The sequence below is a fragment of the Pteronotus mesoamericanus genome, unplaced genomic scaffold (assembly GCF_021234165.1).
Source record: "Pteronotus mesoamericanus isolate MK-2021 breed Mesoamerican mustached bat unplaced genomic scaffold, CSHL_Meso_final contig_121, whole genome shotgun sequence".
Taxonomy (NCBI): domain Eukaryota; kingdom Metazoa; phylum Chordata; class Mammalia; order Chiroptera; family Mormoopidae; genus Pteronotus; species Pteronotus mesoamericanus.
The window spans coordinates 2,626,742-2,766,996 of NW_026555046.1; the positions used below are offsets into that span (position 1 = coordinate 2,626,742).

Genomic DNA, 140,255 nt, shown 5'->3' on the forward strand with positions numbered 1-140,255 from the left:
GCCTTACCAACTTCTCCTCTGTAGCTTTGCTCCAGAAGAGAAACCCAGCAGGGACAGAGCTCCAAACACATCATCCCTGCCAAGAGGGAGGAGGGAGGATGCTGCATAGTGCTTGGCTTAGAGGATGGGATTTTGACAGACTATAGGAAAGTCATTCCTAGCAGATAACAGCATGAGTAGTGGCTGGCAGGCAAAGCAGGGCATGATGATGCAGAAGCCGAAAACATGGAAGGGACAGGTCCCAAAGGGCCTGAGTTAAATGCAACGAAGTGTAGTTCATGAAGGTGGTCTCGCCAGGCAGTGGAGAACTGCTTGACATTTTGGATGAGGAAGTGGCAGAATCAAAGTTACCTGGCTTTCAGATCCAAGAGCAAATGAATTGGGGAAAATGGAGCCAGGGACGTAGTGGCCACCATGGAAAAGAAATGGGTAGGAAAGGTATTACCTTTCCAAAAGAACTTGGTAACTGACAATGTAGAGGACGTAAGGAAGAGGAGGACTCAAAGTAATAGGTCTCTAACTTGTATGGTTGGGAGAAAAATGGTACATGAACAGAACCCCAAAGGGTTCTCTGTAAACTGTCTCCCTCTTGAGGGCAGGTATGAGCTTACCTGCATTTTGACCACAAACCCTCAAAAAAATGCCCTGTGAAGACAGGCTGGACAGAGTAATCTCTCCTCCTACATGATCTCAGTTCCGGGCTTTCCCTCAGCTCCACTCCCTCCAGTTGCCTTCAATACCCAGCTACGACAATCACCCTCCCATGGCAGGCTGCCCACCACCTAGTGCATTGCTAAAAACCCCCAGGGCCCTCCCTGTGCTCGTCCCACCTGACCTTTTTGGTGTATCCCGCATTCTAACCAGAGACTACTTTTTCTTCCCTGCCGACTTGGCATCACTCAGGTCTGTGCCTTCTGTCCAGTCCCACTGGTCCCAGGGGTCCTCTTGAGCGCTTACATCTGCCAGGAACACCACCCCACGCCTGGTTAACTCTTCTCGGGCCCATGCAAATTAGCCTGCTCCACCTGGTGGGTTAGATGCCCCTCCTTCTGGCCCCACAACTCTACTGAAATTGCCTGTCCTTCTTCCCCTGACCTGTATGTTTTTGGGGGCAAATACATGTTTACTGTTGTCCCCAAACACATGGCACCCTCCTGGACTTACTGTAGGTGTTCAAATACTTGATGACGGAAGGAAAGGGCAGACACTTCTCACTTCTCCTTCCATGGCCCTTGCAAGCCTCAGCTTCTACCTTCAGAGCCCAGTTCATTAACACAACCTTTGCCATTTCCCCTTCTCACTCTCCTTCCTCACTTGCATCATTGTTGGTCCGTCAGCCTTAGCCACATGTGAGCACGGCTGCAGAGGTGTTCAAACAGGTGAGGATGCAGAGGCACCAAGCCACAGCTCCACCTGTCCAAGAATAAGGCAAAGGAAGGCAGCCTTGCTCTCTGCTTCTCATGGAGGCCTGCAGCGCGTGGGTAACGGGCCTGGGGAATTCTGCCACCAGGCTGAGAGCCCGGCCTCCCAGGGCCTCCTGTGCCACTTTGCCCCGCCAACCACTAAAACCCTCAGCGCTCTGAGCTAGAGCTGGTGCCGTGCTGCATTCTTGCCCGTCCTTTCTCCAAAGTCTCCAGGGATGGGTGAGCAAACAACAGCATAAAAACCACAAGAAAAGAGAGCCACACACTGGGCCTTGTCCATAATTATTACTATAATGATTTAGAAAAAAGGTTTTTTCAGGCAACTGGGTTAAATTACTGTACATATCTGGGAGAGGGAGGTGAGGGGCCTGGCCCAGGGAAACGAGGACCTCTTTCTGGGAGAGGAACTGTGCCCCCTCACCCCTCTGGGTCTGCCTTCTGATTAAGTGGCTCCCCCCACAACAAGTGAAGACCATTAACTCTTCCCTATCCAGGGTACGGGGGCCAAGGAGAAGGAGCAGCAAATCAATGAAATGCCTCGAAGGGGAGAACACAAGAGACTGGCTGCCCCATCCCCTGCATACTCTGCCCTGGCTCCAACCCTGGGCCAGAACCCCTCACTGGGTAGGGCAGACTGCCCTCTAGTCAGCCTGCACCAAGGCATCCACTCAGGAATACAGGGACAGAGTATGGAAGGTCCGGGATGCCTCGGAGTGGCTGGCTCTTTGTGCTTCCCTGTCAGGTCAGGAAGGGGAGGTGGCATGAGAAACAACGATACACCAGTGGGGAGCTGCTGGCTGCTCCCTCCTCTAATCCACTCCCCAAGGCTAGTTACACAGGCATCCAGGCACCCAGCTCTGGGAGGGATCCTGGCGAAGGAAATGGGGGCAGTTGGGTGTCTGGCCTTAGAGCTCGGGGGAAGCAGCCCCAAGGGTTAGAGCCAGGAACCATAGGTCTAAATGGCTCTGCCAAGGGGGACAACCAGAACCATCCATGGCTGGGCTCCTCGGTTCCTATATTCCAGCTCAAGACTCTCACCCATGCAGCTAAACATTACCATGTCTGTGTGTGCATGCTTGCGTGTGTGTGGAAGGGAGTGCTGCAGGGAAGCGCTACTGCACCACCTGCCCGGGGTTCAGGGCATGCAGGGGACCCTACGCCTGGTACGTGAGCCCCGCCCACAAAGGGTCAAGGGCTCTGGCTCCCCTTTGCTCCCATTCTCCCAACACACTGCCCCTCCTCCTTGGGCACTAGAAGGTTTTACGATGAATAGCACGGGCGCCATCTTCTTCATACTCTTTCTTGGAGACCCACATCTTCTTAAAAGTGTCTAGTGAGGCCAGGATGGACCCGCTGTGAGGAGGAAGGGATGGTGTTCTTATGGTTAGCCACCGTCCCTGGGCACTCAGAGTTCTGTTTCCCTCACCTGGGAGGGAAATCCATCCACCTCCCCCTGGCCCGGGCCAACCCTCGGAGAAGTGTCCAGGGCAAAATGGTTTCCTCCCAGAGCCCTCCCTGTGAGCTCTGCCTTACCCAATCCACGTGGAGTACAGCCGTTCTTGAGGCGCAGAGATCTAGCGGGAGTAAGAGGCAACTAAGAGCCTGTCCCCACACAGCAGCCCCTGTCCCAGCCTTGGGGGTGATTTCCTGCAGGGCACGAGGCCAGATAGCTGGTGCATCAGCTGGGGGCAGGGGGAACTGGCGAATGGGAGATGTGGCTGGGCTGGAAATGGCAGGGCCTCTGGAGGTGGCATGTGCCCTCTCCCTGGTCAAGGCTGCCCAGGACCCCCACGCCCCATGGGCACTCTCCACAACCTCACCTTGATTTTGACATCCTTTGGGGCAAGCTTCTTCACTTCACTTAGTAATCGGTCACCAAAGCCTGTGAACACAAGGCTGACTAGCCCGGGGTCCCCATCCAGCCCCCTTACCACTAGCTCTCCCATATCCAACCTGGTGTCCCCCGGTGGCCACCCTCCTTTCAGCAGTTCTTCCCAGGATTAAGGGTAGTCACAAAAACACTCCAAGGGCAGAAAAGACCCAGCACCAGGCCTGCAGGGAGTCCAGCTTCCAAAGAGAGGTGACAGGAGATGCATCCCCAAGTCACATAGCTCTGCTGGCCCCCAGGTTTTCCCCCCAATGCTCCAGTAGCTAAAACCCACCAGAAGCAAAGTCAAAGGCTAATGACAAATCAGGAGAAAACATCTACCTATTTGGCAGGCGGGCGAAGATCACACACAGTGTCAGGCTGGCAGTGGGCACAAGCTCTCAGGAGGGACACCTCGGCAGTACCCACCAAATAACAAAGGCACACCTGCCCTCCGACTCAGGACTTCTACTCTAGGATTTACCCTGTAGTATATTCTCAGCATGTGCAATGACAGTGCGGGAGGGTACTAATGAGAGGTGGCTACAACTCCCTCAAGGGCCAGCAGCAGGACAGTGGCTACACGGGACATCCATTTAGTGAAATACTGTATGGCCGTATGAAAGAACTTACAGGGGTAGAAAAAGAGCTTCCAGATATGATGCTAAAGCCATACATGGTCAGGACTTGTGGAACACGCTACAGTGTGTGTGTACACGGGGTTGATGCACATTTGTTAATATGGGCAGGGAGGCAGTCGACCGCTGCCTGAGAAACCAGCAAGTCCTGTGTGGAGGAAAGGGGCGGCCAGGACAGCAGGGAAAGGGCACTTCACGTAACATGGTTTAGATCTCATATAAACTTAGTGCTTATTTACAAAGTGAGTAAAATGTAATTTTAAATATTCCTCTTCTTAAAAAAATTGCTCACTGAACATCAAAAGGCTAACAGAAAACAGGCCATGTGCCAGGCTGCTGGTGAAGCTGCAGTTGCCCTCAGCTCCTAGAATCCTGCCGCCACCTCCCAAACCAGGGTACCTTTGAACAGCGTGGAGCCGCCTGAAAGCACGATGTTGGCGAACAGCGTCCGGCGGAGGTCCAGGTCAGACTTGTGGATGGCAAACGCCAGCACCTCGTGGAGTCCCTCGCTCTCATCCCCTATCAGGTCTGGCTGGAACAGCAGCTCGGGAGCTCGGAATCGCGCTGGCCCCACCTTTGGAGCATAATATGGAGACAGTCTTTTTCCTCCTCCAGGTCCCAGCAGTACCACTGCCACCCAGGGCCAGGCCTGGCGACTTACGTCAAGCATGCTGCCATCTGGCAAGGTGTACTGCACCTTCTCTGTCTCCAGAGCCTCATCCTTCTGAGGGTTGATAGACAGGTAGCAGGCTCTCTGCAAGGGGGTGGCGGCAGGGACACATCCTCAGAAGGCTGCAGACTGGGACACCCACACCCAGGGTTCCACCTCAAGCCCTGGTCCTGCTTCCCTTCCCCACCCTTTGCCCTCCAGGTCATCTTGACACCCTCTTGCCCTTTGTCACCTCTTTGATGGTCCGAACAACCTCAAACTCAGCTGAGGTGTGAAAGTCGACGCCTTCCTTGCGCAGCAGCAGCCGGAGATAGCGGGAGACGTCGCGGCCAGCAATGTCCACCCTCATGATGGAATGTGGCATGGCAAAGCCCTCGTAGATAGGGACAGCATGGGTGACCCCATCCCCTGAGTCTAAAACCACTCCTGTTGTGCGTCCTGTCGCATACCTGTCAGCAGGTCAGCATCCCTTCACCTCAGCCAGCAAGGCATGGGGACCTCCCACCCCTGGAAGGGACCCTGGGACAACGGAATGATCTGATCTGAAAAAGGGACACGAGGAACTCCCTAAAGGAATAACCATCAGGGGGCTGTTTCTATAGGGAAGCCAGACACCTGGTCACCTTGAGCAGGATGGCCCCAGGGAGGATAGGGACACAGGGGACCACTCACAGGCTGAGTACGGCCTGCATGGAGATAAACAGGGCCGGCACATTGAAGGTCTCAAAGAACACCTCTGCTGCCTTTTCCCGGTTCTTACTCGGGTTGAGCGGGGCTTCCGTTAGAAGAACTGGATGCTATAAGAGATGGCAGAGTTGAGGGCGTGTGCACAGACAGTACGCTAGGCTCGAAAAGGATCTTTCCAGACAGCCAACCCCCTTTGCCCCCTGCTTTGAATACACGTGGTTACAGCCTGATGTCCTTCTCAAGGGCACTTTCCTGTCACCTGCTGGCAATTATTCCAAAGAGCCAGCCCTCTCTGGAAGTGAAGAGGTGGCAGGCCCTCCTATCGAAATGCAGGAAATGTGGGAACCTGACCACTGGGGAGCACAGCAAGGAGGGCAAAGCGAGCGGATTCGGAGCCTGTGGGAGGCCTGGCTGCCACACCTCCTCAGAGAAGGTCTGCAGCTGGTCCTTGGAGTAGACGTACTGCCAGATGCGCTCCATGTCATTCCAGTCCCGCACCACGCCGTGCTCCATGGGGTAGCGTAGGGCCAGCAGCCCCCGGTGCTCCTGCAGAGGAGGGGTGGAAAGGCCAGTATGGCCCATGCCCCTCACCCAGCCATTGCTTTCTGCCTTTCTGGAAGCCGCCCTGAGTAGAACCACTGCTGTTCACTGGGTGCCCCCACGCACTGCCAGGTCCTGAACTCAGTGTAGGCTCAGTTGTCCGGCAGCCTCTCAGGATCTCAGAGCCCAGCCAGCCTCAACTGGCCGGGGACAAGCGACGGTGGTGACATGATTCCTCCGTCATCCAGTCCCTCCTCTTCCTCCCCTGACCATGCTTCTCTACTCTCACTGCCAGCACATTCTCCCCTTCTCCCCACTTCCATCTCTATCACTCATAGTTACTGCTCCCATCAGCGGCTGTACAGTTCCCGCCAGTGGCCACCCGTCACGCCCACCCCCACTTCTTCCAGCTCCCCCGCCAGTGCTCACATCTCCTGCATGGATTTGCCTTTCGATGTCACACACAACATGCCCCTTCTTGCCAACCCCCACCTGGCCTCTCTCTCCCTACTCACTCATCTCCTGAGAGCTCTTATCTTACCCCAACTCAGGCCCCAGGCCCTGGCACCCCACATTATGTTTTGCAGGTGCCTAATCTGCACTTTCTTTTAATTCTCCCACTCCGCATTTGCTCCGCTTGAGGGCCTCTTCTGGTTTGTGTGGCCCCTGGCAAGTCACCCTCGCTCGGATGTAAAAAAAGTGGCTCCACAGCTCTCATTGTGATCAGTTATCAAGTCTGGGTAATTCAGACTCTTAAGTCACTTTTTAATCAGTTCTTTCCTCTGCAGCTTCCAAAAGACAGGGCATGAAATGGTCTAACTGTTCCCCTTCCCCCCGCCCACAGGAACCAGTGCCTTATTACAGGGCAGAGTTCTTCAGAGCTGAAGCCTGGGGTGTCTAGGGGGCACCTGGCACACGGCTCAGACAGCAGAGTCCCAGATGCCTCCGCAGTACAGCTCTGGCCCCCAGCGGATGCTCCCGGGACTATGAAGACCCCAAACCCAAGAAAATACAGGTTCCACAGGTGTTACCTCTGCTTTCGGTCCAATGAAGAGGTCTCCTTCCAGGGCTCCAGCCATCACCCGCATGTGCTTAGGGCGCCCGACACTGTGAGGGCAGGTAAAGTCAGTGAGGTTGGTGGGGGGCACAACTCAGCTCAGCCCAGGAAAACCAAGTCCAGCTCCAGTGGTCAACAGAGAGACTTACTCCAAAGCAACAGGATGTGGTCATGGGGTAAAGGTCAGAACCCAGGGATATGGGATAAGGGACTACAGAACAGGCCATGGCAGTACAGAAAGCTCAGGGTCAGAACAGGTGTCCCTCCAAGAGAGGGCTGAGCTTTGGGATGTTAGCCCTTCATGGCCCATTCCTGGCAGTGGGTCAGCTTCTGCAGCCATAGTGCTCAGCCCACGCTGTCAATGTTAGGAGGACAAGGCTGCGGCCACTACCTGTAGACCCAGGGAGGAAGGCCCTGGGAAGCTGGGTAGTGGCTCCTTTGTGCACCCCTCTCACATCAGTTGATCCTGCCCCTTCCCACTGCCAGGGCTTCCAGAATAGAGATTCCAAAATTTGACCCAAGTTTCTTGTGCATCAACAGGAACCTTAATTACACCCAAGTGGGGTTTAGAAAGGAAAGCTGGAGCCCTACTGGGTGTTCCACACTGGCTTGTTTCCAGACCAGGCCTCGAGTCTTGGCATAGCCAGCCACTTCAGGTGACCCTGGACCCCCTGCCCACCCCCAGACTTAGGCTAATCACTCTAAAGCCTCCAGGATTTGCGAGGTGACACTGCTGAGGGAAAAATTCCCAGTGGGCTGGAGTAGCCGAAGGTGTACCCCAGGTTCTCCAGATTTTACCTCCTCTGACCCCTGCTACCGCTGGAACTATTCAGGGAAATACCTTCTAGACTGAAAGAAAATTTTTTAAAGTCTGAAAATTAATAAGCCCTGAAGAAAACCTCTCCTCGGAAGAAGAGGTGGCCGTGCAATAATTTTCCATTCTTCCCTCCTCTTAGTTCAGGTCTTTCTCCTGGAAACTTCTCCCTTTTATTTTTGCTGCTGCTACCACACCCTGTCCCCAGGGAAATGCTGGCAGCTTCTCCTCCCCAGCTCAGTGAGGAACCAAATTCAGACTCCAAAGAGGAGGGGTAAGCCCAGCCTGCTCCTTCCAGAACCCTCAACAGTGTCAGCCTCACAAATCTGGTGTCTTCCCTACCGGTGGGGGCATGGTTGGCCTCAAAGACATGGGACCAGTGTTCTGGGAAGCACACTTACTAGTTTGGGAAACAGTATTTGGGAATCTGATCTCCTGCAAAGCCAGCCTTGATCACCCCGGAACCCTGCAAGGAAAAATAATGTTTAGCTGCCTGCATTTACTCCCAAATTAAGGCAGTGCCTTGCAGGGGAGAGTGCAGGCTGCCTATCCACAACACTGGATAGGCAAGCTCATTTACAAGTACACCAGTGGCTCAAAACTGTGCAGGGAGAGGGGGGCAGAATTTTGTATCCCCCTAAATTGACAGTGTCTATAGACTGGGGAGGGGAGGAAGGAAGCTATTGGCAATATAGTGGGTAGAGTTCAGGGACCTGCTAAACAGCCTACAGTGCACAAGCCAGACTCTCACAACCAAGAATTATACAGCCCAGAATGCCAACAGGAGATTGAGAGACCACCGCACACTCCAAGGTTAGCTCCTGGAAAGAGGAATCTGTGGCATAGCTACTCCTGAAGGCCAGCTAGAAGCGACCCCTGAGAGTAGCTTTTTTCAAGAGAGTAGCTCTTGGTCCCCCTGCTCCCAGCAGACTGTATCATGTACAGGGCCCATGGGAAGATGACAGACAAAGAACTTGTGCTGCCACTGTGCCAGCCTGGACCTGGCATCTAGAACCCCTCACCAAGCCCCATTCACACATATCTCCATCAAACACTTTGGGTCTGCAATGCAGGAATAAACGTCCCCAAGTTACAGAGCAGCCAGAAGCCCAGAGAAACCATGCAGGTGGCCCTCTGAACTCATAAGCTCGTTGATTAGCCTAAGTGAATTACGGGCCCACCAAGAAGGGAAGCAGACTGGTCGTTCCTGTAGCCTGCTGGAGACTACCCCCAAGCCCAGTCTAGCCTTCTTATTAAACATTCCTGCTGTGGCTCAGGGAGCCCACATAGGTACTCCCAAAAACAACTGCTTAGGGATGACATGTGGGGGTCATGTGGGAGAGAGGCAGATCCCAGAAAAAGAAGGGAGTCATTATCAAAAACTCCAAGTCTTGCCCTGGCCGCGTGGCTCAGCTATTTGGAGTATCGGTTCATACACCGAAAGGTTGTGAGTTGATTCCAGGTCAGATTGTAGGTTTGAGCCTTGGTCGGGGCATGTACAGGAAGCAACAGATTGATGTTTCTCACATCAATTTTTCTCTCTAAAATCATGAACATGTCCTCGGTGAGGATTAAAAGTAATAATAACAACAACAACAACAACAACAAAGAAACCCCAAGGCTCACACACCAGAGGCAGACACCCAGAGCCATTCATCCTTCTTCCAATGGACCAGAAATTTCTGAGGACAAATCCTCAGAGGGCAGCTGACAGCATGCCGAGCCCTACTGGTATAGAACAAGGCCACAAGGAGGCCAGGCATCTCTCCCCTGAGGCTTCCAAACAATTACCCTGAACTGTTTAAGGGTCCTGGGAAGAGAGGTCCTGAACTCTCTCTTCCCTGCCAGCTGCAGCACTTCTGCTCTGCACAAGGAGCACTTCAGGAGAGGGTCAAAGCAGCCAAGTGGCCAACCAGGTGGTGAATTTGTGGCTGGTAGCGCTGAACTTGCATTTTTTCCAGTTTTAGGAAAAGAGGGCAGTAGGCCCTGTCCACTCTGGAGGTCTAGGGGTGTAGCCCTTTGGGAAGGGCTGTTGGAAAGGTCCCCAGGCCAACTGTCTCCAAAAGATGAGGCCAAGCAGTGTGCAAAAGGGCAAATACCATCCTTCCTCTACCATGAAGGGCAGACAGGGCCACAGCCCGATGGAGACGGGTAATGGAGCTGGGGTCGAAATCTGCCCAGTGACCCCAACTCTCAACCAAGCAGGGTCCGGGGTGCATCCCCGGGGAGGGCAGCCTGCTGACACTCCTGCTCTCCCGAGACGTTCATCACGGGCTGGCTGGGGAAGGGCTCGAGTAGGGTCTCCACGGCGCCGGCGGGGGTCTGGGGCCCCAAGGCCCGGGCTGCAGGGCCAAGCAGGTGCGCAGGCCCCGGGCAGGCAACGCGCGAGGGACGAGCCCAGACGGGTGGGGTCCCCCCCGGTGCTGCCGCGTGCGACCCGGGGGCGGGGCGCCCGCCTTCCCCCCGGCTGCCGGGCCTCACGTTGTCGATGACCACGGGCTGGTTGGCGATGATGTCGTAGGACTCCATGGCGGGGCCGGGCCGGCCCTGCCCAGCAGGCAGGCTGCAGGAGAGACCGGCGGACCGGCGGGCGGGCGGGCGGGCAGACCGGACCACTGAGGCTCCAGAGCGCCACCGCGCCCCTCCCACCGGAGCGCGCAGCCTACAAGGGCCTCTCTGGAGGGCGCGCCCCGCGGCCAATCGCCGCTTCCACCCGGACCGATCGATTGCTCAAGCCCGGGGACGGTAGCGAGCAAAGGGGCTGGGTCGCGGAGCGCTGGCCAGCCAATTGGGTTAGCTAAGAAGACCTGCCGGGCGCTTCCAAGGTAGGCTGCGCCGTGCGGGGATGACGTCATGGCCTCGCTCTTAAAGGGAACACGGGTGCAGTCGGGCCGGCTCGAGGTCATCTGTCCTGGAGGATGTCTTCCTGACCCTCAGCACCTCGAACCACCCTCCTTCGTGATCGCACAGTCCCCAAGGAGGCCGCACTCGCTATTTCACCCAAAGTATTTATTGAACACTGAGGAGGATCCTTTTCCTTGTAACAATTACAATTTAGTGGTAACTTGGTAACTTGGTAGCTGGCGTTCATCCAGCACCTACTCTGGTGCTTGTGGAGCTCTTCCACCCACTTTATGTAGATTATATTAAATTGGGCAATAACTCTACCGGGTAATTTATTACTATTCCCGTTTTACAGATGTGGACACCGAGAAGCCTGTCCAACTTTATGGAGGAGCATTTGGGCAGCTTCCAGCTTTGCTGGCGTCAAAGGCTCTAACAGCCTGAACTCACCTTCCAGACTGAGCCATAGTAATTTGCCATCATGCAGAAAAGTGCAGAAATCATAAGTCTATTTATTACAGCGTGGACACACATGAACTACCACTGAGCTTAAAAACCAGCATGACCAGCACTTCAGCGGCCCACCACCGCTCTCAGTCACTGCACTGTTTTTCCTCCCAGGTGACCACCCCCGTGAATTTAACCCCACAGGCTAATTCTGCCTATTTCAGAACTTAATGCAAATGGAATCATAGGTATGTATTCATTTGTATTTCTATTTTATGCATTCATAAAAATGGGTCGATGTGCAGTCGTTTAAGTTAATAAGGGAGTTCTGTATGATCTGATACAAAACACATGAGGACATATCGTTAAATCAAAGCAAAGAAAGCCAGACACAGTGTTCAGAATGGCTTTTTTAAAAAATCAGGGACCTTCAAGACTCTAATAGGAGAAAGGGAACATCGGTAGGCGTGAGTGAATGAGGGGAGAATTCTTTTTACAATGTAAACTTTTGTATTGAATTGTTTTTAATTTATGTATATATAGTGTTTTTTCTCATTTTTTATTGTGCTAAAATACACATAACATATAATTTACCATCTTAACCACTTTAAGTGTACAGTTCAGTGGTATTAAAAAGCATTCATAATGCTGTGCTATCATTACCACCATCCATCTCCAGAATTCTCTCATCTTGTAAAACTGAAACTCTGTACCCATTAAACACTAAGTCCCCAATTCCCCCTCTCCCAGCCCCCGGCAGCCACCATTCTACTTTCTGTTTCTATGAATTGACTAAATATTTTGAAACCTCTGTACTGTTTTCCATAGCAGCACCACTAACAATGCACAAGGGTTCCAGTTTCTCCAAATCCTCACCAACACTTGTTGTTGTTATTATGTGTATTTCTTACAGCAGCCATCCTATTGGGTATGAGGTGGTAGCTGGTATCTCACCATAGTTTTGATTTGCATTTCTCTAATGATTCATGATGCTGAGTTTCTTTTCCTGTGCTTATTGTTCATTGGTATGCGTTCTTTGGAGATATGTCTATTCAAGTCCTTTGCCCATTTTTGAATTGCTTTCTTTTTGTTGTTGTTGTTGATTTTTAGGAATTCTCTATATATTCTGGATGTTAATCCCTTATCAGATATACAATTTGCAAATATTTTTTCCCTTTCTGTGGGTTGCCTTTTTACTCTATTAATAGTGTCTTCTGATGCACAAATTTTCAAAGTTTTCATTGTCTAACTTGTCTATTTTTTCTTTTGTTGCTTCTGCCTTTGATGTTGTATCTGAGACACCAAATCCAATGTCCAGGAGCTTTTGCCCAAGTTTTCTTCTAAGAACTTTATTGTTCTAGTTCTTATATTTAGGTCTTTAACCCATTTGAGTTCATTTGTATAGATGGTGTTAGGTAAGGGTCCAACTTATTTCTTTTGCACATAAATATTCAGTTTTCCCAGCACTGTTTGTTGAAAAGACTGTCTTTTCTTCTTTAAATGGTTTTGTCACCCCCATCAAAGATCCTTTATTTGTATATGTGACGGCTCTCTATTTTATTCCATTGGTCTATATGTCTGTCTTTATATTACTTTAGAAATGAAATAAACTGCTGAAGTGAAAAGGTGTCTGCCTAGCAAACATTTAGAAAAGAAGGCTAGGCCCTGGCTGTGAAGAAATTCCATGAACACTAGGCAGCAGGGACAACAGTGTTTGGGGGATGAGGAGTAGCTGAAAAAGGGCCCCAAAAGTACGTGTTGTTGAAGGCTCTGGAGCAAACCCAGCTACAGAGGCAGGAGGGCAGGCTTGTCAACTATCCTATGAGATAACTAGAAAGAGAAAGAGCTCAGAAACCTTATTTTGGAGCGAGAAAGAAACAGAGAGAGAGGAAGAGAGGAAGGCGGGTAAGAGAATGCTAGCGTGAGAGAGAATCCCTCAAACCCAAAGGGCCAGCCACTTCCTCCCGCCCCTTTGAGCCACCCTCTCACCCTCCCCCAGACAGCATCTTTTCTCACCTGAACAGCACCCTAGCACTTAGATTCCTTTGATTTTTTCAGTCTCAGTAACTTACTTACACCCACTTTACTAAAGAAGATTGTTGGCCCCCTTCGGGAAGGATTATAGCTGTCGAAAAGACTCCTCTGGTTGACGGGGCCCAAATTCATGATCCGAGTTTAGCAGCCCGTGTTTACCAGGGGCTTCTCACTCATGCTGCATTTCAGGGAAAAGCCACCGAGCGGGCTGCTAAGCCTCCTGCATTGTGTTCCTCCTGGTTAAGACAGCCCTGATATTTTGGAATTCCTGGTATATTTTGACAAATGCATTGAGACCAGCCCTGTCCAGTTGGAGCTGTGCAGACCAAACGCATCAATGTAGGTAAGTTCTTATCACATACAGAGAAACCCAGAGGGTGGGATCTTTGGGGACGTTCCTGAGAGACCCCAAAAGAAAGACAGATGACGGAATGCTGTGCCTGATGCCACTTCCTCTTGGTTATGCTAATGGTGTGAGTTTTGTGTTGTTTTATATGTTCTTTTCTGTTCTATTCTTACTTTTTTGAAGATATTTTAGAGAAATAAGACTTATGCTATTGTCATTATCTAATGTTATATGAATTGTGTTCCACCTCCCACCCCTTAATTTATACGTTGAAGTCCTAATCCTCAGTATCTCATATTGTGGATTTATTTGGCATGTCTTTACAGAGGTAACTAAGATTAAATGGGGCCATTAGGATGGGCCTTAATCCAATATGACCAATGTCCTTATAAGGAAAGGAACTTTGCGTGTGGAGGGAAGACACTCTGAAGACGCAGGGAGAAGATGGCCACCTACAAGCCAAGGAGAGAGATCTCAGAAAGAACCAACCCACCTGACACCTTGATCTTGGACTTCTGGCCTCCAGAAATGTGAGACAATAGATTTTTGCTGTTTCAGCACCCCCCATCCCCCGGTATTTTGTTACAGCAGCCCCAGCAAAGGAATACACCTGAGCTACTCAGAACTCAGCTATATAACTTTTTGTGCAACTTTTTGCCCCCAAAGATTTATTCTGTTCCCCTACTGCATACAGTGTGCGAACAGGAGGCCTAAAGGGCAGTGACAGCTATATAATTTGTGGGACCCAAGCAAAATCAAAATGCAGTAAAAAATGCTAAAATATAAAGATTTTTCCTTTGAAAGTAGTTTAATACTTATAAAACATAATAGGGAAGCCCTCTCTGGGAAGCTTAGTTGGTCAGAACATTGTCTTGATATGCTAGGGTTTCGGTTTGATCCCTGGTCAGGGTGCATACAAGAATCAAACAATGTGAATACATAAATGAGGGGAAGAACAAATTGATGTTTCTCTCTCTCTCTCTCTCTCTCAAATCAATAATTAAAAATTTGAAAAATATATAGGGGAAATAGCGATACATGAGAGACATTAACTTACGCTTTTGTTTATAATATTTTTGGTATTATAATTTTATGTAATACAATAATTAACAGTGCCTAATGTGATATCTTGATTTATCCTAAGCTTTTACTGGCTAATCTGGCCACTTTCAATTCACTTAAGCTGATTTAGTAGTTTTCGTCCCTCGCAACCTACCACCTTCAGGCTATAGAGCGTACAGGAGAAGGGAAAGCACTGGACAGCCATCCCTCTGGTCCCTGTCTAAGGAATCAGACCCTCCCTCCTTTGTGCTGTAGAACTGCCCCACCTATCCCTGGTGTGACTTCACAGACCGTAAAGTTCCACAGTATCCTAGAGTTCAAGGCTGTTCCAGCTGAGGATTTTTAGATATTTGCTTCTAGTGGTTTATAGACCATGGCAAAGATGAGAGGAATAGAGATCCTCTTCTTTATTCTCTTTTTGGACTGTTGGCATGCTGCGGAGCTCCACCACCCTTCCCACCTGATCAAAGGTACTGAAACAAGTGTATTGTTGTGGCAGATAGAGAAGTGGGAGACTCACCTTGAGCCTAAATCAGGCAGGAGATGGTGGTCATCTCTTGCAAGTTCGGAAGTGGTGAACACAGGGCTTCTCCCACCCTCTACCTTCTTCACGTCCCTGAATTTACCATAGTGATTTCTTGCTTAGGAGAAGGGAGTAACTTTACATTTTTCCTACTTTGAACCTTTCCCAAAATTCAGGGATCCACAAGAGGGTAGCATACGTGCACATTTTAACTTTTCATTATAAAAATTTTCAAGTATACATAAAAGTGGAAAGATAAGTATAATATGCTAATCACATGTGCTAATCAGGCCAATCTTGCTTTATCTGTCCCTTCATATACACACATTATATTAAATAACAGCTTGAGATGTTTGCAGGTAACATAAAGTTCACCCTCATAAAGTTTATGATCTAGCAGTTTTTAGTATAAAGAGTTGTGAATCACCATTATCTAATTTTAGAACATTTTCATCATCTCAAAAAGTACTGTCATATTCACTAACTGTCAGTCCCTGAGTCCCCTTTCCCAAGGCCTCTGGCAACCACTGTCTCCTCTATAGACTTGTGTACTCTGAATATTTCACATATAGAATCATGTAATACATGGTCTTTTGTGATTGGTTTCTTTAACAGGTTTTCAAAATTTTTATGATTCAATAATATTCAATTGTATGGATATTTTGTTAATCCATTGATCAGTTGATGGGTGTTTGCATTGTTTCTGCTTTTGACAATTTGACTGATGCTATTATGAACATAGCTATTCCAAGTGAACATCATATTTCCCTGCTCTTTTGTTATTTACTGAATTTATTGGCTGACTACATTCTGGGAAATTCTCTTGATGTAAAACCCATCAGATCTGGGGAGAAAGCAGAAGTAGACACAGTCCTGGTGATGGAGGAATCACAGTATTGTCCTCCAAAAATTAAGTAGACCGAGGTCATAAACCAGCGTCATATGTCATGGAGGGCAGTGAGTACATTATGTGAGCTGTCAGGTCAGGGGTGACAGCAGGAAAAGGGGAGGTGACTACTCTAGTCAGGGCACTTAAAAAAAAAAAACGGTTTTAGTGAACATATATTTTACTGCATGGTTTTACTTATACTGTCATTGTAATAATTGTTAATGATTCACTAATACTGCAGTGAAAGAAAACATTTTTTCCTTCATTTACCAAAAACACAATATACCTGAAAGAAATGTCCATGTCCCTTGAACAAATCTGATTCAATTATCCTGAAGAGCTGAAAGCTGCCACGTGCACAAATTGCTCAATGGCTATGCATATTGTCTGCCAGGGTACCAGACGACAGTCCACACCATCACTGGTTTTGAGTTAAAGGTCACATCCACAGACACTCATGACAGCTCCGTGGCACTCAGGGTGGGTGGGTGGTGTGGCCTTAACAACCCTCCCTTAGGGGATCAGTTTCCTCTTGGTGGTTTGCCCACTAACCTGGGGCCAGAAAAAAGGGCTGACCATGACCTTGAATCACAGAGATGTGTCTGGACGCTGCGATATCACGACCTCCATGAAGAAAAGCCTGAAAGTACAGTTCAAAATCTCCACGGGGTGCTATAGTTCTTTAGCCCAGTTGATTCGTGTCCTTGATGTAGCTACAAGAGTGTGCGTAGAAGCCTTGAAATAGGCCCCTGAAGTCCTAGAGGAGATTGTCCACCAGTCCTTCATTTTTTTTAATTTGTTAATGACAATGTCAGGGGTTTCCTGTGCTCATCACATGGGTCGGGGGTGGGGGCAGCCGAATATAGACGCACAGTGTGGATCAGGGCAGAGCACGCAGTAGTACTGTTCCCTCTCCTCCAAAACAAGAAAGCATCATATCTCCAAAGTGGTCGAAATCTCCCCTATTGGCATCATTCCTTGGACAGGGGAGTTTCTCTTCAAAAAACCTGAGGCGTAGCTGTCTGCTTGTTGCCCCCACACTGAGCACTGAGCTCTGAGCACAGCCGTGAGTCCAAACAGATAACGACACAGAGACGTGAGAAGGGGAGGGCACGTCAGCAAGTGTTATCTCCCTCCTCCTCCTCCTGTGGTTGGTGCCTTTCCCACCAGCCTCAAGGAGAAAAGTAGAACTTTGCTGCCCGAGCTCACAAGGCACTCACAGGGTGGACTGGTAGCCATTTCCAGCACTCTTTCCCCTAGAGCAGCCAATTGTATGATGCTACTCTCAAGACACTGTGCCTGGAAGTATCAATTTGAAAGATTACATGCAGATGTGATGAAAGATTTACTCACAGCTAAGGTTTATTTTCCCATAGGTTCTTCTCAACAAAAGGGCTTGAAAAATTCTAAGTTTGCATCAAGTTCACATAAGCAAGAAGAACAATTGGCTAAACTCTTTGGTAAGTTCCTTGTTCATGTGACACTGTCAGGTCATATTTGAGCCTCTTGTGCTTGTCCCTGGTCATCCCCCAGAAACCTGTATCTGCTGCTCTGATGGAAGGAAGGTGCTTTGCATGGAGCCTAGAACCCATTCTCTTTGGGTTTGTCATGTCCCGGGCAATCTACTTATGACACGGACCTGTCTTGATTCAGATTCTTCTCTAAGGCACAGGGGGTATCCTGTGGGGTCCTGGCGGGGCCATCATTGGTCTGCAGCTTGAAAATAGTCTCAAGGACTTCACAGGGTGCATGTAGTTCATTGGGTTATGGTCCACCAATGGCGATTCTCAAGTTTCTTCCATGTCACATACAGACACACCAGGCCCGCTGTGACACTATGAGCACCAGAGTTGTGGTGAATGCAGTCCACTGTCACCCAACATTTGTAGACAGGACTGACCTTCGGGGCCTCAGTAGATATCATGGTCAACATGATCCAGACTCAGCCTCAGCCAGCAGGGCCTACTTCCTGCCCCTGAAGTCTGCTCAGTCCAGCGCCTGTCTCCTGGGTGCCTGGGGCTGAGATGGTTTTCCTTTTCCTCTCTTTCCGGCCTTTGCTTGTGGCTCTGTGTGGCTGTGTCTGAGGGGTGTGTCTGGTCGTGTCTCTGTGTGTGGGCCTCTCTGGCTTGTGTCCGGATGGCTCAGGGAGGTGGTCTCTATCCCCTTGACCCTCCAGCTCCTCGTACAGTTCCGAGCAGAGCTAGGGCTCCATACAAGCTTTGTGTCAGAATGACCCACAGTCTTCTATTCTGCCCCAACCTACACGGGTGCTGTGATTTTTGGGAACTTATGCTTGGGTCCTCCCCACAATAATGGGCCATCATAAACAAGGGGCCACGATTGACCTCAGTGAGGGACATCTGGGTGTTGCCATATGCATTGTGCCAGTTAAGAATGCACTAGGCCCTGGTCAGGTAGCTCAGTTGGTTAAAGCCTGGTACTGTACACCAAAAGGTTGTAGGTTTGAGTCTTTGTTTGGACACATGCAAGTATCAACCAATGAGTGCATAAATAAGTGGAACAACAAATTGATGTTCCTCTCTCTTCTTCTCTAAAAATACTTTAAAATAATTACAAAAAAATAATAATAATGTACCTGGCTTCAATTCCTGGAAGACCCGAGGTTGGTGGCTTAAACAGAAAGTCGTTAATTTTCCATCTGTCACAGGTAGCAGAGGGAGGCAACCAATGTTTTGGCGCAGTGCTCAGTGACCTCAGGCCAGGGTGTGTTTCTCTGAGATCATCAGGGCCTTCCCTGGTGCTTATGTCTCTTGGTCATAAGATGGCTTCTGCGGCTCCAGACATCACATCCACTTTCAAGGCAGGAGGTAAAAGGGTTGGGGAAGTGCAGCACCAGCACTACTTTCTCTTCCCTCTTGGAGGAGCAAGATTCTCCAAGGGCCCGCAGAGTCTTCAGGGTACCTTTGCAGTCCCAGACCCTCCCCTGGCTGCCTGGGGTGTGGGGTGGGTAGAAAGGACGAGTCTCTCCATGGGCTGGCCCCTGAGGCTCCGAGCACAGGCAGGCATGGAAGGAGGCAAGCAAGCATGGCTGGCTGGAAGGCCACAGAGTCTATGGCAGATATTTCCCTGTTTCCATATGATAATTACATCTTGGTTTCCTTTGTGTTTTGTTTTTTTTTCTTCCTCACCCACGTATTATTCCACTTGCGCTGGGTCCAAAGAGCAGAAAACAAGTGATATTACAAGCTGATCTGGGGTTATTGTAATAAATGAGGTGATGAGCAGCAGTTTCCAAATGCTTAGCTTTTAGCATGATCTGCACACAGGCTCTGAGCTAAGTGCTTTCCTATACATCGTTTTATTCAATTTTCACGTAAGTTCTGAGTGAAATAATCGTGTTCTCCTTCTACCCATGAGCACTCCCGAGATCAAGAGGTGGAGTTAGTGACCCAAGATCTCATTTTGGTACATGGTAAAGTCAGGATTTGGTCTGCCACAAAGGCAGGGCTCTCCCTGCGAGCAGCTTCATAGGAGAGGCAGTCGGTCTCTCCATGGAAGAAAGTGATGTGCTGCTTGTGGAAACAGGACAGAGGTTTGTTCCTAGAGAGGGACAGCTTGGGGACGGCCTCAGAGGTGAGGAGGAATGACAACAGGAGGGAGAAGAAAATTTATGACATTAAGTATCATGAGGTTTGAAGCAAAATTTCTATAGTGGGTCTATAATGTTTCCTGTCTGGGATAGCTAGTGAAATCACAACTTTCAGAAGTGATTTTGATGGATGGAGTTTCTCTGCTCAAGACAAAGCATTTTAGAATATGATGGTAAGTATTTAATAAATGATACCTTTGTATCTCTGACTCACTGTATTCCTAGACTGCTTTAGTACTTGCAGAGCAAAAAGTGTCAATCCTGCATTGCTTATATTAATGTGCCTTTCTTTGCTTTCCTTGAGATGACATTCTCCTGCAAGTGTATCCCAGTGTTCCGTCTGATGAGGCAAGAAAAGCAGAAAAATCATTTACAAAGAGTGCCATGAAAGAAAGCAAGTATATGTTTTTAAACCTATAAGTGCACATATTCCTTTTTTAAGGTATATTTTATTGATTATGCTATTACAGTTGTCCCATTTTTTTCTTCCTTTTATCCCCTTCCGCCCTGCACTCTGCCCCCCCTCGCCATCAGTATTCCTTCCCCTTAGTCATGTCTGCGGGTCATGCATATAAGTTCTTTGGCTTCTCCATTTCCTATACTACTCTTAACTTCCCCCTGTCTATTTTGTACCTACCAATTATGCTTCTTATTCCCTGTACCTTTTCCCCTATTCTCCCCCTTCCCCTCCCCACTGTTAACTCTCTATGTGATCTCCATTTCTGTGATTCTGTTCCTGTTCTAGTTGTTTGTTTACTTTGTTTTTGTTTTTTAGGTTCAGTTGTTGATAATTGTGAGTATGTTGTCTTTTTAATGTTCATAGTTTTGATCTTCTTTTTCTCAGATAAGTCCCTTTAACATTTCATGTAATAAGGGCTTGGTGATGATGAACTCCTTTGACTTTACCTTATCTGGGAAGCACTTTATCTGCCCTTCCATTCTGAATGATAGCTTTGCTGGGGACAGTAATCTTGGATGTAGGTCCTTGCCTTTCATGACTTTGAATACTTCTTTCCAGGCCCTTCTTGCTTGCAAGCTTTCTTTTGAGAAATCAGCAGATAGTCTTATGGGAACTCCTTTGGAGGTAACTCTCTCCTTTGCTCTTGCTGCTTTTAAGATTCCCTCCTTATTTTTGATCTTGAGTAATGTAATTATGATATGTCTTGGTGTGTTCTTCCTTCAGTCCACCTTCTTTGGGACTCTCCAAGCTACGTGGATCTCCTGGTAGCCTATTTCCTTTGCCAGACTGGAGAAGTTTTCCCTCACTATTTTTTCAAATAAGTCTTCAATTTCTTGCTCTTCCTCTTCTCCTTCTTGTACCCCTATGATTCAGATGTTGGTATGTTTAAAGCTGTCCTAGAGGTTCCTAAGCCTCTCCTCATTTTTTCAAATTCTTGTTTCCTCATTCTGTTCTGGATGAATGTTTGTTTCTCCCTTTTGTTCCAAATCATTGATCTGAGTCCTGGTTTCCTTCCCTTCACTGTTGGTTCCCTGTCTATTTTGCTTTATATCACTTCTTCCTTTGTTTTGTGACCATACGCAGTCATTTCTTTGAGCATCCTGACTACCAGTGTTTTGAACTTTGCATCTGATAGGTTGGCTATGTCCTTGTTGCTTAGTTATTTTCTGGAGTTTTGATCTGTTCTTTCATTTGGGCCGTATTTCTTTTTCTCGGTGCACCTGTTGCAGTGGAAGGGGCAGAGCCTTAGGTTTTCACCAGGGCAGGGCAAACCCCTCCGCTGCATTGTGGCGCTGTATGTAGGGGAGGGGTCAGAGCAGGAACAATGCTCCTTACTTTGCTCTTATGCCACTTTCAGTCACTTCCTCTACTCCCCACAAGCGGATTGTGCCCTTTCTGGTGCTGATTTTGAGTGGGTCAGCTTTCGTATGTTCTAGGATCCCATGGTCCCCTCCAATGGACTCTCCTGTGAGACTGGCAGTTTCTCCCACTGCTGCAACCCCCATAGGTGTTTACAGCCAGAGGTTTTGAGGCTTCCTTTTCCCCTGCTGGAACCCTGGGTTGTGCAGTCTGTGTCTTTTTCCAGCTGTTCCTCCTGGTTTATCCACATGCGAATGTGGGACCGCCTGGTCCTCCAGCTGCCACCTTGCCACACATCCTCTCCACACTCACTGCCTGTCACTGTCACTCCTACCAGTCTGGGTGAATGTTTCTTTTTCAACTCCTGGCTTGTTAGACTGCCATATAGTTCAATTTTCTGGTAGTTATGGTGGTTCTTTTTGTTTTTATTTATTTTTAAAAGATTTTTTAAAATTTATTTTTAGAGAGCGGGAAGGGAGGGAGAGAAACATCAGTGTGTGGTTGCCTCTTGTGCACCACCGCCTGGGGGCCTGGTCTGTAACCCAGGCACGTGCCCTGACTTGGAATCAAATCCGCGGCCCTTTGGTTCGCAGGCCCACACTCAATCCACTGAGCCACACTGGCCAGGGCTGTTTTATTGTTTTTAAATTGGTCGCTATCCTTCTTTTGGTTGTGTGAGAAAGTGAAGTGTATCTACTTACTCCTCCATCTTGACCAGAAGCTCATCAGTGCACATATTTCTACGAGCCTGTGTATTGTCTTATTTGCACTACCCTATCATTTTAGCATCCTTTAAACCAAGTAGTGTGGGGCAAACACAAACTGAGATGTAGAAGTGAGAATTGTTTGAAATACTCTATGGAACTCTAGGATCTACCCTGTGTTTTTGGTGATCTCTGAAATTCATGTGTCAGGTAGATTCTCTTATTCTGGAGGCTTTTCAGAGCACAGGAGCCGATTTCCAAACAGCATTCACAGTGCCTAGTATGGCTGGTAATGGATAGTTTAATGCCGTTCTATTCAAAGGTGCCTTATAGTTCAGCGTGCATGAGTGCTTGGCCACTGGCTTGGAGAGTGAAGCCTTCCTATGTCCCTCTCCATCACCTCCCTACACCCCACACTCTGGAAAAGAGTTGCACTGAGGAGCAGAGCCAATTTCTCTCTTTGCACTGAAGGGAAGCAGCCGTCATGTATGCAAACAAACAAGCCAACAAAAGTACATTAGCCCAAAAAGCAGAAGTGACAGAGACACTATGAACACTATATGCATTAGGAAAAAATTAAAATTGGGGAATTAGTTCTCAGGATAAGCAGGCATGTGTGTCATATCGAAATTATAAAACTATTAGCAAACCAATTTTATAACTAATGCCCCTGCCAATGCATTTTATAAACTACATGACTAAAACAGTGAAGATCTTGTTGTAATCAGGATGGTGTGTCTGCACAGGGTTTTATAATGCTCCCTAGGCTGACACCATATAAGCACATTTTTAGCAAGTGCTACCTTGATTAAATATATTTATTCCTTATGATTCATCAAAGACTTAAACAAGTACTGTATATTTATAATTTCTTGGATCAAACTAGTCACACTTGAAATCATTTGGCATATACCATGTAGCAGTTCTACCAATTATCATGAAGAGCTGAAAGCTGCCACGTGCACAAATTGCTCAATGGCTATGCATATTGTCTGCCAGGGTACCAGACGACAGTCCGCACCGTCACTGGTTTTGAGTTAAAGGTCACATCCACAGACACTCATGACAGCTCCGTGGCACTCAGGGTGGGTGGGTGGTGTGGCCTTAACAACCCTCCCTTAGGGGATCAGTTTCCTCTTGGTGGTTTGCCCACTAACCTGGGGCCAGAAAAAAAGGGCTGACCATGACCTTGAATCACAGAGATGTGTCTGGACGCTGCGATATCACGACCTCCATGAAGAAAAGCCTGAAAGTACAGTTCAAAATCTCCACGGGGTGCTATAGTTCTTTAGCCCAGTTGATTCGTGTCCTTGATGTAGCTACAAGAGTGTGCGTAGAAGCCTTGAAATAGGCCCCTGAAGTCCTAGAGGAGATTGTCCACCAGTCCTTCATTTTTTTAATTTGTTAATGACAATGTCAGGGGTTTCCTGTGCTCATCACATGGGTCGGGGGTGGGGGCAGCCGAATATAGACGCACAGTGTGGATCAGGGCAGAGCACGCAGTAGTACTGTTCCCTCTCCTCCAAAACAAGAAAGCATCATATCTCCAAAGTGGTCGAAATCTCCCCTATTGGCATCATTCCTTGGACAGGGGAGTTTCTCTTCAAAAAACCTGAGGCGTAGCTGTCTGCTTGTTGCCCCCACACTGAGCACTGAGCTCTGAGCACAGCCATGAGTCCAAACAGATAACGACGCAGAGACGTGAGAAGGGGAGGGCACATCAGCAAGTGTTATCTCCCTCCTCCTCCTCCTGTGGTTGGTGCCTTTCCCACCAGCCTCAAGGAGAAAAGTAGAACTTTGCTGCCCGAGCTCACAAGGCACTCACAGGGTGGACTGGTAGCCATTTCCAGCACTCTTTCCCCTAGAGCAGCCAATTGTATGATGCTACTCTCAAGACACTGTGCCTGGAAGTATCAATTTGAAAGATTACATGCAGATGTGATGAAAGATTTACTCACAGCTAAGGTTTATTTTCCCATAGGTTCTTCTCAACAAAAGGGCTTGAAAAATTCTAAGTTTGCATCAAGTTCACATAAGCAAGAAGAACAATTGGCTAAACTCTTTGGTAAGTTCCTTGTTCATGTGACACTGTCAGGTCATATTTGAGCCTCTTGTGCTTGTCCCTGGTCATCCCCCAGAAACCTGTATCTGCTGCTCTGATGGAAGGAAGGTGCTTTGCATGGAGCCTAGAATCTATCCTCTAGGTTTTAGAGTCCCAAGAACTTATCCAAAGCATAGAAGATTAACACGCAGAAAATATTCTTCTCCTCACAGGGGGGTCCATGTGGCAGCAGCAGGGCCACTCACTGGGAGGTGTTGGAGGTACAGCGCCAGACCCCCTGGAAACCAGCTGTATCACTTCTGCCTGGACAGATGCCCAGGTGATTCTGCATGTGATACAAATGGTGAAGCCCTGAGGCTGAGATAGACCTTCAGCCCAGGTCCTCAGCCCTAACTGAGCACACGCATCCCCTGGGAGATTGTTAAAAAGAGAAATCCAGACCCACCTCAGCCATCAGGTACCTTGGGGTGCGGTGAAATCTTCACATGAGTCGTTTTGAAAAGTGAGTCTTGGTTGGGACTCATCAATCTACTCCAAACCTCCCATTAATACTTGAGAGTAACTAAGGCCAGGGAGTCTTTCCCTCCCTCCCTCCCTCCCTCCCTCTCTCCCTTCCTCCTTTCCTTCCTTCCTTCCTTCCCTAGGTAAATCTACACTAACTACCCAGCAGATTGACGGGTAGGTGACCATGCCTGAGTGAATGAATGGCTGCCGCCAGCTCTTGCAGTCCCACTGCCTGTGCTTTCAGGGGCTCCCGTCTAGGGGTGAGAAGACACTCTCACTTTCACAGGTGCCCCTAGTCCACACGTCAGGAAGGGGAGTTTGTGCATCCGAAGAGGGGAGTCTGATTCTGGATTTGGGAGGATCCCTTCACGCCCAGGGCCTACTGAGCCATGCCAGCATCAGCTTTGGCGTTGGTGGGCTGCCAGTGACCTTGCCCGGTTCTCTCTGAGCAGCAATTCAGGAACTTGTAGGTCAACTGAGACCTCATCATTTTGAATGAGTGAATGCAGTGGTCAACTTTTTGTGTCCTTATTGTAAGCACCTACCCACCAGGTAAGTAGATCATTCACCAATGTACCAACAGCCCTTGAAAAAGGACTCAGAATAAATATCCAATCAATGTGGCTTAGCAAAGTAAACCTAAGAGGAGAACTTGAAATGGTTGTTTCTAGTGACAGGCAGAAACTGGAATGCTTTAAAATGGCGATACCCAACCTTTTTGACACCTGGGACCAGTTTCGTGGAAGACAGTTTTTCCATGGACCAGGGTCGGGGAGAAGGTTTTGGGATGATTCAAGCACGTTACATTCAAGCTCACCTCCTACTGTATGGCCCGGTTCCTGACAGGCCTCGACTGGTACTGGTCTGTGGCCTGGATGTTGGGGACCCCTGCTTTAAAAGAGGAGAAATTAATATATTTCAAAAAATGTAACTATGAAACAGTAGTAATATTATAAATGAACAGTTTTCTGAGCTTATTCAATCTGTTACTCTTTACCCCCAACCCCCACTTCCACCCGATTTTTCTTGGTACAATTTTTATAAACATATTTATAAATAAATTTGAAACCTCTGAGGACAGCCTTGCCCTTTGGGTTTGTCATGACCTGTTGTGACACGGACCTGTCTTGATTCAGATTCTTCTCTAAGGCACAGGGGGTATCCTGTGGGGTCCTGGCGGGGCCATCATTGGTCTGCAGCTTGAAAATAGTCTCAAGGACTTCACAGGGTGCATGTAGTTCATTGGGTTATGGTCCACCAATGGCGATTCTCAAGTTTCTTCCATGTCACATACAGACACACCAGGCCCGCTGTGACACTATGAGCACCAGAGTTGTGGTGAATGCAGTCCACTGTCACCCAACATTTGTAGACAGGACTGACCTTCGGGGCCTCAGTAGATATCATGGTCAACATGATCCAGACTCAGCCTCAGCCAGCAGGGCCTACTTCCTGCCCCTGAAGTCTGCTCAGTCCAGCGCCTGTCTCCTGGGTGCCTGGGGCTGAGATGGTTTTCCTTTTCCTCTCTGCTCCGGTCCTTGCTTGTGGCTCTGTGTGGCTGTGTCTGAGGGGTGTGTCTGGTCGTGTCTCTGTGTGTGGGCCTCTCTGGCTTGTGTCCGGATGGCTCAGGGAGGTGGTCTCCATCCCCTTGACCCTCCAGCTCCTCGTACAGTTCCGAGCAGAGCTAGGGCTCCATACAAGCTTTGTGTCAGAATGACCCACAGTCTTCTATTCTGCCCCAACCTACACGGGTGCTGTGATTTTTGGGAACTTATGCTTGGGTCCTCCCCACAATAATGGGCCATCATAAACAAGGGGCCACGATTGACCTCAGTGAGGGACATCTGGGTGTTGCCATATGCATTGTGCCAGTTAAGAATGCACTAGGCCCTGGTCAGGTAGCTCAGTTGGTTAAAGCCTGGTACTGTACACCAAAAGGTTGTAGGTTTGAGTCTTTGTTTGGACACATGCAAGTATCAACCAATGAGTGCATAAATAAGTGGAACAACAAATTGATGTTCCTCTCTCTTCTTCTCTAAAAATACTTTAAAATAATTACAAAAAAATAATAATAATGTACCTGGCTTCAATTCCTGGAAGACCCGAGGTTGGTGGCTTAAACAGAAAGTCGTTAATTTTCCATCTGTCACAGGTAGCAGAGGGAGGCAACCAATGTTTTGGCGCAGTGCTCAGTGACCTCAGGCCAGGGTGTGTTTCTCTGAGATCATCAGGGCCTTCCCTGGTGCTTATGTCTCTTGGTCATAAGATGGCTTCTGCGGCTCCAGACATCACATCCACTTTCAAGGCAGGAGGTAAAAGGGTTGGGGAAGTGCAGCACCAGCACTACTTTCTCTTCCCTCTTGGAGGAGCAAGATTCTCCAAGGGCCCGCAGAGTCTTCAGGGTACCTTTGCAGTCCCAGACCCCTCCCCTGGCTGCCTGGGGTGTGGGGTGGGTAGAAAGGACGAGTCTCTCCACGGGCTGGCCCCTGAGGCTCCAAGCACAGGCAGGCATGGAAGGAGGCAAGCAAGCATGGCTGGCTGGAAGGCCACAGAGTCTATGGCAGATATTTCCCTGTTTCCATATGATAATTACATCTTGGTTTCCTTTGTGTTTTGTTTTTTTTCTTCCTCACCCACGTATTATTCCACTTGCGCTGGGTCCAAAGAGCAGAAAACAAGTGATATTACAAGCTGATCTGGGGTTATTGTAATAAATGAGGTGATGAGCAGCAGTTTCCAAATGCTTAGCTTTTAGCATGATCTGCACACAGGCTCTGAGCTAAGTGCTTTCCTATACATCGTTTTATTCAATTTTCACGTAAGTTCTGAGTGAAATAATCGTGTTCTCCTTCTACCCATGAGCACTCCCGAGATCAAGAGGTGGAGTTAGTGACCCAAGATCTCATTTTGGTACATGGTAAAGTCAGGATTTGGTCTGCCACAAAGGCAGGGCTCTCCCTGCGAGCAGCTTCATAGGAGAGGCAGTCGGTCTCTCCATGGAAGAAAGTGATGTGCTGCTTGTGGAAACAGGACAGAGGTTTGTTCCTAGAGAGGGACAGCTTGGGGACGGCCTCAGAGGTGAGGAGGAATGACAACAGGAGGGAGAAGAAAATTTATGACATTAAGTATCATGAGGTTTGAAGCAAAATTTCTATAGTGGGTCTATAATGTTTCCTGTCTGGGATAGCTAGTGAAATCACAACTTTCAGAAGTGATTTTGATGGATGGAGTTTCTCTGCTCAAGACAAGGCATTTTAGGGTATGACAATTAGTATTCAATATATGATACCCAGCAAGAACCAGTAAAGTAGAGTCCAGGGTTCTGCACATTTTTACCTATTCCCTGAGTAACTTGTCTACAGTCAGCCAGATAACACCCCTTGGATTTTAACTTATATGGTTTCCTGCAGGAAGAACCAAGACAAAAGATGTTTGTTTGTTTTTTTTAAATCACAATTAGTTTAGAACCTTCATCTTTTCTTTGCAAGCATTATTTTCAAATCAATTCATTGTTGTGTTTAGGGCTGTTCCACCTTTAATTGGTACTCATTCTTCTAGTTCATATGCTGAAACAACCATAAGACGAATCCTAAAAATATCTGTGTGTTCAGTAGACTGTGTGTCCCAGGACTGAGGAGGTAGGGTCTAATATGTAATAGGTGTGCTTTTTTTTTTTTACTCATTCAGTAGTACTATTTGCTGAATGAGTAAACATGTGATGAATGGGTGGTACATCCTGTGTAACAATAATGACTATTATAAGGATAAAATTAAAATACACTGAGCACTTCCCATGTACCAGACACAGGAGTTTCTCAACTACATTATTTTCTTTCCACAACAGTCCTGTGTGTGTGGCATTATGGTTACACCCCCATTTTACATATAGAGGCACTGAGGTTAAGTGACTTGTGTCAGGTCAAGCTGCTGGTATTTGACCTCGCGATGCCTGTAGGAGACACCAGTTATGTTTGCGTGACATGTCCATTTTAAGGACTCATTGTACCCCTTCCTTAGTAACAGCGAGCATTAAAAAAAGATTGAAAGGGCTGGATATGAAGACAGTGAGGACATTATCCTTCTGAGAAGTAAAGTGTCCTGTCAAAGGTGTGCCCAGGTCTGTGAAGGGAAGCTCCTCCTCAGTTAACAGGGAGTAATAAGGCGCTGTTCACATATAATGAGAGGCTTGTTTCAATGTTAGAATCTCCTACACGTATTTTAAAAAATACACAGAGAAATTATGAAGACGTAAGACTTCAACTTTTCCTTGAGCACAAAGCCAGAATTTCTTGGTTCTGGGCTCATTTAGGATAAAAGCACCAGGCCCAGGACGTGACCGGTGATTTAGACCAAGTCTGCGTCATGAAAACCCCAGGGACTTGACTGCGCTTGCTCTCGACAGGGGCTGCTGCTGTCCCAGTCAGTGGTTTTTCTAAAGTTGAGATGAAGTTTGGAAATTGACTGCATTTGGCAAAACTTGATAAACATGCTTATTTTTTTCACAAAAAATAATTCAACAGATGATCAAAATCATAACCCATCACACATGGAAAACATCCTTCAAACTTTCCACAGAACCTTAGGTAAATGAAAACTTATGACCATATTGATGATATGTATGGATAGTCTCAGCAAAGTGGTAAGGGGGTCTTATGTTTTGGTGGTGCAGAGACCAGGAAAATAAACATTTGTGTTCAAGTTATAAGTCCACCTTTTTTACAGCTCCATGAAAAAATAAGGCAAACCCAGCCCTCTCGTGGGCCAATTCCATGTTATCCAGAGTTTTCTTCCGGTGATGGTTAACCGCTCAACTCTGATTTGACAAGCTGGCATTTTGGTCAAGTAATTATGAGTCATTATGATGGGACTTTTCTCTCTTTTCCAGGCCAAACTGAATAAGGAACAAGTTTCTCTATTTCTGGAGAAATAACTAAGATCTCACAAGGCTGTTATCACCACCCCTTCCCCTACAACAATCTTAACCAAGTTGTCTCATTCCTACCCCTTTGTGAACTAGGTCAAAGTAGGCAGACTTACAGAGCTCATTCCAAAGCTGCCCCCAGGCATGAGGCTGACAGAGATCTCCCATCTGGGATTGGGGTGAGGGTGGGGGCACTGCAGCCTGGCTTGGAGTCTCCTCAGGGCATGGCTTCAATACTTTTCACCCTTCCCCATTGTCCTTATGACAGCCCTACTTTCTAACTGTAAATGGTCTAAACAGGTGAGTTGCTGGAGCTCATACCCAGTGGTTCTAGTTTGCTCCTGGAACTTACCAGAAACTCTCTTAGCCCTCTTCTAGGACCATTTCTGTGTTAGCAAAGACAGTTTTCTGGCGGCGAAGTTTTCTCCATGCTAAACTCACTCAGGCTCTCTGACTGGTCCTGTATGCAAATGAGCCAAAGACAACAATTGTGGAGTTAGAATGCAAATATATATTTTAAAAGATTTTATTTATTTAATTTTATTTTTTAGAGCAGGAAAGGGAAGGAGGAAGAGAGGGAGAGAAACATCAATGTGTGGCTGTCTCTTGAGTGCCCTCTACTGGGGACCTGGCCCTCAACCCAGGCATGTGCCCTGACTGGGAATTGAACTGGCGACCCTTTGGTTTGCAGGCCGGCACTCAATCCACTGAGCCACACCAGCCAGGGCAGGATGCAAATATTTTTGATCTTCAGGCCTGTCTCCTTCTCCTAAACCATTCTGTAGTCCCTCTACCAGTAAATGAATATTTCAGTCTAGTTCATTTTCCTCTCCTGCCCTTGCAACTCAAGAAACATTTTTTATACTACTTTGTGGTTGATAAATTGTTTTCATGAACACCTTGCCGTCTGTGAGGCAGGCTTTAGCATCTCTGTTTTACACTGGTGGGCTCAGAGAGGCTCAGCGACTGGCGGGAAGGTTCTCGTTAGGCTCCTCTACGTGTGGTCCTCGACCGGCAGCATCCGTGTCACATTCTCAGACCTTCCCAGACCTGCTGACTCAGAAACTCTGGGATGGGGCCCAGCCATCTGTGTGGCTTTTTAAAAAAATTTAAAACATTTTTTAAATTACTGTTGACATTTAATAGCAATCTGTGTTTTAACAGGGCCTCCTGGTGACTGACACACACTCAAGTGTGAAAATCACCACCTCAGTCTACTTGCAGGTCACCAAGGAATTTGCTAAATTAAAAAATAAACAAAAACAAAACTTTGATGTACTTTTGGATGAACACATTTAAATGAACACATTTTGCTTTTTGTCTCTGTAGGTCACATTTTGGAGGAGGAGGGAAATAAGGAACCCTCTCTGTTCAACAGGGCTGTAAGCGAGCAGTTAAGTTCTGTAAATAAAGAAACACTTAAAGAAGTTAAGTCAGGTAATTATCTACGCAGTATGAACCTGTCTGTTTGCTTTCACGGTATTTAAAGAACTAGATGTCAACACACCTTTACTTCACCCAGAAAAGAATACAGTCTGCATGTAAAATGATGAATAAAAGTAATTTCAGGAATATGGGCACCCTTTAAAAAAGACACTACCTTTATGTTATTTCTGCACAGCCAGGGCCATTCATAACATGGGCACCATCTTGCGAGCCCTGCCAGGACTGGGCACTGAGACTTTCTAAAAACAGGAAGGGTTAGGTACCAAACATGAACCTAATCCCTGATCACCAGTTTTGGGTTGCCCGAGCCTGAGCCCATTCAGTGTGAGGGGGACTAGCCCGGCGAGACAACATGCTGGTACGAAGAACCGTATACTCCCTCCATGTAGCCACCCGCTATCACAATCATACCTGGCTGTCCCTTCCTAACTTTGAGGGGTTCAGTGCTAAATTATTCCAACAGAGGCCTTACGGTTCCCCGGTGCTGCTGCCTCCTGTGTGGTAGGGGTGCAACAGGCCCAATTTCCTCTCCGTAACCCACGAAGGCCCTGGGACAGTGCCTTTTGTCAGCATCACTAGACTCCCAACTTTCGCACTAAACCCTCTGAGTTCTGTCAGTGTACGTCTGTGTCCTATTTTCCCTGGATCCTGTTCCTTTTTTTTGTCATACTACAAATGGTGTTCCTGAGGTCAGCGGGGGTCTTCTTCTTTGAGGCCTAACTAAGATTGCCTTGTATTCCCAAGGCCACACTTGCCATTCTCAAGATTTCTGCAGGTCCCCAGAAGGCCAGAAGAGCTCAGGATCACATTTGCCTTATGTCACAACATTCCCCTACACCTGCACACACAAGGCAGACTGTGCACACGTTAGAATTTCCTGAAGCTGGGGGAATAGGAGAGGGAGGGCGACAGAGAGAGGTTCTATCACTGTCCTGGGAAAACCTTCAAAGAGTATCTGACTCCATTGTTCTTAAAAGCATGGCAGTAGGATTTTTGTCACCTCCTCTGGTGCTGCTGTCTCTTCCCTCCAGCTGAGCTCTCCTTGCTTCTCTTCACTCCCTAAAAACTGTGTTCTGTGGAACCTTCTCTTTGGTTGCTTTGCTGCTTCCCAGCTCACACCATGAGCATCTCCCCTCCACCACCAAAGAACTTACAAAAGTGTTTTCCTAAACAAAGCCAGTCCCTCTTTCCTCATAAGGTTTGGAGGTTTTTGGAGCCAACAGGTCGTCCCTGCAGATCCGTATGGGGTCAACTCTCTGCTTACTCTGCGCCTGTCTTCTCATGTAGATACTCAAAGCGGGACGGTACCCTGCAGGCAGCTGCTGCACTTCCTCCAGAGGAACATCGTCATTGCTGTTGTTGCGGTGGCAGGAATCCTCGTGATCCTAGTGGTGTTGCTGCTCATGTTGACCATGTATACCAGGAAGAAACAGGCATTGTGAGTGACTCTCAGTTCCCACCTTCCTTCCAAGAACTCATGAGTGTTTGTGCTAGTGTTGCCCAGAGCTCCCTGCTGATCCTGGATTTAGGAGGAGGCAGGGACTCAGCCTGGTAGCGCATCGGCCTACAGATAACCCTGCTGTAGGTTCTTAGGCATTGCCTTGGAGGTTCTGGTGCACAGCCAGGTTTTGGGATCTCTGGCTTGGGCCATGCTGGCCTCTAAAGGCCACGTAGATTAGGCCACACTTATTCCTGTACGAGGGCTACCGAAAGAGGAGATGGTAAAGCTCTGGTTGAAAGATCAGAAAATAGGAATGTGGATGTAGAACAGAAAGGAACGATACAGTAAGAAGGTGGGAGGGATAAGGCCAGGGAGGAGATGACAGCATTCCTACTGGAACCGCAGCACTGGTTTCAGGATATTGGTACCTTCCCCTTCCCAGAACCTTCCATAGACTTCCCAGTCTTCTCCATGATCCTGCAAATGAGGGCTAACGCCTGGTGCAGCAGTGGCCATTTGGACTGCTCAGTGCCTGTCTGTATAAGTTATGAAATACTTCGATTATTCCCCAGGATGAGAGGGCTCAGGCACAGTGGGTCTAACCATGCACAGGCACTAGAAAGCAAATCATTTACAAGATTGTGCATATACAATAAATGTACCTTGAAATGAGCTGCTTTATTCTGAATCTTTTGGGACACACATTCCTGATCAGGAAGAGCAACTCCCTGCAGCCCCCTCAGGGACTGTCAGACGCTGTACTCAGTGCTCAGCTGGCCCTGGAGTGAGGGGCTGTGGTGCAGAATGAGGGGTGAAGTGTCCATCCCCTGTCCTGCCCGCTGTCTGACTCTGAGGCTGCAGTGTTTAAATTCCCCACCAGCATGGCAGGGCTTTCCCTAAATATGTCCTTCAAAATGCCAGGGCTCCACCAGCAACCACCACCTCACAGCTAACTCCCTTCTCTGAGACAGCAATGCGAGCCCTGAAGGGGCGGGATTTAGAGACAGAAGACTGAAAGCACTGGAAATGAGTGTAACCCATTTCACTGTTCCGATGGGGGCTCGCCCATCAGATTCGCCATTCCTTCCCATGACTATTGCAGGTCTCTGAAGAGTCCAAGAGTATGGCTACCTCCCACAGAGACCCACCAAAGCTGTGGGGAGCCTGTGCTGGGAGAGAGCTGGAGGAAGGAGCTTCCCAGAGGCAGAGGGAAAGGGAATCCTCGCCTCTCACTCAGCATACAGTAGGAATTCCAGTAGGTACACTTGTGCAATATGGTTTTCATGTTTTGTTTCAGATATCCCCCGGCAAACATGACATATAACATTTTTATAATGAACGGAAAGGCTTGGTGGCAGAAGTCTCAAGAAAAGAACTCCAAGAAATACTCGGGAAAGCAGAAACAGCTGAACTGTGATTCCTGTGTCTAGGTACGGGTGGGCCAGCCCCCGTGGACTCCAAGCTGTGATGATGCGCCTCCACGCGCACACCTGGAGAGGCTCCTGGATCTGGCTGTGAGGTGTACTGTATGAATATTTACATTCTCGGAACCTTGGGTGGACCAAGACAAAATGTTTCACTCCAGGATGCTTGTGGTAGTGTGGCACTATGAATCGTGCAGGGAGTTAGGACATTTACCCAAAGACAAACCTGATAAACAATGGATTTCTTTATTAAAGCATTAATTCATTGATTCAGTCATTCATCAAATAGACATTAACTGAATACCTAATACCTAGATGATATAAAAATACACGAGGCAACCAAAGACGTTGGAGTCCGGTATGGCCCTGGCAGGTTCCTGAGATGGCAGTGGGCTGGCTGAAGCTCTTGGGTGGCCAGTTAGGTCTGTGTTCCAGGGTTGGGGCCCTCCTGTCGGTGTTGGGTGTTGCGGGAGCTAGGAGCACTGCCATGCTCAGGCAGCGCCTGCCCCCTGCAACACGGGAGGGCAGCAGGGTCGGGAGGGGACCTGAGGGCTGTCACAGCGGCAGCTGGGGAGGACCCTCCCTACCATCCGTGTGGTGCACTTGCCCCAGCCACATGCTCTGCCTTGACCCCAGCGGAGGCATACACTCCTGTAGCACCAGGCAGGGGTCCAGAGGGGCAAGGACTGGGGAGATCGGAGGGCAGAGGAGGGAGGTAGTGTAGAAAGAATGGGTGTGGCCTAAGCAAATCATCCTGATCAAGGGGATGGGAACTGGCCCAAGACAAACTCGAGGGGTGAGGGGGTGGAAGGTGGAGAGAGGGAGAGTTGGGTGGGAATGGGGCAAGAGAATGGGTGGGGAGGCACAGGGGTGTAGTAAGGTGGAGGGTGAAGATGAGAAAGGAAGGGCTCTGGGATAATGGTGTTGGAGAGGGGCAGGGCTGGGGAAGAATGAAGTAGGGGGTAGGGAGGAGGAAGGAAGATTTGAGTGCGAGGGAGGGAGAGCAGAAAGAACAATGGGGTGAGAGGAAAATGGAGGAAGAAGGGAACGGAGTGGTGGGGGCAGATTTGGGAGGAGATGGGGTAGGAGCAATGGCGGGGGAGGAAAAAAGTAAGAAGGGGTGGGAGAGACTCTGCTGGGTGGGGACTGGGCAAATCCCAGAGGGGCAGGGGGAGGAGAGCCCTCTCTCCATTTAGCATCGGAGCAGCTGTTATTTACTGAGCACCGGTCCCCACTCAGGCAAGCATTTATTGGGCACCTCCCCATGTCAGACCCATGCCCTGGCAGCAAATACACCCCAACTCACCCGGCCTCCCAAAGCGCTCTGCTGGAAGTTGACCTGTAAGGGCCTGCCCTTGGCCTCTGTGATCTAACCCCTTCATTGATGAGGAATCTGGGGCCAGAGAGGGAAAGAGCGAATGCTCCATGAGAGCAGCTGCCCACAGGTCTCTGTTTTCCTACCCAGGGCAGGTGCTCCAAGAGGGAGAGGTGGTGACTAGAGTGTGGCCATCTCCACCTGACACCTGACTGACCCAGACCTCACAACGTCAGGCATTTCCCAGTCATGGCCCCTGGGAAGCTGGGCCCAGCTGGACTCCTGACCTTCTCTGGGCCTCAGTTTCCTTGTCTTGGCAATGGGGGTAGGAATTCACCTCCTTTACAGGGCTGTCAGGTGGTTCATTCAGCAGCAAACATTTATCGAGCACTTGCTGTGTGGCTGGCACTGTCCCGGGCTGGGTGCTGGGGTCACCATGGAGAGAGAATGGGTAGTGCCGCCTTCCTCACAGCATCTTGCTAGCATCCTCCTGAGCTTGGGATGAAATGCGTCTGCCAGGGCTTGGGTGTACCGCAGGCACACCATAAATACCAGAGTTTTCCGTGAGCTCCTGACTGGTTGTACTTCCACTCTTATCCCCTCCTCATCCCAATCTCTTGGGACCCCAGACCTGAGAGCCAGTTCTCCCTCCTGTTGGCCCCACAGCTCTACCTCAGGCTTGCATTTGAGGAACAAGTTGGGGTCCACCGCCTCCAGCCTCTGCCAGTGGTCTTCCATTACCTGCAGGCCCACGGGCAGCCTGCCCTGGGCTGTCTTCCATTTCCCCCTTTCCCTATCAAAGAAGTGGCCTCTTTGCTTCCTCATTTGCTCTCAACTAAGGGCTTCTACCTTCAGTTCAGAGGTTGGTCCAGCGGCCTGTCCTGGCTTGATGCAGGAGATTGCAGGGTCTAGCCCTGCGGCGGCTCTGGGCTCCTTTTGAGCCAAGAGATCCCAGGCTCTGCCATTTCCTAGCTGTGAAACCTCAAGCCTCAATTTCTAGATCTGTAAAATGGGGCTAGCCTACTTTCTGGGGCTATTGTGAGCATTAAGTGCACCTTAGCTCAGGCCACACATAGTAGTGCTTACTGTCAATGAATCAATGAATCTTAGCTCTTATGATTATTCTGTACAACTTTGGTTCTTTGCCTGCCCAGCATCCTTTCCTCCTCCTTCCAGCCATAGTCCCTGGCTTCCCTGGGGTTCTTAGCGTGGCGTGGTGGCACATGTGACCTGGCCCTAAACCCCTCTCATACCCCATCCACTGGCTTCAGGGACTGGCTGGGGAAGGGAAGTGTGTCCATTCGGCTAAGGAGCTGTTTGGAGCTCTTGCTGGGAATACTTAGAGAGCAGTTCTTGCTCCCTGAGTGGGATTTAAAGCTGAGTCACACTATCATGGACGACAGGGAGAAAAGCTGTTTGAGAATAGAGCCCGCACCTGGGCTTTTCCTCCATCATGCCATATTTATTGGACACCATTGTATACCAAGTGGCGCTCCAGTTGCTGGAAATGCAGCTGGAAACAAGATACTCCCCACCCCACAGAGGTCACAGTCCTGCCCCAGGGCCTTTGCACTTGCTGTTCCCTCTGGTTGGAATGCTTTCCCCCGATCTCTCCATTGCTCCTTCCTGTGCCTCCTTCACGTCTTTACTCGCAGGTTGTCCCCTCAGTGAGGCCTCACTCTGACCCCTCAGCTCCATATCACACGCCCACACAGCTCTTCTCCCCCTCCCTGGTTCACTTTGCTCCTCAGCACTTGAAACTATTAGGCTCTACAGAGTGCTTATTTATTTTGTTACATCTCTGTCTCCTTCACTAGAAAGTCAGCTCCACAAAGGAAAGGATTTTCATCTATATCATTCACAGCAGATCTACTCAGATCTGCTCAGAACAGGGGCTGGCATAGAGGAGGGGCTCCGTATTTAATAAATAGGGGACCTCCAAGGACTATCTGAAGAGGTGGTATAGCCGTTACGGTTTGAATGTTTAAGGAGCCAGCATTTGCTGGCCCCCAGGGGAGGGCACGTGGCTTCTGTGCACAATTGATTCTCTTCTGACTTAAACCAAGTTGGATTTAAAAATTAGGGGTGGAGGTTGGGGAGGTGTCGCTCTCAACCTTTAAACTCCTGTGTTAAGCTTGGAAGGGTGCAGAACTTAAGAGCTGTCCCTAGAGAGCGCAAGGGAGACCCGTCACTGCCCTTAGCCTGCAGTCACTAGCACACTGTAAGAGACGGGAAAATCCGGAGATGATGATGATGATGATGATGTTCGTGGTGTCGAGAGTGGGCTATTTGTTTTAAGGTCTGTTTTCAGGTTTACAATGTCCCTATGAGGTAGGTACCATTTCCTAAATGAGGGAGCCAAGACAGAGGGAGGTCAAGTAACTTTCTAAAGTGGCAGAACCGGAGAAAAACAAGAGAAAGGTTACAACTGTACGACCACCCAGGGGAAAGGCAGGTGAGCTGTGTGGCTGAAGACACCCCGGTGGGAAGGAATGGAGGAGGGGCCCTTGGGGAAAGGCTGTCCTCCTTTGAGGAATCACTGGGCTGAGGTGTGAGCCCTCTTCCCGAAGCCCACCTTTGGCAGGTTTCCACAGCAGTGGCCTGGTGTCCTTTCAAATCTGGAACCAAATACGGCCTGCAAAAGTGGGGGGGAAACTGACACAAACCCCAACCCTGCCCAGCCTGAGGCGTGGAAGGCTTCCTGGGGGAAGCCACATTTCATCAAAGACCTGGAGGGGGAGGAGTCAGGTGGTAGAAAACGGGGTGGGGAGTGGGGGAGGTGGGGGGAGTTCAGGCTGGGACATAGCGTGGGCAGAGGCCTGGGGGTGTAAACGTGAGCAACCAATTTCTTCCAAGGCTTTCTGCCTGTCTGGAGTGAATATTTACTCAAACCGGCCCTTGGCAAATGCCCCACAACTTTCCCAGCCCATGTTTCCATCCATTTGCTCTTTACCCTGAACATTCAAAAGACGTATTTCCTCGATGATGGCAAAGCAAACGGCCTTATCTGCAGGCCCATCTCAGAGCTGTCTGGGACCACGCAGTTTCACGAGGCGTCCTCTGGGACTGGAAGGGGCTAGAGGGCTCCTGGGCCAGTGCCTCCCAGAGGCTGGGAGCCCTTCTCAGGCCTGAGGACCTCAGACTGGAAGCCGTAAACCTGCTGCCCTTCGGGTGTGCCACCCACACGTGGCCTGCTCCCCTTCCAGGTCTCTGGGAATCCCGCTCACAGCTATTTTGCAACGAAGGTTTCCTCCTCCTCTGACCACTCAAGGTGGGTTGTGGGGCCAGACCCCAGATTCAGTGCTGCCTGGCCACTTGACATCCGTTAATTAACCTCTCTGGGCTTCACTTACCTTATTTGGAAAATGGATTAAATTGCAAGCTTCTTACAGTATTCCCTGGCATGTCTTAAGTGCTCAGTAAGCACTACTGTTACTACCTTTGCAGATTAGGTGGTTCTGATGCTGTGATTTCCCCCCTGGCAGCCTGCGGGGCGTTCTCTCACTTCCCTGGAAAGGAAGGTCCAGTATGGAAACAAAGAGAGTTTTTTTCTGCATCCTGAGTTTCACGGTTCCTGTGGGGAAAGGGAAAACTTTCAATAAAACAGTTTTTTTTTTTTGAAATCTACATAGGAGAAAAGTATCCCAGCCTGGAGCCCAGAAGAAAAATTTCCTGAATGAGGACAGGGAGGTTCAGCGAGCTAGGGGAGAGCAGAGATGAGGAAGAGGATCCACAGGAAAGGAGAGCTGGGGCGCAGCATGGAGGAGATGCCGGGTAGGCTGGCGTCGGATGGCAGGCCGGCTGGAGCTAGGCCCATCTACTCAGCACGGGAGGACCCAGAGACGATTCTTGAGGTCTTAGCAGCGGACCTCGCACAGGCTCCGCAGGTCTGAGAGGGCAAGGAAGTGGGGATGAGAGAGCCCCCGGAGGCCTCAGGGCTCTGCAGGGAGAGGCCGGGTGAAGTGGAAGCCAAGCCCAGGAGCCGGCTGTGCAGCAGAGAGAGGCTCTGCAGGCCGCTGAGGGAGCAGATGTGAGGTGTGGCCACCCGGTCAGAGCGTGGGCAGGTACCCTAATGGGGTGCGCAGGTGTGAGGGAAGGTAGAAAGTGGTGGTGGCCAGAATCAGCCCGAGTGAGGGGAAGGTCTGAGATGGGGCTGGGCCGGGACCAGGTAGGCACTGGGGACACCCTCCCTCTGTGTCTTGGTATGACCGACATGGCCTATCCCTTTTAGAGCCCTTCCCCGACACTCCCTAGGCTGCGGGAGGCTCCTCCAGAAACACACAGTGCGCAGGCTTCTGCCATCCCAGCTCTGTCTCTCTGGCGACTCAGCCGTCTCCCCTTCCAGACTGTGAGCCGTTTGAGAGCAGAGACAGAGCTGCCGTTGCGGCCCTGAAGCCTGTGTGATACCTGCCACACAGGACGTGCTTGGAACCTTTGAGGAATGGGCCTATTTCATAGGTTTCTCCTCTCTATCTTTAACATGCCCGTGGAATAAACAAATCACTCTTATGGGCAGTTCAGCCTCGGGCAGGCCTGGGTCCATGCCCCCTTGGGAGGGGAAAGTGGGGCATTCTAGTTTCCTGTGAGTCCTGGGGATCCCCCACCCACTGCCACTGTCCCACTCCCTATTCCGGCACGTACAGTTCCCCTCCTCCCCCTCCGCAGGTTTTGGGTGCTGCTGGAACCATTATTCTTGCATACCCTGCCGGCAGCTAGCCTCAGTTCCCCCCCTTGCTGGGGTAGGCACTGGTGGCCCCGGAAATGCCCTCTGCCCTCCCAGGAGCACGTGGCCTACAATTTTCCTTGAACACAGCACTTTGTGACTTACACGTAAGCTTCAAACGCAGCCCCCTTTCCTGTCTTTGCATCAAGGAAATAGGTTGAGTTTCAGAGAAACCCGCAGCTAAGAGAGCACCAGGCCTTCCGGCCCAGATCCCTGCCCTGCTTGGGTCTGTGCTGCTGCTACTCTGTCCAGGTGAGTGGCCATCCTTCAGCTTTCTGCCTCTGCCGAGCCAGCACAGCCACCCCAGGGGACTCAGTAGCTGGCAGGGGGGGAATAAAATTCCCCTTCATTGAGAGACCCTGGTGAGGTGGGACCTCTTTACACTGCCTGGGCATCTTGGGGTGATTAGCCAGCGGCAGCCTCAAGCTCGGAGCTTGGGCTGTGGAGAAACCCAAGTGGGTTTCTTGGGGCTCAATTCTTCATCTGGAACCAGCTATCCAACAGCACTGGGGACCAGAGACCTTGCAGGTAAGTCGTCCCAGATAGAGCAGCAACTGGCTGCTATCTCCAGGGTGGCCTGGGTCTGGTGGAGAGGACAGAGCCAGGAGGGCCACTGAGAAGAACCAGGAAGGCTGTCAGACTGGGTTAGGTGGTGTTGAGCTGGAGAAGGAAGCCCACATGACTTGTGGCTGCCCTGAGGAAGGCAGCTCCCCTTCCAGAGGCTCAGCCAAGTGGTAGTGTCCTGGGGTCGCGGGGATGCCTGTTCAGTCCCTGGCCTCCTGCTAGGTCTGTCTGGGTGGCATCCTTGGCTTTAGGAAGCAGAGAAACCTCCAGAGAAAACTCTGGCCCCAGGCTCCATGAATATGAGGGTGGCTTGACAGAGCCGTAAACTTGAACAACAGAATGCGGATCAGTCCCATCCTTCTGGCCACGGTAGGGCAGCTTAGGTTAAAGTGGGACCCAGGAGGAGCAAACAACTTGAATCCTGCTCAGTCACTGTCTGTCTTGGCAAGTTGCTTGGCCATTCTGAGTCTCAGCTCGCATATCTGTTACATGCAAATGTAACTGTGAGTATAGGTGTTTGGCTGCTGACTCTGGGGTGAGTTTGGGAAAGGAAGGGTCTTGGCAGGAAGCAACAGGGGTGCGCGTAGTGAGCAACTCAAGATGATCTTCATCATTCTTGTTTCAGCCAGGCGAGCAGGCACACAGTAGGTGCTCAATAAAGCTTTGCTGGGAGATTAGTCAGGGACTCCTGGGGCGCCTTCCAAAGTTCTTCTGCCAACGCAGAGCTTCTTTTCCCTTTTCTAGCCTGTCCTCCAGACTAATGCCTGCAGCAGGGACACTGGGCAGACAGGCAGCCTGACTGGTGTTTAAGTGGGCACTTTGGGGCTAGGAGGCCTAGATTTCAAGTTCTGGCTCTGTCACCTACCGTGTGTGCTGCGTGACCTTGGGCAAGTCACTCCACCTCTGTATGCTTCAGGTCCCAAATTCACAAGTCCTTCACTCACAGGGTGGATTAGGCGAGTGAAGATGTCTAGGGCGTCTGGCACATAGTAGGTGCTATATAGACATATTGCTACAGTTGATCCTTGAACAGTGTGGGGGTTAAGAGTGTTGCCCCTCTGCACAGTCAGAAATCCATGTATAACTTGACTCCCCATTCATCCCCCGGCATCCTCCTGGGATTGTTTCCAGGACCTCTGGGAAGGCTCGGGTCCCTTATAGAAAATGGCATAGAACAGTGCATACAGTCAGCCCTACGCATCTGCAGATTCCCAACCATGTCTCAAAATTACTGTTTTCCATTGCAGTTGCTAGAATCCATGGATGCAAAACCGGGAGATACGGAGGGCCTACTGTATAGTTATTGAAAAAAATCCGTGGATGAGCAGACCCACACAGAGTTCAAACCGGTGTTGTTCCAGTGTCAACTGTAATTTCAGTGATCACTGCTAGGTTTGGGTGGTCTCAGGTGCTGGACTTCATAGCTCCTGAACTTGGGGCTACAACATGCTGGCCCCTCTCTGCCCCGCCCCACAGCATAGGATTAAGGCAGTAGTTCTCAACAGGAACCGATGTTGCTTCCTCCCTTCCCCGCCCAGGGCTCCCCAGGGACATTCTATAATATCTGGAGACATTTTTTCATCCGGCCCCAGGTGCGGGGGTCAGGGGTTGCCGGCATGTAGCACGCACAGGCCGGGGATGCTGCCGAATACCCTCCGGCGCCCAGGATATCACCATGCTGTTCCCACAGCTCTACCAGGCTCCGTTCTCCTGACTCACTCTACTTTTCCCATCCACAGAGCCTTTTCCCATCTCCCTTTTACATAGCTTGACACCCAGAGAGGGAAAGCTCCTTGCTAAGGTCTCACAGCCCTTAAAATCCAGGCAGCAGAGGATGGGGCGAGAGGAACTGCTCTCATGGTATTGTTCAGTCACTTAACAGAAGCTTAGAGAGTCCGCTGGGCGTGAGGACATGTCCCTGACCCCCCAGCAGCCTGGGCCCTGACAGTCAAATGCAGCTGAAGTGCAGCCATCTCTGGGTCAGCCCAGGGTCTGTGGGCATGTGGGAATCCCTGGGCACTCAGCTTGGAGCCGAGGATTCTGCCATCCTAATGAACCACTCATCCTAGAGTGGTTAATGCTGGCTGCTGGGTGAGAAAAACCCGGGTTCAAGTCCTGACTGCCATTGTAGTTATGATTCTGAACATGTTATTGACCCCTCTGAGTCTCAGTTTCTTTAGCTGAGGAATGGGTATAGCAGTTCCCAGCCAAAGGATTTAAGGTGAGGGTTGGATTAAACAGATAATTCTCATAAGGGGTACATTAAAGTCCCTTGTACAGGTTGTTGTTCCCTGTGTGACAAACATTTATTGGGAGGAAGCAGGGGCTACAGTAGAAAACAAGGCAGCTGTAGGTTCTGCCTTGGGAGCTCAGCCTGGTCAGGGACAGTGGAGCAGACAAGCAGGGCTCTTATCAGCCATCAGGACCGCGATGTGGCAGGATGGTCCCTGGGGGAGCAGAGGAGGTGCCTGACTTAGCACTGGGATGAACACTTCTAGGAAGAGGGGACAACTGAGGGGAACCTGCAGCATCGGGCAGGAGGAGGCTGTGGGCGCTGTTCCTGGCAGAGAAAGCAGCCTGTGCAAAGACTCCTTTGGGTCAGCTCTCTCCTCTCCCTCTGCTGGTGGTGGAGGAAGCCTCTGGATTCACTCTTCCTCCTCTCTTCTAAGGAAGTCCCCATGGCCCCTCATCCTCTCCAGGCTGCCAGGTTCCACGGACCCGCAGAGGTATCTCCACCCATACCACGGGCTGCATACCTTTTCAGGTACCTGGTATTGGTGACCTCCGCACACCACAAATATTTATTGGGCACATACTTATCTACCTTGCTGGTATAGGGCGGGAACAAGAAAGAGTCTCCACTTTCACAGTGCTTACTTTCTATCATATCATTAGATATGTTATAACATATGCTGACACGTGTCAAAGGTCATATGTCAAGTTGATATATATGTCCCATTTCAGTGGTGAAGAACAATAAAGCTGGGTCAGGGAGAGAGAGAAAAGGAGGAGATTTTAGAGAGAGAATTCAGGGAAGGTCTCTTGGAGGAGGGGGTGATATTTCAGCAGAGACCCAAAGGAAGCGAAGCAGAGGAACAGACAGTGCAAAGGCCCTGAGGCTGAACCATGACTGATTTGTTCGAGTGACCTGAACAAGTACCATAAGGAGGCCTGTGTGGCTAGTGGGGAACAGTGATACAAGGAGGTATGGGGCTGATTGTGCCAAACCTTGGGGACCACCGTGAGGTTTTGGGCTTTAACCCTGAGTGAGGTGAAAGTCCTGGTAGGCAGTAAGTATTGATAGAAAAGGACATGATAGCACAAAGGCAGGTCAGGACCCATGCTTGGTGCTCAGTGAGCCTTCTCTCAGGGAATCCCTCAGGCCCTTGGTGTTGGGCACCATTGCTGGCCCCATTTTCCAGGTGGGGTCTGGTAAGCTTAACTCATGGCTCAGGACCACACCTGCTCCTATACAGTAGATTAATAATTTCTTGATTAAAATCTGATGTCCTTGTGTCAGAAAAAGATATGAAGGAGCCTCTTGCCATCTGTGGCACCATGCTAACTGCTGTCCTTGTGACTTAGAATGTAACCAAGGTGACATTTTGTTGCCTGACAAATGCCTGTGCTGCCTCTATTGGTGGGCACAGGGGGCCCCACCATGGCCTGTGGACAAAGGAGCAGGAAAAGTGGCTTCGGCGGGGACGTCTGGCCTTGGGCAAAGGACTGGAGAGTCAGTGAGAGGAGGCATGGGTCGTGAGCGGCTGGGCCCTCATTTCATCTGTGCCTTGGGTGTGGATGCTTCCCGTGTCTGGCTCAGGGTGGCCTGTGGGGCCTACGGGCCTGGCTGGGACCACTTCCACCCAGTTCTGGCAGGCCCAGTTGGATTGATTCCCTCCGCAGCCTGTCTCCCCTCTGGGTCCACATCATGGGCATTTAATTGGGGCTTTTGAGGCTCAGGATATGCTGTGTGGAAAAGGAGACCTTGAAGGCCCTGCTGCATAGCTGTGGGGTTAAACAAAGCTGAAGAGGGTCCTTCCCTTCGGGTCTCCTCAGAGCCTTTATTATTTGTTTGTTTGGTTTTTTTTTTAGATTTCACATATAAGTGATATCATACAGTATTTGTCTCTCTGTGTCTCTCTGCCTTATTTCACTTAGCATAATGCTCTCAAAGACCATCAGTGTTGTTGCAAATGGCAAGATTTCATTCCTTTTTATGACTAATATTCCATTGTATATGTGTACCACATTTTCTTTACCCATCTCCCAATGGGCACCCAGGTTGCTTCCATATCTTGGCTGTTGTAAATAATGCTGCAATGAATTAAGGGTCCGTGTATCTTCTCAAATTAGTGTTTTTGTTTTCTTCAAATAAATACCCAGAAGTGGAATTGCTGGGTCATATGGTAGTTCTATTTTTAATTTTTTGAGAAATCTCCATACCGTTTTCCATAGTGGCTGCATGAAAGCCTTTACTGTGCTAATATGCTTTTCAAAATGTATTTGGTCACTTGATCCCCCACTTTTCCTTTGCAGTATATTTAGGGTGTCAGGTCTCTCTGGAACAGATACAGTTTGACCTGGCCTTTACCCCCTGGGGATGCTTGAATGGTGAAATCTGAGGCAGATATGCCTGGCCAGGGATCAAAGGTTTTCTCCTCGTCCCATGACCTGGGCTGTGAGAACAAGGCAGGTGTCCCAGGGTCTCTTGGTGGAGCTGTACACTCTGGGAAGGCAAAGTTAGGATCTCCGAACTCACAAGGAGCTCATATGCTCAAAGAGAGGCTGGGTGGGGCCAGCCCAGGCAGGACAAGGGTAGAGGAGTCTCATGGTGGGTGCACCTCCTGTGAAAGCCATGGAGTGTGCAGGGATATAGCTCAGGACGGAAACATCTGGTCCTCCTGCCTCGTGGGTGCACGGATGGCTGCAGGCTGGACCAGGCCCTTTGAAAGCTATTGTTGTTATTGGCAGTGAGACTGGGAAGTTGGGCTAAAACTGAGAATGCACAGGGAACGCTCCTGTCTCTGAGATACCTCAGCTCCAGGTCCAAGGTGACCAGTCGTGTATGGCTCATGGCCCTGGACTGAGTCCCAGGGGTCAGCCTCTCCCTACCCCCCGCTTCTGCACGAACCCGCCTTTGGCCACTCAAGCTGCACCTGCGGCTACTGTGCTTAGGGGAGGAGCTTCTCAAACTGTGTTGCCAACAGTTTCCTACCACAGCTTCCTGCCCAGAGACAAAATTCACTACTCCCACCCCTCCCCGCGGTTCCTGGACGGGCCTCCATCTTGCTGCCTTGTCCTATGCCCTTATGCTCTATGCGGAGCAGCATTATGAATCTACGGAGCAGGGCTGCCTGGATTTGGGAAGTGGAGAGAAGTGGGGAGGGTGTACTCAATGGAGGGCACTACCTGGATAAAAGTATGCACGTGAATTCGAAGGCAGGCTAATAGCACAGCCCAAGTGGAGCAGAAGGTGTGCTGAGGAGTTTAGTTAGAGTCAATGAAGTAGGCAGAAGGGAGCCATAGTAGGCTCTTGAGCAAGGGAGGCCTTGGGGAGGAACTGTCTAGAAGCTCAGCTCATGTGGGAAACAGACTGCAGGGTTTAACCAACCACAAGCACCATGTGAGTTACATGAGGATCTCAGGTTTTATTAATAGAAACAGAGAGTAGAGATCAAAGGAGGTGATGGCAGCACAAACCAACCTCAGGAAGAGAGATCTGGACTAGGCAGGTGGGTGTGGCTGCATGTTTAGCCACAGACAGGATGACCCAAGTAAGGGGACCAGGGTGGGGGGAGGGAAAAGAGCAGAAACTCTAAGAAAGGGAGGAGGCAAGCCAGGGAACCATGACATTCAAGCAGGAGGGGAGCCACTAGTGTCCATCACTCAGGGGACCCAGTATCCAGGAGGGCACTAAGTGCTTGCTTAGTGCCTTGCCCTCCAGGTGGTGATATCAGAGCTCCCCCTGAGCCTGGAGACCAGCTCGCAGGCGGACAGACTCTGAGTCTAGGTGACAGGGTAGAAGTCTAGGAGGGGAGCAGGAATGGAGACAGCCCTCTGTTTCCTATTTCAGTTACTGTTTTTAGTGCCCGGCCTGTCTATACTTTCCAGGTCCTTTAACCCCCTTCAATTAAAGAAATTAAGTTATAATTTACATACTGTAAAATTCACTTATTCTAATAAAAAGTTCTGTGAGATCTAACAAATGCATAGAGCTGAGAAACTACCATCTCAATCAAGAAATTCCCTTGTGCCCGTTTGTAGGCAATCCCTCCCCTGGATCCAGCCTCTGGCAGCCACTGATGTGTTCTCCAATGATACAGTCTTTTTTTCTTTCCCGAAAGTTTATTTTTTTCCATTACCATTTAGTCCCCTTATACGCCCCTCCCCCAGCAATCACCACACTGTTGTCCATGTCCATGAGTCTTTTTTCCTTTTTGCCCAATCCCTCCATCCCCTATCCAGTAGCTCTTATCCTGCTCTCTATGAGTCCGTCCCTATTTTGCTTGTTAGTTCAGTTTGTTCATTAGATTCCACATATGAGTGAAATCATATGTTATTTGTCTTTCTCTGACTGGCTTGTTTAGCATACTGTCCTCTAAGCCCATCTATACTGTTGCAGACGGTAAAATTTTCTCTTTTTCAGCTGAGTAGTATTCCATCGTGTAGCTGTCCCATAGCTATTTTATCTACTCCTCTTCTGATGGATCCGTGGGCTGCTTCCAAATCTTGGTGATTGTAAATAATGCTGCAATGAACATAGGGGTGCTTATGTTCTTTCAAGATAGTCTTGAGTGGAATCAGATAGTTATAGTTTTTGAGCCTGGCTTCTTCACTCAACATGATGCTTTTAAGGTTCATCCATGTTGTTGGGTGTATGAGCATTTCATTCCATTTGATTGATTGCTGCGTAAATATCTCAGTGTAAGGATGTCCCACAATTAATCTATTCATTTGCTGAGAAACAACTGAGTTGTTTCTGACTTTGGCAATGATGAATAGAGCTACTCTAACATTCCTGTGTGGGCTTTTATGTGAATACATGTTTCCATTTCTCTAGGTGAATGCTAGCTCTCCTGACTCCACTTAAACCCTGTTACAGAATGGTGACCTATGTCTACAGGTGGGGACACAAATGCAGTCCCTGATTAATCACCTGCCAGTAATCAGTAACCATTAGGATGTCCAGGAAGCCCCTCCAGCCTGGCTCTCCCAACCCTGGGGGTCAGAGCCAGTCTCGTTAGAATGCAGATTCTGGCCCCTCTTCCGGTTGTCCTGACCCAGACCTCTCCCTGAAATGATTCCCTTTTCAGTACAGCAGGCCCTCAAATAATGCTGCTTTGCATTCGTATTGTTTCATTATAATGTTGATGGGGAAAAAACTCAGTTCTTACTGGGCTGCTGTCTGTGTGGAGGTCGCACCTTCTCCCCATGTCTGCGTGGGTTTTCTCCAGGGACTCTGGTTTCCTTCCACATCCCAAAGATGAGCACATGAAAGGAATCAGTGTGTCTACATTGTCCCAGTCTGAGTGAGTGGGTGTGTTTGGATGAACCTCAGACAGGCCCCAAGCCTCAGGAGCCTGAACTAGAAGCAGCAAGTTGGAAAAGAACTCTCTTACACTTGTTTTTATTCATCTCTCTTAAATGTATGTCTAGCTCACATTTATTTCAATGTTTACTATTAGAGGAGTTTTGGGCCATTATTTAGAAATTTGGCGGCATTTTTGTGACCAGAAAGATGCCATATGAACTTAATTATTGTTTATATCAATTTGGCTACAGTAAAATTGGGTCCTTATACATTGTTTCACTTAAAGTCACAATTTCCAAGAACCTATGGATGACATTAAATGAGGACTTACTGTATCTTCATCTCAGATCCATTATCGATCCTTACATATCCCTGGAAACCCAGGGGAACGGCAGCCTTTCTCAATCCACAAAAGCTTTCTTTGTGCCTCTTGCATACATTTGCTTAACTAAGAAAGGCACCCAAAGACCCTTTCTTGAACACAACCTATGCCTGTGTGGCCTTGCTGGGTCCTCCTTAGTAGAAAAATGACTGGAAACTGCAATGCAAAGATAATTTTTCAGCATTATATATAAAAACTCATAAATATACAGAAAAATGAGAAGGATTAGTTGTATATCCATTAGCCACCCCCTCGATCCTGTGTTAACATGTTGCTATATTTCCTTTATCACACACAGCTGATACCCATTATTACTGGATTCCATATTTGTGAATTAGCCTACCACCAAATTTTGTTTATAACCCTAAAACTAGTACTTGAGTCCCTTTCACGGTTATTTAAGAACACAGGCAGAATAGGAAGAAATTTGAATCACCTGACGTGCACATTCCTGCTGAGGTGGAACAAGGTGACACTTAGCCTTCTTGTTTTAACTTGATACTGGAAGCAAGTGTCCTTTTTACAGTCTACTTGGTGCCACATTTTTGTGCTGTTTGTTGGTGATTTCACTGTTTAACTGTCTTCCAAATGCAGTGCTGAAGTGCTGCCTAGTGTTCCTAAGGGCAAGAAGGCTGTGAGGTGCCTTATGGGAAAAGTACGTGTTAGATAAGCTTATAGATAACAGTGCTGTTGGCTGAGAGTTCAATATGAATGAATCAACAGTATAAGGTATCTTTGAACAGAAGTACACATACAAGGTTATGTACTCATCAGTTAATGAAAATGTGACTAGAAGCTGAAAGGAACCTAACCTTATCTCCTCTAGGAGCCATGGTTCAGTATTTGCTACTTTTGTGTTTGCACCGACTCTACAGAGCTACTGTGAATAACAAGACTTGACTGTACTTTTCTACCTATCTATTCATCCATCAGTCAATATTATTTTTTGTGTGCCTTTCAAAGTAAATTACAGTCATCAGTACCCACCCAAAAATTTCTGCACACAGATCATTAACTAGGGTTTAATATTTCTCTTTTTTTTTTTTTTTTTTTTTTTTTACCGAGGAGTCCAAATACAATAAAATGAACAAATCTTAAGTGTACATGCTGAGTTTTAAGGAATTCAGACACTGGTGTAATCCAGTGTCTAGCACCATCACTCCAAAGTTGAAGGAAGATAATTTTAGGTTATTTGCCTCACCAGATGTCTATTTACCTAAATATTAATATCTCCCCATATATGATCATACTTCTCAGTCACACTCCTCATTTTGTTTAATGGCTCTATTAAAGTTCATAGAGGCGTTAAACCCTAATATATTTAATGTAATGAGTACCTATTGATGGGTATTCAGATTAGTTTATGCTTTCTAGAAACTTGCCCATGAAGGCAGAGAGGACAGAGCAGAGGGGAATTTCTAATGCTGGGGGGAGTGAGTAGAAAAGCACAGGAAAGGCTAACAGAGTAAGGTTCCTTTGATAAGCAAAGCTTGCTCCAGCTTCAGGACCTTTGCGCTTACTGTTCCCCCGCTGCCTGCTGTTCTGCTCTCCTCCGTGCTTGGTGAAAAGTTAGCTCCCCCTCATCCTTCTGCTCTCAGCTCAAGTGCTACCTTCTCAGAGAAGATGGCCATCCCAGCAACGGCATCTTCTTTCCTTCTCAGTATCGTTCTTTGTTTCCTTTTTAACACTGATCTCATCTGTAATTACTATTTTGTACCTTTCCTTGTTTATTGCATCCCCTTCCCCTCAGACTGTTATCTTCATGAGGGCAGGGACCGTGTCCAGCACCGGCGTGAAACAATAATAATTCAATGGGAGTGAATGAATGGTTCCAGGTGCTGATGTGTGCTGGCCAGCGGGGGTGTCTGGGTACTCGGCACAAGGTCTCTAAAAAGTCAGAGGAAGGTTTCGGACTACGTGCTCTGTGAGCTCATCACGCTGGGTCTCCTCTCCAAGTTGATTCTGGCACAAAGCAGACTCCACACGATGGGTGCGGATGCCCCTTAACGTGGCCTCTCTCCCACTATCTCCGGGCCCATGGACGGAGCTCAGGAAGCGATGCCAAGGCCCTGACGTACCCCCAATCCTCCTTGAACTTGCAGGGTCTGGCGAGGTGCAAGGGCGCAAAATCTGCACTGGGCAGCGGCAGCGATGCCGGACCCCGCGGCGCACCTGCCCTTCTTCTACGGCAGCATCTCGCGCGCCGAGGCCGAGGATCACCTGAAGCTGGCTGGGATGGCCGACGGCCTCTTCCTTCTGCGCCAGTGCCTGCGCTCGCTGGGAGGCTACGTGCTCTCCCTGGTGCACGACTTGCGCTTCCACCACTTCCCCATCGAGCGCCAGCTCAACGGCACCTACGCCATCGCTGGCGGGAAGGCGCACTGCGGGCCTGCTGAGCTCTGCGAGTTCTACTCGCGCGACCCAGATGGCCTGCCCTGCAACCTGCGCAAGCCGTGCAACCGGCCGTCGGGGCTCGAGCCGCAGCCCGGGGTCTTCGACTGCCTGCGCGACGCCATGGTGCGAGACTACGTGCGCCAGACGTGGAAGCTGGAGGTGAGAGCGCGGGTACTCGGGAGGGGGCGGGCCTTGCACTTTGGGTCCTTGGTGCCGAGGAAGCAATGGTCTTCTTCGCCAGCCTGCGCTTTGCTGCGCTGCGTCTGATTTGGAAGCGGGAGGGAAGGCTAACAGCAACAATAGAGGACGTTGTTCTTGGATTCCTTTGACATGTACTGTTTCCGTGAGACGGAGGGGGCGCTGGCCGGTGGCGGGACTTGGGAATAGGCCTCCGACACAGGGGCCCAAACTCCCAGAGAGAGAGGTGGCGGTTGCAGTTGGCCGGGGATGGGGCGAGGCTTAGTCTAGGCTAGGGATGGGGTTTGAGAGGATGGTGGGGGCTGCGCCCTGAGGTAGGGTGGTTAGTAGGGCGCTTGGCAGTGGCCTTCAGTCCCCTGCATTACAGCAAGGCGCTTGACTATCAGGGTCAGAACTTCAAGCTAGAGATGAGCTTGGGCCTGGCTGGAAGGCAGGTTCGGGGCTCGGCCCTGGCCAGGCGGGGCCTGGATGGATCGGGGAGAGAGCGCTGGATGCGCAGTGGTGGCTGTCCTCAACAGCCCGAAGGATTTACCCCAGGTGCGCCTGGGTGGATTAGGGAGGGGTCTCATGGGTGGAGGCCGTGGGGAGGGTCGAGGAGTTGGAATAGGGTTCCTGTGGCTGCACACTTGATGTCACTTATAAGTGTCCTTGACCCTTGCTTCCCTAGGGTGAGGCCTTGGAGCTGGCCATCATCAGCCAGGCTCCCCAAGTGGAGAAGCTCATCGCCACCACAGCTCACGAGCGGATGCCCTGGTACCACAGCAACCTGACACGCGAAGAGGCCGAGCGCAAACTCTATTCAGGCTCTCAGACCGACGGCAAGTTCCTGTATGTGGGGATTGTGGCCTGGGGCTTTGGGGCAGGTCTCAGTGTGCGGGTGGGCCACCAGGGGTGTGCCTGTGCTTCATGTGAAAGTGGGGTAGTGCGTTTCTGAGTGTGCAAAGTGCCTTCCTGTGGGAAAGGAGCAGCAGTGTTGAGGACCCACAGCTCACTGCCTGGGATGGAGTCTTAAGTCCACTACTTACCAGCTGGGACATGTGGCAAATAGGTTGATTTCCCCCGCCTTCATTCCACAAATATTTACTGAATAGCTGCTCTGTGCCAGACACTGTTTCAGGCACGAGGGCATGGCAGTGGACAGAACAGACACAAATCCCTCCCTGTCCTTCTGGAGCAGGTAGACAAAAAAGATGAATCAATAAAACACAAAGTGTGTCAGGTGGTGGTAAGTGCTGTCTGTGCAGGTGAGGAAGGGGTTGAAATTAGGTGGCCCAAAGTGGCCTTTCCTATCTGGTGTCTTTTGAGTGAAGAACCTAAGGAGGTGAGAAGTGAGCTGTGCAGCTCTCTGGGAGAAGGTGTCCTTGGCAAATGGGAATGGCAAGTACCAAGAGCAGGCAAGTTCTTGGCATATTCAAGAACAGCGAGAAGCCCACTGTGCTTGGAGCTACGTGAGGGCTGAAGCAGGAGGAGGGAAGGGAAGGAAGAGGCGCCTGCCCCTGTGGATGAGGGCAGTACCTCCCCGAGGGTCTGTTGTAAGAATTGCATGAATTAACACATGTAAAGTAAAAGTACAGTATCTGGCATATTGTAGAAGTACCCTAAATGTTAGTTTTTATTACATATGGGTGAATGTATGTCTCTGCCCATGTCTGAGTTACAGCTGAGCCACGTGGCTATTTGTGAGTTTGTTATTATGGAAGAATCTCTAAAGCTATTTATATAACCCTACTGCGTGTCTGAAAGCCCTGCTGGCACTATTGCTTTCTGGTCCAGACACAGGTCCCTTGTAGAACAGATGTTATCCAGATGTCAGCTGAGGTCACTCTGGCCTTAAGATCTAGAGAAACTTGGTGCTTGCCTCTTTCCTATGACCTCAGGAAACCCTTTTCCCCCTCGAGGTGTCTGTGAATTTTCAAGGGCCTCCATTCTTATGGCCTGAGTTCCTGCACGGCTGATTCCTGGCTCTCCCACCTCTCCTAGGGCTGCTCCCTTTCCTGGGGCCAACCCACGGACCCTCTCAATTTCCCTGTCCATGTGCGGTCTTTGCATGTGTGCCAGATTGCCTGCCGGTCTCCCACAGGATACAGGTTCCAACACAAGACTCTGTTGTCAGCTAATGAAATATATTTTTTTTTAACCCTGCCTAAAGACTTAGGATAAAATTGGAGTAAAGTTCTAAAGATTCTGAGGGAACTCTTGAATTCACATTAGAAATAATGCTCAGAAACAAGGAAGGCTTTTAAATAACCTAAGATAGGACTGTTCTCTCTAAGAGGGTAAACTTAGCCTTGTATTTGTATCAGTTAGCTTTTGATACATAATAAACTGCCCCAAGGGTTACTGGCTCCAAACAGCATTTTTCTTGCTTCAATTCTGTGAGTCAGCTGAGCTGTTCTTCTTTGGGTCAGCCGGGCTGGGACCGAACAGGTTGGGATGGCCATTCTCAGGTGTCCGGCCATGGGCTTTGTGTCCCCTGGGTGAAGGGGATGCACTGGCTGCAGTGCTCTCATTGTCCAGCAGGCCAGCCTGGGCTTACTCAATGGTGGCGGTCGCAGAGTTCCCAAAAATAGTGGCAGAGGGAAAGGGACAATACACAAGCACTTTTTAAGCCTCTGCTTGTATAATGTTACTGATGTCCTATTAGCCAAAGCAAGTCATGTGGCCAAAACCAGAGTCACTGTGGGAAAAGGGACTACCCACAGGAGAGGAATTAAGGCAGCCAGTTTTGCAAAGTCCATCACCGGATTGGAACAAGGAGATCATGATGGAGGTGATGGGTCTCTCGAATGTGGGTGTTTGGGGCTCCTTCTTTCCTTTTGGGCTGTACACTTGACGGCAGACTCTGCATCTGGTGCTTCTAGAGGGCTCCATCTTCTAGTACATAGTGAGGCCTGGTACTAGTCCAGATGTTACTTGTCTTCGTCCAGATGCTGCATACTTTCCACCTCAGGTGTGCTGCTCGCTAAGACTTTACCAACATTTGGTCACACGTCTCGCATACATTCATATCTCACCTGCTCATGCACATGTTCACTTAGGTGCCAGAGTGTCTGGGGCTCTCTCCAAGCTAGACACAACAAAGGGAGGTTGGTGTGACTCTCCTGTTGGTGTAGCTGATTCTTTCTCCTTGTCTCTGTTTTCTCCTTTATGACATATAATTTCTTCTTTCTTAATTTTTACAGTCTAGGTTTCCTCCTCTGGTTTCATCTCAAGTTCCTAACTCAGCTTTTTATCACCTCAGTTTTTGCCTCCCTTCAGTCTTGGTTTTTCTTTCTTCCTCTCTCCTCCTCTCTCTTCCCCTTCTATGTCCCACATACAGACAATGATTCCACGATTCCAACAGTGTTAAAAGTACCCCTCACCAGCCCTGGTGGGTGTGACTCAGCGGATTGGGTGCCATCCTGTGAACCAAAGGGTTGCCAGTTCGATTCCCAGTTAGGGCACAGGCCTGGGTTGCTGGCCAGGTTCCCAACAGGGGGCGTGTGTGAGGGAACCACACATAGATGTTTCTCTCCCTCTCTTTGTCCCTCCCTTCCCCTCTCTCTAAAAATAAAGTAAAATAAAATAAAATCTTCTTTTTAAAAAAATGCCCCCCTCCAAATTGCCTAAGCCCCCCTGAAAGTATCAGATGACTCTAGGGGAGGGAAGAGGTGGAAGAATTGAATGGAAGGTGGAGCAGGTGGGCTACTAAGCTCCCATGCTGGCTCAGCTTTGACCTGTTTCATATTTTAAGCTTCCACGGAAGATGTTTGACAAAGAATTCCATTGCCCAAAGGAACAGTTTGGAAAGTTTTTGCATTAACACAGCAGAGTTTATGACAGGCTTAGAGTAAAACTGTCTACTGAGGTAAGAGGAATCTCAGGAGAACAAGAACCAATGGCTTCAAGGAGCTGGTGCGCTGGATATCAAGCTGGCTTGAAGGCTCAAAGGCAAGTATTGGCCATGGAGGCTGAGGTTGAAGGAGGTAGGATCTAGGTACAGTATAGAGACTAAGGCTGGTGCTGAGGTTCAGAAGCAATTGGAGCAGTGACATTATGAGGGACAGCTGGAAAAACATCCAGAGACAGAAGCCGCTACAATGAGCCACACTGCTGGAAAGTTAGGCAAGGTGTGATTTGCACAGAAAATGTTATAGATTTCTTGTGGTTCCTGTAGTCAATAGCTGCTTTCTCAGTGTGTAGATAGTTCGGGACCAGAAGTCAAAGCTGTAAGTAGACACAGAACCTTACATAGGGCAGGGGTGAGAGGAACATCTCTGGTAGGTCACGAGGCCTGGGACATGCCCGGAACTGGTCTAGTTCTGAGATCAGCGTGCAGGGTATGCTAGAAAGACCCATACCACTCAGGTCTGCAATTAAGACTGGGGCCATGCATATCACTGACCACAGTTCAGAGTTGTTGAAGAATGGATGAAGGCCCTGGCCAGGTAGCTCATGTGGTTAGAGCATTGTCTCAATATGCTGAGGTTTGGGTTCGATCCCCAGTCAGGGCACATACAAGAATCAACCAATATCCCTCACCGATGTGGCTCAGTTGGTCAGACATTATCCTGCAAAGTGAAAGGTCACTGGTTCAATTCCAGTCAGGGCACATGCCTGGGTTGTGGGTTTGGTCCCTGGTCAGGGCACTTTCTAGAGGCAACTGATTGATGTTTCTCTCTCACATCGATGTTTCTCTCCCTCTCCCTTCCCCTCCCTCTAAAAATAAAATAAATAAAATCTTAAAAGAATTAACCAATGAGCCTGGCTGGTGTGGCTCAGTGGACTCAGTGCTGGCCTGTGAATTGAAGGGTCGCTGGTTCAATTCCCAATCAGGGCACGTGCCTGGGTTGTGGGCTAGGTCCCCAATTGGGGGTGGGTGAGAGGCAGCCTATCAATGTTTCTTGCACATTGATGTTTCTCTTCCTCTCTTTCTTTCTCCCTTCCCCCTCTCTCTAAAAAATAAATAAAACCTTTAAAAAAAATGGATGGTCATTTGCTGCCAAAACTTGCTGCCTTTCTGCAGAATTCCAGCATTTGTGGTACTGGTTGATTCAATGTGTAGACAAACCTGACCACTGGGAAGGGCCTTCAAGTTTATATTGTTAAGTAGTTCTTAACCTCTTCTGGATCATGGTCCCCTTTGGGAATCTTACTGAAGCTGAACCCTTCCCACACGTACCCCCACAGTGTGGTCAGGTTGGTCTGTGTATGTGCACATGTGTGTGTGGATAGATAAGTTCTTACTGCACAAAGCCACCATCTTTGAGGAGCTCCATTCCCATTCATAGTCATGAAAGATATATTTATTTTGGCAAATTTATAGCAGAGGACAATCAAAGGTCTCTTTCTGTCAAGGGTCAGTCTGTTACAATAACTGGCAGGTCTATTGTAATGACAGCGACTCATTCTGATTTGTACAAAGGTGTCCCATGGTCTAGCCACAGAGTTGTACTGCCTTTGTTGTTTCATGTAGGAATGACTTTTTCTCCCCAAGAGAATGGTCCTAAGTCTACCATGGGTGGCCCAGTGTTCCCTGCAGATGGCTGGGTGTCCCCTGTGGATGGCTGAGTGTCACTGTGGATAGCTGTGTCCCCTGTGGATGGCTCAGAGTCCCCTGTAATTGACCGAGTATCCCCTTGTGGATGGATGAGTATCCCCTGTGAATGGCCTACTGTCCCCTTTTGGAAGGGTGAGTGTCCCCAGTGGATAGCTGAGTGTCCCCTGTAATTGAGTGTCCACTTGTGGATGTCCCCTTTTGGAAGGATGAGTGTCCCCTTGTGGAAGACCAAGTATCCAGCCAAGTATTCCACCACGGAGGACCAGGTATCCATCTGTGGATGGCTGAGTATCAGGTCATGCAAGGTTGAGTGTCTGCTATTGGAGGCCCAGTATTTTCTTGTGAATGGTCACATGTCTGTCCTTGGATGACTGCATCTTTTCTCTGCTCCCTGACCCCTGTGCCCCCCTGGCCTGGAGATTACCAGTAGGTCTGGAAGTTGAGTGGGGCCTGACCCACCTTGGCTCTCTCAGTCCTGGCTGCTTCTCCAGGAAGCTCTGGGGTATAGATCCCATAGGATGTGTATGTGTGGGAACTGGGGCCCAGCCGGCGGAGGCGGGGGGTGTACCACAACAGGGGCCCAGGTGGTTGTATGGGTGACCTTCCCTCTTTGTCCTCTCCAGTCTGAGGCCCCGGAAAGAGCAAGGCACATATGCACTGTCTCTGATCTATGGGAAAACCGCGTACCACTACCTCATTAGCCAGGACAAGGCTGGCAAATACTGCATACCAGAGGGGACCAAATTTGACACGCTCTGGCAGGTGAGCCTCTGCCCGCTCTGTTGTCAGGGAGATGCAGGACGAGGTGCTCAGGCTCCTGGGAAGGAGAGGAGCTGGTCCCTGACGGTCCCCTCCCCCTGCAGCTGGTAGAGTACCTAAAGCTGAAGGCCGATGGGCTCATCTACTGCCTGAAGGAGGCCTGCCCCAACACCAGCGCCAGTGCAGGTGAGCAGGGCAGTGCGGGTGAGAGGAGCAGGAGACGCTGTCTTTCGCCCTCTCACCATCCTTTCTGTCTCCTCAGGGGCCGCTGCTCCCACACTCCCAGCCCACCCATCCACATTCACCAGTGTGAGTCAGCTGGCATCTCAGAGTTGGGGCCTCAGGGACAGAGCTGGTGGGTGGGCCGTGGGTCCTGTTCCCAGGGTGAGGCTGGGGTGGAGAATGGGACTGCCGTGGAACAGGAGGATGTACCCCCATCATTCTCCCTGGGAGCCCTCAGAGGATATGGGTTTCATGAGAGGTGCTGGTACCCTCAGCTTGGGCCCTAATGACTCTTGCTGACCTCATGACTTTCACACTCAGAGACGGATTGACACCTCCAACTCAGATGGATACACCCCTGAACCAGGTGAGCTGGCAGAAGTGGAGGTGTATGGTGGGTTTCATGATAGGCTGATGGCAGGGTCCCTGGCTGGCTCTGGGTATGTTCAAGGAGCTTTAGGGGCCTGGCCCGGCCTGTGGCAATTGGTTTGGTTGGCCCGTGCATACGCTGTGCCTACAGACATCTGCACAAAGGCACACTCATCATGCCTGTCTGTGTGCATGTACATGGTATGCAGACACGCAGGGGGTAACACGTGGCTGTGTCCGGGATGCCCAGCACACAGACATACATCTGTTAAGCACCTACTATGTGCCAGTTATGCTCCAAGCTCACTGAGCATATGAGCTTGTTAGATCCTCCTGACACACCATAGGAGTTAGCCATAGTAATTATTCTCGTTTTACAGGTGAGAAAGGAGGACAGTAACTGTCTAAGGTCAGGCAGCTAGACAGTAATAGAGCAGGATTGGAACCCAGGCAGGTAGGCTCCAGAGGCTGTGTTCCTAAAATACCTTGTTGCCGATGCTCATGTGTTTGATGTGTGGATGCAAGCCTGTCCACATGTGTGCTCAGAGAACTTACATGGTTGTGGGTGCACACCTTTGGAGCCCTTGTAAACATGGCTTTGTGGTACCTGTGGAGACATGGGCAGGCACAGATGTAGGTGCGTACATGTTAATGCACACATAGGTACAGATGTGCACATTCCAGCTGGCACACAGTTACTTGTACAGACATGCTTGGGCCCTCACCACACGTGAGAAACATCAGTGGAAATGTACATGGGTGCATATGCATGAACACATGGGCACACATTATTACATATGCAAGGGAATGCACATGCCTTTAGAGTCCACTTGGACGTGGCTTCCCAGTGCACCCACAGATGGGACCAGGAGTGTATGTGTGTGCACATGCACACACATGCACCCATGTGCCCATACATGCTCTAGGTGATACAGCCCTGTCTGAGACATGTGCCTGGTGGGTACTGAGGCTCCTGCCCTTCCATCCCTCTGCCCGTCTCCTTTCTCTTGACCTGGGAGTGCATTTCTGTGTGTGTGCCCAGCATGCCTAGCATCCCCAGGGAAACCACGGCCAATGCCCATGGACACAAGTGTGTATGAGAGCCCCTACAGTGACCCCGAGGAGCTCAAGGACAAGAAGCTCTTCCTGAAGCGTGAGAACCTCATCATGGCTGACATTGAACTTGGTTGTGGCAACTTCGGCTCAGTGCGCCAGGGTGTCTACCGCATGCGCAAGTACGGCTATCGCTGGTGCAGTGGCAGGGACCATTGGGTGAAGAGCCAGGGTGGAGCCAGGATGTGACATTAGTTGCTTGGGAAACAGACCTGGGACAAGAAATTGCTAGAGGATTTCCTAACAGCACTTGAGAGGGAGTAAGACAAACAGCCTGGGGCAGGGGAGGCAGGCTGGGTTGCAGCTGCTAATCCCAGAGGCTTTGGCTATTCCCAGGGGAGTTGTAGAGGGTGGGAGCCCCCTGAACCCCTGCATCCACCCATCATTGAATACAAGCTGCCCAGGGGTGAGTGTAACTTTGAATGCAACTACTCTTTTTCAGTGAGGGGTTGTTCCACGGGAGGGACTTGGCTGTGCTCTGCCCCAGCCGACACTCCGGGCAGCTGAGGGACTGAGTGCCTGGTTCCTGAAGGGAGATCTGGGTGGCAAACCACAGTATCCATTAAACAAGTCCTGGGAGAAGGAGGCAGCTCGGGGCAGGAGGGGCTGAGCAGGACTGTGCTGGCTCACATGTGTACCTCCCACCTGGGTATCCACTGTGGCAGGAAGCAGATTGATGTGGCCATCAAGGTGTTGAAACACAGCACAGAGAAGGCGGACAAGGATGAGATGATGCGCGAGGCACAGATCATGCACCAGCTGGACAACCCCTACATCGTGAGGCTCATCGGCGTCTGCCAGGCTGAGGCCCTCATGCTCGTCATGGAGATGGCAGGCGGTGGGCCCCTGCACAAGTTCCTGATCGGGAAGAAGTGAGTCCTGGGCTGCTGGGCGGTTGGGATTGGGGGGCTCCACCCATGAGTGCACACACATTCTACATGTTCGTAGACACACTCACGCCTACCCCCTGTATGCCCTGACATGCACACTCAACTACAGGGCAGAACCTGACCTCCCTGTTTGAGTCCCAGCTCTGCTGCTAAATATGGGGACCCCAGGCAGGTCTCTTAATTTGTCTGGGCCCCAGTTTCCTCATTCATACCACAGTGGTGATCATAGTATTTGCCTCAAGGGGTCATTGTGAGGATCAGATGAGCTGCTATTTGTATTATAAAGTGCTTGGAACCGTGGTTGGCATGGCTTGTGAGAGCTTTCTCAGTGTTAGGTCTGAGTATTGTGACGACTGCTGCTCCGACTCTCTTGGACAAATTGATGACCCACGTGAAGTTAAGCTGATTGTCTCTGACCTAAAGCAGGGTTGGCAAAATGCAGCCCAGGGTTTACTTTTGACCTGTGTGGTTTTGCATTTTTAAAGTGTTATAAAAGAAAAAGAAAACACAAGGATACGTGGCAGAGACCACATGAAGCCACAAAGGCTAAAATATTACTATCTATCTGGCCCTTTACAGAAGAATTTGCCAACCTCTGACCTAAAGCAATTGCTGTTTCATTGGTTTCCTCACACCTCAGACTCTTCCTCTCACAGTCTTTTTCACTCTCTGAGGCATGTGCCTGGCAGCCGGTGTGCACGCCTTCACGGGGGCCCCAGCTCCTGTATTCAGTCATTGCCCAGGTGTTCGGGCAATTTCTCTGTGGGACTCCCAGGGGCCTTTGCAGTGCTTGGAATTCTTCAGTGAACAAAACAGACAAACATCTCTGACTGTATTCTGGTTGTAGAAGAGAGACTTCAAATAATTATAATACAATAAAGTATGGAGTATGTCAGGATATAAGTACGGAAAAGGGGGTTGGGACTGTCAGGGTGGGAGATGAGAAGTGAGAAGGGGAGGTTTGTGCAAACTTAGGGAGGCAGCAAAGCACAGCTCTGGGGAAGGAGCATTTTAGGCAGAGGGTACAGGTACAAAGGCCCTGAGTTGCACCTGCGCCTGGCGTGGTGGAGGAACAGTGCCGGGACACCTGATGTGGGTGGGAAGGTGACAGGGCAGATTTTGCAGCGCCCTGTGGGCACAGGGAGGACTTGGATTTTGACCCTGAGTGAGGTGGAAACCCTGCGAGGCTGTGAGCAGATGAGGAAGACTGACTCCTTCTGGGGAGGCCAGACCCTGGGAGGTGAAGGCGGAGGTGACTGTTCTGGTCTAGCGAGCGATGATGGGGGCTGGACCAGGGTGGCAGAAGCCAAGGTGGGAGAAGCAGGAGGGCTCTGGAGGAATCCTGACGGCAGAGCTGTCAGGGTGTGCTGACGGATTGGATGGTGGGTTGTGAGAAAGAAGGGCTGGGGACAAGGCTTCTGGCCTGAACAGATGAGAGGGTGGAGCTGCTGGGGGGGAAGGGAGAGGGAGGAGCTGCCATGTGTTTGTGTGTGAGTACACACAATCTGGAGCTTAGCTTCAGCCTTACAACCTTTCAGATGCCCATGAGATGCCCCCTGAGGAAACATAGGGGATGCAGGCAAATGATAAGTTTGGGAATCACAGTATGTGGGTGGAACGTAAAGCCAGGGCGCTGCCTGAGGGCAGAGGCTTTGTGTGCTCACCGCTATGTTCCCAGCCCCATGTCTGGCAGACAACAGATGCTTAATAAGCATGAACACATGTCCAACTGGGTCAGAGACATGGGCTTGGGCCCCTTGGGAACTTGGGCTGTCCCCTCCTTGCTGATCCTGCCTTCCCCTGCACCCTAGGGAGGAGATCCCTGTTAGCAACGTGGCGGAGCTGCTGCACCAGGTGTCCGTGGGGATGAAGTACCTGGAAGAGAAGAACTTTGTGCACCGTGACCTGGCAGCCCGCAACGTCCTGCTGGTCAACCGGCACTATGCCAAGATCAGTGACTTTGGCCTCTCCAAGGCACTGGGCGCCGATGATAGTTACTACACAGTGAGACCCTGCCCCTTTGGTGCCCAGGTGGGTGGGGTGGATGGAGATGGGTTCCCAAGCCCTGACCCAGCACTATCTCCCCTTCCCCAGGCCCGCTCGGCAGGGAAGTGGCCACTCAAATGGTACGCACCTGAATGCATCAACTTTCGAAAGTTCTCCAGCCGCAGTGATGTCTGGAGCTACGGAGTCACTATGTGGGAGGCCTTCTCCTATGGCCAGAAGCCCTACAAGGCAGGTGTGGGTAGAGGTGGGTGGTCGGTTGGGTGTGAAGGTAGGGAGGGTGGGGGCCCTGGTTACTCACGTGTGCACTTGGCTCTGGCTTGAGCAGAAGATGAAGGGCCCCGAAGTCATGGCCTTCATCGAGCAAGGCAAGCGGATGGAGTGCCCGCCAGAGTGTCCGCCTGAAATGTATGCACTTATGAATGACTGCTGGATCTACAAGTGAGTGCCAATGGGTGGGAGGGGACACAGCTGAACTGACGCCTGGGGCTGGGGCAGAAGTTCTTGGTGCCCAATACTCAGTCCAACAAAACCCTACCTGGCATCATCCCACCCAGAGGCTCACCAGTTCACTGCCTTGCCAACACTCAGCATCTTTGGTTCTGCATCTATGCTGAACTCTCTAACACACTCACCCTGCAATGCTCCAGTGGACCAATACCTCAACACCCTACCTGTGGAGTCCCACTGTGCGAGCATCTAAAATCTCGGTCCCCCACCAGCCAACATTCAACACATTGATCATGCAATACTCAAACAAATTAGCACTCTGTTACCCTAAATATGATACCAATTCTCAGGCATTGGATAACACTCTGGCATCTAATTCCTCAGTTCCCCACTAGCCAACATTCAATACCTAATCACCCAGACAGGCCAACACTGAAGTACACAATACTCAATATACTCAAACCCCACCTCCGTCTGGCTGAAGCTTAACACACAAACACCCCAACCCCTAACACCGTCGATATCTTAACTACCTATTAGACAACAGGCAAAGACCCAAAGAAGCTATTACCCTACACTGATCATGCAACACATGTACATTACAGGATTTGATACCTTTCCTAGCCCACCCAGCACCATTCCTCCACTGGTAACACCCATGACATTGATTCCCAGACACCCAAGCAATCCAATAAATAGACATCCAATAATAGACAATACCCCCAAACCCAAAGAGGCTAGCACCTAACACCCCAACACGATACATGGATATTCCACACACAGTACCATTACTACCTCAGCTCTCCACTAGCCAGCCCAGCCTCAGTACCCTGTCCTTCTGTTCCATCACGGGTAGCATATTTATACCCACATAAGCCCTCACCTAGCACTCATATACCCTGACCCTGGGTACATTACATACTCAGTGTTTCAGCATCCAATAGCCCAGCTCCCTGTGGCCAATCGTTGTCAGCCCAACACTCAGTGATTTCAATTCTCTAAGTCTTTACTAGTTAACACCCAACATCCTGTCTGCCTGCAGCCCTCCTTCTATTAAGCAACACTAAATTCTGATCTCTCATACCAGAAAGACCTTTCCATTACCCAATACTCCATCACCCCGGCAATCCCATGATGTTCTGAGCCCTGCACATGTCCACCTTCGGCTGAACTTGGGTTCTGGCTGTGTGGTCAGTAGCTTAGATGTGCCCCACCACCGACAGGTGGGAAGATCGTCCAGATTTCCTGGCCGTGGAGCAGCGCATGCGGACCTACTACTACAGCTTGGCAAGCAAGGTTGAGGACCCCCTCGAGTGTGGGAAGGGGGCCGAGGCCGCCTCTGCCTGAGCACCAGCCTGCCCAGGGCCTGCAAACCCCTGTGCCCCAGCTTTCCCTCTGTGTCTTCAGTTCCATCCCAGGACCTCCAGTCTGGCTGGGCCTGGCCAGTTCCTCTCCTGACCAGCTGTGCTGTGAAGGGATGGCTGAGGCCTCAGGCCCACATTGGTCTAGCATTCCCTACCTGGTCACCTGTTCTTTCTGGTTGGGGGAGGAGGAAAGCCCCAGGGTGGGGGGACATTGTGTAGGCTGGTCCTGGGCTGGTACGTAGTGGGGTGCCCTGAGCTGAGGGGTAACGCTTACAACAAAGATCCTCCTTCCTCTGGACCCTGAAGGAGAAGACTCTGAGAGTCTTCAGGTGGCAAGACCTCAGCCATTGGAATAAATTCAGCTTCTCCCTTGTTTGAGATCTCTCATCTTTTTTTGGGTGAGGGTGGGACCAGAAAGGGGTTGATACGAAGTGTCTGAAAACAACTTTTCCTATGTGGGGCTGGCCTTCCCGCCTCTCTTACTCGGGAACATCTTCATTAGAGTGAGGGGCTATGGCAGATTGGGGAAACCAAGGCGGCTGAATGGTCGGGGGCAGGAGCTGTGGGGCTGTGTGCACGGCTGAGCCTCAGCTTCCCTGCCGTTGTGATTGCATGGACCGATTCTAACATGCTGACCCCTCCACCTCCCAGCATTGGTGCATTTTAAAGTGTCTTCAGGTGATTCTGCCACCCAGCGTCCTGCTCAGCTGTCCCACCTTTCTTCCTGGGCCAGAGAGTCATAGCTGGAGTTTTCATCACCTGGTGCCCCAAGGGCCAGCTCAGTCCCCCTCAGAAGACCTGTCTCTAAGCTTTTGTTGCTTCAGTTTCCCCGCAGAACCCACCAGGTGGGGTGAAATGGAGCCAGGGGCCTGCATTTCTTTCCCCAGCTAGCTCCCCTTCCTCAGCTGTCATTGGCCCCGTCCCCAGTCTCCAGCCAATGCCTCATTCTCTTGGCTTGTCCCCCAGAGTGATTGGCTCAAGGGCGGCACCGAACCCACTCAGAGCCCAGGAAAGGCAAGGAGATTCTCTGTGGCTTCTGGGAAGACAGTTTTTCTTCTTGTATGGGGAGCTCTGGACAGCCTGTGGCTGTTTGTGGAGTTATAGGGGAGGGCTGGAGGGCTTCACCATTGTGAGGAGTGGGCGTGTGAGGCCCAGCTGGGTGACACTGGAGACTACTGAGCCTTTGTGACCTGTGGGTACATGATAACCAGGTAATTGACGCTGAGATTAACTTAAGTACAGATCTTGTTGTAATTTCACCATTTGCTGTTGAGTTTGATACGTACCATTTGTACCTGCATATTCTTTAATAAACTTTGAACTCTACATGGAAGTGAATCTAGAAAACCCCTAGTTATACAGTCAACTCGAGACACATGAAGACTCTGAGCTATGGGCGTGTATTTGGAGTGTACGTTTGTAAAGGTGTGGAATTTTTTGAGGGCCTCTGAGCTGTATCAGGCAATATCTTCCTGCATTTAGATTTAAAACAGATAAGGAGAGCACAGAGATTCTAAAGCTAAAGACATGAATTCAAATTACTCCCATTTTTGTCATTCTCTGTGGTGTGGAATGTGAGCACCTGGATCCTTTCCCAAGCTCCAACTTCCCCTCACACCCCTTGGGAATATAATGAAGCACTCACTCCCTGTTTGCTTTGTCTTCTGTACTCTGTGCACAGTAACCCTGTCCTGGGAAAGCCTGTGCTGTGGAGCCGTCACCAGCAGGCCGCCCTTGGTGTGCACTCAAGTCCTAACGAACTCATGTCTCTCACAGCCAGTCCCCAAGGTTATTTCTTTGGAATCAGCAGGTAATATAAGTGATACGTTGAGGCCTTCTTGAATCTTGGCTCTTTGCATAACACTATGGCCACTTAGAGATTTTATTTGTGTTTAAAGTCTAAACCAGTAAAGCCTTGCAAACCACAAGATATAATAGCTTTAGCTGGACAATGCGTATTAGTTCATATGTGAACCATAATATTAAATTTGAATAATACCATTAAAATGCAAACACTGTTTTTAAATTGTGTTTTTAAACTAATGAACAGATCAAAAAAAAAGTACCAATGGTATGGTTTTGTGGCTTCCAAAATTCTGTTTGCAGATATGTCAGTTTCATTAAATTCACTTGTTAGTTATGGACAATTCACACTATTACAATAAAGTATTATATCATAAGGGAAATAAATTTTCACTGTCTCCATTCCTTTTATAGCCACCATCAATTGTTTTATTTTAGTGTTATTGATGAAAAATATTTTATAGGAAGGAGGTGTTCAAAGTGCTCCACTCTGGGTGTCATATACACTGGGAATGCTAAGCGTACTCACAGTACTGGTCTGTTGAATAAAATAGAGTGCGGTTTCACAGAGCTACCACCAGGTGCCGCTGTTCCTCAAGCCAAGGTCACTCAGTTCCTCCATTTGGCCCTTGCCTCCTGTCCTGCTTCTGGGAGTCTCTTCTGCCTGTAGCACGGCTCCAGGCTCCTCCTGGGCTCCAGGCTCCCCAGTCCTGTCCTCTGCAATCTATTCACCCCAGAACCACTTGCAGGATCTTTCCTACCAGCAGTTCCAAACCCCATCTAGGATTCCCCCGTTCCCCACTTATATCACCCCTGCCCCCCACGCTGCAGTGGCTTTCATCCTTTCCTCTTCTTAACAGAACTTGAATGACAACCCTAGGGCTGCGTGCACCTCTCTGAAAAGGCCCTATTATTTTCAATCCTTACACAGCCACTGGCGGGGGTGGTGCGGGGCGGGGCGAGGGGGTGGGTTGGGGTGTTCAGTGTGGCTGGCCTGAGCAGCGCTTGTGAACTCAAGAAAACAGCACATAGGAGAGCTGGGTGGGAGTGGGGGTGGTGGTGGATATAGCTCTTGTCAGCTCTCCAGTTGCTGTTTCTGAGTTCTGGCTGTCAAGGTGGGTTGGGGCTGTTACTGGGGAGTCCGGCGTCATTGTGCGGGTCTGGCTGTTGTGGCGAGGCAGTTGTAAAGATGCAGGGAAGCTGTACTGTGACAGAGCCTGTGTAGGCTCTTTCCATGGGCTGGGGCACAAGTTGTTCTCCGGCTGGGCTGTTGAGGAGGTCGGTGGTTGTCCTTGGCTGTGGGGTCTGGCTGCTGCAGGGCCCTGCTGTTCCAGGGTTGACATGGGTCTGGGGTGGCTCCTGAGGAGTTCTGCTGCTGCTGCTGCTGATGTGTCTGTTGCGGGTGAATAATTTATTCTGACCTTGGGCTGCTGTCTGCTGAACTCTGGGTGTTGTGTAGGGCGCCTTGGGATACAGTTGGTGAAGATCAGCTCTCCTCACCTTTCCTTCTTTCTTTATTTCTTGTTCTCAGTGTTTTGCTCTCTGTCCATCTTTCTCTGTTTTCACCTTGCTCTTTCTGTCACCAGAAAAAGACCAGTGCAGGCCTGTGCTATCACAGTCTGGGATGTGTGGGTTCTTGACTTCGTGCAGGAAAGAATGATGAGTTCAGGTGATTTTGAGAGGATGTTTATTAAAGCTGGGGACAGTGGAACAAAGGAAGGCCTTAGCATAGAATAAGTAAATCACAGCAACAGGGGTGAGCCTAGGTGGAACTGCTTTGGCCCTTTGAAAAATTAGGCAAGAGGCAGAACTTTGGAGCTTAGGAAAAATAAAGTAAAAGTACATGCCTGAGGAAACAGAGGCTGGGGCATGCTCCAGGGAGTCCTTTGTCCTGAGGTTTTTATATGTTTTCTAAAGGCAGAAATTTTAGGGAAATTCTCAGGGGAGGATGTCAACAAAATATTCTTCACTTTCCTGGAGTGTCTTTTATTATGCTGATGCATCAAAATGAGCGTAGAGAGGATCAGAGGCTCATTCTCTGGTCAGCTTCATCTCTACCTTGGATTTGTCTGGTTCTAACTGTTTTTGTTGTTGTTGTTTTTGTTGTTGTTATTTATTTCCCTGATTTCATACTTTCTTGAATATGGTCGACAATAATTGGGTCCCTGTTATTTATCTTCCTGACTAGGGTGATTTAAGCTATTTGCTCTCTGGTTGGAGAAAAGAGATGGAAACCATCTGCTTTAAATGCCTTTGGTTAGAGAAGATAAGATCTTGCAATTAATAAGCTGCCTGCTAATTGCTCTGCTGTTTGTAAATTCACTATTTGTCTTGGTTTCTCCATGCCACTTGCCAGGGAATTTTCCTTTTTACTAACCTGCCTCATCACCATCTGCACCTCTCCCTTGCTGGCCCACCAGACCTCTTGTTTCCACTCAAACATGTATTGAAGCACTTGCTCTATGTGTGCTTTGGCTGTTGCAGGTGCCTGGGGACTCTGGGCCCTGCCCATGGGAAGAGGAGGGACCACCTATCCCCACAGGCTGGCCCTGGGAACATACTCATTGGTGGGGCGTGAGGCTGGATGTTGTACCTCAGGGACCCCTTGGTAAAGCTCCTTCCCTTAAACTTTGTCGTTGAGCCTGAGGGGGCCTTGGGTATGTGGAGTTGAGGAGGCCTCAGCTCCAGGCCCTGGGTTGGGAGGAACTCTTCCTTGGGGACAGAGAGGGTCCAGGGCATCAGGAGAGGGAGTAGCCATGCCGATGTATGAGGGAGAGTGTTCCAGGCAGAGGGAGTGGCCTGCCCAAAGGCCCTGAGGTGGAAAAGCATCCAGTGTGTTGAGGCACAGCGAGGAGGCCAGTGTGGCTGAGCAGAGTGAGGGAGGGCGCGGGTGGAAGGAGTGGGGGCAGAGTGTGCAGGATTTTTTTGGCTTTTACTCTAAGCGAAGTGGGAACCACTGGGGTTGGGTGCATACAAGGCTCTAGGCACACACCAGCCCACGTTGCACACATGGCCCCTGTATGATGCCTTTTGCCATGGTCATTGTAGTGTTGATTGAGCCCAGGTAAGACCCATTCTCAGGCTTTCATATGCCTGGAGTCTTCTTTCATGTGCTAGAAGCTCCTCAACCTGAGGGTGGGGAGTGGCAGCTAAAAGTTCCACCAGCTGAAGGAGAGAAACAAAGGCCAAGAGCCCCTCTGCATCAGTGAAGGGTCTGGGGAACTTCTCTTCTGGGGAGGGGGTGGTCGTCCCCTTCCTTCCCACTCCCCTCTTAGCCTGGACATTGTTGTTTAGTCTCCCATGGGGCCCACAGAAAGGGTGTCCGTCTCTACTGCACAGGCGGGAGGTCCCTGCTGACAGGCTGTATCTATCATCTGTTGCCTGCACCTGGCTTCCTGGCAGAAGCTCACTAACTGAGTTCGTCCTCCAGACCAGGCCTGGGCTGAACCCTTCAAACACTTCCTCCACGTTAATCGTCCCAGCGGCCCTTTGAGACTGTTGCCATGGTCCCACTCTGCACATGGAGTCCCTGAGGTGGGGAAGAGCTGGAAGCTGGCCACTCCTCCGCCACACACTGGGCATGGGCCCTGAGCATCTCCCATCCCCACTGAACACCACTTCTCCTCTCCCAGCTGCAGAGACTCAGCACAGGCGAGCAGTTGGCTCCTTGGGGCACAAACCACAGAACAGAGTCTGCTGCAAACCTGGGCCCTGCCCCACGGCTGCATCCTGGGACTGGAACCGCTGGGGAGGGCATGTGTGTGTCACCAGCATTGCTTCCTCTGCAACTCAAGTTTCTACAGCACCTTAGTATTTTTTTAAAGATTTTATTTACTTATTTTTAGTGAGAGGGCAAGGGAGTGAGAAAGAGGAGAGAAACATCGAGGTGAGAGACAAACATCGACTGGTTGCTTTTCACAGGTGCTCAATCAGAGACTGAACCACAACCCAGGCATGTGCCCTGAACAGGACTCGAACTGATGACCTTTTGCTTTCCAGGACGATGCCCAGCTACCTGGGCCACACTGGTCAGCCCTAGAGCACCTTAGTTTTAAAACACACTTCCCTATCTTCTGATCCCAGAAGTAACCGTGTCCATGGGGCAAGATGGAGGGACTGAGGATGTGGGAGGTACTGCTGACCCCCTAGTGAGGCCAATCTCTCTAAACCTGCCCATCCCCCCAACCCAAGGGGCGATGGTGCAGAAGCAGAGAGTGATTCTCCCAGCCAGCACGCCACGGCCAGTGGGCAGCAACCCTGGAGGCCCTGGGCTGCCTTGGACCCCATCAGCCCTGGACTAGTTGTGGACTAGAGGCAAAGGCCGTGTTCTTTCTGGACAAGTCACGCCTTTCTTAGGTGTGATTTCCAAAGGGATTTAAATTGCCCACCTCCCAGAGCATATTGTCACACTGTGTGTGTCCTTAAGTTGCCTGATGCTCTGCAGTGAGCAGTGAAAGCAGAAAAGGTTTTTCCAGAGATGCCCACAAAGTGGTACCTGGACAGCATCCAGACTCGCAAAGGCTCAAGACCGGAACCAGAGGCGGTGACCCTGATGTGGGGGCTGTCCCCATGCTCTTGAAGGAGAAGAACAACGAGCACTGGCTAACTCCCATTTCCATCCACACTCACACAGGCAAACTGTTGCTGGGAGAGTTCATTAAAGGTGCCAGGCGCAAACCTTCCATTTTCCGGTTGTTACAGTGGGACCCCAGCAGCACAAGTCAGTTCTAGGGACCCAACATCTGGATAGTGACAGAGAAGCACAGGCTTGTCTGACCACGTGAGCTTTGCTTGCAAAAGTGGATGCCTCCTCACTCATCCCTGCTCTCCAGGGCAAGGCCAGGCAACACGTGGCACCTGCCCAGCCCGACAGCTGGTCTCGCTCCTCCGCCTGGCCTCCTCCCAGCACCCCCCACCCTGTCCAGGGATGTACATGTGCAGGTGCAGTGCTCTCGCTTCCAGGTTACCTGCCCCCTCACTGCCTGCAGGGGTCCCAGAGGACACCACTGGGGACACTGGTGGGGCTCTCTAAGATGGCACCAAGGCCAGCTAACTTATTTTGTGATCGCAGGTGACTCTGTGAGTAAGGTAAGGACAAGGGCAGAGGGACTGTAGGCAGCAAGCCCTCCCGTTCATGGCACCACCTAGCATGTTCGTTTTCTCTGACCTCAGCCACTTGCACATATATATACTGGGTCTCCTTTAATTAATTAATATGTAAATTAAACATATGGTGGTGTGAAGTGTCACGTGTGGGTCCCGTATATAAGACCTCGATCGCCTCTGAAGCACGGTTCCCTCGTGGCCTGTGATCCCTTCGAGTCTAGTTCTATCGTGGTATTAACACCCTTAGTCCACCTGTTTCAAAAGGAAATGCATGCGTGCCTGTGTCCACGTAGTGAATGCAGGCATCTGGGTAAGGTTTGTCCTGTTGATTGGTCTGGCATTTCCTATATTAAAATGATTAAATAAACAGGAGTCTGGTTGCATGTTGGCCGGTGAGAGCCCCATTCTGCTGCTGTGGCCCTTGCTGCTCTCGGTAAAGGTGGGTCCAGCAGGTCCGTCTGCTGTTTGTAAACTCGGCCCCTCCTGTGGGCCGAGAATCCCTGTGGTGGTCGCTGTGTCTATACATCTTGCGCAGCGTGTTCTTTAATGTCTGCCTAATACCAAGAAACATTGGTGGAAATAAAAGGTGACTGTCCTTGGCAGGTTTCACTGTGACACTTCTGCCTCCCCACTTCCCCCTGACCTGTGATTTAATCAGCAAGGTAGGAGGACAGCACATACCAGTGAGGACAGAGCGGGAACCAGGGGCATCAGCTCGGACCCTGGGGGCAGACCTTGTTTCTCTGCCTGTGACTATCGATATACTCCTGCAGGAAACCCAGCAGAAGGTGCTTCACCACAGGGACATTTGTCTAAAGAAGCCCATTGTAGGCTTGGCTGATTCAGCAGCTCAGGGACCCCCAGGTTCTGTCCACCTCCCCACCACCCCACTCTCTAGCCTCACAGTCTGCTTTTGTCCTCACAGTTGTCTTCTCGATGTCCCCACAAGACTCTCACTATTCTGGGTGGTACGGCTGACACGGGAGCATTCCACATGCAGGAAGAAAAGCAGTCCTGTCTTCTGTTTTTCCTTGAGAAGGACTTTCTAGAATTCCTTCCCCACACCCCAGTCTCACTTTTCATTGGCCAAAACCCAGGCCAGGCACGTTCCAGAAGTGCGAGGTGACTGGGATTGGCCCGTCAAGGTACACCCTTGGCTGAGGGTGGCCCACCGCTCCCGCAGGGCACAGCCCTGGGAGAGGTGAACAGGATAAGGGTTCTGTTTCCGATGGGCACCAACTGTGTCTGTCAGACCTGCCCACGGGCCATGTGCCCTCCCTGAGCCTCAGCTGCGAAAGAGGTGTCCCCAGGACATGGGTGACTGAGGTAAGTGGGAGAGCGTGTAGCTAGAGCCTGACTCACGGCAGGCTGTCAGAGATGGGGGCTATTTTGTTGATTTCAGTGAGTTTACTATCTTTTAAGGCTTCATGCCTCTGAATAGAAATGACGAGCCCATCTGCAAGTGCCTTCCAAGCCAGGGCACCACCAGGAGCTGATTGGCAGCAAAGCTCCCAACCATGTGCCCACAGCCACTGCCTGATGAACAGCGTCATCGGGCTGGGTGGGCAGGTAGACCAGGTGACCTGGGGTGGATCCAGTTTGCTACTGAGATGGTGCTTTTGACACTTCGGCCTGGAGGGCAGAATCTCCCTCCCACAGAGGGGCTCAAGTTTAACAAAATGGAACTGGCAAAGGTTAAACCGGCAGCGCTGGTTGGGGGCTTGCCGTGCTGCTATGAGGAATGTTGCTCAGCGGACACAGGTGAGAATGACCCTGTGCAGGGTTCTCCAGGGAAACCATCGATAGGGCAGCTCTCCATGAGGTGCGGGCTATCGGAGACACAGTGGTGAAGGGTGCTGGGAGCCTGGGCCTAGACGGAGGGGTGTAAGGGGTGAGCATTCCAGAGGGCAGGGCTGTGGGGCAGCCAAGCAGGGCCCTGCCAGGGGCTGGAGGAGCCATGTGGTGAGTGCAGGGTCCTGGGAGGGCAACGTTTGACGGGTGCAGGGTCCCGGGGAGGGCAAGGAGTGGGACTCTCTCCTCTGTCACCTGTGAGCTCTTTCCAGCAGCTTCTGGGATGGGGCTGGGTTGGGCCTCCCTGGGGCCCAGACCTGCGTGGGGTCCATCTCCAAGGGCTGACAGGCCACCTGCCCCACAGCATCCTGAAAGAGCAAGCTGAGCCCATCCTGGCCTTGGCCAGAGGAGGGGGCAGCTGTCTCCTCTTGATGAGCTGGGCGTGCCCACGGCTCGTGCACTCACTCCGTGCGCACACGCGTGCCCTCGCTGCCTGTCATACACGCATTCCCCAGCACTGCTGTCCTGCTGCCTCCACTTCACAGTGTACAGGGGCCTTCATGGTGCATGTGCTTCACCTGCAGGCAGCGAGGGCACGGAGAGGGGAAGGGATGTACTGTGTACCTGAGTGGTGGGGTGGGGCTCTGTGTGTGCGTGTTTCAGGAGGGAGAGGTGCCACCTGTGGCTGAGTGCAGACGTGGTTCTGTGGGACGGGTCCAGTTTGAAGTGGGTCTGTCTGTGTGGGGGTGTCATAGACACACATCCAGGCACATCCTCTGCAGAGACTCAGCATCGAGGGTCCAGAGCACCTGGCCTGGATGTGTGTTGGCAGGTGGGTGGCTCTTGGAAGTGTGTGTAAGGCTGTTTTGGGTGGTAGCCCTCAAAGCACATCCCGGTGGGTGGCATGGAGAAACCCAAGCCCGTCTGCCCCTGGCTGGCAGCTGGCCCAGCTCTGTCTGCTCCTGCTGCCGGGCACCTGCCCTGCCCCTGACCCTAGTAGAGGCTCACAGTGGCCTCCTTGAACTTTATCTCGTCCACACTCTAGGCCATTCCCTTTTTAAAAATTATTATTTTATTGTTGAATTTATTGGGGTGACATCGGTTAATAAAATTATATAGTTCTCAGGTGCACAATTCTTAAAGCACCATCTGTACACCATATCGTGGGTTCACCACCCCAAGTCAAGTCTCCTTCCATCACCAGTTATCCCCCCCTACCCTTTTCTACCTCCCCCCACCCACTTTTCACACACCAGTTCATTCCTAAGACTCCCAGCAAATGTCCCTGCCTCTGGAAGCTGTCCTCACTCTTCCCTAGATACTCCCTACATTCTGCAAGTTCCTGTACTTGGGTTGCTCTGTTCATATTGACCTGCGCCCCCAGAGCCACTGACAGGCTTGGCTTAGAATGAGCTGCTCAGCAATGAGTGAGTGAATGAATAAATGTGCCCACGTGTGCCCCCCTCCCCCACCCACTGAATGGAAATGCACCCACATGGGACCTGGCACACAGGTCCCAGCTTGCCTTCATGACCCTGGGCAAGGCCCTCCCTGTCCCACCAGTAAGACAAGACTCAGAGAGCGAGAGTCACTGACCTTTCACATCAGCTGGCAGGGGTGGGATGCAGGGCCTTGGGGTGGGCAAAGACCCCCATCTGCTAACACCTGGGCCAGCTCTGGCTCAGAGCAAGCACTGGTAGTGGCCCCTGGCTCCTCCAGATGTGTAGCCAGAGCTGGGGCTAGGACCAGCACCCTGTTGGGGCAGGCCCCGTGTGGGAAGAGCTCGGATGGAGCCCTGCAGAGGTGGGGAGCTGGCAACACTGGTACTGGTGGGTGGAGACAAGGACCCCGGGCTTCGAGGTGGGCCCCGTGGGTGGGAAGTAGGTGGGGCATGGGTGAGAGCAACAGTCCCTGCTTCCCACAGTGCTCACCTGCTGCACAGCCAGGGCGGGGGCACCCTGTGAGCAGAGCCCAGGGCTGCAGGGGCCCTGTGTGCACTTCAGGAGGTGGTGGGGGTGGGAGGGCATCGCTCACTCCCAACAAGCAGGGGCAGCAAGAAGGCAGGCGGCAGGGACTTAGCAGCTGTTCACTGTGTGGGAGGCAGGTGGGCCAGGGCTCGGCTGGGGTTGATTTTCCCCTGTGGGGGCTCAGGAACAGTTTCAGGGTGAGCAGCCTGGTTTGGAGACAAGGCTGCCCGGAGCCCCTTCCTCAAAGCCCTGGGTACCCTGATTTGGGAGGCCCTGAATCTCCCTGAATCAGGCCACACTCCTGTTTCCGCGGCCCCGCTGTGCCAATAGGCTCTGTCAGCATCTGCTGAGGCTGAGGGACCTGAGAACTTGTTCCCACAGAGGAGCCTCAAGCACTAGGTTCTGCTGCCCCCTGGTGGCTGTGACTGGGAGGGCTTGGCTGTCTGCATCTCTAAGGCCTCCCAGAGTCTGGTTTCTGAGCTGCTTGGGCCAGAAATACATAGGAGCTTTCTGTCCTATCTCACTTGTCAGATGAGGCAACCAAGGCCTGCAGGAGCACCTAATTTTTTGTGACCCACCCAGCCTCCAGAATTTGAAGCTGTGTTCCTGGTACCCTGGACTCAGAAGCCTTGTCAATAGGGTGCCCAATTAAATTTGAATTTCAGATAAACAACAAATAATCTTTGAGTATTTGTGTGTCTCATGCAATATTTTAAGTTTGATTTGTGTTATGTGGCAGCCCTACTTGTCAAGCCATGGAGCTGAGCCTGCACAGCCCCGGGGCAGGTCAGGAGCTGGAGGGACCAGTTCCCAGGCCACCCCCGCGGCCAGGGCACGTGGCCCTCCTGGAGGAGCTACCCCACATGCCCAAAGACTTGGAGCCTCAGTCCAGCTCCAGCTGCTTAAGTTTGGCTGCTCAGAGTCCTCAGACCTCCCTGTTCAGCCCTTACCACTGAGACCACAGCCTGAAGAATGTCATCTCCACTTAGTTTCCACCTCAGCAACCCCTGTGGCCAGAGGCACAGACTGTCCTGTCATGGCCTGATGTCACTCTGTCCCTGAAACTATCCCTAGGAACCTCAGAACTGGAGGGGAGCTGCTGTTGAGGGGGTGGCAAGGCAGCAAATGGAAGGCCCCCTGTACCGCCTGCCCCGCCTCCGGCCGGCAGCCGTGAGTACACAGCATCCCAGCTGCCGCCACTTCCAGTGGCTGCAATTCCTGGTCACCAAGTAAGAAATGAATGAAAATTCAAATTCAAGGAGCTAAGATGACCAGGGCCATTGCAGCGCTGGGATGGGAGTCCCTTGGCTGCAACATAAGGGTCAAGAGGCCACCAGAGGCCAAAGGGCCGGCCTGTAGGGAACAGGGGACAGGAGGCAAATCCCAGTGTGAACCTGGTCGGCAGTCAGCACCTCTACCTCCCTGAGGCAGCTCACAGAGTGGCAACTACATTTCTGAACCAAAAACTAAGACACAGGTTTAGACAAAAACAGAAAAAGATTTTTTTGATTTGTGAATTTATTTATTTGGGATGTCCTTAAGAGGTTTAAGAAATCACGTGTTAATGAATCAGTTTTATGGGTGCGTCTGCCCCTCTGTGGCTCTCCCTATGCCTGGGTCTCGGGGGTGGAGCCTTCACAGGCCACCTTTCCGGTGCTGAGAGGGGCTGGAAGGCAGACAGTTGAACAAGAACAATGCTGTATTTCTGACGATACTAAGAGCCATGAAGAAAGCAGACTTAGGTGATGTAACTGGGGAGTATTAGGGACTAGACTGGTTTTCTATTGCTGCCCAAACAAGTGACCTCAGACGGAGTGGCCTGCATCCCAACATGTGTGATAGCAGCCGCTGTGTGGTCAGAAAGCTGAGGCCAGCTCATCAGGCTGTGCTCCATCCCGGAGGCTTCTGGGGGCCCCTTCCCTGCTCATGGGGTGCTGGCAAAATCTGCCCCTCATGGGAGAGTTCCCTTCTCTATCTCTGCCAAAGCCACTCCCAGCTTCTACGGGCCCCCGGAATCCTTGGCCCATGGCCCCTTCATCCAGCCTCAACTGTTTACCTTGGCCCATCTGGCTGACCTGGGATAGTTGCCAGGGTACTTATATGACCTGTCTTAGCTCTGTGACCTGCTGCCACATGACACCTGACAGGAGTGGTTTGGGACCTCTGCAGTGACTCCCCCACATGGTCAGGGAAGGGATCCCCAAGATCTCATATTCAAACTCAGACTGGGCTTTTGAGACAGAGTTGGCCACATGGAGAGCTGGGGAAGCCTCCCCCAAAGCGACAGCAAATTCCCCCAGGGCAGGGATGGCAGGCTGGCTGGCAGGCGGAACAGGGCAGGTGTGTGGATGTAGAGCCCTCAGGAGGGTTAAAAATACTATCACAGCCATTAAGGCTTTTAGGCATAAGAATGACATAATCTGACATATTTTTTTAAAGATCATGTTGTGATTTGACATTAGAAATGATATTTGACATGTGTCTTGAGAGCACAGGTAGGATTTAGACAGATGAAGAGGGTGAGAAATGTGCTTCAGATACAGAGATCCGGTGCATGGCCCAAGGACAGGAGACATAAAGAGCAGAGACCAGAGCGCATGCCAGGAAGAGACCTGTGAGTGACAGACAGGGCAGGGAACTGGAAGGCCATCCAGAAGGGACAGGGCATGGTGGGTAGGGGCCACTCCATGGAGGGAGCAGGTCAGAGGGGGCAGGAGATCTTCCATGGAGGGATCAGGGCAGAATGGAAAGGGGATCCTGCATGGAGAGGGCAGGGCAAGGGGGGACAGGGGACCCTCTGTGGAGTGGGGATGGCAGGGGGATGGGGACCCCATGGTTGGGTAGGGCAGGGATGACAGGGAAACCTTTTATGATGAGGAAAAGGAGGAAGGCCATGGGATGAGGGACAGGTGACAGGGGATACTGCCCCCTTCATGGAGGGCTCCCTGCCCCCTCCGTGGAGTGTCCTATTTCCCCTTCCTTGAGTCTTCATAGGGTCCCCTGTTCCCCCTGTTCTCCCTACTCTGCCCCTTCCAGGGTCCCCTGTCCCTACTGCCCTGCCCCTGCCCAGTCTTCTGTTCCCCCTGCCCTGCTTCCTCCATGGAGAGTCCCCTGTTCCTCTGCCCTGTCCCCCCACTCACAGGCAGGCTGAGAGGCGGCTGCTCCAGTCTGCTGTTCTCATCTCTCCAGTCTCCTGGCTGTGCGTCCACTCCCTGTACCTGAAGAACACCTCATCCTTTCACCTAAGTGAGCAATTTTTCATCTGGTGTGCCACATGAATTTTTAAAATATGAAATACCTGACCATTTAGTCAGGGGCACTGACCCTTTTCCCATTGATTGTCAAATTTAAAAAATAACAACATGGATTTAAGCAGGAGCCTAAAGAAATTTTGGCCATTTCAGAACTTAGGAAATGTAATAGTCAATTCATTAGAAACTTCTATGAAAAGAGAAAAGAGAGGAAAAAAGGAGAAATGAAGAAAAAAAAGAAAAATATGATAAAAGCCTTGAAAAGAGACCAATGCCGCTGACTAAATAGTCAGATATTTCATGTTTTAAAAATTCTTGCAGCATACCAGTGCGCTGTGGCACACTGGTTGAAAATCATTGGTCTAAATCCTACCTACTCTCAAGACACATCTCAAATATCATTTTAAATGTCAAATCACAGAGTCATCTCCAGAGGAGAAAGGGGTGGGGGAAGTTGAAGAGGGTACAGGGTGAATAAATGATGATGGAAGGAGACTTGGGGTGGGGAACACTCACTGTACGCATGATGCATTATAGAACTGCATACCTGAAACCTATATAATTTTATTCAACAATGTTACTCCAGGACCTGGCTGGTGTGGCTTAGTGGATTGGTGGCCGGCCTGAGGACCAAAGGGTCGTTGGTTTGACTCCCAGTCAGGGCACATGTCTGGGTTGCAGGCCAAGTCCCTGGTAGGGGGCACAAAAGAGGCAACCACACATTTACGTTTCTCTCCCTCTCTTTTTCCCTCCCTCCCCCATCTCTAAAAGTAAATAAATTAATTAAATCTTGAAAAACAAAAAACAATGACGTCACCCCAGTAAATTCAATTAAAAGCATATAAAAGGTAGGAGTCTTTGAGAGTGATTACATCATGAGGGTGAAGCCCTCATGGATGTGATTAATCCCCTTTTAAAAGAGACCCCGTACTAGACTTATTGGGGGGATCACTTTATAAGTTATATAAATGTTTAGTCACTAGGCTGTACATCTGAAACAAATATTGAATGTCAACTCTAAAGATTTAGAAAGTTATTAAAATATAAAAATAAATGAAATAAAATAAAAGTAAATATATATACGTAGGAAATATAACTCAGAGTGATCATTAAAAAATATAAATCAGATCATATTTCTCTTGTGTCTAAAAGCGTTGCAGGGGTGCCCAACCTCTTGGCGTCTCTGGGCCACACTGGAAGAGTTGTCTTGGGCCACACATTAAATACATTGTGACACATAATCACAGAAAAATCTCATAATGTTTTATGTTAATTTATAATTTTGTATCGGGCTGCATTCACAGCCATCCTGAGATGCATGTGGCCCGCGGGCCGCATGTTAGACACTCCATGGCCCCAGCAGTGGTCAGCTGTCCAGAGAGACTCACTGCTGGGGTGGCGCTACACTGCTGGGAGAGGAGTGTCCTGTCTTCTTCCTCCAGGGGCTTCCCTCACTGTTCGAGTGGCACTGGTGCGAGATAGAGCTGTGTTTCCCTGAGAGCGTGCTAAGCATTCACTCTCGCTGCTTAATTGTAAAAAAACACACACACACACTATTTCTTTTAAAGCCTTGATGGTTCGGATAGCATTTTCAACCCACCCAAGGAATGTTCATGCCCCTTCCCCAGTCCTTGCACCCCAGCCAGTCTGGCTCAGCAGAAGGCTGAGCCAGTGAACAAGCATCTGATTAGATGCCTGAAGAGAACTGCAGTTCTCTTAGGAAGGAAATGGAAGGAGGTATATGCTAGGATCAATCACTCATGAGGGGACTAATGTTTTCATGACACAGTGACAGGATCACAGCTGCATGACCCCACTCTGCTCTTGCTCCATTGCCACATCCCTGGGGGCCCATGAATCACCCACAGTAGAAAGCAGCTCCCTGGCCACTGAGAGCCCATGGACCCTCTGCAGAGCCCTTGAGTTCTCACAGCTGATCTCAGACTATATGGATTCTGGACAATTTAAGTCCTGGGATGTGGCCTGTTTCAATTTTTAATCCACTCTAGAAAGCAAGCCAGGTCCGGGTCCCTTTTACACTGCTCCAAGATGTGTGAACACCCAGCAGGGGGCAGCTGGACCTGGTAAAGCCTGGAATATGTGCTGAGCAGCCCCAGACCCAGCACTGACACTGAGTTTAAACCTGTATCAATCTGGTGAACACCACTTACCTCTACCTGTTGACTCACTGAGAACCTACCTCATGCAACTCAAGTACTGCTGGAGGCTTTCTCAGTGACTGATCTGAATAGGTGGAGGCAGGCAGAGGTGGATCTTGAGGTACCTGGGGACATGTACTGAGCTGCCCCAGGGCCTGGTGCCAGGAAAAGCTAGCTTTGGTGCATGGCTTGGACCTTCCTGTGCTCACTCAGGCCCAGCAGAGGGAGCCACAAACTGTGGATTGCTTTGTAGCTTGAACCATGTTGCCCAGGGCCAGTACAGGAAGCACCTAGCATTGGCTGGCACAAAAGTCCCTCACAAGAGGACCCAGAACCAGCACACCTGGTAGCCAGATTCAGACAACAATAGAGCAAAATCCAATTATCTTCACAAGCAGCATATCCAAAGAGGGACCACGACAGGCACCAGACTTTACTGAGGCAAATTCTGCTGTGTGTGGTCAGTACCTGTACAGCAGTTCACACACTGTGGTTGAGGTAGATCCTCAGTCAGCCGGCCTGAGGATCGACCATACACATGAATGGGCCAATAGTGATCAAGACTCAATTACAACAGAAGAGTCTACATAACCTACACAAGGGACATTCCTGGAGCACCCTGTTCAGGTTATCAAGGAGACTGTGCCATTGGGTCCCACAGGACACCTATGACGTAAGGCCACCCTGCCAGGACTGGGAGTCACACAGATCAACCTACTACATAGAAACAAACACAAAGAGGTAGCCAAAATGGGGAGACAAAAAAAAAATGCTTCAAATTAAAGAACAGGAAACACCTCTAGGAAAAAAAAAAGCTAAATAAAGAGGAGGCAAGCAATCAATCAGCTATAGAGTTAAAATAAATGGTTATAAGGATGCTTAAGAACTTAGGGGAAGAATGGGTGAAATCAATGAGATCTTAAACAAAAAGATAGTAAGCATGAAATAGGACATAGGAGCAATAACAAACAAACAAATAAACAAACAAACAGTCAGGCCCTGGCCAATGTGGCTTGATTGATTGGAGCATCATCCTAAAAACCAAAAAATAGTGGGTTCAATTCCTGGTCAGGGTGCATGCCTAGGTTGCAGGTTTGGTCCCTGGCCAGGGTTCATACGCGAGGAAACCAATAAATTTTTCTCTCTTACATCAATGTTTCTCTTCCTCCTTCTGTCTCCCTCACATACCCTCTCTCTAAATTCAATGGACATGTCCTTGGGTGAGGATTTTTAAAAAATGAACCAGTCAGAAACGAAGAATGTAATATCTTAAGTGAAGAATATACTAGAAGAAATAAATTGTTGATGAAGCAGAAGATTGAATCGACAATTTGGAAGAAAAGGTAGCAAAGATACCCAATCAGAGCAGCAAAAGGAAAAAAATAATTACAAACTAGGATAGTTTTTGAGACAATGTGATGTGTAACAATACCCACATCATAGTGGTACTAGAAAAAAAGAGACAGTAAGGTATCAAGAACTTATAAAAGAAATAATGACTGAAAACTTCTCTAACCTGGTGATAAAAAAAAGACATACAAGTTCAGGAAGCCTAAAGAGTCTCAAACAAGATGAATCCAAAATATCCTATAACAAGACACATAATAATTAAAGTGGCAAAGTTTAAAGAAAAAATACCATAAAAGCAGCAAGTTAAAGACAACTGTCTTAAAGACAACCCAGAAGGAACCCACATAAGACTAAACTGCTTTCTCAACAAAAACATTTCAGGCCAGAAGGAATTGGCATAAAATATTCAAAGGGATGCAAAGCAAAGACCTACAACCAAGACTACTCTACCAAGCAAAGCTATCATTTAAATTTGAAGAAGCCCTAGATAGATGGCTCAATTGGTTGGAGCGTAGTCCCAGTGCACCAAGATTGTTGGTTCAATTCCCAGTAGGGGCATATATTAGAAACATCCAGTGTGTGTGTAGATGGGTCAAAGAACAAGTCAATGATTTTTTCTCTCGTTATTTCTCTCTCTCTAAAATCAATACATAAAAAAATTAAAAAACAATAAATTTGAAGAAATAAAGTGCTTTCCAGACAAGAAAAAGCTGAAGGAGTTGGTTACCACAAAACCAGTATTACAAGAACTGTTAAAAGGTCTTCTTTAAGAAGAAATAAACAGAGGAACATAGTTAATCCAATAAAATGGCAATAAATACATACCAAACAATAATCATTTTAAATATCAATGGCTTAAACGCTACAATCAAAAGATGTACCTGAGTAGATAAGAAACAAGACTCACGCATAAGCTGTCTATAAGGGACCCACCTCAGAATGAAAGATACACACTGATTAAAAGTAAAGGGATAAAAAAAGATATTTTATGCCAATGTAAATAAAAAACTGGAGTAGCAATGCCTATATCTGCCAAAATAGAATTTAAAAGAAAAGCTACATTGAGACAAAGATAGACACTACAAAATGATAAAGGGAACAAAACCAACAAGAGCATATAATCACTGTAAACACTTATGTACCCAACACAGGAGCACCTAAATATCTAAAGCAAATCTTGGTTGACATAAAGGAAGAGATTGAAAGTAATAAGGCCATAGCAGGGGATTTTTACACTCTGTTGGTATCAATGGATAACTCTTTCATACAAAAAAATCAACAATGAAACAATGGCCTTAAGTGACACACTAGAGCAGATGGATTTAATTGATATCTTCAAAACGTTTCATCCTGAAGCAGCACCATATACATTCTTTTCAAGTGCACATGGAACATTTTCTAGGATAGACCACGTATTAGGACACAAAACAAATCTCAATAAATTTAAGAAGATTGAAATCATATCAAGTATCTTCTCTGACCATAATGGTATGGAACTAGAAATCAATCACAAGAAAAATCCCTGGTATACAGATGATGAATTATAGAATTGTACACCTGAAACCTAGGTAATTTTATTAGTCAATGTCACCCCAATAAATTCAATAAAAAAGAGGAAAAAATGAGAAGCAAAAAAAAAAAAGTTTCAGAGATTGATGGTAATAATAGTTGCACAACATCAATGTACTTACTGCTACTGAATTGTTTACTTAAAAATGGTTATAATTGTAAATCTTATGTTATATATATTTTACCACAGTAAAAATGATTACTTACAGGATTTGAAAAAAGAAAAAAAACTGAAAAACACACAAAAACATGAAGGCTAAATAACATGTATGTTACTAAACAATGAATTGGTTAAGAGTGAGATCAAGGGAAAAATTAAAAGACACCTTGAAACAAATGAAAATGAGAAATACAATAGCCCAAAATCTATAGGACACAGTGAAAGCAGTCCTATGAGGAAATTCATAGCATTACAGACCTACCTCAAGAGACAAGGTAAATCTCAAATAAATAATTGAACTTTACACTTACAGAAACTAGAAAAAGAACAACAACAGCCCAAAGTGAGTTAAAGAAAGAAAATAATAAAAATCAGAGCAGAAATAAACAAAATAGAGTATAAAAAACAATATAAAAGACCAATGAAACCAAGAGCTGATTCTTTGAAAAGATAAATAAGTTTGAAAAACCTTTCACCGGTCTCATCAAGAAAAAAAGAGAGAGGACCCATGTAAGTAAAGTCAGAAATGAAAACAAAGAAGTAACAACTGACTAGACAGAAATACAATGGATTGTAAGGAAACATTACAAATAACTACATGCCAACAAATTGGACAATCTGGACGAAAGGATAAATTCCTAGAAACATACAATCTTCCAAAATTCAATCAGAAAGAAGTGGAAAATCTGAATAGATCAATTCCAACTAATGAAACTGAAGTAGTAATAATAAAAAAAAAAAACCTTCCAAAAAACAAAGTCCTGGACCAGGTGACTTCACAGGTGAATTTTACTAAACATTCAAAAAAGAACACCTGTCCTTCTCAAACTATTCCAAAAATTTCAAGAGGAAAGAGTCTCAAGCTCATTTTATGAGGTCAGCAATATCCTAATTCCAAAACCAAAAAAGGAAACTACAAAGAAAGAAAATTATAAGCCAGTATCCCTGATGAACATAGATGTTAAAATCCTCAAAAGAATATTAGAAAACTGGATCCAGCAGTACATTAAAAAGATCACACACCACGATCAAGTTGCATTTATTCTGGTGATGCAACTTTGGTACAATATCCACAAATCAATAAACATGATTAACCACATAAACATAATGAAGAATAAAAATCATATGATCATACCAATATATGCAGAAAAAAGCATTTCAAAAAATCCAGTACTCATTTATGATAAAAACCTCCAGCAAAATGGAAATAGAGGGAATATACCTTAACATAATAAAGACTGAATATGACAAACCTACAGCCAAGATCATACTCAATGGGCAAGAACTAAACACGTACCCATTAAGATCAGGAATAAGACAAGGATGTCTGCTTTCACCACTCTCATTCAGCATAGTACTGGAAGTCCTAGCCACAGCACTCAGACAATAAGAGAAAATAAAAAGCATCCAAAAAATTTTAAAAAAGAAAAAGGTAAAACTGTAATTATTTGCAGATGGCATAATATTGTATATAGAGAACCCTAAAAACTCCACCAAAAAGCTACTAGAATTGATAAATAAATTCAGTAAACTAGCAGGATACAGTCAGTATCAATATCCAGAAACCAACTGCATTTTTATACACCAAAAATGAACAGAAGGAAAACTAAGAAAAAAAATTTCATTTACAATTGTATAAAAAAATACCTAAAAATAAATTTAACAAAGGATATAAAAAACTTGTACTCACAAAATTATAAGACACTGAAGAAAGAAACTGAAGAAGATACAAATAGTGGATGCATATACGGTGTTCATGGACTGGAAAAATGAACATCATTAAAATGTTCATGCTACCCAAAACAATCTATAGATTCAACACAATTCCTATCAAGATATCAATGTATATTTTGTAAAACTAGAGCAAATTTTCTAAGAATTTATATAGAACTACAAAAGACCCAAAATAGCCACAGCAATCTTGAGAAAGAACAGAACTGGAGGAATCATACTACCTGATATCGAGCTATATTTCAAGGCCATAGTAATCAAAACAGCATAGTACTGGCATAAAAATAGACACATAGGTCAATGGAACAGAAGAGAGACCCCAGAAATAAGCCCATACATTTATGGTCAAATAATATTTGACAAAGAAGACAACATACAATAGGGTAAAGACAGTCTATTCCATAAATGGTGTTGAAAAATTGGATAGATACATGCAAAAAAATGAAACTAGACCACCTTCTTACACCATACGCAAGAATAAGCTCAAAACAAATTGACACCTTAAATATTAGACTAAAAACCATAAAAATCCTAGAAGAAAACATGGGCAGTAAAATCTTGGACATCTCTTGCAGCAATATTTTTTTCTGATATATCTCCATGGGCATAGGGAAAAAAAAGAAAAAATAAACAAATGGGACTGCATTAAACTTAAAAGTTTTCACACAGCAAAGGAAAACCCTCAACAAAATGAAAAGACAACCCACTGAATGGAGAACATATTTGCCAATGATACATCTGATAGGAGGTTACTGTTCAAAATTTAAGAAGAACTTTTAAAACTCAGCACAAAAATAAAAACAAAAGACAATCCAATTAAAAAAATGGGCAAAAGACCTGTGTAGACACTTCTCCAAAGAGGACACACAGAGACGGCCAGTAGACATATGAAAAAATGCTCAGTGTCTCTAGCCTTCAGAGAAATGCGAATTAAAACCACAATGAGATATGACTTCACATTGGTCAGAATGGCCATCATAAACAGATCAACAAACAACAGGTGCTGGTGAGGCTGTGGAGAAAAGGGAACCCTAGTGCACTGTTGGTGGGAATGCAGACTGGTGCAGCCACTGTGCAAAACAGTTTGGAATTTCCTCAAAAAGCTAAAAATGGAACTGCCTTTTGACCTAGCAATTCCACAGCTGGGATTATACCCTAAGAATCCCAAAACACCAGTTCAAAAGAACCTACACACCCCAATGTTCATAGAAGCACAATTTACAATAGCCGAGTGCTGGAAGCAACCTAAGTGCCCGTCAGTAAATGAGTGGATCAAAAAACTATGGGACATTTACATAGTGGAATACTATGCAGCAGAAAGAAAGGAAGGAAGGAAGGAAGGAAGGAAGGAAGGAAGGAAGGAAGGAAAGAAGGGCGAGCTACTACCCTTTGTGACAGCATGGATGGAACTAGAGAGCATTATGCTAAGTGAAATAAGCCAGGGGGCTAAAGACAAATACCATATGATCTCACCTATAAGTGGAATCTAACCAACAAAACAAACAAGCAAGGAAAATATAATCAGCAACATTGAAAGAAAAAAGAAACTAACAGAGTAAAGAGGGGGGCGGGTGGGGAAAGGGAAGGGAAGGATCAAGTCAAGGAACATGTATAAAGGACCCATGGACAAGGCCAAAGTGGGGAAGGATTGAGGGAGGGAGGGAGGGGAAGGATCCAGGGGAAAGTGGTGGCGGGAAGGTGGAGACAAATATATTTGAAAAAAAAAACCCAACAACCTCAAAACCACCTATGTTGTAGTTATCAATGCCTCATTGTGCAGATGTGGAAATTGAGGGTTAAATATCCTTCTCAAGGGGTAAAGCTGCTTTCAAGGTCAAACATGGTGGCTAGAGCCTGACCTCCACTGAGGTGCAGCTCCCATTGGTGCTCAGGAATGTCCAAGTGGAGGCTGGGATGTGGGGTGGATGCAATTAATCACTATAAGAGGGCTGCTGAGTTCCCAGGCAAGAGACCATGAGCAGAGTAGGCAGTGACCCTCACTGCAGCCACACTGCTTGGACCCGGGCCACTCTGTCAGCCACCAGGAAATATGGGAATTGCTCAGTGCCCATGCTCACACACGATACCACCAGTGAGTCCAGCCCTGTTCTCACACTGGTGGATGTATGAGGGCCTTTCCTTCTGTCTCACCTTGGTCCGATGCAGACCTGGGACCTGCTGCTAACCTGTGCCTGACACAGCATGAGGCCCAGTCCTCAGCATCTCTATCACTGCTGAATGGATGGATGTTGGGAACCATCCTGCCTGGTTTCAGGAACTGTAGCCTTGCCAAGAGGCAAGAAGGCCTCAAGGCTGGAGCTGAGTAAGGAGGGCTTGGGAAAATAGGCCACTGAGGAGACAAAACCTGTCCCTATGGCAGGGGCACAGCCCCTGTCTCCTTTACATCAGCCTGCTTGACCCCATAGGATGGCTGGTTAGTCAGTGATGGGTAAGACTCCTTGATGGCAGAGGCAACCTAAGACAGGCACCGTCTCATAGGGATTATCAGGGAAGGACTTGGGGGACACAGAGAAGGGGCAAAAGACCCTCACCCCTGGGCTTTGTCATGGCCAGAGTCCTCATTCTATCTGAAAGAAGTCTCCTCATCTCTTGGCTGCTCTGCTCCACCTGCTTGACTCTGGCTTGAAATAATACTAGAGGCAGGTACAGCCCTAAACTGGATCAGGCAGTTCCCAGGGACAATTAAGCCTGGAAAAGGAAGGCGTTAAATCCTATGAAACGTACTTTACTAAGAATGCCTTCCAGTTGGTGAGTACTGATGTTTGGGGTTGATCATAGAATGTGATCAGTTTCCCAGGTTTCAAGGCCGAATGGCCGCCACCCTGTCTACCAGACCTTGACCTGAAGCAAATCTCTGTGTTCCTTCAATTGTTATCTATGATCTCTGTTTTCTGTAAACATGGCCTTTTGACATTGATTGATGAGCTTTGCATCCATGCTGTATACACCTGTGCATATCGTTCTCAATAAAAACCACTTCACGAGAAGGGCTCAGGGCATTCTCCACTAGAGGGAATCACCACCCTCTTTTCGTGGCAGACCAAGAGTGTCTGGAATGACTTATTTTATTTTCCTCCATCTGCAGCAACCCAAGGGGAACTCTGCACAGGACATGGTACCCCCTATCAGATGGATATAGAGATAGAGTAGATAGTGGGTGATCTAAGGTGAGGAAAGGGCATGCATGCATCTTTTCCATTTTCTTTAAATAAGGACTCTTCTTAGAAAACTGTGATTGCAGTATTTCAAGGTTAGACAGTGACTCTCAGTGACTCATATTAAGGGTGTCCCATGGCTAGGAACGGAACATGGGGACAGCTTTAATAAACAGATAAGAATGATATGTAGGTTGGATATTAATAATTCAGAGTCCATCAAGTATTCAAAAAACCTCTTGTTGTCCTCAGTAACCTAATTTCTAATGTTTACTTAGTTTGCAAACCTTTAACTACTTTAAATTTTAATGAAACTAATAAACACGTGTTTAATGTATAAAATAGCACAGCGGGCTGATTAGACAGGGAGAGAGAGAGGCAGAGAGACAGGGAGAGGGAGGAAGGGAGCAAGTGATGGAGCAGGGGAGGGGAGGGAAGGGGGAGAGAGGAGAGAAGGGGGTGACTCCTAGCCCACCTCCCCACCTTCACACTTGTTCCTCAAGGGCACCACTTCAGCTGGCTCTCATGTCAGATCTCCAGGGGCCACCTCCATACCTCTCCATAAATGTAAGCCGCCTTCATGATCAGCTTCAGTGCTTTTCCTGCTGATGGGTCTGGTTGTGGCTCCTTTACTGTCACCCCAGCTCCCAGTATGGTCAGGTCAGAGTCCAGGATGTATTTGCAGTTGTATCTTAAGCATCATTGATTCATAGCACTTTCTTTCCCCTAAGGAGGAGGGTGCCCTTGATGCCCTGCTGTTAACCGAAGGTGGCCATACGGTCACCCTCCCGTCCCTGTCCTCTCCTCTGCTGCTGATGGATGCTTTGCCTTGTCAAGTTGACAACACTTACTGTCTATCAAAATAGAATGTGACCACTACATAATCTGATATGATTATTTGAGAAAATTTTCCTTTGAAAAATAAATACTTTAAACACACCTGCAACCACACACACACACATTGTTTCTTATAAGAGCCATTTAGTAAATATTAATTCATTCAGGCATATCTCCGCTATCTACTGTTTTATTTAATTGCAGGGGGGATTTTCCATTACTAAAGTCTCCCTTGCTGATTTTTTTTGCATTGTTTATGTTTTTCAGTTTCACTAATGGTGAGGTTGGTATGTGATACTATCTGCTGTTTGTGCATCTTAAGTTTCTTTTTCATCTAACATGTTTCTTCTTTCTTGCAGCTCCAGGTAATCTGGGAGAAACATCATTAAACGCAGACAAGATTTTACACATAAATGATTAGAAAAGGCACTGGCTGAATTAGCCCGACAGGAGGGCATCTTGTCTGATCGTACTGCTTTCAGTTCAGGCGCACACGTGTGCACGAGGGTGTCTCCACTCTGGGCTAATGTGGAAATATCTTCCTATGTCAGTGAGTCACAAGTCTCTCCATGAAAAGACTGTGGACACACAACTAAGAATGAAGGTCACAGGGGCTTTAATAATAAAGTAAACACACAGATCTCTTTAGAAGTCTCCAGGGCACAATGCATAGCTCCTGCTCTGTTTTCATGGACACAAATCAGGACTTTGACATCTAGACATCAGAGATCCAGGCCAACTGGCTCCCAAAGGTCATGTCTTCCTTTATTCCTAGAAAAGTGTGGGGTTCTGGTGGTGGTTTGGGATTACTTAGGGGAGGTGGTGGGAATCGTGTTCAAGAGGATGTGTTCTGAATTAGAACTGCAATTTTCTTATGTTGAATGACCAAGGTTCCACATACCTGGCAACTTCATTCCTGAGATAAGTTTATTTTTATTTTCCAGCCACCTCTTCCCCCTGCCCCTTCACTGCTTCCTTTCAGCTTCTTTCTTTCTTTCTTTCTTTCTTTCTTTCTTTCTTTCTTTCTTTCTTTCTTTCTTTTTTAAAATTAATTCTTTCCCTTCTTTCTCTTTCACAGTTCTGGAGAGGGTGAATAATGTAACTGTTTACTCCAAGTTTAGGTATGAAAAGACATGTCTCTGTAAGTTTCACCTTCATATTCAACTCTATCAATAATTGCAGAATGAGGATGACTATTAGTAAACCTTTCTTACAAGTGGATCTTATAAAAATAATGTAATTTACCCAAAGCATACTGAGTTCTATTGATTTTACTTTTCACAAAAATTAATTATAAAGCAGAGTCTCCTTTGTAATATACAAGGGAAACATAAACCTATAAAACATGTACCTATTAAAATTGGAGATATGAGGCCCTAAATGCAAAGTTTTGACATACTATTGTAATAATAGATGCTCTCCTTTGAACAAAAATATTTCTTAGTAATTAAAATTCTATGAGATTAATTTTTGTGCTATGTTCCTTCACTTCCCTTGTTCTCGTCAGCAAAATTAAGCAGAGTCCTTTCAGGTATAGATTTATATAATTAACTTTCCTTCCACTCCAAAAAACATGTTGCAAATAAATGCTTCCAATAGACATCAAAAAGTTCCAATTAGAAATAATTACTTCTTATTAATCAGTGGGGCAATTAAAGTGACGAAGCTTGAAAAATTGCTTATCTTAAAATTAATTCACAAGATAGCTAAGTTATCTCCTAATTAATTTGTATTGAAGGGGGTAGGAGGAAGGACCGGCTTGAAACAAAGATGAATTGAGGAACCCCAATACCTCTTTATGCTCTTTCAGATGGTGTCCATCCCAGGAAGACCTTATTTTCAACCCAAGCTAGAAACCTGGGAAGAAAACAGGCTCTCCTCGAACAACTTTGCTCCCTTTCTTCCTTTCTAAAACCCAGAGGAGGGCACAGGGCGTCTCACTTCAGATCTGGGGAGTTAGAGGCATGCTCCTCCGTGATCTGGGGTCTCATTTGATCACTTGAATAACCGATTTTTAGGAGCTGGGCGACAGGACTGAGGTAAGTTTTTCCACGTAGCTTTTAATGACACCCTGCTTGCTTTGTTAAACTCTCTTCCTCACTGACACATCATTGTTTAAGTTTAATAGTTATGTGGTATTTATCACTTCTCATACATCTTTGAATATTAAAAAAATGTTTTTGTTTTAGAGGATCTTTGGTCCCCAATGCTACAAAATTCCCAGTGGGTTTTACAGAACGTTCAGCCCATTGCTAACCAGGGCACACCAGAATTATTCGCTATTCGTTTCTCCACACCCCTTCAGAATAAAGCTGTAGAATGTATGTATGCATGTATGTACGGGGGGGGGAGGGGGGGAGAGAGAGAGAGAGAGAGAGAGAGAGAATGAATCTCGGCCCTCAGCCGAGAGGGAGCCGGGGGAAGGCCGGCCGCCAGAGCGCAGGCGAGGCGCGCAGGCTCTCCGGAACGCCTCGGGTCCTTGCCCTGCCCGGCTCCCACGAGACGCCTGGCGGCCTGAGCCCATGTCCTGCAGCCCAGGAAACTTAGATGGGGGTCTCCAGGTGAAGCCCCTTAGAAGTGGACGTGCTGGGGGGCGGGGGGAGGGGAGCTGCTAACACCTAAGAGAGAAATAGGCTTACAAAATCAGGAGGGATCAGTTTATGAATTGAGCTCTACACACAGGACAACAGCGTCAACGAAACTCATCAGAAAGACAGGGTCCTCGCTCCGGTTAACGCAGAAAGGATTTAGAAAAGAAACAGGGACAGCTTTGAACCCTCTAGGCTTCATTTTGGGCAATTCTCTTCTGTTTTATTAGCACCACATTAAACTAAAGGAGAAAGCTTCACTCCCCCTCCCGCTCAGTTTTATTTCTGGGTCTTTGTTTTTGTTTTTTGGGGGGTTTTTTTGGCGGGTGTGGGAGCCGAGAAGCCCCTCCGGCTCCCCTAGACTGAAAACTCAAGGGCCCTCCGCCCGCCGAGGGCACAGTTCCCTCCTCAAACCAAGGGCTGTTTGCGTCTGAATTCAGGGGGATCCGTGCGTCATCTGGGCCTGTTGCTGATTTAAAATAAAAATAACCTGTGTTCCCTTTTTCCCCTTTTTAAAATTCCCATTTGTTCTAATGAGTGCTTCTAGAAGGAAAATAAGTAACAAAAACAAAGTCAAACCAGCCCAAGGAACTGTGGCTTCCTCTCATGTCTCCAAGGATCTGAGCCAGCGCGGTAAATTCAGGTCCGAGAGCACCCACTGCCATCACCTCTAGAAAGGTCGGGGGAAAGTCGCGGGGCGGCGGGGGTACTGGAGTGGAAGAGGCTGGACCAGCCTGGCATGAGATCCCGCACGGGGCGAGCGCTCGGCCTCGGAGTTCGTCCTGCTCTCGAGGCGGGGCGACACCCGGTCTTATACCTGATTTGGCTAAAGACTAAGGGGCGAAACCACAGTTCTGGCCTCAGAAAGTGGGCCATGAGCGCGCCTGGTGCCCGGGCGCGTCTAGGCAAGGGGTGCTGGGGCAGCCCCGCTCGTTTCCCGGGCTCCGGGAACAGCCACGAGGTCTCCGACTTGCGCCCGCTAAAGGGCTTCAGTGGGAGGATACTGCTGACTCGGTCTCCGCCACGCAACAAACCCGAATAAGAAACATCCCGGCATCCCGGGTCTCCCTGCGCCCCACACCGTGGAGCCTAGGTCCCGAGATCCGAGGCTGAGAAGCGTCTGGACCGCCGGACCGCCACGCTCTGGCTAAAGATCTCAGCTGCGCGCCGAAGGGATCCGACCCTCCTTATAACGAATTTTCCGTCTGCCGAGCGGACTTCATATTCGCCGACAATTCACCTGAAATACTGATTTCCCCTCACTTCGCTGGCCCAAATTGATAGCGCTGCGCCCTGGCCCCATAAATCGCTTTCCCCGCAGCCGACCCGGCTCCATTCATCATTGCGGCCGGACCGCGCCTCTGCCCGCTGTCCACACTTGATGCGCGCTGAGAGACCGTGCCCAGCACGCCCATTAGCCCGATCCTAGGGCTCCTTCCCGACGAAGATCCCCACACTCCATCCCGCCCTGGCCTGGACCAGGAGACGGAGAGAGCAGGTGCCGCGGCCAGAGACTCCGAGCGCTTTTGAAAGCCCCGAGCCGAGGCGCCAGTGGGGAAGAGGTTCGGTACTACGGGCAGCTCAGTCTTTACAGGGCAGACGCCCCGCGCTCGGCTCCCGCCTGGCCAGCGCTCGACCAGGAGGAGTCCGAACCCCCGAGCTCACTCACCGCTCCAGGCCTCGGACCGCGGGCTACTTTCCGGCTGGGTTTAGGGGTGCATGGGGCTCACAGTCCCGCCAGGGGATCTAGGAGAGCTGCGCGCACCCGGACTAGGGCTTAGTGGTCGAGGCAAGGGAGCTGCAAGCCCAGCAGGGCGCAGTCCTCTGTCACGGGCCATGCCAGCCAGGGGTGTGCGCGAGGGACAACTCACTAACCCCACGGAGAGCTCCTCGCTGCTGTGTGTGGTCCGCAAACACCAAGGCTTGCGGAGGCAGATCCGCCGGACCCAGAGAACCTCAGGGCCCGAGAGCTGTGACGCGGTCTCAACAGAAAGCCAGGCCCAGGGAACCCAGGTACGTCCCCCAGCAGGAAGGCCCGCAAGCTCGGTGCGCAAGCCCCCAGCACTGCCGACCTGAACGCACACACGGACGCACTGCGTCGGGAGGCTCGGGGTCAGGCCACGCGCGTCCTTACCGGATCTGATGGAGTTGTGAGGCATCGCGGAGAGTCGCTCACGGCCCGCGGCAGGCTCAGGGAGTCCTCACGCTGGTCCCTGCCGCATCCGCCGCACCGCTGCCCTGCAGACCCAGGGAAAGGGGCATGAGAGCATGTCTACTGCCTGAGACCTCTGCCCAGGCCCTGTCCCCCTGGCCTTCGTAGCGTGGCTGGAGTCGGAGGGTTTAGGAGACCTGTGGGCAACCTCGGCCTGGCCTGGCACGCACATATGGGTCCGGAGGGCCTGGGATTGGGGTCCTGCTACCAAAATCCCAACTCCTACCCTGGTGCCCTCTTCCTCTGCCGCCCCAGCCTCATTCAGTTTAACCTGAGAGGGAAAAGGCTTCCTGGGACCATCTCTCTTCTCCAAATAACACTCTCCCCTAGTCAGCTTTCAGCCATCCCTGCGCAGCATACCTTGCCAGCAGCCTCAGGCCCTCAGTGCCTGGGTCCACCGCGAGGGTGCCCTGGGCTCGCGTTTCTCTTCGGTCCCAAGTTTGTTCCCATCCACCAGGCACCGCCACCGGTTTTATCCCGCCAGGGCCCTGAGACAAGGGTCTGGAGAGGCTCGCAGCCCGCCGATTGGCTGGCTGGGTGCAGGGGGGTGCGGGAAGGGGAGGATTTTGCAAGGGGGGACATGGCTGAGTGGACTCAGGAGTTAGAAACATTCTCTGGAGCTTCTGTTTCCAGCGGAGAGGAGAGGGAGGCAGCTGAGTCCTAACTCAACAGGCCTGGAAGTATTCAAGGATTGGGACATGGAGCCCTCAGGGCCTGAAGATGGGGGCTCTGTGTCCCCCTGGGCTCACTGACCTGCGCACCTGAGAGGCACAGCCGCTGTGCAACACTCTATCCTCTTCTCACTCCCAGACAGGCAGCCTTTTCTTTGAGAGGGGTAACTTTTGTTTGTATGCGCCCTCGTAAGGCAGAAGCTGCTCACCTTCTCACCGCCGCTGTGGACGTCTCCCAGGGCAGAGCCCTGAAGGGCCCCTGCGCCCACTCCCTCCTCACCGGCAGGCAGGGGCCACAACCTCACACTTCTGGGTTAGTGACCGAGGTCACATAGCCAGTTTCACAGGACCCCTGTCTCTGCCAACACACACGCACACAGCGCCAGCCCTCTTTGTTGCTCCTTGAGGATTTTGAACTCGGGAGAAGAGTTCGGAGGAGTGGCAGTGACAGCCTAGACTTCACCTCAGGGTGGAAGTGTGTTAGAGAGGGACAGGACTGGGCTGACCTCTGGCCTTGTCTGCAGAAGCCAAATAAGACAAATAAGAAGGGTCTTGTGTGTGGGACTGAAGGTCGGTCACTTTGTGGTGACAAAAGCTGCCCCTCCTTCCTCAAGGAGAGAAGTGGGGTGCAGGCAACACTGTTGAGAGGGGCAAGGCCCGGATGCCCCTCAATCTCAGCCAGGCTCCTGCACTCAGGGTAACAGCTGAGAGGACAGCGGGGCTGCTCCCTGGTCCTGAGGGGCTGGGCTGCCTGGAGAGGCTGCTGTGGAACAGGGGGGCCAGAGGTCCTGGAGTGAGAGAGCAGTGAAGGGGCCCGGGAGACTGGGGTGGTTCAGGGTGTGTGCCCGCGCATGAGAGTGGGGGGAGGGGGGGAGAGAGAGAGAGAGGGAGAGAATTCACACAGTTTTAACTAATTAAAAGTTCTGTCTCTCAGGCTAATTCACTTCCTCCTCCCACCCAGACTTTCTCATTTCTCAATATAGCAGAAATTAATCATTTTGTGAAAAGAAAAAGAATACATATGACATCAAATGGATCCTCACCATTTGTGAATGTCTCTAAACAAAACAGTAGGTGCTTTATTGTTTTAAAAGTTTCTCTAAGCCCTGGCTGGTGTGGCTCAGTGGATTGAGCACCGGTCTGTGAACCAAAGGGTCACTGGTTCAGTTCTCAGTCAGGGCACATGCCTGGGTTGCAGCTCAGGTCAGGTCCCCAATAGGGGGCACGCGAGACACAACCACACATTGATGTTTCTCTCCCTTTCTTTCTACCCACACCCCCTGTCTAAATAAATAAATAAAATCTTTAAAAAAAAAAAAGGTTCTCTAAAATTGTTATTTACAGTTGCTCTGTCGTTTCCACATGTGCAGTACCCACTTCTCCAGTCAGACCCTGAATGTTGAGATGGAAATGGACCTTCGCATCAGTCCCACCACTCAGTGACAACTGGCTTCCTGCTCTTGTCGTGGAGCGTAGATCATGGAAACCACGAAGAGGCTCCCCTTCTGACCTGACCAGGCCGGAGGCTGTGCTCCAGGGTGAGCCTGACAAGCCCTCATCCCAAGAGTTCTGCAAACTGCAGAGGGGTCACTCACTGAGGGCTGCGGAGCGGTATCAGGAACCTTGGAACTCAGGCATCCATCTTGCCTATGCTATTCTCCTGATCAACAAAACAATCCCCCTCCTCTCTCCTCTGTGCCCACTTTTGGCAAAAGTTCTCAAAGGACAAAAACAAAAAACAAAAAACAAAAAAACCAAGTCATCAAAACCATCTGTTCCTGTTCCCCATCTGTAAGCTCATCTTTAAAAAGTTATTCTAATATGAAAACTTGGTGTGCAAAGCCTACCCGCACACACCCTGAGAGCAGCCCTCCCCCAGCCTGCCGGTGACGGGAGGCAGCTGGGCAGAGAAGTTCTTCTGGCGCCACAGGCAGGAGGAGCTCAGTGAGCCCACTGCCCCTGCCCCGGCCCTGCTTTCTGCCCTCGGTCTCAGCCGGAAACAGGCCTGGGGTCTTCGCCACACCCTAGGTCCCTTCAGCCAGGGCCAAGAAGATGGCTATTGACAGCACCCCAACTCCTTGGGGCCAGCCTTCTTCTCTGCAGAATGAGGAGGTTTTTTTCTCAAACTTTAAAAAAAAATCCATAATTCTCAAAAATAAAAAAATTAAAAATTAAAGTAAAAAAAATCCATGATTCTCTTAGTTAAGAATGAAAATTTTAAGTAATATCAGGCTTTGTTTGATGTTACTTAAAATTTTGAAATAAATTTAGAATCCTGACTAAAATGGGAAACTTAGAACAGGCTTTTTAGAACCAATGCCCCCTCCAGCGCTTCTCAGGTGTGATGCCCATGAGCCTTTTGTATTGAAATTGTCAACCAGCAACCTGTGGTTCAAGCCTAGTTACAATTTGTTTATGCTAGTGTTTTCTAAGATCATTAATTTAGTTGCCAATAAGAAAATAAATAGAAACAAACAACTGAACAATGGCGAGAGAGGAGCCTTGTAACCTCGGAGACAGAAGAATCGGCTTTAGCGCAATCTAACTGGTAAGGAGTGCGGTGAGGGGGTGGGCAGGGCACCCATGGGTGGCAGCACCAGAAAGATACTGAAACGGCCAGTAGGGTCCCCACTGAGAAGAGCGGGGTCTAAATCAAAAGTGGGGATCTCTAACCCACAACACCAGAGCCCAAAAGATACACAGAAAACAGCCAGCAGTGAAAAGCGGCAGGGTTGCTCTCTGCCAGAGACAGGCAGCTGGAGACGCAAAGAACTGTTTAAAGGGCCACGCATAAATTTTTATTTGAAGCCACTTACCCTGCTCTCTGGCAAAAGCGGGGGCAGAGTGGGCTGGAGACGCCTGAGGAGACACTGGGGAAGGAGGCTTTGGGTAGAGAACTGAGAGAGTAGCCGGTGGGATCTTGGTGCTGCCTCATCCTCCATGTGGCAGCAGCCATCTTGCTCAGATGGAGACCACTCCCCCTGAATAGCACCTGCGTCAAAGGACCCAATAGCCCCGCCCCCAGGTGGGATGCCACCCTTCCCTGTGCTGTTTAAGCTGCCTGCTGAGTGCAGAGTGGCAGCCACAGACAGTAGATACCTGGCTAAAGACACAGAGACGTCTGGCAACACTTGAGGAGAGACTGGGGACAGAGGCTTTGGGGAGAGAACAGAGAGAGTAGCTGGTGGGATCCCAATGTGGACTCCTCCCCAATATGGCAGCAGTGTGAGTAGACCCAAAAACCCCACCCCCAGGAGGGACTCCACCCTGCCCTGTGCTGTCTAAGGCAGCCTGCTGAGTGCAGAGTGACTAGATTGACAGCTGAAGGAGACAGCCACAGACAGTAGATTCCTGGAAGTCTCAAACAGATTGCCTAAGGTCAGGCAGGGACAACATCTGATATCATCAGAGCAGATCCAGAAAGTAAAAACAGTGGTCTCCTACCATAGACGTTCACACCACAAAGTCAAGAAATCAAGACAGATCAACTTAAGAAGGAGAAGCAAAAGAGAAGAGTCTCACAAATAATGGGAAGACAAAGAAATATGCCCCACTCAAAGGGAAAGGAGCAATCCCCAGAAAGAAAACTAAATGAAGTAGAGGCAAATAAACTATCAGATATTGAGTTCCAAACAATGGTTCTAAGGAAGCTTAATGAGCTCAGTCAGCTCAGAGAGAATTACCAAACACTACAGGGAAACTATGAGGAACTAACTGCAAACTATATCACCATGAAAAAGGACATAGAAACTATCAATAAGAGACAAGAGGAAATGAAGAATACAATTTCTGAATTGAAGAACACAGTAGAAGGAATCAAAAACAGGCTTGATGAAGTTGAGGACTGAATCAGTGAGCTGGAGGATAAGGTAGAAAAAAGCTCCCAGAAAGAGCAAGAAAATGAAAAAAGACTCAAAAAGCAGGAAGAGGTGCTGAGCAAAAGGCAGGACAACCTGAAACATAACAATATCCATATAATAGGGATACCAGAAAGAGAAGAGGAGGAGGAAGAGATAGAGAACCTGTTTGAAAAAGTCATGATGGAAAACTTCCCTAACTGGAGGAGAGAAAAGGTCACAGAAGTCCAGGAAGCACAAAAGGTCCCATTCAAGAGGAACCCAATGAGGCCCACTCCAAGACACATCATCATTAAAATGGCAAATATCAAAGACAGACAGAATCCTAAAGCAAGTAAGGGAGAAAGAGGTAGTAATATATAAGGGAGCCCCGATACAGTTAGCATCTGACTTCTCAACAGAAACACTACAAGCCAGAAGGGGCTGGCAAGAAATATTCCAAGTCATGAAAAGCAAAGGCCTGCAACCAAGACTGCTCTACCTGGCAAGGCTCTCAATTAAAATGGAAGGCAAAATAAGGAGTTTCCCAGACAAAAGAGGACTGAGAGAATACATCTCAACCACACCAGCGCTGCAAAATATGCTAAAGAGACTGCTTTAAGATGAAGAAAAAGTTTCTATGAATACCCAGTTCCTTTCAGAGTTGCCAATACTTGATACTATCAATATTTTTTAATAATCATTAATCTGATTGTGACAATGATGTTATTTTAATTGTTCCTTTACTATTTGTTGAAACTAAACCTGTTTTAGTACATTTCTTGCCTATTTTTTTTTTTTTTTTGAAAAGCTTTAAATGACTTTTTGGTTTTCTTTATCTATATATTGATTAAAGGTTTTTAGACTTTTTTCCCTAAAAAAACCCCCTATTAACCATGTTTTAGATGTGTTGCAAATACTGTTCTATTTTATTCCTTGTCCTTTAACTTTTTAATATGTATATTACTATATAGTTAAATGTTTAATATAGTCATATTGTCAATATTTATAACTTCTGGGTTTGAATATTTTACTTCAGGCCATGAAATATATTAGTTCTATTTTCTTCTAAAACCCCTTAGATTCTACATATTGATTTTTAACTCACCTGAATATTTCTTGTATAATGTGTGAAATAAGGCTCTCTTTTGTTTTATTTCAATTAATAGTGGTCCATGCACCTTAGTTGTTGAATAAGCCTTATTTTACCCATTGATTTGAAATATCAACTTAATCATGTATTATATTGTTAGACAGATATATACGTTTATCTCTAGAATGCTCATTATATTTCATTGATCTTCTTGATTATTTCTGTGCTGATGTCATGTTGGTTTAATTGCTGAGACTTTATAATGGTTTTAAATTTTTTAATATTTTATAATTAACTTTGACATTTAAAAAATAAATAAAATCGACCTGCATTTAAGAAAGAAAGAAAGAAAGAAAGAGAGAGATGGAACTCCTACCTTTTGCGACAACATGGATGGAACTGGAGGATATTAAATTAAGTGAAATAAGCCAGTTGATAAAAGATAAATACCATATGATCTCACCTGTAAGTGGACTCTTTTCAAAAAAATAAACTAATGAACAAAAGAAACCACAGGCACAGAAACATGGAGCAGACTGAAAGTGACCAGAGGGGATGGGGAAAGAGGACAATGGTGGAAAGAAGGGGAAGGGACTAGACAAAGAGCATGTATGAATGACCCATGGACATGACAACAGAGTGGGAGTTGACTGTGGGAGTGGGGGGTGGGGGTGGGATGGGTGGAGGGCAGTAAAGGGGTAAAAACTGAGACAACTGTAATAGAATAAACATAATGTATAAATAAAAAAATATGTTTACAAAAAAATAAATAGAAAAGCCAAAGTAACTCTAGCTTGCCTTTAAAATTTTGACAGTTCTGGCTGCAGATCTGGGTGTTTCTTTGTGGAAATGAATATTCTTTCAAGCTTAATATTCAAAGTTTCCTATCCATCCCAACAACGGCCAAAATCCGGTGAGTAGTCTGTGGTTTTCTGATTTTAGGTTGATCTGCTGGGCCTTCTAAAGATGGTCTTTTTTCTGAGGCTCAGCTTAAATCCACTGAACTGCCAGGAGGGATTGTCAGGGGTGAGGCGGAGGGCGTTTGTGCCTGGATGTGGGAGTTTGGGTGCTAAGGCCAACTGTCCCAGGCAGACCAGGAGGAGCTGGTCATCTAGCTGATGGAGTGCGAAGCAGGTGGTCTGGGGTCTTTTACAAGCAGCTCAGAGGTTACACTGACTACGGGGCGATGTTTAATTGTGCAGCTGGAATCCTGCCTCCCGGCTCAGGCTGCCTGGCCCCTTGAACTCCAGCGTGGACCATGGGCCTCTCTCCATTGCCCTTGGATCCCAGAAGGGGCTTGGAGGAAGGTTTCGGCCCCTGAGAGCCCTTCTGGGTTACCTGCCCTGCACGCCGCCCCCCGGCCCCCCCCCCCCCCGCCCGCCATGTGGTGAACACCTCCTGGGACTCAAGTGCAATCCTTGGGGAGGAAACAGCCCCTCCTGCTTTGAGTTAGGAGGTGAACGGTTGGGCCCTGGCTCCCTGGGATGGGCCCTTGCCTTCCTCTGAGCCTCAGTTTCCCCTTCTCTAGGGTGTGGGTGCAGGTAGGAAGTGGGGAGGGGAGGCCCTCTCCTAGCTTTGCTGTGAGGTGAATAGAATTATGGATGTAAAAGCCATTTGAAAGCTGCAGCTCTGCACAAAGTTAATTATTATTAGACAACAAAAGTACTGCAGGGCAGTACTTCCAAGAGGGCAGAGTTAAAACTGCTCTAAAATTTTGCTGTAGAAGTCAGTTCCTTTAATCCTTTCCCCAAAGCACTGTGAGTTTTTCAAACAGCTGCCTGGGCCCCTAGGTGATGGACAGGTGATTTCCTGTTGGCAGGAAAGGGCCAGTGAGTGAGCTGGAGGTGTAGGGTGGGTGTGGGGGCTGTGTGGGGGCAGGGGTGCCTGTGAGGGGACCCAGAAAGAGGGGGCACAGCCAAAGGCAGAAGGGGCCCCCACCAGGGCAGGGCCTCCAGGCGGCGCGGGTCTGCAGAGGGCAGAAGTGCTCTGGACACCCTCTCCCCTCTGACCGGCTGTTGTGCCACAGCCACACGGGATTTCTACCATGTCCCCACACCTCAGGAAATGGCCACAGCCTGCCCCGAGGCCTCCTGGTGGTGGTGCCAGAGAATCAATCATTAATTATCTCGTGCTCCTCCCCTCTTTCCCTAAGGCTTTCAAAACCAGAAATCCGGACAGGTGAAAGGAAAGGGCCACCGGCTATGTTAAGCACTTTGGAAAAAGCCACAGGTGGCACTTGTTCAGTTGGTTTCGAGTTGGAGAGATGTCCTGGGCACATCTGTCCTGAGCTCCTTGCCCACCTGAGTTCCTTGGTGGCTGCCACCTGGGCTGCTGGGTGGAGAGCGCTGTTTCCGGCTTGTGTAGGAAAGAGCCTCACTGGGGAGCAGGGAGGAAGGTGACAAGAGAGGAAGGGGGCGATGTAGAGAGGGGACAATGCAAGTCAGTGACAATTTTTTGTTTTTCTTTTTAAAGTTACAAATAATGAGCTAGGCCCTTTTGTGACCTGTTTTGCAGATGAGAAAACAGAGCCTCAGGAAAATAAGTACCGTGTCCACGGATCTTAGCTGGGGGGCGGATGACTCGCAGCCCTGACGGGCACTGGAGACCCAGGCCCGTAAGTGTTGGGCGTTCTGCTCTCCCAGCCTAATTACTCCCTCCCCAGCACCCATGCCCCTCCCTTCAGGAAGAAGGTTCTGGAACCCAGGGAGTGGCCAGAGTGAGGTCAGACCCTGGTGGCTAGAACGCTTCCCTGCACCGGAGAGGGGAGCAAGTCAGGCTGCAGGAATGGCCCCCCTCAGCCAGGCCGCTGCCTCCAGCCCCCCCAGCAGGAGTCCGGGCTCAGGGATCCTCCAGGGCAACGCTGGGCACCTGAGTGGGCTGCCTTCCTGACAGCTGTTCTTGGGGAGGCGCCAAGGAAAAAACCCGGGCACAGGGCTCTTCATCGGACTCAGGGCTGGCTTTGTTCTCCGCAGCCTTGGAATGCCAGGGGCCCCTGCTCTTGGCACAAACCCCAGAACAGAGCCTGCCCTCCCCTGACGCTCAGCAGTGCCCAGGGGCCTGAGGAAGGGACCAGGACCCTGGTGGCTGGGAAGTGGCACTGGCTGCCTGCCCCAGAAGGAAGGCTCCACGTCCGAGCACAGCGATCCTGGCCTACGCTTGCCTGCCGGTCAGACACCTTGCATTCTGCTGCAGGCAAACAGCCCTACCTCCTCTGCACCAGCAGGAGCAGCCCTGAGGATTTAGGGCATTGTGCCCAACTTTTGTCTCTGGGCCCCAGTACCCAGTGATAGGGGCATCCTTGGTGTTAAACGGCCCACACCTGAGGATGGACTCACCCTCACCTTGAGAGAACTCTGAGCACGGCACTTGCTTCCTTCTAATAACAGCAGCTATCTCTACTATTATCTACTAAGTATTATTAAGTGCCAGATACTGTCGAGTGCCTTATGTATAACCCCATTTATTTCCCACGACACCCAGTGAGGCTGAGTTTTGAGGCAACCGGTGCATAGAGGTTGCTCTGGGCCACCGTGGTGCCAGCAGGGCCAGGACCTGAACTCGGGCTCATCCAAATCCCGGGCCAGCATTCCCTCTGCCCCCTTAGGGGTTTCCAGGGCACAGACGTAGTGGTAGCTCCAAGAAAGCTAGGGGGACAAACTAGAAAACAAACCAGACAAATGGCCTCCTTTGTTAGTTTCAGGGGTCACCAGTGGCCTGATGTTGGCATAAGCTTGACCCTTAGTCAGGAGGCTTAGGTCTCCTAGGCAGTCAGAGAGGACAGGAGTGAAAGGATGGAAGCAAATCGAAGCCACTGCTCCCACCTGAATTCCCACGCACTTGGCAAAGCTTCGACACCGGACATGGCAAGAGTAAGTAAGTCACACACCTGTATGTTTTCCACTCCTTTTTTTTTCTCTTCAGATTTGAGATAAAGTTGTAAGATATTATATTTAAAGTATATGGTGACTTGATATATGTACACACTGTGAAAGGATTCCAGTCTAGTTCATTGACACCTCTATCACCTCACATATTTATCATTTTTTAATGGAAACATGTACATTTTAATTTCCTAGCAAATTTTAGTATATAACACAGTGTTATCAATGGTGGGCATCATGTTTTACAACAGATCCTCAGGCAGTTTTCTAAACTTCGTTTCAGAACTGTTCATTTTTAGGCATTTGCGCATCTTCGTGCAGCAGCATTTCCTTTTTTGTCCTAAACTCCTCTCCTTGAGCCTCATGAAGTGCGCCGTGCCCTGGTGGCTTCTGGTTGCCTCATCCACATTCCCTGCCACTCTTCACACTTGGATCCCGTCTGCTCTGTGACTTCTGCTTCCCAGCACAGTCACTCCGTTCAGGCTCACTCCCGCGGAGAGGGCCCGCGGTCCGGTCCGGGAGAAGGACCTTTTCCCGCTTGAATCCTGGCGCACCTGTCCTTCCATAATGCGGGGGCAGTGTAGGGTCACAACAGATAATTGCCTATTGACTAAGGGGCTGGGAACCTGGCACATTCCAGTCCTGCTGTGTGACCTTGTGCAACCATCGCCAGCCTTCTCTGAGGCGGAGCAGTGAGACTAATAATGGCACTTGCATTATGCTGGGATGCTTAACCAGACAAAGTGCTTGGAGCACGTGGGTGCTCAGTAAATGTTACAACTGAGAGTAAAACCAGCCCCGATAAAGAGGACAGAATGCTGCCCATCGACCCAGGCGTGGAGTCACTGCCATTGCACTCAGGACAGGACACCAGGAGACAGGGACAGCTTCCAAAGGTGGCAATGGGGTGAGGGGACAGAGAAGGGGGAGAACTGAACCTGCGGGCTCCCTGGACAGCCAGAGCACAGGGCCCCAGGCCTGGGAGCTGCATCCTCGCTCCACTCCCAGCTCTGGGCGTGCACTCGCCCGGCCGTCCTCGGAATGCCCAAGCCCTTGCATGGGGACCAGAAGCTGCTCTCTGCCTGGAGAGCTCTCCTCCCAGAGAGCGTTCCTGTGGCTCCAGAGGGTGGGGTCAGAATATGACATCCTTCCTGGAAGGGCGGGTGGGCTCCGCTCCTGGTGGGTCTTGCCTGACTTAACTGCCACCTCCTGATTCATTGAGGAGCCAGCGTCTTCTCCAGTTTTCTTTCTGTTTTCATTTATTTATTTTTAGCTCAGACACATAATATATCATAAGTAATTCACACAGTGGTGATAAATGTCCCCCTTCTTCAGCCCTTAGCCTGAGGTAACCCTGTTATTATTTGGTATTTGTCCTTGTGGACCTTTCCTATTCATATCTCATGTCTGTTCCCGTGGAAATGAGGACTCTGTTTTTAGGGTGTGTGTGTGGAGTACACAGGAACATGCTGCATGTACGTCTTGCTCTGCAAGTTGCTTTTACTTCCTTAGCAATGTCTTGAACATCGTTTCATGTCAGGACATTTATCTACCTTGTTCTTTTCAACTTCTTCATCAGAGTCCAAAATATGGATGCAATATGTTCTAGTAACTGTCCCCTTTCCATGGACACTTATCTCTCATCTTTTTCTTATAAAAATTGTTCTGCAATGAGCTCTTTGTGCACATGTGTGAGTATTTCCCTAGAAAAGTTGGAAATGAAAAATGGAATTGTGGGAGTGCAGGGTAGGCACGTTTAAAATAGGAGAAATGGACTTCCCACAAGCCTAGTCTGCCTTCTCTTTTCATTGCTCTTGAATATACCTTTGAGGAGTGAAGGTAGGCAGGTTGGGCAGGTAAGAAGAGGGAGCTGGTGAGGCACCCCAATCCTGCAGGCAGTGACCCTGGTGCACAGAAGCTCAGGCAGGCATCCTGGGGGGGGGAATGCCCTTCACCCCAAGATCGTCCTCCACTGCCCATAGCTAACCAAGGAACAAAGAGACTGTGACCTTGGCCCCTATCACCCAGTGCCGCCTTCACAGGTCAGATTTGGTGACTGGGCTCAGCCTTGGAATCTCTCCTTCAGGATTCAAGGGAGAGCCAGAACCCCGTGCTTGAGACTCAGTCTCTCTATTCCAGAACCTGAGAAGCTGTGAACTCAAAGTCAGAGAGACCTGGGTTTGTAACACAGCCCTGCCCTGAGCTGTGTGACCTCCGGAAAGCCACTCACCCACTCTGATTCTCAGGCTCCTCAGTTTTTAAAAAGTCGTATATTATTCACACCCTATCAGCAAGATGGTGTGAAAGTGATTTGTAAACTGCTAAGAAATGGAGAAATGTGAGGGATGATGAATTTGGAGCAACTATGACTATGAACAGACAGATGCCAGGGTCTCCCACCAGGAGACCCCTTCTCTTTCCTCTCTCCTCCCTCCTCTCTCCTTCTCTCCTCCCCTCCCTTCCTTTCCATGTATGTCACTGTACAAATACTTACTGAACACCAACTAAAGGCTGGGCCCTCTGCTAGGACCTGGGAACACAGTGGTGACCAAAACAAGAGTCCTGTCATCATGAAACAAGCAGACAAGTACTTGCAGGGGGTGTGCGACATGCTGTGATTGGGTTGAAGTGGCCAACGGGAGGTAGGTCCCCCGACCTCACAGAGCAGGGCATGTCACAGTCTCGGCTATTCAGATGGTACCTGAAAGCAGACGCCAGAAGGAAGAGGTGGAACCAACCAGGCAAAGAGGGACGGGAGGAAGTGAAGATAGAATATTCTGGTATAGGAAGAGAAAAAAGACCACATGTGAAGGTCCAGCAGCCAGCGGGCACCAAATACATCTGGGGAACTGAGTCCACAGTAGTGCAATTACAGGGGGTGTGTGTGCCCACGCATGCGCATGCATGTATCCGCAGGTATGGTGGGGGCGGAGAGATGGGACTGGGCAGTGTGCAGGGTTAGATCCCAAGTGTCCTTGTAGGCAAGTTATGGAATTGGGACTTTACCCTAAAAAGCAAAGGGGAGTGTGTAAAAGGATTTTATCGGGGGGGAAAGGAACGGCCAGACGTATGTTTCAGAAAGTTTTCCTGGCTGCGGTGTGGGGGATGGGTGGCAGCTCGGAAGCTGTGTTCCCATAATCCCCCGAGGACTGACGGGAGCACTGGCTGTGGGAGAAGCAGCGGTGGCCATGGCGCAGGAAAGGCTGTCAGAGTCCGCTCTGGACTTCCGGTGTCGTCCTGGGTCTGGTACAGAAAGGACACAGCGCTGTGGAGGCCAGGTCCAGCTTAAGCGCGGGCCCCGCCCTGTCCTCCTGTGTCCCCTGGAAAGCTCAGAGCTGGGGCCCCCAAAGCGGTAGCCACTGCAGGCAGGCCTGGCTCTTCTCCCAATGGCTCAGGAGAAGTTTCCCTCTGACTGCGTCAGACCAGGCAAAGGCGGGAGGTGCTGGTTCAGGACCGAGGCTGCACAGACCGGCTGACAGGATGGGGCGGAGGTTGGGCCTCAATGTGCCCAGGGTTCGGATTTCAAGTCCCACCCCAGGCTAAACACTGAGGGCAGCCCTGAGGCTGAGCAGCAGAGAAAGGCTGACCAGGAGGATGGAGGGGTGGGAAGTTACACAAGACATACCCGCCTCTGTAGAGGGCAGTTAAGAAGTCTTGGCGAGAGTCAGCAGGGTGGGGTCCGAGGCTGAGGACCGTGAGGAGGCCACTCGCCGTGCCTGGGCCTTGGTGTTCCTGTCTCTGTCGAGGTGGGGGGTGGGTAGGTGGACAGTGCCCTGGCTCTCAGGCAACAGTGCAGAGGAGTAGTGCCCAGAGCTGTGCCCTGAGCAAAGACATCGCCAAACCCGTGTTTTCTCATTTTCCATACAAAGTGCTAAAGGACAGCTTCCTTCTTAATCTCCTTGGGTTGGCTCCTGTGAACTCCTGGGTGTGAAAGCGCTTTGAAACCCCACAGGCTGAAATAATGCTGTAGACTGATACACTTCTTCATTGTGAACAAATACTACCACATCTACAATCTCATTTAATGCGTTTGTCAGTGCTTGTGTGTATTCCCACGTATCGCTATTGTGTCTTCTGTACAATAATGTATATGATAGCGTATATAAGACAATGCCTTATTCTATGTGTTAGAGCAGGCGTGAAATTCTAATGTCGTCCCAATCACATTCAGGCTCCCCAGAGCACGCAGAGAGCACGACAGGTTCTCACTCTGCCTCCCGAGTCCTGCTCCGTCGCGCACGCCACTCACTTCCCTTGTACCTCTCCCCCCCACGGCCCCACTCTGCTCCAGCCACACTGGCCTCCGCTGTCTTCAGTGCACCGGGCTTGCTCCCACTCTGGGCCCTTATGCTGCTGCTCTTTCCCTGTTAGTTGGTGTCGCCCTCACCTGCCGCAGCCCTCTCCCCTGTTCCTCGGCTTATTTCTCTCTCTATCTGACACATTATATATGTCACTTCCTGGTTTACCACCTGTCTCCCTCCATGCAAGTAAAGGGATCACGTATGTGCCGCCTGTGTCTTGAGCAGTGCCTGGCACACCAAAGGTGTGCAATAAACCCTTGTGCTGGCATGATGGGTGTCTGATGGAAGGAATGCGAGCAGGGGGGACACCTCAGTGACCTCACTGTGACGGCCTGCATCCAGGCACTGGGCACTAGACAAACACTGGGCACACCCCTCATTGGTGTTTGGCAGCTGGTAGTTGAAGCAGAAACTCCGTAGCACGAACCTTTTCCCGGGGATGGGGTTTGCCTGTCTCTTCTTTGTTCTGGGAAGCTGGGGAGCCTCTGACAGGCTCTGGGTAGGAGGTGGGCCCAGATCCTGACCAGGGGCAGGAAGAGGTGTAGGGGTAGAGAGGTCAGGAGGAGGTATCTGCCTCAGATCCCAGGGCAGTGGGAGACAGCCAGACCTCCCCTCTCCTCTTTGGTACTCAGTCCTGCCACCGAAGGCTCCAGAACTCTGGGCAAAGGTCACAGTACCTGCTGCCTGGGGGGACATGTGACCATTTGAGCACTGCTGAGTTGGAACAAGCCACACAATCAGGTCATTGTGCTAAACATGCAGGTTCCCTTGCCAAGCAACACGCCATTCCATCACTGCCAGACCTTTTGGAACCCTGATTTACAGGGTGCCCCAAACTGGAGAGGGTGCTGTCCAGTGGCCCTGGGGGAGGGGGGGCCTGCTCTGAGACCTGGAGGGAAGTCGATGGGAGGAGGAGGCAATGAGCCCATCTTGGCTTCAGGGCCCATGAAGAGTGGCAGACGCTGATAAGACTACTGCTGTTTGGCTCTTGGTGACACTTGAATGGTGAAGACTGTGGATCACTGACTTTGATTTTTTTTACAAACCCAAAGGTTTTCCTCCTGTCATGACCAGGCCTTGGAATTCACACTTAGTCCACTCCAAGAGGGCGGTCTTCCTTATGGAACCTGTCCTCCACAGGCCACCAGGCAAGGATGTGGCCACTGAACTCCGGGAGACCCTTCCGACCTCAGAGAGTATGGGAATAGGGGCAGAGGTCAGATTAAGGTGTCAGGGAGAGAATGTCCCAGCTTTTTGACCTTAAACTGAGTGGCTCTGGACCACCTGACCTCTCTGAGCCTTTGTGCTCTCATCTAGAAAGTGGGGATGACGATGTCTGTCATACTGGATGATAGATGATCTTACATGAAATAGCATCCCGTACAACACGAGTACTTTTGTCGCTGTCCTTCCAGGAATGAAGAGTCACATGGGGCTTTGCATGCTGCAGACCCTCAGGCAAAGCTCACTGGTGGGTTTCACTCCACAGGCCATTCCGTATCTGTAAGGGACTGCCCTGCTTGGATTGCTTATTTTTGTCATTACAAGTGACTCTAATGGAGATGACACAATGAGGTAACATTTGGGTTGCTGAAGATTGCCACAGCAATCTTGTTTTGAACAGGCAGGTGAGTAAGGAACATTCCTTTGCTTTGTACACTGCAGGGTTCTTGAGTGCCTGGTGAGCAGTGAATGCAAAAAGGAGCAGCATCTGAATCAAGGAGTCTGAGGTAAAGCAGGGCCACCCAGGCCCTGGGGACTTGTTACAGGTTCAGAGACCCTGCTTCTGCTTTGCCACCATCCTTAGTACGCCTTTCCACCAAGAGAAGGGGAGACAGTAAACAGCCCTCGCCTTCTCCACCTCATCTGCGAAAGAAGCTGGTCCAGAAGCCAGGACCCAGACACCTAGATGCTCTTGCCTGCTGGCCTGGCCCTTGGGGCCCAGCAGGTGATTCCTGTGCCCCATGTTTTGTCTTTCCAGAGTCATCCTCCAGGGGAACACCAACCCCCACCACCAGCAAGTGAAGGGCAGCCTGGGCAAGTTGGTACAATTGTCAAGCACCAACTACATGTGCTGTCCCGGGGCTGTGTGTACACCACTTCCACCGTGCCCTTATCCCTGAAGAAATGGCCCAAGACTTTGGACTGTGGAGTTGGAGGCTCTGCTCTGCCATTCGATTTAGCCTTGGGGGTTCAGCTGCCCCACCTGTGAGAGGGGGCATTATCAAGGGGGAAATTTCAAGGGCTGCATGAAGATTATATGAGATAAGATAATTAAAGCACAGGGATCAGGGCTCATTATGGGCTCCAATGCTAAGATAAAGTAACTTGGGTTCTAAAAACCTCCCCTAGATGTTACCCTGGGCCTCACTGCTGCTTGGGTCTCACAGAGCCTGACTATTTCTCATTTTCCTGGCCACCTGGGGCCAATTGCTTCCACCAGATAATTTTTAATCCAGGGTCTGAGAGTTAAGTCCACGGGGCTGGGCCACTCTGCCCTGCCACAGCTATCCCAAAGCACAGAAGGGCTCTCCTTTCTCCCCGTGCAGGGCTTCGCCTCCCATGCCTTGAGTGGGCCGCCTCCTCCTCTGCGTGGCCTGGAGGAGCTGTGTCCGAGCAGAACCATAAGGAAAAGGTGAACCCTGGGGCCCAGCTGGCTTCTCCTGACTCCTCATGGCAACGCTGTGCGACCTGCTCCATTTCCCTTCTTGCTCTGGCTGGTCTCCAGGCTCCTTCCTTTAATTAAAAGCATTTAGCCTCCATTTGCATGGGAGCCTTTTCTTTATGCAGCCTCATTTCACAACTAGTTGGGAGGTTGAGCGTGATGGTGCCTCATCCCAGGACAGCCCAGCTAAGCCGTGCCCCACTCCCTTGCCCCGTTTCTGGGGGCCTACATTCCAGCACCCAGGTCTGTGCTCACCCCAGGCCCTGTGCTGCAGGCCAAGCTGCTGGTCTCTAACCCCTTTGCTGCCCGCCTCAGTTCAGCCACCAAATCCCCTCTGGGAAGTGTGGTGCGGACGTTGCAGATGCAGCTCCATTAGTCCTGCAAAGCCAGGGCAGTGCCTACATGACATTTGAATTCATGAGGAAGGTGGATGTTTTCCAGTGACCTATGTTTGCTGTTCACTGGACTGAGTTCCTGTGGTATTTCAGAATGTGTCACATTTCCTGCGTGGAAGGAACTAAGGGCCTGACAGGAGAAACTGTGTTGGTGATTACACAAAGAACTGTGATGCCAATAAGAATTCACCTGAAGGAGCTCTGGGGTTCGTAGGAAGGCAGGATGTGAACTGCCAATCATACCAGACCCTTCCTTGTTAGTGTTAAAAAGAAGATTCTGATGCTTGAAAAATCAGGCAGATTCACAAAGGTCAGGCCAGCCGGTCTCCAGGGCCCACCTGGTGCCTCTCAGGAGCAGAGGAAGGGTGCACCTTGGCGAGACCAGATTCCTTCCCTTATAGGTGGTCATGCTGTAGCTAGAGGACAAGGCACAGGCCTGGAGACTCTAGATCAGGGCCTTGACTTCTGACCCCACAGTCACCTCAATCTCATGGGTCTGGCTTCCTTGGCAGACCTGGAGATTTCTCCAGGACCTCCCCTAGCCTGCTCAGTGCCCCACTGACCCATCACCAGGCCAATACCCACCCCTCCAGCTGCCCCAATGTCTCAAGGCCAGGGAGACAAGAGCAAAATCAAAAGCCTGTGGGGTCCCTGTTCGGGTGCCAGATGAAGGGAGGTTCTGTCCCACAGAGTCCCCCCGGTTGCCACAGATGAAGAAATAAACTGTACCAGACACATTCTGCCTGTCAGAAGAGGGGGTGGCAATTTTCTCCAGTGGAGAATGCCCCAAGCCTTTCTCTTAAAGTGGGTTTTATTGAGAACGAAATGCATGCAGGGGTATACAGCATGCATGCAAAGCTTATCAATCAATGCCTAAAGGCTATATTTACAGAAAACAGAGATTATAGATAACAATTGAAGGAACACAGAGATTTGCCTCAAGTCAAGGTCTGGTAGACAGGATGATGCCTATTCAGCTCTAAAACCTGGGAAAATAAACTCACCCTATGCTCTGACCCCAAACACCAGTACTTATTAACTTGGGGCACTCTTAGCAAAGCAGATTTCATTGGATTTAATGCATTCCTTTTCCAGGCCTAATTGCCCCTGGGAATCATCTGATCCAGATCAGGGTTGTACATACTTCCAGTATTATTTCAAGCCAGAGTAAGGTGGGTAGAGCAAAACAGCCAAGAGATAAGGAGACTTCTTTCAGATAGAATGAGGACTCTGGCCATGACAAAGCCGAGGGATGAGGGTCTTTTGCCCCATCTCTGTGTCCCCCAAGTCTTTCCCTGATGGCCCCTATAAGACCGTGCCTGTCTTAGGTTGCCCCTGCCATTGAGGAGTCTTACCTGTCATTGACTAACCAGCCATCCTATGGGGCCAAGCACGCTGATATGAGGGAGGTAGGGGCTGTGCCCCTGCCATGGGGACAGGTTTTGTCTCCTCAGTGGCCTATTTTCCCAAGGCCTCCTTGCTTAGCTCCAGCCCTGGGGTCCTCTCGCGTGACAGTAAGGCTATAGCCCCTGAAACCAGATGGGACGGTTCCCAGCAACAGCCCAGTTCTTACAAATGAGGAAGAGGCAGTGTAGAGAGAGCTTCTTTATCTCTGCTTCTGTTGCCATCCTTTCTCCCAAACTGATTCTGAAGACTCACCTCTTGACCTCTATGAACCCATTTAATTCTTCCTTCCTATAAATCTCTTTTCATTTCCTTAGACTGGGAGATGGGCACCATGGGGTGGGATACTAAAGTTACTGTGATTTCATCCATGCAATGTCTGGTGCAGAGTGGACAACCAATAAAAAAAATGAACGAATGAATGAATGAATGAATGAATATATGAATGGGCTCAGCCTTCCATGTTAAAGACAGAAGAGAACCCAAAATGGAAGCGGTTCAAACCCCTTATTAACTGCTGTGTCCTGTATTCTTCCAAAGTGTTGACGCTGGGGTTATGTGATGTCAGCTCCTCCTGCAAAACTCTGGGGGAAAGCAGGCAACATGCGCTCTCACTCGATTATGTGAAGCCTCTGGAACTAGGACCCCTCAGGGCCCAGACAGTCAGTTAACTCTATTGCAGGCCCAAGAGAGAATGGGTGAGGTCAGGACTTGTGTTGAGATGTGTTTTTAGTAGCTCATTCCCTTTCTTGCCAAATGGAAGATGGCAGCATTTCATTAGCATTTTCTCAGCCACAAACCCCAGAGTGGAGTGGGTCCTCCCTTCTCCATCTTCTTTGCCATGGGTGCTCTGCAGAATAGGGGGAGGTCAAGAGGCAGCCGTGGACAATAGCAGCAACTACCACCCATAGAACGCTTTTCAATAGCATGATCTCTATCATCCTCATGAGCAATTGATGAGGTTAGTGTTGATCTGTTTCACAGACGAGGAAAGTGAGGCTCTGATGGGCTAAGGATACCCAAGTTCACCTAACTACTGTGTGTTGGGGCAAGGATTTAGACCCAGACCCTCTGATTCCAGAGACTAGGGGTTTGGGGAAGACCACCTGAAAGACAAGTGGAGCCTGGCCAAGACCCCTGAATCCCCAAGCTTTGCTGTACTGGAGGTTGCCCTCCATCAGATTGTCTAGTGTTTTCTAAGAAGTGGTGGGTCTTTGGATTAATATCATCTAACTCTTCCCAAGGAAAAGCACTTTTTAAAAACAAATTTCAGAGTCACAGTGCCTTAATTAGAAGAGAGCTTTGATCAACAGTATTTGTTAGTAATTCTAGTTTTAATTCTAGTCCATGTACTGGAGTGACAAGTTCCATTCAGCTCACCACCTAAAATGTAGTCAGCCTCAAAGCTGGTCCCAAATAATCCCTGCCTCCTGATATTCATGCCCTTGTGCAGTTGCCCCTCACATTACATTGAGGTTGGCTTATATGACTACTAGAGTACGGCAGAAGTGATATGCCATTTTTGAGGTTATAAGATGAGACTTCTGTCCTACTGTCTCCTGGGTCACTTGTCCAGGAGGAAGCCAGCTGCCATGTCATGAGGACACTCAGGCATCCCCACGCAGAAGTTCATGTGACAAGGACCTGAGAGGTCTCCAGTCAACAAATACGTGAGGGAGACACTTTGGATGTGGGTCGTCCAGCCTCAGTCAAGCTGTCAGATGACCACAGGCCTGGCTGACAGCTCCCTGCAACCTCATGAGAAACCCTGAGCTCAGAACCCTGAGCTGGTGATGGAGCTCCTGGATTCCTGACCTTCAGCAACTGTGTCAGATAGCATGTGTCTGTTGTTCTAAGTGCTAAGTTTGTGGTAATTTGTCCCATGGCAATATATAACTGATATTAGACTCAATCTCCTATCTGCCCAGAGTAATTCTACCCTTGGCCCTAAGAGTGTTTTGTCAGTAGACTTCTTGAAAAATATTTTCACCACTAGAGGAGAAAGTAAAATTTCTTCTTCTTCCTTTTTTGTCCTAAACTGACTTCTTCAAGCTTTAATCGTGCCTCTAGCACTGACACTGAGGCTTGGTGAGTGCACATCAGTTCATTCTTGGCATTTTAGATGTGACTGTGATCAATTCCCAGAGGGGATCCTCCCAGCAGCTGGGCCGGGGACAACAGGGATGTCCCTCAGAGTCCATTTGATGCTTTATTCTGCTTTGGCTGACATTCTGGCTGAGACAAGGGGTCATCCTGGGGAGAGGTCACAGGGAGAGAAGAGCCAGGAGGAATGGTGGTGGTGGCAGCGGCAGCAGGTGAGTTTGGTGAGACTCGCCTCTCACAGTCAAAGAGAAAGTCCCTGCATTTCATGTCTGTCTGCATGTAAGGGGTGGTCCTTCCACTCACAGACTTCAAAGAATTGGAGACCAGAACCAGTACTGGTCAAGTTTCACAAGTTTGGCTTGTTACTTTTTCCCTAGTTACTATACTTTTCACAGGAAAGGGAGCTGGGGGAGGGGGAAGCACAGAGTGGGATATGGGGAGGGGAAGGGGCAACCAACACCCCAAGTCCCTGCGGACTAAGGCAAAGAAATAAAACAAGTCCCTGAAAAGCTGGTCTGGGCCTGTGAAGGAGGTGTGGGCACTTGTCCTGGGATCCCCAGTGTCTCCTGGGTTCTTTCCATGGCAGGACTCTGCCTGTGATTCAGGTAGGTGCCACCAGGGGGAGAAGTGTCTCCCTTGCACTCAAGACATGATTTCCCATGGGCGTGGGTAACTAAGACAAACTTTCATCCTCATGCTTACACTGTTCCTAAAGACACACACACAAGTCACAAAATACTAATTACCGAGAAAAGACTCCTCCACTAACTAGCGCTGTAAATTTATGGGAGTTGCTCATCCCTAATTCCTCTGCAAGCCTTTGTTGCTTCATCTTTACAGTAAAAGAGTCAAGAAAGTGACTTCCAGTATCCAGCTCTGAAATTACTGCATTAAAGGCCCATCTTAATGACTGCATACTAACTGATTATATCTGTGAATACTCTATTTCCAAATGAGGTCACATTCATGGGTAGCAGGGATTAGGATTGCAACATAACTCTTTGGGGACACAATTTAGCCCACAATGCTGTGTAAATGTTCTTACTGCCAGCTCATTCCCTGGCTTCTTGTAGTCAGGTTTCTGTCCACACCTTGCTGCCAAACTCAATGGCTTTTCCCTGTCGCTATCCCCGTGACTGCCCTGCAGTATTTGCCATGGTCACCTTTCCCCTCCTTCCCTCTGCTAGCCTGACATCCAGGTCAATGTGCACACCTGCAGTTCTTCCCTCTTCCAGATTGTTCCAGGCCTGCCTTCTGCTCTGACTTTTCCTTTTCTCCCCATCTCCAGTTTAAGGTGCATCTGAATCCGGGGGACTTGCTCATGTTCTCTTTTTTCAACACCTCCTCCTCTGGCCAACTCCCAACCTCCATGCTTCAGTGCTCTCTTCTAAATAGATAACAAATATCTTTCTGGCTTGACTGTCTCCCAAGCTCAAGGTGAGCATTGCCACTTGGAACTCACTGAAGAGCCTCAAAGATAACATATCCCAAGCATGGCATGTCCTCTTTACCCACCACCACCACCCAAGACGTCCAGAAATACTGTGGTCCTTGAATGTGGAGAGGCACCCACAAGGGAGGGTGGAACCAATCTAGTGAGATGTGCATTGTTCCCATTATTGTGACCCCATCTTTAGGCACAGGCTGTTGAGGCCAGGGGAAGTGTGGGCCACACCTGCCTCAGTTGACTGAGACTCTCAAAGCAACAACAGCAGAAGAAAAGAAGATGGTGGAGGAGTGAGCAGGAGTCCCGCAGACCTCCTCCCAAGACCAAACTGGAATTGCGACTAAATAGTGGAGAAATCACCTGGAAAACAATGGAACACTAGAGGGAGAGGAGCCTTGGAGCTGCGGATAGACAGTGGATTCAACTCTCACACATCCAAACGGGCGAGAAGTGCGGTGGAGGCTCGAGAGGGTGGGCTGGGCGCCTACGGGCACCAGCACCAGAGGGACATTGAAACGGCCAGTTGGATCCCCCTGAGAAGAACAGGGTCTGAACCATAAACAGGGACCCATAGACTACAGCAGCTGAAATTAGGAAAATGCACAGACAAAACCCAACCCCGAAAAGATTAGGGGCGCTCTCTGCCAGAGATAGGTGGCTGGAGATGCAAAGAGACATTTAAAGGGCCAACGAAAAAATTTGCAGTGGCAGCCACCCTCCTTGATCTCTGGGTAAGGCATCAGGAGAGTGGGCTGGTGCCTGAGGAAAGATTGGCGAGGAAAACTTTGTGAAGAGAACAGAGACAGTGGCCAGCGGAGCCCAGATCATAATTCACCTCCCACTCTGAAGCTACCACCTCGCCCAGGCATGAGAGAATCAATTAACGTGACTTTTGTGGGCTCAGCACACAACTTGTCGGTGTGTGGGCCTAAGGGCTGAGTGCAGACTTGCTGGAAGAAATAGAGGATCCCTGGTCAAAGGGGACACACAGCTGCATAGAGACCCTTGAGGAGAGACTGGAGACAGAGGGGTTGGGGAAAGAACTGGAGGATTATCTGAGATCCCTGGAGCAGAGTCCCTCCCCATTCCATAGTCCTCATTTGCACAGGCAGGCCATGCCCCTGAAGAGGCAGAAGTGGGTGAGGGAGCCAGAAGGCTTGCAATTACAGTTCGCAGAAATAGTGGATCACAGAGCTGCCCAGAGACCCTGGAGGAGAGACTGGAGACAGGATTAACCAGAGAGTCCTGGAGCTGACTTCTTCCCATTTCCCTAGTCACCATTTAGCATGGGCAGGCCACACCCCCAAAGAGCCAAAAGCAGGGAAAGCACACAATAGAAGACCCTAAACTGACCAGTGCTGGGGCACACGCTGGGCACTGGCGATAGGCAAAGGTGTGAGGTTGGTGGAATAAGCCCCACCCCCGCCCGCAAGCACGCTCTCAGGAGTGCTTGCACCCAGGTGGGTGGGGGATTCCACCACGTGGGGGAGCGCACCCAAGGAACGTGCCTGAGAGTGCAGAGCGATCCACAGAAATAGTGGATCCCTGGTCGAAGGGATCACAGAGCTGCCGAAAGCAGGAGTCAGACACAGACAGTAGATTCCTGGAAGGCTGAAACAAACGACCCAAGATCATATAGGGTCAACAACTGACACAACTGACATCATCAGAGGCAGGCCCAGAAAGAAAACTAAAGAAAAATAAATAAATAAATAAAAGACCTGCCTACTACCATAGAAGTTCAATCCGCAAAGTCGGGAAATCTAGACAGATCAATTGAAGCAGAAGCCTAAATAAATAAATAAATAAATAAATAAATAAATAAAATAATAGACTCTCACAAAAATGGGAAGAAAAAGAAGTTCCCCCCAAATGAGTGGAAAAGGGGACTTCCCACAGAGAGAGCTAAATGAAATAGAGGCAAGGGAACTATCAGATATTGAATTCAGAACAATGGCTCTAAGAAAGCTCAATGAGCTCAGCCAGCTCAAAGAGAACTATGAGAAACTGCAGAGAAACTATCAGGATCTTGCAGCAAATTATGTCAACCTGGAAAAGGCCATAGAAACTACCAAGAAGACACAAGAGGATATGAAGAATACAATTTCTGAATTGAAGAACACAGTAGAAGGAATCCAAAGCAGGCTGGATGAAGCCGAGGATTGAATAAGTGAGATGGAGGATAAGGTAGAAAGAAGCTCCCAGAAAGAACAAGAAATGGAAAAAAGACTCAGAAAGAATGAAGAGGCATTTACGGAAATGCAGGAAAACCTGAAACACAATAATATCCGCATAATGGGGATACCAGAAGGAGAAGAGGAGCAAGGGATAGAGAAACTTTTTGAAAAATTAATGATAGAAAATTTCCCCAGTTTGAGGAGAGAAAAGGTCTCATGAATCCAGGAGGCACAAAGGGCCCCACTCAAGAGGGACCAACGGAGGTCCACTCCAAGACATATCATCATTAAAATGGCAAATATCAAAGAAAAAGAGAGAATCCTAAAGGCAGCAAGGGAGAAACAGGCAGTAACATACAAAGGAGCCCTGATATGGCTAGGAGTTGACTTCTCAACAGAAACACTACAAGCCAGAAGGGAATGGCAACAAATATTCCAAGTAATGATAATCAAGGGCCTACAACCAAGGCTGTTCTACCCAGCAAGGCTCTGAATTAAAATAGAAGGGGAAATACCGAGTTTCCCAGACAAAAGAAGGCTAAAAGAATACATCTCTACCAAACTAGCACTACAAGATATGCTAAAGGGACTAGTTTAAGAAGATGAAGGAAAAGAGTTAGAAAGAGAAAAACACGGGTACAAAGAGAAGAAATGAATAGGTTTCTATTAGTAATAACTCTCACTGTAAATGGATTAAATGCCCCTATCAAATGACACAGGATAGCTGAATGGATAAGAAAACATGACCAACACATATGCTGCCTACAAGAGACCCACCTCAGAACAAAAGACCTACACAGACTGAAAGTAAAGGGATGGAAAAAAATATTCCAAGCAAATGGGCAAGAGAAGAAAGCAGGGATTGCAATATATATATATCAGACAAAATAGATTTCAAAACAAAGGCCATAAAAAGAGACCCAGAGGGACACTTTATTATACTTAAAGGAAGAATCCATCAAGAAGACATAAACATTGTAAACTTATATGCACCCAACATAGGAGCACTCAAATATTTAAGGAAAATCTTAGACGACTTCAAAAAAGATATAGACAGCAACACACTGATAGTAGGGGATTTCAACACCCCACTGTCAAAAATGGACAGATCTTCCAAACAAAACATTAATAAACATATTGTGGCGCTGAATGACACACTGAATCAAAGAGACTTAACTGACATATATAGAACCTTACATCCCAAAGAAGAAAAATACACATTCTTTTCAAATGCTCATGGCAGTATTTCAAAGATAGACCACATGATAGGACACAAAGCAAACCTCAGCAAATTCAGGAAAATTGAAATAACACCAAACTTTTTCTCGGACCACAAGGCCTTGAAACTGGAAATCAACCTCCAAGAGAAACTTCAAGAACTGGCACACTCATGGAGATTGAACAGTAGACTATTATACAATGAATGGGTCAATAATGAGATAAGAGAAGAAATCAAAAAATTTCTGGAAACAAATGAAAATGAACAGACAACAGTCCAAAACCTATGGACCACAGCAAAGGCGGTCCTGAGAGGGAAGTTCATAGCAATACAGGCTTACCTAAAAAACATAGAAGCATTTCAAATAAAAGACCTAACACTACAACTCCAAGAACTGGAGAAACAACCACCAATAAATCCCAGAGCAAGGAGAAGGAAGGAAATAGTCAAGATTAGAGCAGAACTGAACGACATAGAGACAAAAAGAACAATTCAGAGGATCAACCAATCCAGAAGCTGGTCCTTTGAAAAGATAAATAAAATTGACAAGCCTTTAAGCAGACTCATCAAGAAAAAAGGGAGAGGACCCAGATTAATAATATCAGAAATGAAAGAGGAGAAATAACAACTGATACCACAGAAATACAAAGGATTGTCAGAAACTACTATGAACAATTATATGCCACGAAATTTGAAAATCTTGATGCAATGGACAAATTTTTAGAAAAGTATAATCTTCCAACACTGAAGGAGGAGGAAACAGAAAGCTTGAACAGACCGGTAACAGCTGGGGAAATTGAAGCAGTCATCAAGAAACTCCCGGCACACAAAAGCCCAGGGCCAGACGGTTTCACAGGAGAATTTTACAAAACATTTAAGGAAGAGCTAACCCCTGTCCTTCTCAGACTATTCCAAACAATCCAAGAGGAGGGAAGACTCCCAGACTCTTTCTATGAGGCCTGCATCACCCTGATCCCAAAACCAGATAAAGACCCTACAAAGAAAGAAAACTACAGGCCAATTTCGCTGATCAACATAGACGCTAAAATCCTCAACAAAATATTGGCAAACTGCATCCAGCAATACATTCAAAAGATTATCCACCACGATCAAGTGGGATTCATCCCAGGCATGCAGGGATGGTTCAATATATGCAAGTCAATAAACATAATACATCACATAACTAAAAGAAAAGACAAAAACCACATGATCATCTCGATAGACACAGAAAAAGCACTTGATAAGGTACAGCACCCATTTATGATCAAAACACTCAGCAAAATGGGAATAAATGGGGCATTCCTCAATGTAATAAAGGCCATATATGAAAAACCTACAGCCAACATCATAATCAACGGGCAAAAAATGAAAGCTTTCCCACTAAGATCGGGAACACAACAAGGGTGTCCGCTTTCACCACTTCTTTCAACATGGTATAGGAAGACCTAGCTACAGCAGTCAGACAAGAAAAAGAAATAAAAGGCATCCAAATAGGAAAGGAGGAAGTAAAACTATCACTGTTTGCAGATGACATGATAGTATACATAGAAAACCCTGTAGACTCTACCAAAAAACTACTCAATCTAATAAGTGAATTTGGCAAAACAGCAGGATACAAAGTCAATATTCAGAAATCAAAGGCATTTTTGTACACCAGTAATGAAATAGAAGAAGAAGCAATCAGAAAAAAAATACCATTTGCTATAGCAACAAGAAAAATAAAGTACCCAGGAATAAATTTAACCAAGGAGGTAAAGGACCTGTATGCAGAAAACTATACAAAATTGAAGAAAGAAATTAAGGAAGACACAAATAAATGGAAGCATATACTGTGCTCATGGATTGGAAGAATTAATATCATCAAAATGTCCATACTACCCAAAGCAATTTATAGATTCAACACAATCCCTATTAAGATACCAATGATGTATTTCACAGAAATAGAACAGACTTTCAAAAATTTATATGGAATCATAAGCGACCCCGAATAGCTGCAGCAATTTTGAGAAAGAAACACAAAGTAGGAGGGATCACAATACCGGACATCAAACTCTACTACAAAGCCACTATACTCAAAACAATCTGGTACTGGCACAAGAACAGACCCATAGACCAGTGGAACAGAATAGAAATCCCAGAAATAAGCCCAGGTCTCTATGGGCATCTAATATTTGACAAAGGGGGCAGAAGCATAAAGTGGAGCAATAATAGCCTCTTCAACAAGCGGTGTTAGGAGAGCTGGATGGCTACATGCAAAAAATTGAAATTGGATCATCAGCTGACACCATACACAAAAATAAACTCAAGAAGGATAAAAGACTTAAGTATAAGTCGCAACACCATCAAAGTCCTAGAGGAGAACATTGGCAGGAAACTCTCAGATATTCCACGCAACAAGTTTTTCACCAATATGTCTCCTATAGCAAGGGGCATAAAGGAAAGAATAAACAAGTGGGACCTCATCAAAATAAGGAGCTTCTGCACGGCAAAAGAAAACATCAGCAAAATGAAAAGGGAGCCAACCGTATGGGAAAATATATTCGCTAATGATACATCAGATAGAGGTTTGATCTCCAAGATATATTAAGAACTCACTCGACTCCACTCCAAGAAGACAAACGATCCAATCAAAAAATGGGCAAAGGACCTGGGCAGACGCTTTTCCAAGGAGGAGATACAGACAGCCCAGAGGCATTTGAAAGGATGCTCAGCATCACTAGCCATCAGAGAAATGCAGATCAAAACCGCCATGAGGTACCACCTCACACCGGTCAGAATGGCCATCATAAACAGATCAACAAACAACAGGTGGTGGCGAGGCTGTGAAGAAAAGGGAACCCTAGTACACTGTTGGTGGGAATGCAGACTGGTGCAGCCACTGTGGAAAGCAATGTGGAATTTCCTCAAAAAGCTGAAACTGGAACTGCCTTTTGATCCAGTGATTCCCCTGCTGGAACTGTACCCTAAGAATACCAATATGCCGATACAAAAGAACCTATGCACCCCAATGTTCATAGCAGCACAATTTACCATAGCCAAGTGCTGGAAGCAACCTAAATGCCCATCAGTAGATGATTGGATCAAAAAGTAATGGTACATATACGCAATGGAATACTACGCAGCAGAAAGAAAAAAAGAACTACTACACTTTGTGACAGCATGGATGGAACTGGAGAGCATCATGCTAAGCGAAATAAGCCAGGGGGTGTAAGACTAATACCATATGATCTCACCTATAAGTGGAACCTAACCAACAATACAAAGATGCTAGGAAAATAAGACCAACAATACTGAAAGGAAAAGAAACCAACAGAGACAAGAGGGAAGGAGGGAGGGGTGGGCGGGGGAAAAGGAAGGGAAGGGGATAGTCAAGGAACATATAGCAAGGACTCATGGACAAAACCAAAGGGGAAGGATTGAGGGAGGGAGAGGGGGGAGGGGGCAAGGGAAAGCGGTGGGGGGAAGGCAGAAACAAATGTATTTGAAAAAATAAATAAATTAAAAAAAAAAAGCAACAACAGCAAAGGCGTAAGTAGCAGACAATTTAGTTTTAGACCCAAAGTGGCCTGGATTCCTCTCTCATGTGCTGTTTGACTTGGAGTATAAGATTTCCACTTTAATTCTGCATTTCTTTCAGAGCCTCTGGTAGAGTGCCTCACACATAGCTGGCCTCCTAGAAATGTGTGTATGTGTGTAAGGGGGATGATGGAATTTGCCTGGGTGCTTCTCTCAGCCATAAAACCCAACACACTTGCACTCAAGGATCTGTAAATGAGCAATTGATGCCACTGCTCTGCAGCTCATCTCCCAGAACCCCCATTCCCTGCACAGCCAGAGAGCACAATAATGGTGATGTTTAAGATTCAGGCTGGATGGACTGTAGGGATGACCTGTTTCCAGCCTTCATATCATCGACAAGGAGGCAGCCATTCTGAGATGTAGGGAGACTTCCCCAGGGCCCCCTGTGTGGTCCCCTGACATGTTATCCATCTTTATTTACCTTCTCTTTGGAAAGGATAGCATCGGGCTCAGATGGCCATTCCTGGGACTGGCAGACGGGACCTCTATGAGCTCACCAGCTTGCAGTATGTGGGGAGGTGCTGACCTGTTGCACATTTCGTCCTGCGACATCCACTCACAGCATTGTGGAAATGCTGCCCGGCAGGAAAGCATCTTGGGAAACCATCAGGGATATTGTCCTGGTGGATTCTTGGGGTCCTGAGGGCTCATCAAAGGGAGGAGGGAAGCCAAGGAATGTTTAGGGTTGTCAAGTATGTTCTGTTCTCAAGGACTCTGTTGGGGCCTAATGGCCTCTTTCAATAAAGGGAGCCATGTTGGGCAGAAAATCGGTGTCAGTCACATACAGGGGTGGGCAAAAGTAGGTTTACAGTTGTAACACAAACAGATAATACAATGATTAATAAATAATAACACAAGAATAAACTCTATGTTTCACATACAACTGTAAGCCTACTTTTGCCCAACCTTGTATTTATGTGACCTTTATTGAGGCCTGTATTATGCCTTGTCTAGACATAGCAGTTTATATGCTGCAAGACTGACCAGGATTCCAGGTTTTATTTTATCTTATATTTAATTTAATCTATTTTATTTGTGTATGTGTGTGTGTGTGTGTGTGTGAGAGAGAGAGAGAGAGAGAGAGAGAGAGAGAGAGAGAGAGAGAGAGAGAGAGAGAGAGAGAGAGAGATGGGTGCCCAGCCATGACCCGAGGTCCAGGCACAGGGCCCCGATGGCTCCAGGAGACGCTGTGTGGCCCGGGAGTGAGTGCCTTTGGAAGAGAGGTCCAGGCCGCAGGTGGGGGGTCCAGGCAAGTAAGAGGCAGGCAGCAGCCATCGCAAAGGGACGGGGTCCCATCTCCCCAACATTCCGGCCTCCCCTGTTACATGAAGTCTCTTTGCCCCAGTGTCCTCGTTCTCTGGCACCTGATACTCACTGCACATGGCCTCATCGGGCTACTGTCACATAGGTTCTGGAGTCAGAGGGTCATAAGGATACAACAGGAGGAAACAGAGGTCTCAATGGTCTCCTGGAAACAGCCCCACCTGTCCATGTTGGCAACACAGCAGGATGCACACCAGGCTCCCCGTGTCCAGGTCCCCCCACGGCTGCCTTGTCATTCCCCCTTGCCTGCTACCTGTCTTCTCTCCATCAAGGCTGCAGCGCTCGCTCTGGAGATGAAGAAAGCAGTGAAGCCCTTTGGCTGTGCACCTCGCAGGAGCCAGGCATTTACAGTAACTCCTGTGATGCTCTCAGCAGCCTTCTGAGTGACGCAGTGCTTTCTTGGTACGCAGTTAAGGACCTTTTACTCAGGGACGTTAAAAAGTGTCCTTGAGTGTCCCAGATCCTCACTGCACTGCTGGGGGGCCTGGGACAGGGACTCTCACCGCCCAGGCCTCCTCAGCAGCCCCTCCCACCCGGGGAGCTTACCTGGGCCAGGACAGGAGACTGCACGGCTGGCTGGTGGCTGGTGGCGAGTGACACATGAAAAGCGTTTCGACCTGCCTGGCAGCCGGAAGATAAACAGCTTCATGTTAAATCCCACTTAATGCTGGTATTTATGAACTTTTTCAGCTCTGTTTATGGAATTATGAGAATGCCTAATAACATAACGTGCTTCATCTCACATGTTCCTACTAATGAGGATGCAAGTATTGCTTAATTTTTTTAAACATTTCATTTGCTTTTCTCTCCCCTCATGTCCTCCTATTGTTGTTGGCTTGGCTTTTAATCTGCTACCAAATTCTGAAAAGTTTGGCCTTTCGGGCGTTAGTAAAGAGGGGGCCAAATTGGGCCTGGAACACTCCCTGGACTCAGCTCTGTCCTCCTGCATTTCCCCACATGATGCCGGTGACCATGGGGTCAGGGTGCCGAAGGGATGGAGCACGCTGACTGAGGACAAACGCCTCTTCTATTTTCTGCTGCAGTTTGCAGAAGCTGCATGGTTTGGGTCAGAGTTGCAGTATTTTGGGGTTTTAGGGCAGGGAGTTAGTGTCCTTGGCTTTGGAGAGATGAGGAGGATGGCCAGAATGACCGTGGGAAATAGGCAACATTTCTGGTGCAGTGTGTGTGTGTGTGAATGTATTTGTCTGTGTAAGAGATGGCTGTAGAAATAGAGATAGAGATAGAGAGATGGAGAGAGGGAAAGAGAATGAGAGGGGAGACTCCATTTTTACCTTAGTTTATAAGTTTAAGATAAAGGCCTTCCTGCCTTTGGTTGTTTATCCCACTAAGTCCACCAGGCAGCCTTTGCCTGGCTGGGAGGAGCCTCAAGACCAGGGCAGGGAGAGATGGCAGGAAGATCGGCAGAACTCAGGAAGGCATGGAGAAGGCCTTTGAGTGAGAGTTGAGGATGGGTAGAGCTGGTGTGGTCTGCGCTGGGCTCTCCTGGGGGAGTGGGCAGGACAGGGGCCTGGGTGGCAAGCTGCCAGGCCTCAGTGGCCTGAGGGGAGGACACCACGCAGAAGTCTGGAACCAGGAGCTGGGGAGGAGGAAGGCTGGAGAGATGCTGACCAGTGGGGAAGGGGCAGGAGGGGGCATATACTGTAAGATCAAATTTTATTTTCTATGAACAGCTTCATTCATATAAAATTTCTCTGGAAAAAGGAATCATAGATTTCTGCTGTCTCTTCTCCCTAGGACACCACGAGAATACACTTACCCAGATTTCACTTGCTCTTATTAGGTTTGACTGGTGTGTCTCTGATGGTTGAGTTTGGGAATGCATTTTGAAAGGAAGTATTGCTCATAGTGACTGTACATTTCCTATTTTAAAAAGTGGGGGGTTAGAATAACATGTGCCGTAGCCTGCCTTTGGGGAGAAGGGCGAGGGGGATGAAGTTTGGGGTAGAGAAGGGGGGGCTTCTCCCAAGGGGACAGTTATGGGGCAGGAACCAGGGTATAATAGCAGTGGGTCTTTCTTCAAGCCATGGCTGCCCGTGGGTTCAAGGTGGATGATGCCCCACCAAGGGCTCACTCAGTTCTGTGTTTTCAGTAATGGCAGCAAAGGCATGTCTGTGAGCACACATTCAGAAGTGGGAAGGTGACTTGGGGCAAAAGAATTAAGTTTTAGAAGCAAGGTGAATACACTACAACTTGCAGTCGCACCCTGGCTGGTGTGGCTCAGTTGGTTGGAGCTTTGTCCCGTAGGCCAAAATCTTGCGGGTTTGATTCCTGGTCAGGACACATAACCAGGTTGTGGGTTACCAACTGATGTTTCTTTGTGATGTTGATGTCTCTCTTTCTCTCTCTCCCCCTTCTTCTCTCTCTAAAAGCAATAAAAAAAATTTCCTCAGGTGAGGATAAAAAATTCTTTTAAAACTACCTCAAGTTTTATAACTGCTAGAGCCTTTTTTAAAAAAAGATTCCACATCTAAAGGAGATTATACAATATTTGTTTTTCTCTGTTTGCCTTATATCACTTAATATAATGCTTTCAAATTTTGCCCATGTTGCAAATGGCAAGATTTAATTCTTTTTTAAAATAGCTAAATAATAATCCACTGTTTATATTTAGACCACATTTTCTTTATCTGTTGATTAGTAACCATCAATCTGTTGTCTTCCTCTATGAGTTTGTTTTTGTTTTGTTTCTATATTCCACATATGAGTGAAATCATATGGTATTTGTCTTCCTCTGTCTGACTTATTTCACTCAGCATAATATTATCAAGGTCCCTCCATGTTTTCTCAAATGACAGGATTTCACCTGTTTTTTTTATGGCAGAGTAATATTCTATTGCATATATACCATTTCTTTATCCATTTATCAATAGATGGACACTTAGGTTGCTTCCATAATGAGACAGGATAGTAAGAAGCTAGGAAAATTCATGAGCAAGTAGAATGGGGAAACTGAGACAAGAAAATTAAACAAGGCCAAACAGACTGAGCAACTTACAGCCAGCTGGTAAATCGTAAGACCTCATGTTCCTTAACAAAGGACACATGAGAGCCAATGGTTCATACCCCTCTTTCCTAACAAGAGGACACATAGCTTCGCTGGCCGTAAACCACAGGTGTCCAGAGAAGAGAGGACTGCCAATGCAAATGAAGAGATAACCCTGGAGCAAGGGCAGTGTGCTTGGGAGGGAGCTGCGCTACTTCTCTTTAAGCTCATACCCCTCCCCTTCTCCCAAGAGAAAGGGCGTGTCTGCATGCTCCTTAGAAATTTGCCCCTCCCAAATCCCTGCATTTCCCCTTTGAAAACTTGCTTCTGAAAGGTCAAGAGGAAGGAGGATGTTAGGGTTTTTACTGGCCACCTTCTCAGATTGCTGGCCTCTGATAGTAATAAAAATGCATTTATAATTTAATCCCTGTCTCTGCTTTTTGGCTGGATGGTGACAGGCAGCAGGAGCCCCAGGCTTGGTTGCCCTCTAGCTTAAATATCTTGGCTAGTGGAAATGAACATTATATAATGTTCTTTGCAGCAGTATTATCTATATCTCTCTATCTCCATCACTATCTCTATCTCTATATATCTATCTTTCCAATTTAGTATTTTTGTATACTTTGGATAAATACCCAGAAGAGGAGTAGCTGGATCACAGAGTAGTTCAATTTTTAATTTTTTGAGGAACTTACACTTTTCCATAGCGGCTTCCCCAATTTATACCCCCACCAGCAGTGTACAAGTGTTCCGTTTTCTCTGCAGCCTCCCCTACACTTGTCATTTCTGGTCTTTTTGATGATAGATATTCTAACAGGTGTGAGGTATATGTATCTCACTGTGGTTTTGATTTTCATTTCCTAATGATTAGTGATGTTCAACATCTTTTAATGTGTTTTTTTTGGCCATCTGTATGTCTTCTTTGGGAAAATGTCTACTTAAACCCTCTGGCTTTTGAAAAGTTGTGTTGTTTATGTTATTGTTGATATGTATGAGTTCTTTTTATGTGTTTTGGATATTAACTCCTTACCAGATGTATTATTTGCAAATATCTTCTCCCATTCAGTAGGTTGCCTTTTAGTTTTATCAATAGTTTCCTGTGAGTGCAGAAGCTCTTTAGTTTGATGTGGTCTCATTTATTTATTTCACTTTTCTTTCCCTTGTTGTTGGAATTGAGTCCACACAAACATCTCTCTCTCTCTCTCTCTCTCTCTCTCTCTCTCTCGTCCTTCCTTCTTTCCTTCCTTCCTTTCTCCCTCCCTCCCTCCCTTCCTTCCTTTGTTCCTTCCTTCCTTCCTTCCTTTCTTTCTTTTTCTTTCTTTTGTTTTTGTGTGTCTGTTTTATTTTTTACTACACTGGTTAATATAAAAGTTATGAATTAATGTTTTTTTAATCTCCTGAATCAGGAGTAAACCCATGAAATTCTCAGACATCCAAAACAATAGGTCTTAAGGGGAGACTCTGCCCATTGGCCAAGGTTCTTACACCAAGTGTGCTAAAAGCTAGAATAATGGACAAAGCCACCCGCCAGCCAAAAGCTAGAAAGATAATGGGATTAGGGGAAAAAGCCCTCCCGTCTCTGTGCCTGTAAGAACCTTGGGCTTGAACAGGAAGAATGTGAAGGTCTTTGAGATGGGAGTCCACCATTCTCCCAGGTTGTGCTGCACCTGAGTAAACCTTTTCTTTTTCCACCAGCAACTGTCTCACAAGTTTAGTTTTTGTGATGGCAGACAGCCAAACCTCCATTTGTTTTTGTTTGGTAATACTATTCTTAAAAATAGCCAAAGTGGAAAGGGACCTAAGCCACTCTAATTTATGGTCTTGTAAAACATCAATGGATTTCAGGTTGTCTATTTATAATGAAGAGTACTGCAATTCTATGAGATTAGTCAAAATTTAAAACAACATTGCATACAAAAATAATTCTTGAAGCTTGGAATGCGTTTTAAAAAACTAAAATAAAAAACTTAATTAGTTGTCTCATAGTACCAAACTTATAAATCAAAACTAGTTAAAATTCAGTGCTATCATGACTTCTCATTTACAAGATAACTAGTTGGTAAATTAAAATGACTTGCATCATTTTTTTTTAAAGGAGAAAATGTGTGATAACCATGGAATACAGACAGTTCTATGTATTTTACAATAAAGTAATTGTTTACACCTCTGTACCTGAACAACAGGGTTTAGGTCATCTCTAGTGAACTTGTGCGTTTTCTTAGAATTCTATTGCATACTTGAATTGTTTTAGATATACAGCTTTTTATTGAAAGAATATTACATTTGTATACCAGGATAAGATTTAGTATATTGAGATGTTTTAAAAATATTTATAAATTTGTTTCTTATATGCAAAAGCATTTGGTGATACTTGTACACCATTTGATTTTATAGAATTAAAATTTCATACAGTACTCATCTTGGTGTTTAAAAAAATTCACAGAAAAATTATAAATACACAGCTTGACTTCAAGATACTGTTATTTGCAGTTATAGTTCTGGTAATTAAAACCTTCATTAAGTCTGTTAACAAATCATTACCTTTACATTTATGAAGACAACTGACATGATTTGCAAAAAAAACCTTCAAGTTTTATGTTATTTACCAAAGAGTGTAGTTCAGCAAAAGAAAACCTATTCTGTAAAATGTAAATTTACAGAATAATTTAGAAATTTACCAGTTCCTATGACACAACCTGTTTCAGCCTTTCAAGGTACTGTCCATAAAGTTCCACATTATTGTGACCTGCCCCTTCAACCTACGGAGGCTCTGCAGGTCTTTGGCAATGCTCAAATAATGCAAGGCCATGTGAAAAGGCAATGACTTCAGTTCCATGAATTATTAATATTGGAGAGGTTATCTTAGAGATTTTGTCAATGTTTGGGAATGCATCAAAACAGTAGGTCCTCTTGGTATCAGGAAGAGCAACTCGCATTCCTAAGGTCAAAGGAGAATGAAGAATAACAGCAGCACTCTCATAGGGAGCTGCAAGATCCACAGATGGCACTGCCTTTATACTTTGCCCTCCATATATAAGCACATTTCCAGGGCGAATGCCATGTCTTGTCCTAAGAACAAGCCAAGCAGCTTCTATGTCTACATAGAGGTTTTTCTCCTTTGGTTTCCCAGAACTGGCACCATATCCAGAATAATCATATGAGATTATTACAGTTAATCCGAGATTCCAGTCCTATATTAAAGCTGCTCATCTGACCAAGATCAATAGCATTTCCAGGTGGGAAGAATAAGGTGTTTTGGCATTGGATGCGCAACCACAGACTGCAGGCAATTCTCTTGCCTTTACTGGTTCTAGCCATGAAACACTCGATATCGTCTTTTTCTCCAAAAGAGTACATCCAGTCAGCTCATTTTGATAAGTGTAAAGTCCAGCGGCTTCTACTTTCACCACACATTAGCGTGTAAGTTGGATCAGGTGGCAAAATGCTGATTTTAAAGCAGTTTCCCCTGGACAAAGTGGACAGCAGAAGAGGCAACATAGCTCACTAAATGAAGGATTATTCATCTTCTGCACCTGAGGGGCTGCAGCCACGGTGTCTGGCAGAAAGGGCTGGGACAGAACCTCTGCCGACACGCTGTCCTTCACAAGGCACGACGGAGAGGAGGAGGGAAGAGGGCTGCGGTTCCCGGCGAGCGACAGCGATGGGACGAGGAAAGCCTGCAGCGTTGGAGAGGGCCCGTGCGCGCTCCTGAGTCCTGCCTCCTCGCAAAGCCCCTGCTGCTTCACCCAGGCTCGCATGCTGACCCGGGCAGCGCGAGGCGCTGGAGCAGCAGCCTCGGCGGCCCTTACTGGCGCTGCAGACACCACCAAAACCCAGCCAGGTCTTTCTTCTCTTCCATCCTCCTTTCCTCGCACTTTCCTGCCTGCCAGACACTGGGCTCACCCTCGTGACGGGAGGGAGGCAGGAAGCGAACCGAGGGGACTCGCTAAAGCAGGAGTTGGTCACTGCCTTTTTGTTTCTTGGTATGAGCCTTTTCACTTGTCTCTCTTAGAACAGCTTTGGCTGCGTTCCATCAGTTTAGGTATGTTCCATTTCCATTTTTATTTGCCTCACTGCATCTTTTTTTCATCCTTTACCCATTATTTGTTCAGTACCATATTGTATACTCTCCACATTTTTGTGAAATTTCTTTTCTTCTTGTTACTGTTTTCTTGTTTCATAGTACTATGGTTAGATATGATTTCCATTATATTAAATTCATTGAGACTTGTTTTGTAGCCTAACATAGGACCTATCTGGAAAATGTTCCATGTATGCTTGAGGAGAATGTGTATTCTGTTGTTTTTGGATGAAATGTTCTGTGAATATTTGTTAAGTTCATTTGATCTAATGTGCTGTTTAAGGCCAATGTTTCCTCACTGATTTTCTCTCTGGATGCTCTCTCCATTGATGAAAAGGAAATATCGAAGTCCCCTACAGTTATTTTATTTCTGTCTACTTATCCCTTTGGATCTTTTAATATTTGCTTTATATATTTAGGTGCTTCTGTGCTGGGTACACAAATTTTTACAAATGTTTTATGCTCTTGTTGGATTGACCCCTTTATCATTACATAATGACCTTCTTTGTCTCTTATCTACAGTGTTTGCCTTAAAGTCTATTTTGACTGAGGTAAGTAGCTACCCTAGTTTTCTTTTGGTTTCCAGTTGCATGAAATATTTTTTTCCACCCCTTCACTTTGAGTCTGTTTGGGTCCTTATATGTGAAATGAGTTTCTTGTAGGCAGCACACAGATGAGTCTTGTTTTTATTAATCCACTGAACCACTCTGTGTCTTTTTTTAATCCTCACCCAAGGACATTTTTTCATTGTTTTTTAGAGAGAGAGGAAGGGAAAGAGGAAGGGAGAGAGAGAAACATTGGTATGAGACAAGCATTGATTGGGATCAGTTGCCTCCCATGGCGCCAGGACAGGGGATCGTAGGCGCTTGGACTGGGGACAAACCCACAACTCAGACATGTGCCTGGAGGGGGAAATCAAAATCGCAACCTCTCGGTTATAAGATGACACTCCAGCCTACTGAGCCACACTGGCTGTGGCCCACTCTGCGTCTTTTGAGTGGAGCATTTAGTCCATTTATAATAAAAGTAATTATTGATAGGTATGTAGTTATTGCCATTTTGTTGTTTTCTGGCTTTGTAGTTCTTTTATTGCTTTCTTCTTCTCTTGCTCTCTTCCTTTTTGATTTGATGATTTTTTTTTCCTGTAGTGATATGCTTATATTTTATCTTTTGTGTCTCTACTATGGGCTTTTGCTTTGTCATTAATATGACACCAAATAAAGTAACTTATATTAATAATAGGCTATTTTAAGTTGATAACAACTTAAGAAGAACACATTCTAAAGCTCTACATTTTTACTACCCCCTTCATTTTGTGTTTTTGATGTCACAATTTACATCTTTTTATCTTATGTATCCATTAACAAATTATTGTGGTTACAGTTTTTACTACTTTTGTCTTAAACTTTCAAAAACCCACCATTACAATAGTAACACACCACCTTTACAACAGTAGATTTTTTTGAATTTTACTATATATTTACCTTTACCAGTGAGATTTATGCTTTTATATGTTTTTCCTGTTACTAATCTGTGCTCTTTCATTTAACCTTAAAGAAGTCCCTTAAACATGTCTTGTAAGGCCTATCTAGTAGTGATGAACTCCTCTAGCTTTTGCTTTTCTGGAAAACTCTTTAGCTGTCCTTCAGAACTGAAGGACAGCTCTTCTGGGTAGAGTATTCTTGGCTGGCAGTGTTGTTTTTTCAGAACTTTGAATATATCTTGCCACTTCCTTCTGGCTGGAAAACTTTCTGCTGAGAAATCTGTGATAGTCTTATTGGGGGTTTCCTTTTATGTAACAAGTTCTTCTGCTTCTAATATTCTCTCCTTGTCTTTAACTTTTTTTATTATTTATGCTGTTACAGTTTGTTCCTTCTTTTTCTCCCTTTCCCCACTTCCACCCAGCCCTGTCTGTTCCCCTCCCTAAGTCAATACCCATATTGTTGTCTGTGTCCATGGATTATGCATAAATGTTCTTTGGTTAATCCCTTCACCATCTTTCAACCTGTCCCCCTGCACCTGTCCCCCCTGGCAGCTGTCAGTCTGTTCCATGTATCTATGATTTTGTTTCTATTTTGTTTGGTGGTTTATTGTGTTCATTAGATTCCACATATAAGTGAGATCATGTCTTTAACTTTTGAGACTTTAATTATATAATGTGTCTTGTTGTGGCTTTTTTGGGTTCACCTTATTTGGAACTTTCTGGGATTCCTGGATCAGTGTGTCTGTGTGCTTCCCTAGGTTAGGAAAGTTTTCAGGCATTATTTTTACAAATAAGTTTTCTGCCCTCTCCACCCTTCTCCTTCTAAAACTCCTATAATACAAATATTGGTCTCCATGATGTACTTCTGTAAGTCTCTTAAGCTGTCTTCATTTTTTCATTCTTTTTTCTTTTTGCTGTGCTGATTGGATGAGTTCTACTGCCCTGTCTTAAAACTCACTGATCTTTTAGTCTGTCTCATTTATTCTGCTGTTGAACATCTCTATTGTATTTTTCAGTTCAGTTATTATGTTCTTCAGTGCTGTAACTTCTATTTTGTACTTTCTTATATTTTCTCTTTGTTAAAATTCTCATTTTGTTCACCCATTCTTTTCCTGAGCTTAGTGAACATCTTTATGACTGTTAATTTGAACTCTGTATCAGGAAAATCACTATCTTCATTTTGTTAAGGTCCTTTTCTGAGGTTTTATCTTGTTCTCTCATTTGGGATATATTACTTTGTTTCCTAGTGTTCTTTGACTCTCTGTGTTGATTTCCATGCAATAGGAAAACAGCTAGTTCTCCCAGTCTTGTAGGAGTGACCTGGTGGAGGAGATTATCCTGTTGTTCAACCCTGCCCTACTTCTTGGTTATCTCTAAAATGGGAACCTACTTTATTTTTAGTGGCTCCCAGTAGTTAAGGCTGCACCAAAAGCTTATGTTCTAAATGGGAGGATTTCAGTAGGCATCTAGCTTCAGGCTGTTTGGAAGCCAGACCCTCAGGAAACAGCTTTTAAAGTATGAAAATGTGTATATATCTCCTTTCTTGGAGGCAGTGATGATCTGGGGCAGGGCAGAGGGAGAGCACAAAGATTTTACCAGCTGGCCTCCCCTGTCTCTGGAGATGATTATAGTTGGCTCCTCAATGTGTGTTTAATTAGAAGACTGCCTCTCAGGCCATAGCTATGAAGATAAGCTAATAGATCTCTTTCACAGATATGCAGGACATGGAGAGAGGCAGAAGGAGAGCACAGAGATGGTACCCCCTGGCTCCATCCCTGGAGAGCACCTTATTTGTCCCACAGACATGTGCCCCACCAGAAGCCTGCCCTTCAGGCCAAACCTCCAAGACAAGCAAATAGGCCACTTTCACACAAAGACTGGGAATATATTTCAGTCTGCTGTCTATGCTGTGCCCTAGGGAAAGTAGCAAGCCAAGAACTGTTTGTTTCTCCATTTGTTAGTCCTGTGGGTTCCATGAGTGCAAGTCCCACTGGCCACCTGAGCCAGGTCATCAAGGGGCATCCCCTGGGTAGCAGCCACAAAAGCTGAGGCACCAGACAGATGTATAAGCTCCTCTCCTTGAGATACGAGAGATCTGGAGCATGGCAGAGGGACAGTGTAAAGATAACACTTGCCCTTTGAGGTCTCTGGTGAGGATTACAGTAAGCCCTTAGATGTGTGTTTAATTAGAGGTCAGCCCCTCCAGCCATGGCTACAAAGATAAGCTAACAGGCCTCTTTCATATAAAGAGTGGGCACCTCAGTCTGTTGCCTCTGCTGTGCCCTAGATGGTAGCCAGTTAAGAACTTTCTCCTTTTGTTACAGTCCTGTGGGGCCCACCAACAGAAACCACTCTGTGACCAGAGCCAGGGTATCTAGAGGTGTTCCCTGTGCAGCAGCCACAACAATTTGGGCATCAGAGGGTATACAAGCTTCTTTTTGGGAGGTACTATTGGCCTGGAGGGAAGCAGAGGGAGAGAGTAAAGATGGTGCCCACGGGCGTTTCTTTGGAGAGTATTTTAGTAGGCCTGAAGATGTGTGTTAAATTAGATGCCTGTCCTTCAGGCTAATGCTTTAAGATAAACCAATAAACCTTTTTAAAGCAAAATCCAGACACTTTTCAGTCAGCTCTCTCTACCGTGGACCCTGGAGTGGGTAAATTTGTATGCGAGTTCTTTAACTGTCAAGTCACAATAGCTTGTGGGTCTTGTGGTTGTGTGCTCTGTTGGCTTTCAGAACTAGGTGTTTTGGGGACTCCTCTCTCTATAACAGGTCTTAAAAGTTGGGGAGTCAAATATGGAATTCAAATCCTTGGCTCCTCGGGGAAGAGCTTGGGGTTTTGAGTTCCCTCCTGATTGCAGGTTGCTGTGCTAGGGATGGGATTTTGGTGAGATTGTGTCTTGGTCTCTCCTACCTGCTTTGATGTGGATTATTTATCCTCATTTGCCTAATGTTAGAAGTAAATCAGGTAGTTGTTTTTTGTTTTTTGTTTTTATCAGCTAGTCTTTCTCCACCTAGAGTAACTGTTCTGTATGTAGCTATAGATTCAGTGTCTATGGTAGGAGGTGAGTTCAGGATCATCCTACATTGCCATCTTGAACAAGACTCCCATTTACTCATTTATTTGGCCTCTTTTAATTAGTTTGCACACCATAATCCTTTGAGATAGGATGTTCCTGTTTTACTCGTTGAAGCTCAGGCTTCAACAGGAAACTTGTTGAAGCTCAGAGAGCAGTAGTGAGTGTGCCCAGGGCTCATGATCAGTAAGTGCTAGAACCTAGGCCACTCCATTCCTTGCCCCTTTGCTCATGTGTGCATTTGAATTGTCAATGTCCTTTACTACAGACCGCAAGGAACATACCTGTAGTGGAACAAGCTGGACTTGCTTCCCCTGTAGCAAGAGAATATGCACTGTAGGGAACCATGGGATGTTTCAGAAAGGTGTTAGAAATAATCAATGATAGGATTTGGGCTTTGGGTGGGCAATGTGAGAGGCAGATCTATGAAACTTGGGGTTTGCTCCAGGTTGGATTCTTTCAGAACACTGTCAGAAGAGTGTCTATTGAAGACAGTTCATTGTGTATTGAATGGTTACACTGGGGTTAATTTCTTTTCCTTGCTGTTGTAGAGTAAGTTGTTGAACCAGATGGCATAAGAAATGTTGTGCAGTAGCATTTAAAACTCTCAACAGGATATATTGGCCAACTTTTTTATAGGCAATCATTAGAAACACAAGAACTATTCGTCCTGTATCAGATCTCCAAGCCAGGGGCTGAGATTATGACTCCAGGTAATGGAAACATGTCCCAGGATCCAGCTAGGTCTGCTCTAGAGAGTCAAGGGACTTTTCTTTTAGTTTAGTCACAGGTTGTTTCCCCTGTAGTGTTTATGTAGGTGTAAAAAAGGAGTATTTGCTATAGCATACATAACCCATTCCTTGGCTAGCTAAGAGAAAAATAAGGCTATGTGATTATCCTTGACAACTCTAAAGAATGAGCTTATTTTGTTGGAGTTTCAGAGCAGAAAGGGTTTCATGTGTGACTTCAGCTAAAATTTCTGATCCGTTCTGAAACACCATCTCTAGTTTTGTTACCTTGGTAGGAATTATAGTTTATAGAATATGCATAAAAACAAAGCAGTGATCCCTTTTAGTGTTTGTTTGAATACATGTTAATTTTATTTTGCATTATTGGAGAGATGGTATTTTAAATATCTGGGAAAATCCAACAATGACTGAGTATATAGGGTGAGTTAGTGTGTGGTAGACAGACATAAGCCTGGTATCTAATAGGAAGTGGTATCCCACTGAAGCACAGATTCTATAGGTAGATAAATATTATTTAGTATAATGGAGTAAAAGTCCTGTCCAGTGTACCTTTTCTACAGAAGCTATAGGTCATGTAGAGGTGGGTGTTTTAGATACACAGTTTATTGATATGAAGCTGGAAATAAATTGTAATCACATAGGATCAAAGATTGGAGTGACATTTCAAAATGTATGAGGTTGCATGTTAATTCATTAGAGAGTAACATGTGGGCCTCAGGGGTGGTTGAGCTTATGAATACTGTGCTAATGGTAATCCTTTCAGTCGTAGAATCTCAAAGGTTTCTAAGAGGTTTGCTAATTTTACTTAGAAATATTTGTTAGTTCTGTTTTCTAGCAGATTGTAGAAGATAAGGACAATGAAGTTTCTGGATTAAAGGCAAAACTTTATAGTGTTTCTTAATAACAGTAATAGAAAAATCAGTATATCTGTCATTAAAGAGCTAGGTGGGGATTTTCCAGGTTGGAAAACAAAATTAAGCATTTGTTTTTGCCTAGGTCTTTTACTCTTTAACTAGGAAATGTTTAATTCACAGTGAAAATAAACCATAACCAGAATGTATTTATCACCTCTAGCAGGAGGCATTTGTATGAAGTCCCCTTAAAAGTATCTGAAAGGGCATTCGAGGCTCTGGTTCACGCCCTTGTCTGTCTTTACATTTTATCAGGATTGTTTTGTTTGCATGAAGGATGTATTTTAGAGTCATCCTTGTCAATGCTTCTAACATTACCCTATGAACATTGGTTAAATATTGTTGCCAGTTATCCCTGCAATTATGGATAATATCATAAAGAATTTTGTAAGACACCACTGTACATTTTTTGGTGGTATAAGTAGACTATTTTGAGGTGTAACGAGCATCACTGCCTCTCCCACCTTCTTTATTCCTAATAAAGGGCTTCTTCTGACAGTTAATAGACTCTCTGAATTTCTCCAACTCTTCTTACCACTGAGACTACAGGAGTATTTCTCTAGGTGAAGCCTGTTCTTTTAGCTAGCGGTCAGCCCAAGCATTGCCAATGGGGTCTGGGTCTTTGTGTTCTTTTATTGTTCTTATTGCTATTTTCTTAGTAGCAAAGCATCTAAAATGTCTTTGCTATTCAACTTTTATTGGCTTTTGTCAAGGTCAGAGCCTCCTTGTTTCTAAAGCATTCAGTTTTGGTGGTATGTCCCCCCAAACATTTATTTATACTATCAGTATAAATATTTATTTATTTTTTAATTTAAATATTTTATTGTTTATGTTATTACAGTTGTCCCAATGTTCACCCCTTTGTACCACTCCACCCACCCCACTGCCTTCCTGCAGTCAATCCCCACATTGTTGTCCATGTCCATGGGTCATGCATATATGTTCTTAGATTAATCCCTTCACTTTCTTTCAACCAGTCCCCTCTCCCCTCTCCCCTCTTACAACTGTCAGTCTGTTCCATGCTTCTATGCCTCTGGTTGTATTTTGCTCGTTAGTTTACTTTTTTTCATTAGCTTCCACTTACATGGGAGATCATATGGTATTTGTCTTTCTTTGACTGGCTTATTTCACTTAGAGTCTCCAGTTCCATCCATGCTGTTCCAAAAGGTAAGAATTCCTTCCTTCTTTCTGCTGCATAGTATTCCATTGTGTAAATGTACCACAGCTTTTCTATCCACTCATCCATTGATGGGCATTTAGGTTGTTTCCAGCACTTGGCTACTGTAGATAGCTCTGCTATGAAATAGGGGTGCATATATTTTTTTGAATTGGTGTTTTAGGATTCTTAGGGTATATTCTAGCAGTGGAATCACTGGGTCAAAAGGCAGTTCCTTTTTTTTTTTTTTTTAAGGAAATTCCATACTGTTTTCCACAATGGCTGCATCAATCTGTGTTCCCAAAACAGTGCACTAGGGTTTCCTTTTCTCCACATCCTCACCAGCACTTGTTGTTCGTTGACTTATTAATATAGCCATTTTGGCTGGTGTGAGGTGATACCTCATTGTGGTTTTAATTTGCATCTCTGATGGCTAGTGACGTTGAGTATGTTTTCATGTGTCTATTGGCCATCTGTATGTCCTCCTTGGAGAAGTGTCTATTCAGGTCCTTTGCCCATTTTTTGATTGGATGTTTTTGATTTTTTGATTTGTCTTCCTGGTATTGAGTTGTGTAAGTTCTTTTATATATTTTGGAGACTAAACCCTTGTCTGATGTATTGCTGGCAAATATGTTCTCTCATACTCCCATGAAAAGTGGGTTCACTTTTCATTTTGATGATGGTTTCTTTAGCTGTGCAGAAGCTTTTTAATTTGATATAGTCCCATTTGTTTATTTTTTCCCTTTGTTTCCCTTGCCTGAGGAGATTTATCAGTGAAAGATTGCTATGTGAGATATCTGAAATTTTACTGCCTATTTTTTCCACTAGGATTTTTATGGTATCACAAGTTATATTTAAGTCTTTTATCCATTTTGAGTTTATTCTGGTGTATGATGTAAGATGATGATCTGGTTTAATTTTTTTTGCCATGTACCAGTCCAGCTCTCCCAATACCATTTACTGAAGAGTCTTTCTTTACTCCATTGTGTGATCTTGCCTTCTTTGTCAAATATTAATTGACCATAAAGATGTGGGTTTATTTCTGTGTTCTCTTTATTGTTCCATTGCTATATGTGTATATTCTTATGCCAGTACCAGATTGTTTTGAGTATAGTGGCCTTATAGTATAGTTTGAAATCAGGTATTGTGATCCCTCCTACTTTGTTCTTCTTCCTCCAGATTGCTGAGGCTATTCAGGGTCTTTTTGATTCTGTATAAATTTTTTGAATATTTGTTTTAGATTTGTGAAATTTGCAATTGGTATTTTAATAGGAATTTAATTGAATCTATAGATTGCTTTGAGTAGTATGGACATTTTAATGATGTTAATGTTTCCAATCCATGAACATGGTATATCCTTCCACTTACTTGTATCTCCCTCAGTTTCATTCTTCAGTGTCCTATAGTTTTTTGAGTACAGGTCTTTTACCTCTTTCGTTAAGGTTATTCCTAGGTACTTTATTTTTATGTTTTTTGTTGCAATAGTAAATGGTATTGTTTTCTTAGTTTCTCTTTCTGATAGTCCATTATTGTTGTATAAAAATGCCATCAATTTCTGAATATTGACTTTGTATCCTGCTACTTTGCCAAATTCATTTATTAGGTCAGAGTAGGTTTTTGATGGAGCCCATAGGGTTTGCTATATATAATATAATGTCATCTGTGAATAATGACAGTTTTATTTTTGATTACTGCTTCAATTTCATTAGTTACTATTGGTCTATTCAGTTTTTCTGTTTCTTCCTGATTCAGTTTTGGAAGATTGTATGTTTCTAGAAATTTATCCTTTTTGCCCAGTTGTCCACTTTCTTCACATATAGTAGTTCGTAGTATTTTCTTACAATCCTTTTTATTTCTTTGGTGTTGGTTGTTACTTCTCTTTCATCATTTCTGATTGCATTAATTTGGGTTCTTTCTCTTTTTTTTCTTAATGAGTCTGGTTAAAAGTTCATCAATTTTGTTAATCTTTTCAAAGAACTAGTTTATTGAATTCAGTGAATTTTTGAAATTTTTTTTTTTTTTTTTAGTCTCTATGTCATTTATTTCTGCTCTGATCTTGCCTGTTTCCTTCCTTCTACTCACTCTGGGCTTTGCTTGTTGTTTTTCTAGTTATTCAAGGTATAGGGTTAGGTTGTTTATTTGAGGTTTTTCTACCTTCTTTAGGGTAAGCCTGTAATGCTATGAACTTCCTTCTTAGGACTACTTTTGCTGTGTTCCATAGGTTTTGGACTGTTCTGTGTTCATTTTCATTTATTTCCAGATACTTTTTAATTTCTTCCTTGATCTCATTGTGAACCCATTCATTATTTAATAACACATTCTTTAGCCTCTATGTATTTGAATGTTTTTGAGCTTTTAAATTAAGGTTTGATTTTTAGTTTCAAGGTATTGTGATCCAAGAAAATGCTTGA

The 140,255-nt window shown here is 47.8% G+C and overlaps 3 protein-coding genes, 1 long non-coding RNA gene and 1 pseudogene across 5 annotated transcripts; 3 read left to right on the forward strand and 2 right to left on the reverse strand.

Moving 5' to 3' along the window:
* Positions 1–1,695: 1,695 nt before the first annotated feature.
* On the reverse strand, positions 1,696–10,292 carry ACTR1B (actin related protein 1B). The gene is made up of 11 exons (XM_054586106.1): positions 10,179–10,292; positions 8,099–8,163; positions 6,858–6,933; positions 5,707–5,832; positions 5,272–5,396; positions 4,832–5,048; positions 4,591–4,683; positions 4,329–4,503; positions 3,245–3,306; positions 2,958–2,998; positions 1,696–2,777 (listed from the first exon to the last, which is right to left on the reverse strand). Exons 1-11 carry the CDS (start codon positions 10,224–10,226, stop codon positions 2,675–2,677), a joined length of 1,131 nt encoding a protein of 376 aa, XP_054442081.1. The 5' UTR covers positions 10,227–10,292; the 3' UTR covers positions 1,696–2,674.
* Positions 10,293–11,048: 756 nt separating this feature from the next.
* On the forward strand, positions 11,049–19,834 carry LOC129080180 (uncharacterized). Its single transcript, XR_008530165.1, has 5 exons — positions 11,049–11,236; positions 13,212–13,365; positions 13,695–13,898; positions 17,219–17,302; positions 19,757–19,834. It is a non-coding gene; the product is annotated as an uncharacterized LOC129080180 (long non-coding RNA).
* A 2,423-nt stretch (positions 19,835–22,257) lies between these two features.
* CUNH2orf92 (chromosome unknown C2orf92 homolog) lies at positions 22,258–33,810 on the forward strand. The gene is made up of 5 exons (XM_054585675.1): positions 22,258–22,264; positions 23,957–24,070; positions 30,792–30,899; positions 32,196–32,346; positions 33,647–33,810. The coding sequence occupies exons 1-5, from the start codon at positions 22,258–22,260 to the stop codon at positions 33,777–33,779; spliced, it is 513 nt and encodes a 170-aa protein (XP_054441650.1). The 3' UTR covers positions 33,780–33,810.
* A 16,623-nt stretch (positions 33,811–50,433) lies between these two features.
* Positions 50,434–63,573, forward strand: LOC129080183 (tyrosine-protein kinase ZAP-70). 2 transcript variants are annotated; one of them, XM_054585493.1, is made up of 12 exons: positions 50,434–50,841; positions 51,548–51,708; positions 57,043–57,181; positions 57,283–57,382; positions 57,441–57,483; positions 57,712–57,767; positions 58,812–59,004; positions 59,548–59,754; positions 61,584–61,776; positions 61,867–62,007; positions 62,105–62,217; positions 63,450–63,573. In XM_054585493.1, exons 1-12 carry the CDS (start codon positions 50,440–50,442, stop codon positions 63,571–63,573), a joined length of 1,872 nt encoding a protein of 623 aa, XP_054441468.1. In that variant the 5' UTR covers positions 50,434–50,439. The 2 variants fall into 2 exon arrangements, with proteins under 2 accessions (XP_054441468.1, XP_054441462.1); XM_054585487.1 differs by having other exon boundaries at positions 57,283–57,364; positions 57,441–57,485; positions 57,714–57,767.
* Positions 63,574–129,054: 65,481 nt separating this feature from the next.
* On the reverse strand, positions 129,055–129,912 carry LOC129080364 (alpha/beta hydrolase domain-containing protein 17B-like; annotated as a pseudogene).
* Positions 129,913–140,255: the final 10,343 nt, after the last annotated feature.

Excerpts from the sequence above, each read along its gene's own strand:
- LOC129080183 (XM_054585493.1), top strand. The coding sequence starts at position 50,440 with ATGCCGGACCCCGCGGCGCACCTGCCCTTCTTCTACGGCAGCATCTCG. Across the intron at positions 57,383-57,440 it reads AGGTGAGCAGGGCAGTGCGG|GGGCCGCTGCTCCCACACTC; the intron begins GTGAGAGGAGCA and ends CTGTCTCCTCAG. Across the intron at positions 62,008-62,104 it reads ATGGCCAGAAGCCCTACAAG|AAGATGAAGGGCCCCGAAGT; the intron begins GCAGGTGTGGGT and ends TGGCTTGAGCAG.
- CUNH2orf92 (XM_054585675.1), top strand. Across the intron at positions 30,900-32,195 it reads ACTTAAAGAAGTTAAGTCAG|ATACTCAAAGCGGGACGGTA; the intron begins GTAATTATCTAC and ends CTTCTCATGTAG. Across the intron at positions 32,347-33,646 it reads ACCAGGAAGAAACAGGCATT|ATATCCCCCGGCAAACATGA; the intron begins GTGAGTGACTCT and ends GTTTTGTTTCAG.
- ACTR1B (XM_054586106.1), bottom strand. The coding sequence starts at position 10,226 with ATGGAGTCCTACGACATCATCGCCAACCAGCCCGTGGTCATCGACAAC. Across the intron at positions 8,164-10,178 it reads AGCCCGTGGTCATCGACAAC|GGTTCCGGGGTGATCAAGGC; the intron begins GTGAGGCCCGGC and ends TTTTCCTTGCAG. Across the intron at positions 5,833-6,857 it reads TCATTGGACCGAAAGCAGAG|GAGCACCGGGGGCTGCTGGC; the intron begins GTAACACCTGTG and ends CCTCCTCTGCAG.